The 144,179-nt window shown below is 42.3% G+C and overlaps 2 protein-coding genes across 3 annotated transcripts; both read right to left on the bottom strand.

Moving 5' to 3' along the window:
* Positions 1-13,705: 13,705 nt before the first annotated feature.
* Positions 13,706-109,948, bottom strand: LOC110527887 (caM kinase-like vesicle-associated protein). 2 transcript variants are annotated; one of them, XM_021609476.2, is made up of 12 exons: positions 109,665-109,917; positions 29,362-29,481; positions 25,741-25,848; positions 25,309-25,440; positions 24,127-24,201; positions 22,782-22,920; positions 19,618-19,738; positions 19,300-19,375; positions 17,978-18,114; positions 16,278-16,356; positions 15,882-15,969; positions 13,706-15,500 (listed from the first exon to the last, which is right to left on the bottom strand). In XM_021609476.2, the coding sequence occupies exons 3-12, from the start codon at positions 25,833-25,835 to the stop codon at positions 15,090-15,092; spliced, it is 1,353 nt and encodes a 450-aa protein (XP_021465151.1). In that variant the 5' UTR covers positions 25,836-25,848; positions 29,362-29,481; positions 109,665-109,917; the 3' UTR covers positions 13,706-15,089. The 2 variants fall into 2 exon arrangements, with proteins under 2 accessions (XP_021465151.1, XP_021465152.1); XM_021609477.2 differs by lacking the exon at positions 29,362-29,481 and having other exon boundaries at positions 109,665-109,948.
* A 3,344-nt stretch (positions 109,949-113,292) lies between these two features.
* On the bottom strand, positions 113,293-114,402 carry LOC110528959 (actin-3). Its single transcript, XM_021611125.1, has one exon. It carries the CDS (start codon positions 114,400-114,402, stop codon positions 113,293-113,295), a length of 1,110 nt encoding a protein of 369 aa, XP_021466800.1.
* Between the last annotated feature and the right edge of the window lie 29,777 nt (positions 114,403-144,179).

A 144,179-nucleotide genomic window follows, 5' to 3' on the forward strand; every position in this document is an offset into this window, starting at 1 on the left:
CAACAAAAATTTGATCTGTTGGAGGTACTCGAGGACCGGAGTTGGGAAACACTACCTTAGAGGATGGCGCTGGCTACAAGGCCATGGGAGACTGCATGGTTAAAGCAGTGCCTTGAGGATTTCCACACCTTGTAAAAGCCAAGACAGCGGGTTAGAAATGACCCTTTCCAGGCAGCAGCAGACTGAGTCGCTTTCTTCATGATCGATCTAGCTCATGGCCAAACTGACACAGTAGCCCCTATTATACCTTGTTCTAACATGTGTCTGTTGTGCTGATCTTGTCCACATTCTGATTGAGCCCACATTTGTCGACAAGTGTAGACAATCAAAAAGTCTCATTGTGATTAGATCTTCCTGACCGCCTCTGGAGGTAGTCGAAGACGCATATTGTGCGGATGTCTTTGAAGTGTAAACAAATCCGGACAACAAAAGCGTATACATTTGGCCAACGTCACGGTTGTCTCGCCCTGAAAGAAATCACAATGGCCAGCTGAATTAAGATCATGGTCTTCATTTGAAACCAATGCCACAACCAAATATCGCATACAGCTCTGAATAAAATGGCCATATAGAAATAAAGATATTTATGAAGAGATATCGTCAATCCAGATGCTCAGATATTTATAAGTGGGGATACGATCAATGTGGGCACCATCCAATGTACTCATGCATAAATCAGATTTTTTTTAAAGTGTTATGGGAAAATAAAATATACTTGGATTTACCTGCGTTAAGTACCAATTTCAGTTCAACAAAGGCAGATTGTAGCTCCGAAAGAGCCTTGTAAACCGTGGGAGCAACAGCATACACAACAGTGTCAGCTGCATACAGGTGTATGTACTTTTTTAGCAGATAGACCAATATTGTTTATATACACAGTAAAAAGTACAGGACCTAACAGATCAATGAAGAGGGCAACAGTGTTTCCTTTTGTCCATACAATTTACCACACCAATTAAAGTGATGCATTGGAGATGGTGTTTATAAACACTTAGAATACAGTTCGTAGCAGATTGATAAACACTTAGAATACAGTTCGTAGCAGATTGATAAACACTTAGAATACAGTTCGTAGCAGATTGATAAACACTTAGAAAACAGTTCGTAGCAGATTGATAAACACTTAGAATACACTTAGAATACAGTTCGTAGCTAGGAAAGATCTACGCTGAGAGTTGATCAAAGAGTAAAAAAAAGACAGTTCAGAGATTGGCCGATAATTATTTAGGTCGGAGGGATCACCTCCTTTGCGGAGATGGAGCACACCAAACCCTGGGGAAAGTACCTGAGATAATTGTCAGGTTAAAAACGTGTCAATAATTCTGCAATCAGGGGAGCAGAAAGCTGCAGTAAGAAAGGAGCAAGCAGATCAGCCCCAGTGGATTTATTTTTTATTTTTTTACATCAGTCTTAATCAAGGCGTCTAACACATCACAAGTAGAAAGTTGTTGAAATGAAAACAAAGATTAACTATAAATTGACAGCTATTCCATCGAGCTAGCTAGAGGGTGGGAGATACATTGAAGTAGACCAATGTTACTTTAAAGACAGCTATAACAACAGGATGTGGTCTCTCAGCTAGCCTACAAGGCCAATCATGGTAAAAGTAATACTTATTATTGTAAGGAAAATAATAGTAAGGGCAAAAATAATTAGAACAACAACGCCAAGATGAAGTGTCAACATTCTCTTCTGTCTCTCCCACAGCACACAACAGAGAAGCCCAGGATCACAAATGACTTTGTTGGGCCAGGGAGATTGATTCTGAACTGGGAGCAGTGAGAGGCAGCAGTTTGGCATCCCATGAAACTGCTTGATTGTTCTGATTTGACCTTCAGAAGATCCTCAGTCAGTGATTGGAATACTGCATGGAATACTGTATATAGGGTTAGGGTCACATTTAGGTTTATTTACAAATTCCAAGGTCTTGGCTGAAAAAAACTCTTACCTACTTACTACCTGGCCAAGAAAAACTCTAGGCTCTACTTATCAACACAACACAATATTGGGTTAGCAAGGACAGACAGTCTAGAAGGATAGAATCATTGGGCAACTCTGCAGTGACTTGACCTGCAAAGCAGATAAAAAAAAAGCGGGCAATGCTGCTCCCTGCTGGACAGTTATAGCATAAACCATGTCATTAGTGGACTAACAATTTTTTTCTACAAGCATTTTAAAGCACAATTGAATTTGTATTGCTGAAGAGTAATTTCCAATAGTGTGCAGTGTGCAGCATTTACCGGGAATGCAGTCACCTCTGTCGCGGGAACATTGTCTTTAAACCTATATCACACTGTAATGCAGAACTTCCTAGATAAAGATTGAATATTTATTTATTTTTTATTTAACCAGGCAAGTCAGTTAAGAACAAATTCTTATTTTCAATGACGGCCTGGGAACAGTGGGTTAACTGCCTGTTCAGGGGCAGAACGACAGAGGGGGTTTGAACTCGCAACCTTCCGGTTACTAGTCCAACACTCTAACCACTAGGCTACCCTGCCGCCCCGAATAGAGTAGAGCCCTTAGCATACATAATTGTTCATACACATTAGTTATTCCATTTATTAATTTGACCATCTGCAAACAACTGAATGGTAATGTCTGTTAGTTATACAGTTATCTTATACTCTTGTTCTTCTACCCCTACCAAAACGGCTACAGTTGAAGTCGGTTGGAGTCATTAAAACTCGTTTCTTAACCACTCCACAAATTTCTTGTTAACAAACTGTAGTTTTGGCAAGTCGGTTAGGACATCTACTATGTACATGAAACAAGTCATTTGTCCAACAATTGATTGCAGATAGATTATTTCACTTATAATTCACTGTATCACAATTCCAGTGGGTCAGAAGTTTACATACACTAAGTTGACTGTGCCTTTAAACAGCTTGGAAAATTCCAGAAAATGATATCATGGCTTTAGAAGCTTCTGATAGGCTAATTGATATCATTTGAGTCAATTTGAGGTGTACCTGTGGATGTATTTCAAGGCCTACCTTCAAACTCAGTGCCTCGTTGCTTGACATCATGGGAAAATCAAAAGAAATCAGCCAAGACCTCAGAAAAAAAATTGTAGACCTTCACAAGTCTGGTTCGTCCGTGGAAGCAAGTTCCAAACGCCTGAAGGTACCACATGGATCTGTATAAACAATAGTACACAAGTATAAACACCATGGGACCAAGCAGCCGTCATACCGCTCAGGAAGGAGACGCGTTCTGCAAATCAATCCTAGAACATCAGCAAAGGACCGTGTGAAGATGCTGGAGGAAACAGGTAGAAAAGTATCTATATACACAGTAAAACGAGTCCTATATCGACATAACCTGAAAGGCCGCTCAGCAAGGAAGAAGCCACTGCTCCAAAACCACCATAAAAAAGCCAGACTACAGTTTGTAACTGCACATGGGGACAAAGATCGTACTTTTTGGTCCTCTGGTCTGATGAAACAAAAATAGAACTGTTTGGCCATAATGACCATTGTTATGTTTGGAGGAAAAAGGGGAAGGCTTGCAAGCCGAAGAACACCATCCCAAACGTGAATCACAGGGGTGGCAGCATCATGTTGTGGGAGTGCTTTGCTGCAGGAGGGTCTGGTGCACTTCAGAAAATAGATGGCATCATGAGGTAGGAAAATTATGTGGATATATTGAAGCAACATCTCAAGACATCTCAAGTCAGGAAGTTAAAGAGTCTTCCAAATGGACAATGACCCCAAGCATACTTCCAAAGTTGTGGCAAAATGGCTTAAGGTCAACAGAGTCAAGGTATTGGAGTGGCCATCACAAAGCCCTGACATCAATCCCATGGACAATTTGTGGGCAGAACTGAAAAAGTGTGTGTGAGAAAGGAGGTCTACAAACCTGACTCAGTTGCACCAGCTCTGTCAGGAGGAATGGGCCAAAATTCACCCAAAATATCGTGGGAAGCTTGTGGAAAGCTACACCAAACATTTGACCCAAGTTAAACAATTTAAAGGCAATGCTACCACATACTAATTGAGTGTATGTAAACTTCTGACCCCCTGGGAATGTGATGAAAAAAATAAAAGCTGAAATAAATCATTCTCTCAACTATTATTCTGACATTTCACATTCTTAAAATAAAATGGTGATCCTAACTGACCTAAGGCAGGAAATTTTTACTTGGATTAAATGTCAGGAATTGTGAAAAACTGAGTATAAATGTATCTGGCTAAGGTGTATGTAAACTTACGACTTCAACTGTACATACTTTCGTCTGGAGGAAAAACCTCCACCTACAAACTGCATTGTAGCATTTCACCCAGTAGATGGCAAGGCACACCAGTGGCCATGATGTACGTATGCTTGAATGTCATTCATGCCTTTGTAATGCGTCTGGGTTCAATTTGCCAATAAATCAATGAGACAAACTGCACATATTCATCGTCTTGATAATCTTTGTCCACTGGGAATGTACTCAGTCACTCGGATGATGACGGATGAAGTCACTTCAGTGTCACGGGAAACAGAGGCATCCATAGTAAATGGTAAAGCTGAGTGTATTATTAAGAGGAAGGCAGAGCGACATTCCATACCTGAATTTGAATTTTTCACGTCGCATCAATTACAGATACACACATTCTCTTCATCTAACGGAAGAATGTCTCATTGATTCCATGACCATTACCCCAAACATATGTCAATCTGCCTTCAGGAAAGACCTTACTGTTCAATAACATGTTTAGTGCTATACCATTGCGTGTTGCATGTTTGTAAGCTTCATATTTCTTTATCTCCTTTTTTTAAATCATAATCCAGACAGCAATGTGCATGTTTGTTTGTCATTCCAACATTTCTTCATTTCTTTATTTTTACATTTTGGATTATGTGTCCAGTGGCAATTTTAGCATGTCAATCTTGGTGTGGAAAACTCATTTTATTTTATGCATGCCAGAAAAGCCACTGCACAACACAACGCTAAACAATACATTAATTGCACTATAACGGTGAAAAACGGTGCCAGCAAACTGTTAGGGCCTACATTAAGCTGTCCCAACAGTAGAGCTTTATTTTCAGCACAATGGAGTGAATCCTTACCATCGCTAGCTACACCTGGCTATAAGCGGAGCCTTGCCTGGCACCGAAAAAGTATATTTAGCCTAATTTACTGCCTTTATTAAAAACATAGCTGATAGGGCTGACTTGCTTAAGCAAATGTGGTTTCTACTGACAATTGAGATGAACAAACTATGGCATAAAGGATGATGATAAGCGGATAAGAGGCAATCCGTAATTTGATTAAGACATTAATGAGCGAGCTAAAATGGACGTAGTTTACTTTTTAATGTACAACAACAGAATTCAGAACATGGGCCGTTCTTACAGTATCCTGTACACCAAGTCAGAACCATAGCATAAATAAAGGGGGCATATAAGCAGACAATAAAAGCTCTTACAACATTTGATGATTACATTTCTCTAAACAGGCTATAGGCTACATGTGTACCACCAAGTCAGAAAAGTAGGCTAAGTTATGAGGGGGAAAGGGAACAAATTATTAGGGTGAGACACATGGACTACTAAAAGCTTACTACACAACATACACTTACTATTAATTTCTCAGCTACAGTATACATATCTCCCTGGCATTTTACATAATTTCTACAGCAGCATACAATACATTTTTGGACTCACCATTGTGCTGTGCTCACTTGAACAGGAATGTGGTGCGGCGGTCCTTCTTGTGGGTAAAGTTTGTCATGAAACTTTGTCATCAAATTCTGTCAGTCTTTGGATTTATGTGGCTTTCAAGACAACTGGGAACAAGGTCGAATCATGACGTCAGTGATTTTCAGGTCTTAGCTTTAGAAAGAGGCCTGAGTTCCCGACTTAGAATTCCGAGTTGGATGACTGTTCAAAACATATTTTTCCAGTTGTCTTGAACTCACTGAAGTCTGAGATTTCCCAGTTCCGAGTTTCCAGTTGTTTTGAATGCGGCAGAAGTCATGCTGGATTGACATCATGACCACTTTATTCAACCTTTACTGGCCCATGGTGTTGCATGTGAATGTTTATTCTTTAAAGCTTGGAAAAGAGACACTTAAACCCAGACTTGGACCCACAACCTCTCCACCTAATAACAGGCAGGGGAAGTAAAACAGTGATTGCTTTGCAACTAATTCCTTCCAAATCACTCATTGTTGAATTTGCAATCTCCAAATGTTTGTGTAATGTTTATTTCCAATGGCTTACAAGCACCAATCTATAATTTAGCTTCATATTTTTACATTTCTGTCATTTAGCAGACACTCTTATCCAGAGCAATTAGGGTTAAGTGCCTTGCTCAAGGGCACATCAACAGATTTTTCACCTAGTCGGCTTGGGGATTTTATCCAGCAACCTTTCAGTTAATGGCCCAACGCTCTTAACCTCTAGGCTACCTGCCACCCTATGTCAAGGATCTGCATATGACAAGGATTGAAAAGCATTTGCCAGTAGATTGTCGAAGTGATTCATGATGATGACTGCTTGTTTAGCTTGCAAAGCTACAGTAGATATGTGAGTTGACGTCATTTTATTTGTGGCCAATGACCTTGAGCCTTCTTGGATGGCAGCACCCAAGTGGGCTTGAACGTTTTAGCTCTCCCTGTAAATTTGGCTGTGACAGAACACTGAGCCAATCACTGCGCAATTAAAGAAGATTACCAAACACTACGCTCTGTATTTTCTGCTGGCTGCCCCTCCACCACGTAAATCACTGAGCTAGGCTGAAACACCTGCATTTTGGAGCTGCCTTACTCAAGAAAGCAAAAAGTAGACCAGATTCGTATTTGGATTTATTAACTCAATATATATATATATTTTTACATTGTTGCAAACTGACATGTGATACATACACAAATAACATGCAAAACATGCAACACCATTTTTTTTTGCGATACAGGTGGGGCTCAAAACAGGTGGGGCTCTGTGTGCGTATTGTTTTGTATTGATAGCTATTGCTGCACTGTTGGAGCTAGAAACATTAGCATTTAGTTGCACTTGTGATAACATGTGCAAGTCTGTGTACACGACCAATACATTTTGATTAGATTTTTTTCAGTCTTTTAACCAATCAATTATTCAGTGAAATCTAACTGGAAATTAAGTGAAAGGCATGTTAAAGTCCCATGTCCCACTGGGTAAGGAATAGCTGCTATTATTGGCTTTTAATCTCAGCGACCGCCAGTTTTAAGAGGGGCAGGAAACGGACACTCATTCCTCCCACCACAATACAGATGAACAGAAGGCATGAGACATGGCAAGCCTCTCTAAAGGAAGGATATCCCATTCCCATCTCAGCCGTCTTTATCCCATTAACATTCAAAGAGACCAATCTGAATTAATTCCAAGTATCCTGGAGAGTCACTCAAGTCATTGTGTCCGTTTTGGCATAGCACACTTAGGGATTGTTCTTGCTTAAAATCATACTAGAATATGAGTTAAAGTTAAATTGAAAAAGTTATTCACTTACAGTGCATTCGGAAAGTATTCAGACCCCTTCCCCTTTTCCACATTTTGTTACGTTACAGTCGTATTCTAAATTGATTTTTTAAAATTTATTAAATCAATGTTCCCACAATACCCCAGTGAAAACAGGTTCAGACATTTTTGCAAATGTATTTTAAAAATAGAAATATCTTATTTACATAAGTATTCAGACCCTTTGCTATGAGACTCGAAATTGAGATCAGGTGCATTCTGTTTCCATTGAACACAGTGGCCGACATCATTCTTAAATGGAAGAAGTTTGGAACCACCTAGACTCCTCCTAGAGCTGGCCGGGGGGCCAAACTGAGCAATCTAGGGAGAAGGGCCTTGGTCAGGGAGGTGACCAAGAACCTGATGGTCACTCTGACAGAGCTCCAGAATAACTCTATGGAGATGGGAGAACCTTTCAGAAGGACAACCATCTCTGCAGCATTCCACCAATCAGGCCGTTATGGTAGAGTGGCCAGACTGAAGCCACTCTTCAGTAAAAGGCACATGACAGCCTGCTTGGAGTTTGCCTAAAGGCACCTGAAGGCCTCTCACACCACGAGAAACAAGATTCTCTGGTCTGATGAAACCAAGATTGAACTCTTTGGCCTGAATGCCAAAGAACATATGGAGGAATCTTGGCACCATCCCTACAGTGAAGCATGGTGGTGGCAGCATCATGCTGTGGGGATGATATTTAGCAGCAGGGACTAGGAGACTAGGAGTCAGAATTGAGGGAAATATGAATGGAGCAAAGTACAGAGACCGTTGATGAAAGCCTGCTCCAGAGCGCTCAGGACCTCAAACTGGGGCGAAGGTTCACCTTCCAACAGGACAACAACCACACAGCCAAGACAACGCATGAGTGACTTTGGGACAAGTTTCTGAATGTCCTTGAGCCAGAGCCCGGACTTGAACCCGATCTAACATCTCTGGAGAGACCTGAAAATAGCTGAGCAGCGAAGCTACAGAGCTCGAGAGGATCTTCAAAGAATGACAAAGTACTGAGTAAAGGGTTTGCATACTTATGTAAGTGTGATATTTCAGTTGAAATGTTTTTGTTTTTTATGAATGTGCAAAAATGTATACAAATCTGTTTTTGCTTTCTCATTATGGGGTATTGTGTGTAGATTGATGAGGGAAAAGGCTGTAACGTAACACAATGTGGAAAAAGTCAAGGGGTCTGAATCTGTCCCGAATGCACTGTATGCTCTACTGTTTAGAGAGGCTACTGTCAACACGTACATAACACATGACAGAGGGCACGATATGATGAGCCTGCTTATGAGTCACTGGTGAATCTGTCCATTTAAGCTTTAAAATTAAGCTTGATCATGTCATTTCATGTACAAGCTGCTTTTATGAGTCAGCTTTCAATTGCAACATTAACTGAAGGCTCAATTCAATCCGTAGAGCTGAAGATATGAGCTCGTGTTTGAAATTTAAAGGCAACGTTCGCGCATTGGCGGAGACTGCATGAAGGTCAACGCTTCATATGTCGGCTCAATCGGAAATTACCTGTACATTCCAATCACGCTGTATCTTCCGCGATAAGGATTGAATTCGAGCCATGAGCGTTTTCCCTGTATTGGATGCTTGCTTGCCGTTCCAGATAAAACATGTTCTAGCCGTGTACAGCACATCTCAGAAAGGTAAGCGGCTGAGAAGAATAAGTGAGATAGACATAGCAGCCTGGCCTCAAAGCCATACGTAACATACATTATGTATTTCTGAGCACCTCCAAGATGTATGATACCTACTAATGGTCTAGTTACTTTAGACAGAAATAAAAGTAGGGAGGTTGGTCAGGGAGGATGGGTGGGCGTAATCTGCGACCGTCCAGCAATCTAAAGGTTGCGTGTTTGAGTGGTGTAAGGTACAACTGTAGCATGTTAGCTAACCCTTCCCCTAATCCTTATTTAATATTCACTTAATCTTTCATATAAATTATCCTAGCCTTTGTCGTTAGTTCACCTAACCATCAACGTAAATCCTCCCCTTTATTCTCCTTTGTACTGTAGTTACGAAGCAACAAGCAACCTGGTCTCAGAAAGACATGTAATACTATACATCCTTCAAAACGTAGGGAGCCATAGGGACTCGTGACCACATATTCCACGAGTATACTTTTATTACCATCAAAGTCATGAACTCAGTCAAGGAGTACAATACAGAGCCTACAAATGAGAGACAGTCAGGACCTACATGTGACCACTGGTCTAGATGACCATTAAATTGAGAAATAAGGTACATCAGAATGAGCAAGAAAAGAACAGACATGGAATACTAAATACAGTGGCACTGAAACAAAGCATTGCTTAAGATTGTGTAACAGTATTTATTTGCGGTCATAAGTAAGAGGATGGTGTATTCTCACACATTTTTTAAAATATTGCTGTTAAGCTTTTCATGGAAATCAAAATGTTCTGGCAAAATGAAGACATTGTGTAATGCTATATCTCAATAATGCATATCAATCTATCAGTATATATATATATATATATATATATATATAAATATACACACACCGTACCAGTCAAAAGTTTAGACACAGCTACTCATGCAACATTTTTTAAAGCTATTTTCTAGACACCAAGACATCAAAACTATGAAATAACACATATGGAATCATGAAGTAACCAAAAAAGTTTTAAACAGATGAAAATATATTTTAAATCTAAGATTCTTCAAAGTAGCCACCCTTTGTCTTGATGACAGCTTTGCACACTCTTGGCATTCTCTCAACCAGCTTCATTAGGTAGTCACCTGGAATGCATTTCAATTAACAGGTGTGCCTTGTTAATTTGTGGAATTTCTTTCCTTAATGCGTTTGAGCCAATCAGTTGTGTTGTGAAAAGGTAGGGGTGGTATAGAGAAGATAGCCCTATTTGGTAAAAGATCAAGTCCATATTATGGCAAGAACAGCTCAAATAAACAAAGATAAATGACAGTCCATCATTACTTTAAGACAAAGTGCAGTCGCAAAAACCATAAACCGCTATAATGAAACTGGCTTTCATGAGGACCGCCACAGGAAAGGAAGACTCGAAGTTACCTCTGCTGCAAAGAAACAAAGGAATCCAATAATAAGAAGAGACTTGCTTTGGCCAAGAAACACGAGCAATAGACATCTGACCAGTGGAAATCTGTCGTTTGGTCTGATGAGTCCAAATTTGAAATTTTTGGTTCCAATGGTCGTGGGTTTGTGAGGCGCAGAGTAGGTGAACAGATGATCTCTGCATATGTGGTTCCCATTGTGAAGCAAAGAGGAGGTGTGATGGTGTGGAGTTGCTTTGCGGGTGACACCATCTATGATTTATTTAAAATTCAAGGCACACTTAACCAGCATGGTTACCACAGCATTCTGCAGCGATATACCATCCCATCTGGTTTGCGCTTAGTGGGACTATCATTTATTTTTCAACAGGACAATGACCCCAAACACATCCAGGCTGTGTAAAGCATATTTGACCAAGAAGGAAAGTGATGGAGTGCTGCCTCAGATGACTTGGCCTCCACAATCACCGAACCTCAACCCAATTGAGATGGTTTGGGATGAGTTGGACCACAGAGTGAAGGAAAAGCAGCCAACAAGTGCTCAGAATATGTGGGAACTCTTTCAAGACTGTTGGAAAAGCATTCCAGGTGAAGCTGGTTGAGAGAATGCTAAGAGTGTGCAAAGCTGTCAACAAGGCAAAGGGTGGCTACTTTGAAGAATTTAAATATAAAATATATTTTGATTTGTTTAACACTTTTGGTTACTACATGATTCCATATGTGTTATTTTATACTTTTGATGTCTTCATTATTATTCTACAATGTAGAAAATAGTAAAAAATTAAGAAAAACCCTTGAATGAGCAGGTGTGTCCAAACTTTTGACTGGATATGTATATATACAGTATATATGTTCTCGTAGGTGTCAGAGACATGCATAAGCAATAGACTGGGGAGCAATAACTTTGATCTCTGATCAACAAAAAATGAAGTAGCAAATTTGATTTGACTTCCTGCATTTCATTGAAAATAATTGCTCAAACTTTTCTTAAATACATACTTCCATAGAACGTGCAGGTGAACACAGAAGCATAGTCCCTTGACAACAAATGCATTAATACACTGTATAATTAAAGTGTGTATAATAGCTACTGTTTGCTGACAATAACATCACTGTCTTGCTGGATCAAGGAAGGAGCCACCCTCTGCACAGATGGCTGGTACTATAAACAGAAAGATTGGACCCAAGTCAGAAGCATATGATCTAGGCTCTGCCTTGTTTGACACTGGCCATGTGTTATTTGACTAACTGTCTGGACAGGGTATTGACTGTTGTCAAAGTCTATAGGCTTTTAACTTACAGGTACGCACATGCACTTTATAGAAGACACCAAGCGAAGAATCACAGTTTCGGCAGCAAGTAGAATATTGCTCAACTTACGGTGATTACAGAGAACTCTTGCAGTACCTCGATATTGACTATACTGAAAGGGACCAAAGACTATTATGTTTTTGTTATTGTTATGAATATCTTGAGAATAATTAAACCTATGAATAAATAGATAAATAAACATATACAGTGCCTTGCGAAAGTATTCGGCCCCCTTGAACTTTGCGACCTTTTGCCACATTTCAGGCTTCAAAACATAAAGATATACAACTGTATTTTTTTGTGAAGAATCAACAACAAGTGGGACACAATCATGAAGTGGAACGACATTTATTGGATATTTCAAACTTTTTTAACAAATCAAAAACTGAAAAATTGGGCGTGCAAAATTATTCAGCCCCCTTAAGTTAATACTTTGTAGCGCCACCTTTTGCTGTGATTACAGCTGTAAGTCGCTTGGGGTATGTCTCTATCAGTCTTGCACATCGAGAGACTGACATTTTTTCCCATTCCTCCTTGCAAAACAGCTCGAGCTCAGTGAGGTTGGATGGAGAGCATTTGTGAACAGCAGTTTTCAGTTCTTTCCACAGATTCTCGATTGGATTCAGGTCTGGACTTTGACTTGGCCATTCTAACACCTGGATATGTTTATTTTTGAACCATTCCATTGTAGATTTTGCTTTATGTTTTGGATCATTGTCTTGTTGGAAGACAAATCTCCGTCCCAGTCTCAGGTCTTTTGCAGACTCCATCAGGTTTTCTTCCAGAATGGTCCTGTATTTGGCTCCATCCATCTTCCCATCAATTTTAACCATCTTCCCTGTCCCTGCTGAAGAAAAGCAGGCCCAAACCATGATGCTGCCACCACCATGTTTGACAGTGGGGATGGTGTGTTCAGTGTGATGAGCTGTGTTGCTTTTACGCCAAACATAACGTTTTGCATTGTTGCCAAAAAAGTTCAATTTTGGTTTCATCTGACCAGAGCACCTTCTTCCACATGTTTGGTGTGTCTCCCAGGTGGCTTGTGGCAAACTTTAAACAACACTTTTTATGGATATCTTTAAGAAATGGCTTTCTTCTTGCCACTCTTCCATAAAGGCCAGATTTGTGCAATATACGACTGATTGTTGTCCTATGGACAGTCTCCCACCTCAACTGTAGATCTCTGCAGTTCATCCAGAGTGATCATGGGCCTCTTGGCTGCATCTCTGATCAGTCTTCTCCTTGTATGAGCTGAAAGTTTAGAGGGACGGCCAGGTCTTGGTAGATTTGCAGTGGTCTGATACTCTTTCCATTTCAATATTATCACTTGCACAGTGCTCCTTGGGATGTTTAAAGCTTGGGAAATCTTTTTGTATCCAAATCCGGCTTTAAACTTCTTCACAACAGTATCTCGGACCTGCCTGGTGTGTTCCTTGTTCTTCATGATCCTCTCTGCACTTTTAACGGACCTCTGCATTTATACGGAGACTTGATTACACACAGGTGGATTGTATTTATCATCATTAGTCATTTAGGTCAACATTGGATCATTCAGAGATCTTCACTGAACTTCTGGAGAGAGTTTGCTGCACTGAAAGTAAAGGGGCTGAATAATTTTGCACGCCCAATTTTTCAGTTTTTGATTTGTTAAAAAAGTTTGAAATATCCAATAAATGTCGTTCCACTTCATGATTGTGTCCCACTTGTTGATTCTTCACAAAAAAATACAGTTTTATATCTTTATGTTTGAAGCCTGAAATGTGGCAAAAGGTCGCAAAGTTCAAGGGGGCCGAATACTTTCGCAAGGCACTGTACATACAGTATGTTTGCAAAAATATGAAAGATGTTTTTAACACAATTGCTCTTAATTATTCTGTTTCCTTTAATCAACAACAACTTGTAAAAAAAAAAGCTGGAGGGGGGAAGAAATGGCTTTTACAGGTGGTGCTTTACACAGTCACAATCTAATGTTATACAACTGTGAAAAGAATATCATGATTGATCCTTGTAGGCTAAATTATATGTATTTACAAATGGATCTACGTACTTTAGGATGTATAAGAATAAATAACCCAGAAGAACTGTTAAACCAGAAACGGAATGAAAAAAAAAAGAATAATTTTATAGAAGTTGATCTAATCGCATAGGATGGATGAAGATATGTTATGACTGAGGCCTGCCGTGAAATTCATAAAGATGAGCTACAAAATGAATTCTAGATTCATAGAAACTACTGTGTAACAAACACAACTTATTTAATATATCGTACATTTACAGTAGTGGCACTTGATGTTTAAGTTAGAAGTTTATGGAATTATGTAGTCCATTTGAACAGTACATGAGCATCACCAGTGCCCTCCACTTGGAGCCTAACGAACAGAAAGACCTTAATGTTAGCAGGATTACCACGTTCTTTCCACCAAGTGCTTATAATTTTGAAATTAACAGCAAAAGTTAAGAATGCATGCCGTTTTTACTACTTCTACAAAGGTCTCTATATACAGAATCTTTACACTGACAGCCACGTGGTGCCTTCCTAAGCAGAAAGCTGGCGAGGGAAAGGGATTGGGGGATACCTAGTCAGTTGGTAAACTGAATGCATTCAACTGAAATATGTCTTTCACATTTAACCCAGCATGTTGTGGATGCTGCCTTTCACTTACACTGGGCCTGCTGCATCCCCCAGTAAACATAATTGCTGCAGCACAGACAAAACTACTGATGAGTGTATACAACAAATAACAAAGAGAGCAATGTTCACCCCCCAAAAAGAGATCAAACAGGATCTTTCCATGTGTAGAGAGGGGTGTAAAGGAGGAATGCTACAGATCATTATGTAAAATCAACACTACAAGAGCAAAGCCAAGCTGTTCATTACCTTATTGTATGCCATGATAATGCATTGGAATACTGTGAGAGTAGGACTGGGTAAAAATGTTCCCAAAGCAGGTTTGGTACAATTACATATTTCCATATGCTTTAAAGGGGAGAGTTCAGAGGAAAATATGTAACTGTTAGCTGCGCTGCATTAGACACAAAAAGCCCCTGTAAGGCCAGAGGGATGTTTCAAAAACACAGAATACATGTAGCCAGATCAATTCAACACTCAGGAAAGATAGGACAAAGGCTCTGTGAGATGTTACTCATGCTGCAAGTGAGAGAGATAAGTCAGTGTCACCATGCTAGTGTGCAGGAAAGACGATCGCTGGGAGTGAAGGAGGTCATAGGAGGGAGTTCACCGTCTAACCCTGCCCATCGTCAACTTCAGTTGCTGGTTGGAGGGGAGTCGGGGACTCTCCGTTACACAGTGACAACGGATCAACCTCCTCCGGGGCTTCAACTGGGGCCTCCACTGGGCTGGCCTCCTCAGGGGCCGGGGGTGGAGCTGTGACCTCTGCTGCACCTTGGGGAGTGGCATCACACGCCACAGCCTCCATGCCAGCAGGGGGCTCTTTGACAGCAGCAGGCTCCCCCTCAGGGGCTGCAGCAGCGGTAGCTGTAGAGGGGTCACTGAGAGCCTGGGGGTCTGCAGGAGCTGGGGAGGGTTCTCCTGCTGCAGAGCTGGTTACTACTGCTGGGATGGTTGCCCCCGAGTCAGCACTCTGTTCTGGAGCTCTCAGTCGCTTCATGATGGTAGTAACCCGCACCGCTTTCTGTGGGAGGCAGTCGCAGAACACACTCAACTCAAGGCGCCTAGTTACTATACATTTTAAAGCTTTTACAGAACATGTAGCCAATTCTAAAGCCTTATACTTGCACTGTCGCCAATCATTTATCCCATTTCAAATCCTCAAGGCCCATAAAACATATATAGCAAATGTGTGATCGATAGTGTAATGAAACAGGTAGGGAGCAGGCCTCGAACCCTCGACCGTCTAGCCCGAAGTCCAGCGCTCTATCGACTGTGAAGGTAAAGCATGCTCGAGCGGCAGAGTCGATACCCGCGCTTATAAACCCAGGGTCGTAACAATAGTTCCCTCCCATCTCTCCTTCAGTGATGAAGAACTGGAACAGATAAAAAGAAGAGGCTTTACCTTCCACTTGGCTTTAGCAAAGTTCTTCTCTATCTGTGCGCAGACATTATCCTTAATATTCTTATTTGAGGCTGCATTTCCAGAGATCCTGAGGAGATAAAGGGGGAAAGGGAACTTCACTATAATGGGCCTTTGTAATCTTCTCTTGACATGTACAGTACAAGTGACAGCTCAGCAGATGGGGGTGAGTAATACTAATAAAACAACATCACTGACAACCTGTTTAAATGTACTTATTTATAAGAACACTCAGACACATCATACTTACCACAGACACATCAATCAACTAGATTAAATCGGGTTCATTTTCACTTCACATCTGGTATATCTCCTTAGTACTGTGGCCTTGTGGTATATCCCTATAGTAGGCTACTGTGTTAATGTGTATTTCCATACCACTCATGGTTGATGGCCTCCTGAGCAGTCAGCCTCTGATCCTGGTCTACCTCCATCATACGGGCGACCAGGCCTTTTGCTGCAACACAATAAAAGCAATATCTCAACAAACAGCAGTTACAGTTGAAGTCGGAAGTTTACATACACTACGGGCAACCAGGCCTTTTGCTGCAACACAATAAAAGCAATATCTCAACAAACAGCAGTTACAGTTGAAGTCGGAAGTTTACATACACTGAGGTTGTAGTCATTACAACTCGTTTTTCAACCACTCCACAAACTTCATGTTAACAAAGTATAGTTTTGGCAAGTCGGTTAGGACATCTACTACATGACACAAGTAATTTTTCCAACAATTGTTTACAGAGAGATTATTTCACATATAATTCACTGTATCACAATTGCAGTGGGTCAGAAGTTTACATACACTAAGTTAACTGTGCCTTTAAACAGCTTGGAAAAATCCAGAAAATGATGTCATGGCTTTAGAAGCTTCTGATAGGATAATTGGCATCATTTGAATCAATTAGAGGTGTACCTGTGGATGTATTTCAAGGCCTACCTTCAAACGCAGTGCCTCTTTGCTTGACATAATGGGAAAATTAAAAGAAATCAGCCAAGACCTCAGAAAAAAATATTGTAGACCTCCACAAGTCTGGTTCATCCTTGGGAGCAATTTCCAAATGCCAGAAGGTACCACGTTCATCTGTACAAACAATAGTACGCAAGTATAAACACCATGGGACCATGCACCCATCATACCGCTCAGGAAGGAGACGCGTTCTGTCTCCTAGATTTGAACGTACTTTGGTTTGAAAAGTACAAATCAATCCCAGAACAACAGCAAAGGATCCTGTGAAGATGCTGGAGGAAACAGGTACAAAAGTACCTATATCCACAGTAAAACGAGTCCTCTATCGACATAACCTGAAAGGCCACTCAGTGAGGAAGAAGCCACTGTTCCAAAACCGCCATAAAAAGCCAGACTACGGTTTGCAACTGCACATGGGAACAAAGATCATACTTTTTGGTCGTACCCTCTGGTCTGATAAAACAAAAATAGAACTGTTTAGCCATAATGACCATCGTTATGTTTGGAGGAAAAAGGGGGAGGCTTGCAAGCTGAAGAACACAATCCCAACCGTGAAGCACGGAGGTGGCAGCATCATGTTGTGGGGGTGCTTGACTCAGTTACCTGACTCAGTTACACCAGCTCTGTCAGGAGGAATGGGCCAAAATTCACCCAACTTATTGTGGGAAGCATCTGGAAGGCTACCCAAAATGTTTGACCCAAGTTAAACTATTTAAAGGCAATGCTACCAAATACTAATTGAGTGTATGTAAACTTCTGACCCACTGGGAATGTGAAAGAAATAAAAGCTGAAATAAATCATTCTCTCAACTTTTATTTTGACAATTCACATTCTTTAAGTAAACTGGTGATCCTAACTGACCTAAGACATGGAATTTTTACTAGGATTAAATGTCAGGAATTGTGAACCTGAATTTCAATGTATTTGGCTAAGGTGCATGTAAACTTCTGACTTCAACTGTAATACACCTGATGGAATCAGAAAACAAACAGGATATGCTTTTGAAAGTGAAAAACTGAACAGATAAAATCCTCCCTTTTGAATTTCTATTTACCCAGTAAGCTGTTGTTTATAGTCTCCTGTGTCTCTACTTCATCTTAAAAATACCTGACTCTGAGATGTCGTCCCAGTACGGAGAGTCAAACTCATAGTCCCCCGCCAAGATCTTCCTGAACAGGTTCTTGTCGTGGTTTTCATAATCATCATCATCAGTTTCCTCATAGAAAGGAGGGTTGCCTGAAAGCCTGAGGTCCACAAAACAAAAGGAGCTCTTTATCAGCTTGTATTGTAATACCATGTGCACAAATGTCATGTAAAGATTTGATGTATTTCAGTAGGTAATACCCTATAAATAAATAAATAAGATATCCGTACTGCTTTTGAGCATACCATGTGGAGTAGAGTGAAGATGGTCTCTTTCAGTAAAGTACAGGCACCATTCATGTTGTCCGTCTGTATAATTCCAAATCTCCCATCCTATGAGTAGACTAACAACCCACCCCTCTTGCAGTAGTATACAGTGGTTCTTCCTTTAAAAGTTGCGTCATACTGCAGCACACCTTGCGGGCTACTGCAGAATTCTATGGCACATTATTTAATTGTCAGCCATTGTTACCATTAATACTAGTTAGTGCTAGTTTGACTACCAGAGGGCATCTTTCAGAAGCATTTGATAGCCTTCAATATTGGCTGTACTAGAGAATTTAAAACATTTTTTTGTAAGAACATGGTATATGGGATTGATTTTAATAAATGTAACTTAATTCATTTGATTAATATTATGGTGTTTCTATTCCAAGAAAACCCCTCAGGGTTTCCCTTAGGAAGGACCGGAAAATATGGTGATGTACAACGTGACAGTAGGCTACAGTACTAAGAGCATAACATGTATGTAGGTGCTGAGGCTATATGACTGCGCCATCAACTTGATTATTTAGCAGACATCACTTGCTTATATTCAGTCAACACATATATCTTAAGAATATCATGGGATATAAATGAACATTTTCATTTCTCTTAGAATAAAAACCTTAGTGTAACAAGTTTTATACTGTTGCAAAAAAAGTATTGTATTTTTCAGGGTGTGCATGTGCAGCACAGAGGAATAGCAATTCTTACACTATTGTTCTAAATTCAATCATCTTCATCATTCAGTTAATTGAAATTCAATTTTGAAGTCGTGCACAATTATCAGTTTCTATTTGGTTTCTGTCACCCATTCATTGTCAGTTTAGTGCCTTGGGACCCAAAAGCATAATCAGTGCTCTAACTCCCCCTTGTGCTGGTCTGGAGCAAAGAAGCAGTGACGCAGGGTACCGTACTAAACCACAAATTACCTCTAAATCCTGCAGCGTAATCTCAAAACTTTTAATTGAGCAACCGCTGTATATGGGCCCATGGCTTCCTATGCTGATAATCAAACCACTCACAGTATGTACATGATGACACCCAGGGCCCAGCAGTCCACTGGCCTGCCGTATCTCTGTCTCCCAACCACTTCTGGTGCTGCAGGGACACAAACACAGTTAAAGATTATCTCTTTATATCAGTAACAAAACAATACAATATACAGAAAGCTCTCTATTGAATTTTTTGTTGATATTCTTCTCACATATGCTTTCCTGCGCTCCCATAAACTGCTCCCCAAAACCAACTCTTGAAGATACCCACTGCTCCCTCTCCCAGGCAGTCTGTGCTCCCCCTTAACCAGGTACTAAACCCTCCCCTGCTCCTTCCCCAGTCCTTACCAAGGTACTCTGGGGTTCCACAGGGGTCTTTGATGAGCCCGGTCTCCAGCTTTGCCAGGTGGAAATCACTGATCACTATTTTAGAGTGCTTCAGGCGGTTGAAGTACACCAAATTCTCCAGCTGAGAAAAGGAACAGGGCGACAGCCGACGTTTGCCCAAGTTTTGCTAAAGTAATCTCATTCAAAACTTACACAGACTTAGAGCAGACTTCATAATTGTTAAATATTGAAGCAGTCAAACTCTTACTTTAGCATCACACAAGTGTCTAAAAAGGACAGTCCAATTTTCTTTGTTCAAACAAAGCAAGACCAGTGTGGTGCCAATCTGATCAAGGACATTTGCATAATACATTTGCATTATAAATGTGCCTTTTCAGAAAATTTGCCTAAAAACACAGTCCAAGTCAAAAGTTTGGACACACCTGCACATTCAAGGGTTTTTCTTTATTTTTACTATTTTTCACATTGTATAACAATAGTGAAGACATCAAAACTATGAAATAACACATATGGAAAAATGTAGTAACCAAAAATGTGTAAAACAAATCTAAATATATTTTATATTTGACATTCTCATTTTTTGGTCAAATAGCCCTTACACAGTCTGGAGGTGTGTTGAGTCATTGTCCTGTTGAAAAAGAAATGATAGTCGCACGAAGTGCAAACCAGATGGGATGGTGTATCGCTGCAGAATGCTGTGGTAGCCATGTAGGTTAAGTCTGCCTTGAATTCTAAATAAATCACTGACAGTGTCACCAGCAAAGTACACCCACACCATCACACCTCCTCCTCTTCCATACTTCACAGTGGGAACCACACATGCAGAGATCATCTGTTCACCTACTCTGCGTCTCACAAAGACACAGCGGTTGGAACCAAAAATCTCAAATTTGGACACATCAGACCAAAGGACACATTTCCACCTGTCTAATGTCCATTGCTCATGTTTTTAGCCCCAAGCAAGTCTCTTCTTATTATTGGTGTCCTTTAATAGGGGTTTCTTTGCAGCAATTCCACTATGAAGGTCTGATTCTGTCTAATCCTGATCCGTTTCACCTGTCTTTGTGTTTGTCTCCACCCCCCTCCAGGTGTAGCCCATCTTCCTGATTATCCACAGTGTATTTACAGTGGCTTGCAAAAATATTCACCCCCTTGGTATTTTTCCTATTTTGTTGCCTTACAACCTGGAATTCCCCTTAAACCACTAGAGTGTTGCTTTAGCAGTATGCTTATGGTCATTGTCCTGCTGGAAGGTGAACCTCCGTCCCAGTCTCAAATCTCGCCATCCATCATTCCTTCAATTCTTACCAGTTTCCCAGTCCCTGCCGATGAAAAACATGGTGTTCTCAGGGTGATGAGAGGGGTTGGGTTTGCGCCAGACATAGCGTTTTCCTTGATGGCCAAAAATATACATTTTAGTCTCATCTGACCAGAGTACCTTCTTCCATATGTTTGGGGAGTCTCCCACATGCCTTTCATTAAGCAATGGATTTTTCTGGCCACTCTTCTCTAAAGCCCAGCTCTGTGGAGTGTACAGCTTAAGGTGGGCCTATGGACAGATACTCCAATCTCCACTGTGGAGCTTTGCAGCTCCTTCAGGGCTATTTTTGGTCTATTTGTTGCCTCTCTGATTAATGCCCTCCTTGCCTGGTCCATGGGTTTTTGTGGGTGGCCCTCTCTTGGAAGGTTTGTTGTGGTGCCATATTCTTAACATTTTTAATAATGGATTTAATGGTGCTCCATGGGATGTTCAAAGTTTCTGATATTTTTTTATAACCAACCCTGATCTGTACTTCTCCACAACTTTGTCCCTGGACTGTTTGGAGAGCTCATTGGTCTTCATGGTGCCCCTTGCTTAGTGGTGTTGCAGACTCTGGGGCCTTTCAGAACAGGTATAGATATACTGAGATCATATGAGACTTAAATTGCACACAGGTGGACTTGATTTGACTAATTATGTGACTTCTGAAGGTAATTGGTTGCACCAGATCTTATTTAGGGGCTTCGTAGCCAAGGGGTTGAATACATATACACGCACCACTTTTCCGTTTTGTATTTTTAAGATTTTTTTTGAAACAAGTTATTTTTTTAAATTTCACTTTACCAATTTGGACTATTTTGTGTATGTCCATTACATGAAATCCAAATACATTTAAATTACAGATTGTAATGCAACAAAATTGGAAAAACGGAGGATGAATACATTTGCAAGGCATTGTATACCTGTGTTCTCTGTTTGTCTATTGTCAGTTCGTCTTGTCTTGTCAGGTCTTACCACAGTGTTTTCCCATCTCGTTGCTTCCTCAAGTTCTGTTTCCTAGTTTCCCCAGTTCTGACCATTCTGCCTGCCCTGACACCGAGCCTGCCTACCCTTCTGTACCTGTCTGACTCTGACCTGTTTACAAACCTCTGCCTGTCCTGACACCGAGCCTGGTTGCATTTATTTGGGCTGCAATCTGAGGTGCAGTTAATTGCTGATTTCTGAGGCTGGTAACTCTAATGAACTTATCCTCTGCAGCAGAGGTAACTCTGTGTCTTCCTTTCCTGTGGTGGTCCTCATGAGAGCCAGTTTCATCATAGTGCTTGATGGTTTTTGTGGCTGCAATTGAAAAAACGTTAAAAGTTCTTGAAATTTTCCTGGATTGACTGACTGCTTATTGCTTATTTGATCTGTTCTTGCCATAATATGAACTTGGTATTTTACCAAATAGGGCTATATTCTGTATACCACCCCTACCTTGTCACAATACAACTGATTGGCTCAAACGCATTAAGAAGGAAAGAAATTCCACAAATTCTATTTTAACAAGGCACACCTGTTAATAATTTAAATGCATTCCAGAGAATGCCAAGAATGTAAAAGCTGTCATCAAGGCAAAGGGTGACTACTTTGAAGATTGTCAAATATAAAATATATTTTGATTTGTTTAACACTTTTTTTGGTTACTACATAATTCCATATGTGTAATTTCATGGTTTTGAAGTCTTCACTATTGTGTTACAATGTAGAAAATAGTAAAAATAAATAAAAATCCTGGACTGAGTAGGTGTGGCCAAACTTTTGACTGGCACTGTATATATATATACACTTCAACCCAATTAAACAAGTCAACAATGTATTTAAAAGAACCAGTGGCGTTTAAAATAAGCAGTGGGCTTAGTACCTTGAGGTTCCTGTGGACAATGTGCAGGGAGTGAAGATAGGCCACGGCCTCCAACACCTGACGGACCACATTACTGGTGTCGCGCTCTGAATAGTAGCCCTGGTCCAGGATCCAATCAAATACCTCTCTGCCAGTAGCACTGTGGGGAGAAAGTGAGTGGCATGAAGCAGAAGCATGGTGCTGACCTACAGTAGGTGCTTTGAGCCTGACTGTCTCTGGTTCAAATAATTCACAGATCCTTTTTAATAGTATAACTTTATTTGATGTCTCTGACACGGAGACACATTGGGGAAAAATATGTTTGCATTACTATGCTATTACCATAGAAATGACACCTTGCCAAGGGCAAAGACATCAACATTTGACAAAATTACAGAGTCACCAAACATGCTTAATGTGATGATTTCTGATGGTTTACCTCATTATCAGAATAAAAGACCCACAAATCAATGCAATCCTGGAGAATATGAGTACCATATATTTTGTGAATCAGTCATATAGACCCCAAAACAGATTTAGAGTTTTATACACTGCTGGAAAGAGGAGATTATTAGCTTCAAAACAATTTAGAACCTGTGTACCAACTGTTCAAATTGAGCACAGCATAGCTACAACAGAGATCAGCTGTTTAGAGAAAATCACCCCCAAAGTTTGTTGTTGGTTTTCCAATTGCAATCTGCACATCACAATGCAAGTCCCACTGTATAAAACATATTATTTGGCATCACTTGTAGCTGGTTTGCTACTAATTTAACAGTTTGACAAGATAGTGTATTACTAGCTAGATAATGTGTTTAAAAATGAGTTTGTGGTTGTATTTGCCAGCTAAACAGCTAGTCAGCTAGCTTGTCAGTTGTCTGTTCGCTAGCCATTGACTCATTTTGAAAGGTGGATCTTCTTCTCCTCTGAGGCTTTCAAAGTGTACTGAAACTATGATTTCGACATTCAAATGAATTGGGTTGGCTCGAAAACATGTTGTTCTATTGAATTCTGTTTTAATCCAACAACAGGCCATGCCAATATTTTTTACGAAATGTGCAAGTTTTATGCTAATGCACTAGCACGACTTACGACTGATTATGATAGAGCATGTCACATTTAATGTTTCTATGGTAATGTGTCAAATCCCCAAGAACACAGACTAATGAAAAAAATGGAGCATGCAGAAATGAATCATATCTGAATACCAAATGAAGGCTGCAGAAGGGTAGTTCAGAGCTGTGCTCATATTTACAGGGCCTTAGGCTACCACAGCTCATTCCCTATAAGTGCATAATCAACACATAGACCCCTGCTGCCTCAAAAACAGGGGCGCAATCTCAACCAATCAGATGACTCAACTCACAGTTCAAGAAAGAGGAAGTACTCTTTTCTGGTCTTATAGAAATCCACCAGCTGAAGAATATTGGGGTGCTTCACCCTGGAGAGAGCAGGCCACAGGGGGAGAGAGGAGAGTTAGAAGGAGTGTACAGATGGAGAGAAATGGGAGTGCCTTCATTGAGATACACAGTACGGTATTACGGTATAATAATGCTCATGAATAAAACACAATAACAGTCAACCATGCCAAGAGGAACAGCAACCATGTGCAGGGGAAAAAAATGCAGCAATAAACATAATCAATTTAATTCAAAAAGGACTGAGATCTGCATGCTTAAACATCTGAATTGATTAGGGCATTTATGTGCAATCATGACCACGCGGCAGAACAGTATGGCATGTTTGACCGTGAGCACGATAACGACTGCACCGGCTAAGAAACTTCATGGTGAGTTTTGTCAGCGAGGCTAAGAGCAATGAAGAGTTTAACGCTTCACATAATGTGTTAGACAACATGGAAACAATTGGCCGTATGTGGTCTGTGTGCTGCTGGCTTTCAATGGTGCTTCAGGGGATTGGACTGATGGAATGGTATCTTTTCCAGTCACTGAAAGTAATGGCCGCCAACCACAAGAAGATTGATCAAATCCTTCAGTTCCAGAGCTTGAAGAAACCAATTGAAATAGCGAGCCCTATGAAGGTCATGCTTTTGTGTATCGGGAGAAAAGACTCCACGTATTAGATAACCCTTCAAGAAATGACACTTTCATCTTCTCTTAAGTGCATTGGCTTTTTCATCTGTATTCTTTGAGTTCCCTACTGCCTGCAACAAATTGTTTGATAAGGCTCAGGTTATGCTAATGTTTACTGGAGAGGGAGGCAATGAAAGGGAGTCTGCCACAACCTGATGATGAATAAGAAGCCTAATGTGAGAAGAATATTTGAGGATTAACAAAGTTGGAGTAAATATTGCTACCCAGTGTGATCATTCAGTGGAATGTAGTTTGCTTTACTTTTTCATAAAAAATGCTGCAGACATATTTTGTTTTCTTTGTTATTCGCTCTAATGGATGTCTGCAAATGCACATAGGCCACTAGAATAATACACCATCTCGTATGAAACAAAAAGCATTTACAGAGAATAGTTTTGTGAACGCAGATGCAAAATGACAGAAAGCAGAGTTTAAAGTTCATAACAAAAACTCACATCTTTAAAATAAGGATCTCGTTTTTTGCAGCCTTCCGAACTTTCCTTCCATCCTTTTTCAGGAACTTTTTACAAGTAAACATTTTCAGTGTATTTTTGTCCTTGGCCCTGAAGATCTCGCAGAACTCCTCTCTGAAAAGGAAATGCACAAAACCACACATTTATAAAGATCAACAGTACAGTTAATGGATTTCTAAATTAATTTTGTAAAGCCCTTGATTACAATTTCATAATTATTGGCCATGGTAACAGCATCCCTAGGTGGACTTGAATAAAGCATTTGTCTGTATTTAATTATTTTTTAAAAGTGAGCTAATTTTCTAATTATCTGGTTCCATATTGGACAAAGAAAAACCCAGACTAGAGGGCTGATATTGGGTTAATTGTATTTCCTGTTTGTTCAGACAGGTGGACTACTAAGAGCATACTTACGATTTAACAATCTGTCCCAGGTCATATTTATCTGTCACCTCTGAGGGATTGTTGTAATCCTTCTTTTCCCCCAGCGTCAAACAGCCAAATGGCATGGCCAATCCTGCCCTGAGGGAGAGCGAGAGAACGATCTGGTATCATGTAATGTCACACACTATTAGCCATTAGTGTACATTATTACACACCACATCAAACAGAATCCCTCAATCATGAAACATTGCACTGCACTGGTGGCGAGAAAGTCTTTCCAGAGTAAAGGGACTGATAAACAGCCAACGCCAGCTGATGCTATCACTGTTGAGCCGATTGTTTCACTTGACTACTGTAACAAGCCTTTGATAATCCTGTATTAACAAACACCCCTTTGATGGGCTGCAGAGCGTGATGTGAGGAGCTTCTAGGGGACTTAACTTTAAAAACATATCTCATTTACAGCATGCAACTGTGTCAGTCAGCACCAGGGTTCCTTTGAGCAGTCTGAACAGGGGATCCGAGTGCTAATGGAGGCAGAGCAGGAGAAGAGAAACACTAATGCAATTGTGCTCACTCAGCGAGGCTGTCAGTGTACCACAGCAACAAGTGAAGCATTTCCAATTAGGAAAGAGTAGCGAGCGATTATGAGCAGAGCATCCGAAAACACAAATTAAAGCACTTTATGAGCTCCGCATCACACTTACGGATCTAATTTCAGTGCTGCTTTTCTCTCTCTCTAACCGCACTGAGTGAAACTGAAGAAAACCTAACTAAGTTTACTGCTGAGAATCAAGATTTTATGGCAAGCTTAATTGGCATGTTATTTTTATGTTTGTTGGGTAGTTTGTATACTTTCTGAAAGACAGGACCATAGAGTCTAAAGACCAGATGGTAACATAAACTCAGCACAAAAATAAATGTCCCTTTATCAGGACCCTGTCTTTCAAAGATAATTTGTAAAAATCCAAATAACTTACCAGATCTTCATTGTAAAGGGTTTAAACACTGTTTCCCATGCTTGTTCAATGAACCACAAACAATTAATGAACATGCACCTGTGGAACGGTCGTTAAGACACTAACAGCTTACAGACAGCAGGCAATTAAGGTCACAGTTTGAAACTAAAGAGGCCATTCTTCTGACTCTGAAAAACACCAAAAGAAAGATGCCCAGGGTCCCTGCTCATCTGCGTGAACGTGCCTTAGGCATGCTGCAAGGAGGCATGAGGACTGCAGATGTGGCCAGGGCAATAAATTGCAATGTCCGTACTGTGAGATGCCTAAGACAGTGCTACAGGGAGACAGGACAGACAGCTGAACGTCCTCGCAGTGGCAGACCAAGTGTAACAACACATGCAGAGGATTGGTACATCCAAACATCACACATGCGGGACAGGTACAGGATGGCAACAACAACTGCCCGAGTTACATCAAGAACGCATAATCCCTCCATCAGTGCTCAGACTGTCCGCAATAGGCTGAGAGAGGCTGGACTGAGGACTTGTAGGCCTGTTGTAAGGCGGGTCCTCACCAGACATCACCAGCAATAACGTCGCCTAAGGGCACAAACCCACCGTAGCTGGACCAGACGGGACTGGCAAAAAGTGCTCTTCACTGATGAGTCATGGTTTTGTCTCACCAGGGGTGATGGTCGGATTCGCGTTTATCGTCGAAGGAATGAGAGTTACACCGAGGCCTGTACTCTGGAGCGGGATCGATTTGGAGGTGGAGGGTCCATCATGGTCTGGGGCGGTGTGTCACAGCATCATCGAACTGAGCTTGTTGTCATTGCAGGCAATCTCAATGCTATGCGCTACAGGGAAGACATCCTCCTCCCCCATGTGATACCTTCCTGCAGAATCATCCTGACATAAACCTCCAGCATGACAATGCCACAAGCCATACTGCTCGTTCTGTGCGTGATTTCCTATAAGACAGGAATGTCAGTGTTCTGCCATGGCCAGCGAAGAGCCCGGATCTCAATCCCATTGAGCACGTCTGGGACCTGTTGGATCGGAGGGTGAGGGCAGGGGCCATTCCCCCCCAGAAATGTCCAGGAACTTGCAGGTGCCCTGGTGGAAGAGTGGGGTAACATCTCACAGCAATTTCTGTTCAACTTGTTCAATTGATATCTCAGTTGTTGAATCTTGTTATGTTCATACAAATATTTACACATGTTAAATTCTCTGAAAATAAACGCAGTTGACAGTGAGAGGACGTTTATTTTTTTGCTGAGTTTAGTTGTTTTAAGAGTCTGCAATAATGGGACGTTAATTCTTTCCTCTAATAGTGATCCTACAGTAGGCAGTTGTGAAAAGAAAGGAGTGTATGGACACATTTTGACATAGTTCCAATGCAGCAACTTTTCGACCAATGTGACTCTTCTCCGCAGCCTCTGCAGTCATCCCAGCTATGAAGTGGTCAGTTTGGAGAGAATCTGGATAAGTGAATGACGTAATAGCTCTATTTATAGTATCTCCCATTGTCTGAAATATATTACATTGTGTTCGATGTTAGAAGGCCCAATAGATAACATCTCATACCTTTGAATAGGGAAAATTTGAATACAATTACCTTGGATAATCTATCCCTATATTTCCCTGATCTGTCTGACATGGTTGTATGGCACACCAGGAGTGAATGTCTCTATGCACACACAATAGCTGACTATGAGCTATTACTGAATCAATTATTGTCTGTGAGAATAAATTGGATGGAGGAAATCAGAGAGAGCGAGAGAGCGAGAGAGAGAGAGAGAGAGCAGAGAGGGAAAGCAGCCAAGTGAGGGCAATCTGTTCAAAAGAACCCTGTGAACTGACTGGAAAGTCCATCAGAGACATCTGAAATGCAGAGAGGAAACGGTGCTCTCTCTGAGATATGTTTTTCATTTGAGGAGGGAGCCTGTGTTGTGTAGCGCAGGTGAGGCAAAGCGTTGACCTTTCTCAGCTCAATCTCTCACTCCGTTAGAGAAAGAGACTCCTGCAGGAGCATCATTTAAATGAGAGCAGAACTGGTCTGGCAGGCCACCCCATTAACAAATGCATCAGGAAAAAATATATTATACTAATGCACATACAAGACAATAAAAGGAACATGTTCATTCCCCAAGTGGCAATAACAGCCAGAGACAGAGGAAATTATAGAGAAAGACTGAGACAGACAGACAGAGAGAGAGAGAAAGAAGAGAGAGATTAAATAAAAGCCTGTCTGTTACTGTTCTCTTTTTTATAGCTCTGATTAGTTCTATTGGATGCTGCGAAGGTCAAATTCAGGTCCATTAAAGTAACACATCTAATCAAACATGAATAATAAAAATGGAAGTGATTTCACATAAGATTTTTTACTCTCAGTCACTCTGAAGTCACTCAACACACAGGTTCACAGAGAGTGTTCTTTCTTTGATATCTCACTGCAAACGCAAAACTACCTCCATTAGAGAAAAAAATACATAGTACTTATTCTTAGAATCTCTGAAAAAAGCCTAAGAATGAACATAAAGCACCCAAAGCTGCTTCCTTTTTATATTGATTAATTTACGTAGAAGCCAGAGGCACAAAGCAGAGGTATGAAATATGCAATGACGCAATGTAATAGCACATTTGGATTGACCACCATCAGCATTATCAGCATTATCTTCCTGTGTTCCTACCTTAATCTTCCAACGGGGAGAAGCGATCGATTGCGTGAGACACTTTACAGCACTCTGCAGTGTGACCCTCACCCAGACAGCAGCCCTGCAAGGGGGGCTTTCTATATCTCTGATGTTTTTCTGCAGACACAGCAAAGAATTATGGGAAGGAAAATTGATAACGATAAAGAGCAAGGGTTGTTAGAAACAGCATGCCTTTTCCAATGAGGCAAGGTGATGAGCAAATTAGAATTCTTCTCCTGCCCATTGAAATCGATGTGAAACTCTCTTACTTCATGTTTCGGGATAAAGCTGAATTAAGTTTAACACACGGTACTGCAGTAGGGGATTACTTTACAACCCAGACAAATGGTATCTGTCTGGGTAGGTAAACTTTACTTACAGGAGAGAACAGCCTTCCTGCCTAATCCAACCATGACATTTTTCAGTATTTTTCGGTGCAAAAGCAGCAGCTACTCTTCCTGGGGTTCACACAAAACATGAAACCCGACATAATGTTTCTTATAAAAAGAACTGATGCAGTCAGTCTCTCCTCAACTCTTATCCAAGACAGACTGGCATGCATAGTATTTATATCATCCCTCTGATTACAATGAAGAGCAAGACGTGCTGCTCTGTTCTGGGCCAGCTGCAGCTTAACTAGGTCTTTCCTTGTAGCACTGGACCACACGACCGGACGATAATCAAGATTAGACTAAACTAGAGCCTGCAGAACTTGCTTTTTGGAGTGTGGTGTCAAAAAAGCAGAGCATCTCTTTATTATGGACAGACCTCTCCCAAACTTCACAACCATTGAATCTATATGTTTTGACCATGACAGTTTACAATCTAAGGTAACGCCAAGTCATTTAGTCTCCTAAACTTGTTCAACAGCCACACCATTCATTACCAGATTCAGCTGAGGTCTAGAACTTAAGGAATGATTTGTACCAAATACAATGCCTTTAGTTTTAAAGATGTTCAGGACCAGTTTTTTTACTGGCCACCCATTCCAAAACAGACAACTCTTTGTTGAGGGTTTCAGTTACTTCATTAGCTGTGGTTGCTGATGCGTATATGGTTGAATCATCCGCAAACACGGACACATATGCTTTGTTTAATGCAAGTGGCAAGTCATTGGTAAAAATAGAAAAGAGTAGAGGGCCTGGAGAGCTACCCTGCGGTACACCACACTTTACATGTTTGACACTAGAAAAGCTTCCATTAAAGAAAACTCGTTGAGTACTATTAGATAGATAGCTCTGAATCCAGGTTGAAAAGCCACTTTTTTTCAACAACAGGTTATGGTCAATAATATCAAAGGCTGCACTGAAATCTAACAGTACAGCTCCCACAATCTTCCTAATATAATTTTATTTCAACCAATCATCGGTCATTTGTGTCAGTGCAGTACATGTTGAGTGAAATATACCTTTGTTATCTACTTTTTTCTTTCTTTCTATAGCTCTCCACTGTTCCCTGGGCGCCGAAGACGTGGATGTCGATTAAGGCAGCCCCCCGCACCTCTCTGATTCAGAGGGGTTGGGTTCAATGCGGAAGACACATTTCAGTTGAAGGCACTCAGTTGAATGCTGACTGGGTATCCCCCTTTCCTTTCCTTTTTCTCTCATGCAATGGACAAAGTGTGTGCAATTGGTGCAGTGTTGTCTGTGCTCTCCCTCTCTCTTTCCTCCCTCTTTCTTGCAACACATTCCCACCATTCTAAGATGAACATTCTTGACATTAATTTCTTTCATCCGTCCTAAACCCTGGGGATTGCTGTAGGGTCAGGACGACTCAGATATTGCTTTCCTTCCCTGGAATTGAGTGACTATGATACGGTCAATATGGAGGGGCAGGACAACAACCGTATGGACTAAAGAAAGACTGGTGTCAGAAGGTCGCTGATGTTCTAATATTTGCCATTTACTGTCTCGCACTCTGATGAGAGAGAGGGTCACCGAAAATAAAGGCTATGAGGACATGTTATTACTCCACTTCAACCTAACATGGAACCCAAACCGGCTGCATGCGTGCGCGCCATCGTGCGCCATAATGCATACATTTATTTTGTCCCCCCACACCAAACGCGATCACGACATGCAGGTTAAAATATCAAAACAAACTCTGAACCAATTACATTAATTTGGGGACAGGTCGAAAAGCATTAAACATTTATGGCAATTTAGCTAGCTAGCTTCCACTTGCTAGCTAATTTGTCCTATTTAGCTAGCTTGCTGTTGCTAGCTAATTTGTCCTGGGATATTGTCACACCCTGACCATAGTTTGCTTTGTATGTTCTATGTTTTGTTTGGTCAGGGTGTGATCTGAGTGGGCATTCTATGTTGTGTGTCTAGTTTGTCTGTTTCTGTGTTTGGCCTGATATGGTTCTCAATCAGAGGCAGGTGTTAGTCATTGTCTCTGATTGGGAACCATATTTAGGTAGCCTGTTTGGTGTTGGGTTTTGTGGGTGATTGTTTCCTGTGTTAGTGTTTGTGCCACACGGGACTGTTTTCGGGTTTTCACTTTGTTGTTTTGGTTATGTGTTCATGTTCAGTTTTCTAATTAAAAAACCATGGACAACTACCGCGCTGCATTTTGGTCCTCCTCTCCTTCGACACAAGAAAACCGTTACAGAATCACTCACCACAACAGGACCAAGCGGCGTGGTAACGGGCAACAGCAACAGCGGCGCAAAGAGGAATGGACATGGGACGATGTATTGGACAGCAAGGGTTGCTACACATGGGAGGAGATCCTGGCGAGAAAAGATTGCCTTCCATGGGAACAGGTGGAGGCAGCTAGGAGAGCAGAGGCAGCCGGAGAGAGGAGCCGGCGATATGAGGGAACACGGCTGGCAAGGAAGCCCGAGAGGCAGCCCCAAAAATGTATTGGGGGGTGGCACACAGGAAGTATGGCGAAGCCAGGTAGGAGACCTGAGCCAACTTCCTGTGCTTCCCGGAGGGCGAGAGAGACCGGGCAGGCACCGTGTTATGCTGTGAAGCGCACGGTGTCCCCAGTGCGGGTGCATAGCCCGGTGCGGTACATACCAGCTCCGCGTATCGGCCGGGCTAGAGTGGGCATCGAGCCAAGTGCCATGAAGCCGGCTCTACGCATCTGGTCTCCAGTGCGTCTCCTTGGGCCGGCTTACATGGCACCAGCCTTGCGCATGGTGTCCCCAGTTTGCCTGCATAGCCCAGTGCGGGCTATTCCACCTCGCCGCACTGGCAGGGCGACCGGGAGCATTCAACCAGGTTAGGTTGGACAGGCTCGGTGCTCAAGAGCTCCAGTGCGCCTGCACGGTCCGGTCTATCCGGTACCACCTCCACACACCAGCCCTCCGGTGGCAGCCCCCCGCGCCAGGCTGTCTCTACGTCTCATCCCTACAGGTGCTCCCGCCTGTCCAGCGCTGCCGGAGCTTTCCTCTCCAGCGATGTTGGAGTCTCCAGTCTGCCCAGCGCCGCCTGAGCTACCCGTCTGCCCAGCGCCATCAGAGTCGCCAGTCTGCCCAGCGCCGCCTGAGCTACCCGTCTGCCCATCGCCATCAGAGTCGCCAGTCTGCCCAGCGCCGCCTGAGCTACCCGTCTGCCCAGCGCCATCAGAGTCGCCAGTCTGCCCAGCGCCGCCTGAGCCACCCGTCTGCCCAGCGCCGCCTGAGCCACCCGTCTGCCCAGCGCCGCCAGTGCCGCCAGTCTGCAAGGAGCCGCCAGTGCCACCAGTCTGCAAGGAGCCGCCAGTGCCACAAGTCTGCAAGGAGCCGCCAGTCAGCCAGGATCCGCCAGTGCCGCCAGTCAGCCAGGAGCCGCCACCGCGGACAGATGCCCACCCAGACCCTCCCCAATAGGTTCATGTTTTGCGGCCGGAGTCCGCACCTTTGCGTCCGTACTGTCACACCCTGACCATAGTTTGCTTTGTATGTTCTATGTTTTGTTTGGTCAGGGTGTGATCTGAGTGGGCATTCTATGTTGTGTGTCTAGTTTGTCTGTTTCTGTGTTTGGCCTGATATGGTTCTCAATCAGAGGCAGGTGTTAGTCATTGTCTCTGATTGGGAACCATATTTAGGTAGCCTGTTTGGTGTTGGGTTTTGCGGGTGATTGTTTCCTGTGTTAGTGTTTGTGCCACACGGGAATGTTTTCAGGTTTTCACTTTGTTGTTTTGGTTATGTGTTCATGTTCAGTTTTCTAATTAAAAAACCATGGACAACTACCGCGCTGCATTTTGGTCCTCCTCTCCTTCGACACAAGAAAACCGTTACAGATATAAACATTGAGTTGTTATTTTACCTGAAATTTACCTGAAAGGTTCTCTGCTCCGACAATTAATCCACACATAGAATGGTCAACCGAATCTTTCCTAGGCATCTCTCCTTTTTGCCTTTTTCTTCTCGACTTTATATTGCGATTGGCAACTTTCATAAATTAGGTGCATTACCGCCACTGACCTTGTTCGTCTTTCAGTCACCCACGTGGGTATAACCAATGTGGAGATGGCACGTGGGTACCTGCTTCTATAAACCAATGAGGAGATGGGAGAGGCAGGACTTGCAGTGCGATTTGCGTCACAAATAGAACTGACTTCTATTTTAGCCCTTGGCAACGCAGATGCTCGTTGGTACGCGAGCAGTGTGGGTGCAATAATTGAATAATATAGATTTCTAAATGTATTTTGCAATGCTCGCGTGTAGTCAGCCTGTAAACATGACATTGAAATACATGCTCTGATGGTGTGAGTGACTTTGAAAAGTATTCGTATATGGAGCAAAACTGATGTGATTGTTCCAGTATTAGCAACTTGAAATACAATGAAGATGGCAGAAAAGAACCAATCAAGCATTAAGTGCAGTGGAGTCTAGCGCAAATTGAAGAGCCAATTCTCTTGAATTGGCCTTTTAGATTAACGAGTAACGTGATAATTGCAGGAAAATTGCCACTGTGGAGACAGGTTAGAGAATAGTGTGTTGCTTTCTTAGTGTGAGGCTTGAGAGTGTGATGGAGTGGAGAGGGGAGGGGACCAGGCTAGGGGCTGGCTAAGTGTGGGCTGAATGTCAGTGCTGTCAGAGGCAATGCAGGCCCAGCCAAAGATCACCCCTGGCAAACAAATTAAATGCTGCATCTAGCCATAAATAAGTAAACCAAAAGGGCACCATATTTTCTGATTCACATCTACGACATCTTCCAGATGGCTCTTTATGCTCCCTGAGATGTTTTGTGTGTTAGTCATAATCCTTGTGGCCTGAATAAGTGCACTGCTAGCAATAGAGTATGGCAACAAAACAATCAATTACAGAGTTCTGACGGACTTCAACGGTACACATCGTGGACAATATCCATAAAGTACAATCTTTCCATACAGTAGTACATACTTTCCAGAGCCTATTTCTCTAGCCATGTATACCATATGAGGTAGGGGCCTCGCCCACCTTCCCTGCAACCTTACTGGAGAAAATGCAAGCGTTTCTTAAACACCTTCTAATTCCTATCACAATGTCTAAACGAAATGAAAGTTGCCCATCCAATTCGGTGAAATCAAATGTATTTTAACCGAAGGCAAGACAAAAGTGAATTATTGCATTTGCAACCATTACACTGTGAAAGGTAAAGCTGCCTTGCATGCAGATATGCTAATGAACGTTATCCATCCTGGATGTATAACAGAAAAAAGTCCTAAAAAGGTCAAGGATGTCTCCGATTCAAGGTGAACTTTGAATCAGCATTGAACAGCTTCTATGCGCCTTGCCATACATTCTGGAACTCTATTGGAGGAATGCAACGCCATTCTTCCACGAGAAATTCTATCATTTAGTGTTTTGTTGATGGTGGTGGAAAAATACTGTCTCAGGCGCCGCTCTAGAATCTCCCATAAGTGTTCAATTGGGTTGAGATCTGGTGACTGATACACATACACACACACACGCGCGCGCACACACACACACACACACACACACACACCCACACACACACACACACACACACACCTGAGTTTCCGTTAGGAAAATGTGGCGCCGGACATTTGACCGGCAGCATTTTAATTCACAAGACATTTAAGAAATTTACCGGAACCATATCCATTGGTTGTGTAACCTGATTAGGGCATCCACCCACGGTTCTCAGAATGACAGAAATCACATTTAGTTTATGGTAATTCATCTTAAAAGAAGATGCAACTCAGATGCAACGGCGTGCATAATTTTTACTGAATTCCGATGAGCAATTTGAAGACGGTAGAGTACAGCCTTCCTGCCTAATCCCACCATTACATTTTTAGGTATTTTATTAGGATCCCCATTAGCTGTTGCAAAAGCAGCAGCTACTCTTCCTGGTGGTTAACACAAAACATGAGATAATACAGAACATGAATAGAAAAGAACAGCTCAAGGACAGAACTACATACATTTCTTAAGTTACATATCAACGCATAAACACAAACTATATAGGTCACATAGGGGAGAGGTGCTGTGCAGTCAGGTGTTGCATTGTCTGTTTTTTGAAACCAGGTTTGCTGATTATTTGAGCAATATGAGATGGAACCAAGTTCAATGCAATAATGGCTCTATATAATACTGTTTGCTTTCTTGAATTGATCTGGATTTGGGGACTGTGAAAATACCCCTGGTGGCATGTCTGGTGAGGTAAGTGTGTGTGTCAGAGCTGTGTGTAAGTAGCCTATGCAGACGTTTAGGAATTTTCAACACATTAACGTTTCTTATAAAAATAAGTGATGCTGTCAGTCTCTCCTTAACTACTAACCAAGAGAGACTGGCATGCATAGTATTTATATCATTCCTCTGATTACAATGAAGAGCAAGACGTGCTGCTCTGTTCTGGGCCAGCTGCAGCTTAACTAGGTCTTTCCTTGTAGCACTGGGCCACACGACTAGATAATAATCAAGATTAGACTAAAATAGAGCCTGCAGAACTTGCTTTTAGGAGTGTGGTGTCAAAAAAGCAAAGCATCTCTTTATTATGGACAGACCTCTCCCCATCTTTACAATGCGCCACGCGTCCCTAAGGCTAGGGGAAGCTTTCCTGCAAGTAAAATGAATTAAATTGCCAAAATGACATCCTAGCTAACTAGCTAACTCCTGTCTATAGAGAAATAAATATATCATTCAAAATAGGCTACTACACCAGAAAGCATTATTTGGCCACAGAGGAAAAAGTGGATTGTCTTAAATTGCATAGTTGGGCAGAGCACGCTGCAAATATCAAATAGATGATTGTTGAGTTGCGAGTGTCAGTGAAAAGAAGAGCAACCCATAAGTGCAATATTTAAAAATACAATGGCTGAAAAACAGTTTGGAAAACAAATGGCTATTGCTGTAAAAAGAAGACAATGAAAAGACTCCAATCTGTCTTTTAGTTATCAAGATTCTCAACAGTGGAGAACATCGGTCATATCCCCAGTGAGTGTGCATATTCACTGTCTTTATCATTGGGTCAGTGACACTTTGGTTTGTTGTTGGACAACAATTTCCTCCTCCAGGTTAGATGGACATCATATTGTATTTGTGTCTCCCTTTTTCGTAGGCCGATTATATGGATCAGACGTCGTTTTAATTGATCTGTTTGTCAGTGTCAGCAGAGTAGCCTACCCTGTCATTTTTGTCGTTTAAAAAAGATTCTGCTAATGTCCCCAGTCATATAACATTATGATTATCCAATCTGATCATCACATTAGGAACAGTAGGTTATTTTACGTAAGCGTGCAAATGCAAGGATGGATGGAATACGTTATTACAAAGGTGCATTTTCATGGTTCTAAATGAGCTTCCCTGAACTTGAAACCCACGCGCCGCCTATGTAAGAATAATTGCCCACATTTACAATCCTCCATAGTAGAAAAGTTTACATATTCTATTGGTCAGCTTAACGTTTTGTGCAAGAAAGAAATAGCCTATTACAAACAGACTTTGGGAAAGTTGTAGGATGATAGATCCCAAAATCATACAACCAGTAGGCCGAGGCTACATGTCAAAAACATAAAAATGCAATGAGGCAGTAGGCTTCGAGCTAATGTTAGTTCCATAATGCAAATAGCGGGAAAACACCATTGTGAGCGGTTTCCTGTGAGAGATTAAAATATAAATGACAAATATGCAACAACTAGCATGAGTTGCTAATATGACTAGGATTGTGCCTGTGGCTACTCGACAATGAAAGAAAGTTGATATGAAAACCAATAAAACATCAAATAAAAATGCTACTGGTTTCAATGGCATATGATTTTGGTTAGGCTACTTTGAAGCAAAGACATGCCTCATAATATGCAGCAAAAAGTTCAGATTTCAAAAAATCTAAATCCATTCTGCCTCCAGCTCATTTCAAAGTGGTGTGTGAATGGCGAATGGGAAGCACGCTTCAATTACCAAATAAAAATAGTAGCTATTTTTAATCGTAGCCATTGTTTGTTTTTTGTTTGTTTTTTACACGCGTGCCTTTAGAATTGTTACGCAATGATTGGGCTTATTAAAGCACATGTTTCATCCAGCAGCAACAAACAGCTGTTTGAGCTGTATCAGCAGCCCTCACAGTACATCGACTGGTATTTCAATCAATTAATAGGCTAAAATGCATTATTTTGCAATTGGATTAATTTTCTCCTCCCTGACAATTGGCCAGCGTCAATTTTATTTACCAGCTTTTCATATTTTTGGGGGGGCCAAAAGCCGGCTATTACCACTTAACGGAAACCCTGACACACACACACACTTTAAACACCCTATGCTCCTTTGAGACCCACTCTAACATCCCTCAAAGTCACTGAGATCTCTTCTTCTAGCCATGGTAGCCAAAATAATTGGACATTTTCATACATGACCTTAAGCATGATAGGATGTTAATTGCTTAATTAACTCAGGAACCACACCTGTGTGGAAGCACCTGCTTTCAATATACTATCTATCCCTCATTTACTCAAATGTTTTTGGCACTTAACTCCATCCCGTCATTGTTTGCTGAATAATTGTTTTGAACGAAAGTGAACATAACTATAAAACAAAGCAAGCAAAGTGGTAAACATTGAAGCCTTTATATGGGTTACGGGGGAAAACAAGCCCTTATACATTGGTTAGGGGTTATTTCCTAGTGTGTACAAAACATTACTTTAGTCAAGTAGTGAATACTGAGACATTGCTTCCTTGAAAAAGCTCGCTGGGAAAGAACAACATTCTGCATATGTTGCGTTGATATTTTTGTTCAGTATATTTTGAAGAAAAAAAACTTTTACTGCACAGTTCCGCTGGCTTTTAGCCTACTAATGAAAGTTGCAATGCAGCATATTAGAATTGCTGTTTCAACCATTGCATTCCAGGGAGGGATGTTGAGTTGAGAGAGAAGAAAGAGTATAACAAGGAAAAAGGAGCAGGATAACAACCCCGGATTGGGAATAAACGGGTTGAAGGGAATAGGCATCAATCATCAGTGTAAAGGAAGGAGGATTAGAATGAAGTCTGAGGGAGAGATGGGGAGAGAGGAGAGAGGGACAGTCAGATTAATTATTGATGTCTGCCGGTCTGGGCCTGTAGTGGTTGATGTCTCTTGTATATGAGAATCGATGTGTCCCGCGGCATTTGCTCAACAGTCGGCTCAAGAAGGCAGGCAATTCTCTCCCTCTCTCTCTCTTTGTGTCATAATTACCATCCCTCGCTCTCTCTCTCTATCCACTCCTAGCTCAGATTGTGCGTCTTTCTGCCCACTGTCTGTCTGTCTGCACCTCACACAGACGACCTCTCTGATGAATACATTACATCTTCATTTGCTCACCAGAGAGTGCCTGTCAAGGACCATTGGTGACTGATGGTTTTGCAAAGCAGCCAAATATACTTTAATTCCTGGAGCTGATTCAAAAGCCATGACCCAATGTTCAGCTTTTCCCCATACAGCTGCTTTGTATCCGGTCAGACAAACATGTCACAGCTACGCTGTATTCATATATTTTCACAGATTCTTCCAATTCATAGAGTTCTATATCTGTGTGACTAGTTATCTTTTCAGTGAATCTCCAATTTCATTAGTAGAAGATATCTCCTGCAGCCATTCCTCCTATGTACACCCTCTTCACTTACTTCACTCACCCTGTGTCACCTCTATTACTGTAACTTTAGTCCTGTTAGGAGTCCATGACTATTCATCTACAGTGAACTGAAGACTACAGCAGGGTTCCCCAACTGGCGGCCTGCATGCCGAATTTGGTCTGTGGGTGATTTTATCCCCCCCCCCCCCCCCCAAGATTTCTGAGCAAAAGAAATGCAACCTTTTTTGTATCCTTTTTTAAATGTTGGACATACAAGACTGTAATAACACCAGCAAATCAGCTCCAAGTGATATTAATTTTGGAGATCTGTTACAAAATATTCCCACGCATAATAGAGAGATATATGTGATCGTAAATAAATGTAAGCAAGGTTTGAAATTACTATGTTTTAGTAAAAAAATAAATCTGTTTGGGCATCTTGCAGTCAATTTACAGTCTACAATTGATTTGTTATTATGTTCCGGCCCCCTGACCATCTGGGCCTGACCAATAGATTACATGTAGAGGCTACTACAGCAATGCAAGGGCTTCATCTTTTTGTGTGAAATACAGTATACAGTTGAAGTCGGAAGTTTACATACACTACGGGCGACCAGGCCTGTTGCTGCAACACAATAAAAGCAATATCTCAACAAACATCAGAAGTTTACATACACATACAGTGCCTTGCAAAAGTATTCGGCCACCTTGAACTTTGCGACCTTTTGCCACATTTCAGGCTTTAAACATAAAGATATAAAACTGTATTTTTTTGTGAAGAATCAACAACAAGTGGGACACAATCATGAAGTGGAACGACATTTATTGGATATTTCAAACTTTTTTAACAAATCAAAAACTTAAAAATTGGGCGTGCAAAATTATTCAGACCCCTTAAGTTAATACTTTGTAGCGCCACCTTTTGCTGCGATTACAGCTGTAAGTCGCTTGGAGTATGTCTCTATCAGTTTTCCACATCGAATCCACAGATTCTCGATTGGATTCAGGTCTGGACTTTGACTTGGCCATTCTAACACCTGGATATGTTTATTTTTGAACCATTCCATTGTAGATTTTGCTTTATGTTTTGGATCATTGTCTTGTTGGAAGACAAATCTCCGTCCCAGTCTCAGGTCTTTTGCAGACTCCATCAGGTTTCCTTCCAGAATGGTCCTGTATTTGGCTCCATCCATCTTCCCATCAATTTGAACCATCTCCCCTGTCCCTGCTGAAGAAAAGCAGGCCCAAACCATGATGCTGCCACCACCATGTTTGACAGTGGGGATGATGTGTTCAGGGTGATGAGCTGTGTTGCTTTTACGCCAAACAAAACGTTTTGCATTGTTGCCAAAAAGTTCAATTTTGGTTTCATCTGACCAGAGCACCTTCTTCCACATGGTTGGTGTGTCTCCCAGGTGGCTTGTCGCAAACTTTAAACGACACTTTTTATGGATATCTTTAAGAAATGGCTTTCTTCTTGCCACTCTTCCATAAAGGCCAGATGTGTGCAATATACGACTGATTGTTGTCCTATGGACAGAGTCTCCCACCTCAGCTGTAGATCTCTGCAGTTCATCCAGAGTGATTATGGGCCTCTTGGCTGCATCTCTGATCAGTCTTCTCCTTGTATGAGCTGAAAGTTTAGAGGGACGGCCAGGTCTTGGTAGATTTGCAGTGGTCTGATACTCCTTCCATTTCAATATTATCGCTTGCACAGTGCTCCTTGGGATGTTTAAAGTTTGGGAAATCTTTTTGTATCCAAATCCGGCTTTAAACTTCTTCACAACAGTGTCTCGGACCTGCCTGATGTGTTCCTTGTTCTTCATGATGCTCTCTGCGCTTTTGACTGACCTCTGAGACTATCACAGTGCAGGTGCATTTATACAGAGACTTGATTACACACAGGTGGATTGTATTTATCATCATTAGTCATTTAGGTCAACATTGGATCATTCAGAGATCCTCACTGAACTTCTGGAGAGAGTTTGCTGCACTGAAAGTAAAGGGGCTGAATAATTTTGCGCGCCCAATTTTTCAGTTTTTGATTTGTTAAAAAAGTTTGAAATATCCAATAAATGTCGTTCCACTTCATGATTGTGTCCCACTTGTTGTTGATTCTTCACAAAAAAATACAGTTTTATATCTTTATGTTTGAAGCCTGAAATGTGGCAAAAGGTCGCAAAGTTCAAGGGGGCCGAATACTTTTGCAAGGTTGGAGGTTGGAGTCATTAAAACTCGTTTTTTCAACCACTCCACAAACTTCATGTTAACAAAGTATAGTTTGGCAAGTCAGGTAGGACATCTACTTTGTGCATGACACAAGTAATTTTCCCAACAATTATTTACAGACATTAGTTCACTTATAATTCACTGTATCACAATTCCAGTGGGTCAGAAGTTTACATACACTAAGTTTACTGTGCCTTTAAACAGCTTGGAAAATTCCAGAAAATGATGTCATGGCTTTAGAAGCTTCTGATAGGCTAATTGACATCATTTGAGTCAATTGGAGGTGTACCTGTGGATGTATTTCAAGGCCTACCTTCAACCTCAGTGCCTCTTTGCTTGACATCATGGGAAAATCAAAAGAAATCAGCCTAGAGCTCAGAAAAACATTTGTAGACCTCCACAAGTCTGGTTCATCCTTGGGAGCAATTTCCAAACGCCTGAAGGTACCACGTATATCTGTACAAAAAATAGTACGCAAGTATAAACACCATGGGACCACGCAGCCATCATACCACTCAGGAAGGAGACGCGTTCTGTCTCCTAGGGATGAACGTACTTTGGTACGAAAAGTGCAAATCAATCCCAGAACAATAGCCAAAGACCTTGTGAAGATGCTGGAGGAAACAGGTACAAAAGTATCTATATCCACAGTAAAACAAGTCCTATCTCGACATAACCTGAAAGGACGCTCAGCAAGGAAAAAGACACCGCTCCAAAACCGCCATAAAAAAAGCCAGACTACGGTTTGCAACTGCACATGGGGACAAAGATCGTACATTTTGGAGAAATGTCCTCTGGTCTGATGAAACAAAAATAGAACTGTTTGGCCATAATGACCATCATTATGTATGGAGGAAAAAGGGGGAGGCTTGCAAGCCGAAGAACACCATCCCAACCGTGAAGCACGGGGGTGGCAGCATCATGTTGTGGCGGTGCTTTGCTGCAGGAGGGACTGGTGGCATCACGAAATAGATGGCATCATGAGGTAGGAAAATGATGTGGATATATTGAAGCAGCATCTCAAGACATCAGTCAGGAAGTTAAAGCTTGGTCGCAAATGGGTCTTCCAAATGGACAATGACCCCAATCACACTTCCAAAGTTGTGGCAAAATGGCTGAAGGACAACAAAGTCAATGTATTGGAGTGGCCATCACAAAGCCCTGACCTCAATCCTATAGAAAAGTTGTGGGCAGAACTGAAAAGGCATGTGCGAGCAAGGAGGCTTACAAACCTGACTCAGTTACACCAGCTCTGTCAGGAGGAATGGGCCAAAATTCACCCAACTTATTGTGGGAAGCTTGTGGAAGGCTAATCGAAACATTTGACCCAAGTTAAACAATTTAAAGGCATTGCTACCAAATACTAATTGAGTGTATGTAAACTTCTGACCCACTGGGAATGTGATGAAAGAAATAAAAGCTGAAATAAAAAATTCTCTCTACTATTATTCTGACATTTCACATTCTTAAAATAAAGTGGTGATCCTAACTGACCTAAGACAGAGAATCTTTACTAGGATTAAATGTCAGGAATTGTGAAAAACTGAGTTTAAATGTTAAGGTGTATGTAAACTTCCGACTTCAACCGTAGCTCCGTCCACTTTGCTAGTGCTACAGTGTCTGAATGACATCGAAGCCCATCATGACGTATATTCTAAACCACGTCAAACCTTCTCAGGTCTGAAAGACTGCCACTGATGCTGATGCTCCTCTGTGCCTTTGCATGTCGGGGGGAAGACAGAGACACAGAGAGAAAAAATTAGAGGGTAAAATAAGAGGGCTTCTCTATCAATTATTCCCGTTTCTCTCAAATGCAGCTTGCTGACTAGTTATGAGCAGGTCGTGAACGATTCTTTATTTTTGAAAAACTCTTTTTACTGACTCGAGAGTCATCATTTGTTTTTCTGAGAGAATCGTTCATTTTAGTCGCTAGTTTGACCTGCTGGCTGGCTGCCATAATTCTACAGCAGCGTTAATACGCTCAGAGCGGCTCCGGAGACGTGCTCCGACCAACAGCTGTCTGTCATATATGCACGCAGAAAAAATGGATCATGCTGGAGGCAGCATAGAGAAGAGAAATACATGTTTAGAACTGATAATTGATCGCATGGTGCAAGAATGAATGTAATTAACTGATTATTGAATATTAAGATGTACACAGCTTTGTAGAACCAAAAGATCCACACAAATAGGGATGCACATTTTGGGGAATATTCAGACGTGGAAACTTTGTGGGAATTAACGGGAATATGTGCAAATGAATATTAATATCATTTAAATGTAGATGTTTTTTGCATTGGATATACAGTGTATTTACCATATCATATGGAGACAGAAACATAAACCTTTTACATAAACCTTTTAAGTAGACATAATTGCAAATGATTAAATCCTTCCAATAGAAATAAAACAATTATTTAGTTACGAATTTAACTTTAATTAAACGAGTTGCCACTTCACATGGGATAATTTCACAAAACAACAAAAAGGAATATTTAATGATCCCCAATGATCCATCGCATCTCCCCAAAAATGTTCATCATAGATCAGTAAAATTAGTGTAGAAACTAAAGCTTGGTTGTCTTCCTCTCAAGCTTCCATGTCTTCTCCCTGGACCTCCTCAATGTCCACCTCTTGAACATCAAACTCTGAGGCCTCATCTTCACTGTCACTTTCCAACCTGGTTGAGGATGGCTCGTTGTTAGGCTCAAAAAGCCTCTAATTTGCCCGGATGGCCATCAATCTTTCAACCTTTGCATTGGTCAGACTGTTGCGTGCTGTGCTGTGTGTGTTCTCAAACAAGGACGAGTTGCGCTCTGAGATGGCTGATGTTGGTGGGATTTGGAGGATGATGGAGGCAACAGGGGAAAGAGCCTCAGATCTACCAGTTGGCTGATGAGATATGTTAGCATGACTGCCATATTGAATCTCCATCTCAAAGCCCTTGCTTGGAAGTGTACTTCGCCGGACTGCCAAGAACCTTGCCCTCATCCAGACCAAGGTGGCAAGACACAGTAGTGATTACACCATAGGCCTTGTTGAGCTCTGCACCAGACAAGATGCTCATGCCAGCATACTTGGGGTTCAGCATGTACACTTCGGCGTGTATGGGCTTCAGGCAGAAGTATTCACGCTTTTTGATGTATTTCACAATGGAAGTTTCCTCTGCTTGGAGCAACAGTGAAGTGGGCAGGGCAGTACAGATTTATTCTCTTACATCTGCAAGCAGAGTTTGAACATCAGACAGGATGGCATAATCTCCCTCAATCCGTGCAATGGCTACTGCTATAGGTTTCAGGAGTGTCAGGCTGCTTACCACTCTCTCCCAAAATACCTCATCCAGGAGCATCCTCTTGATGGGGCTGTCCATGTCGGCAGACTGTGATATGGCCATTTGTTGGAGAGACTCCTTCCCCTCCAGGAGAATGTACAACATGATAAAAACACCACCCAAACGGGTGTTGCTGGGCAGCTTCAATGTGGCGCTCTTATTCTTCTCACTTTGCTTCGTAAGGTAGATTGCTGCTATAACTTGATGACCCTTCACATACCTACCATTTCCTTGGCTCTCTTGTAGAGTGTATCCATTGTTTTCAGTGCCATGATGTCCTTGAGGAGAAGATTCAATGCATGAGCAGCACAGCCAATGGGTGTGATGTGGAGGACTCCTCCACTTTAGACCAAGCAGCCTTCATGTTCGTAGCATTGCCTGTCACCAGCGCAAATACCTTCTGTGGTCCAAGGTCATGGATGACTGCCTTCAGCTCATCTGCAATGTAGAGACTGTTGTGTCTGTTGTCCCTTGTGTCTGTGCTCTTGTAAAATACTGGTTGAGAGGTGGAGATGATGTAGTTAATTATTACTTGCCCACGAACATCCGACCACCCATCAGAGATGATTGCAATACAGACTGCTTTCTCTATGATTTCCTTGACCTTCACTTGAACTCTACATCGAGCAAATGAGTAGATATAGCATGTCTGGTTGGAGGGGTGTATGCTGGGCAAAGAACATTCAGAAATCTCTTACAATACACATTACCTGTGAGCATCAGAGGTGAATCAGTTGCATACACAGAATTGAGCAAGACATTCATCAGCATTTCTCTGACTACGTTCCTCCATTGAGTCAAAAAAACTTCTGATTCCAGGAGGACCATGAGCTGTTGCTATCGATAAGGTGTCTGATTCATAATTTTCACCTCGAATAGAAGTAAAGGGACTTTTGTCAGAGGTTGCTTGTCGTGAACGCTGAGGGAACTTTAAGCACATGGCTAGATGATTCTGCATCTTTGTTGCATTCTTCATATATGATTTGGCACAGTATTTGCAAATTTACACAGCTTTTCCTTCTACATTACCTGCAGTAAAATGTCTCCACACATCACATAGTGTCTGTGACATTTCCTGTAAATATTATTTTAAAAAATTTTTAAAAAAAAAAATACAATTCCATGTACAGATAAATAGTTAAACTGTTAGATTAAACAACAATGTTTTAAAATGGAACATGTATGGAAACAGGTGAATTAACACTCTTCAGTTAGCAGGCTCAAGCAAGCTAAAACCCACATGGTGGCAAAAACTAACTAGCAGAAATTGTTAACAACTTTTCTGTAGGCTACTATATTCTAGTTAACAAAAAATCATGTATGTTATATAAAATATATTCACCCCACCCAGTATTGTAATCAAAACTTACCAGAAAGCATGTAGTCCTTGGCTCAACAGTGTAGTAGTGTGGGCTCAATAGCATCTCATTAGTGTGCAAGATCTTGAGAATCAGCTGCACAAGTCATGGAAGAGTGCACTGTGCATGCAGAGAGTTGCAATTCTATTGAATTGAGGATAGTTCAACCAAAATATGCCGCAAGACCTAGAATTGCCTTATGTGTATCCCACAAAAAAGGTTCACTGTTATAAGCTAACTTTTTTTAATGAATTTAAGCAAAATTCCCTAAATTCCCGGGCTTATCTTCCCATGTAAAATTTCCTAAAAATGTCAGGAAATGTACATGAAAGTTTCTGACCCTTTGCAACCCTACACACAAATTAACGAAATGAGTCAAAATATTTGTTATTTTCACTGAACAAGTAGAAAAGATCAGATTCAGTAAAAAGAGACGAACTTCCCTTCACTATCACTGACAGCTCCTCGAAGCCTGTGTGCATTATACAGCCTTTGGAACTGCTGCTTCTTACAGTTTCACCAATGCAGTTTTGCCACAGCAGCATTGTCAGTCATTCCCTCTGAGCTGTGCTGCCTTCTCAACCCTCCCAACTGTCCTGGCTGGTCTCATAGACTAGACGTAACATACACAAATCCAGGACACTCAAATTAGTATTATATGTTGTGTTTGATATGGTTACATAAGACAGAAGATTATTTAAGGCTAAACTAAAGGAAGGAGGGTGGGTGGGTGTAAAATGTGAATGTCTAGCGACCGAAAGGTTGCATGTTATAATCTCATCACGGACAACTTGAGCATTTTAGTTAATTAGCAACTTTGCAACTACTTATAATTGTTTTGCTACGTAGCATGTCAGCTAACACTTTGGGGGGGGGGGCAGGTAGCCTAGTGGTTAGAGTTGGGCCAGTAACCGAAAGGTTGCTGGATCGAATCCCTGAGCTGACAAGGTAAATATCTGTTGTTCTGCCTCTGAACAAGGCAGTTAACCAGGTTCCCAGGTAGGCTGTCATTGTAAATAAGAAATTGTTCTTAACTGACTTGCCTGGTTAAATATAAACTTCCTATAACCTTAACCCCTAGCGTAACTAATGTTAGCCACCTAGCTAATGTTAGCCCCCACACCCCAAAAACATTGAATTTGTAACATATCATATGAATTGTCATTTGTTACAGTCAAAGCCAGAGGCATTAATCTGACTATTCTTGTTTCATAACAGAGATAACCAGAGATCTATGTATGCCAGCAGCTCCTCTCTGCATCCTGTAAGCTGCCAGGGTGAACAGAAGAAATCCCTTTTTGCCACCCTCTCCTTTTTAACCATGGCAGAGCCCTGGTAATACAGTCACAGAGAGACAGTGAATGTGAGACACTACGGGAGTGTTATATTCAGTGTTGGTAGTTGATCCATCAATATGTTTTAACCTATATATTCACTACATGACCAAAAGTATGTGGACACCTGCCTGTCTAACATCTCATTCCAAAATCATGGGCATTAATATGGAATTGGTCCCCCCTTTGCTGCTATAACAGCATCCACTCTTCTGGAAAGGCTTTCCATAAGATGTTGGGACATTGCTGCGGGGACTTGCTTCCTTTCATTTGGGCATGTAGCGTTCTCCTGGCATCCACCAAACCCAGATTTGTCTGTAGGACTGCCAGTTGGTGAAGCATGATTCATCACTCCAGAGAACTTGTTTCCACTGCTAGAGTCCAATGGTGGCGAGCTTTTACACCACTCCAGCCGACGCTTGGCATTGCGCATGGTGATCTTACACGGAACGTAAACCGGCTCCGCGCGTGACCAGTTGTGTGCTATCATGCATAAATGTATTTTGTCCCCCTACACCAAACGTGATCACGACACGCAGGTTAAAATATCAAAACAAACTCTGAACCAATGACATTATTTTGGAGACATGTCGAAAAGCATTAAACATTTATGGCAATTTAGCTAGTTAGCTTGCATATGCTAGCTAATTTGTCCTATTTAGCTAGCTTGCTGTTGCTAGCTAATTTGTCCTGGGTTATAAACATTGAGTTGTTATTTAACCTGAAATGCACAAGGACCTCTACTCCGACAATTAATCCGCACATAAAACGGCCAACCGAATCGTTTCTAGTCATCTCTCCTCCTTCCAGGCTTTTTCATCTTTGAACTTATATGGTGATCGCATCTAAACTTTCATAGTATTACCACGACACAACCAAGTTTGTCTCTCAATCACCCACGTGGGTATAACCAATGAGGAGATGGCACGTGGGTACCTGCTTCTATTAACCAATGAGGAGATGGAAGAGACTTTCAGCACGATCATGTTTCAGAGATAGGAATTACTTTTATTTTAGCCCTTGGCATCGCAGACGCTCGTTGGCGCGCGCGAGCAGTGTGGGTGCAATAATTGAATAACATGGATTTCTGTGATGCTTGCGCATGCCACGTCTCCGGTCTGGTCAGCATGTTAGTTAGGCTTGTGTGTGGCTGCTTGGCCATGGTAACCCATTTCATGGAATTCCTGACAAACAGTTATTGTGCTGACATTGTTTCCTGAGGAAGTTTGAAAATCAGTGAGTGTTGCAACCGAGGACAGATGATTTGTACGTTCTGCATGCATCAAGACACACAGCTGTCCCGTTCTGCGAGCTTGTTTGGCCTACCACTTCGCGGCTGAGCCATTGTTGTTCTTAAACGTTTCTATTTTACAATAACAGCACTTACTGTTAACTATGTCACCTCTAGCAGGGAAGAAATATGACAAACTGACTTGTTGGAAAGGTGCAATGTTGAAAGTCACTGAGCTCTTCAGTAAGGCCATTCTACTGCCAATGTTTGTTTATAGAGATTGAATGGCTGTGTGCTCGATTTTATACCCCTGTCAAAAATGAGTGTGGCTGCAGTAGCCAAATTCACTAATTTGAAGGGGTGTCCACATACTTTTGTATATATAGTCTATATATGATTCAAACTCACAATGATCTTGATATCAGAAATGTAAATGTGTAACAGTATAACTTTAGACCGTCCCCTCGCCCATACCCGGGCGCGAACCAGGGACCCTCTGCACACATCAACAACAGTCACCCACGAAGCATCGTTACCCATCGCTCCACAAAAGCCGCGGCCCTTGCAGAGCAAGGGGAACTACTACTTCAAGGTCTCAGAGCAAGTGACGTCAATGATTGAAACGCTATTTAGCGCGCACCGCTAACTAAGCTAGCCGTTTCACATCCGTTACACATGCAAGTTAATTCCTGCAAAACATGTACAGATTAGGGATGCACGATATATCGGTGAACATATCGGAATCGGCCAATATTAGCTAAAAATGCCAACATCAGCATCGCCCGATATCTAGCTTAACTCCGATGTTAAAAACCGATGTCAAAGCTACCGTGCATACCTATATAACATAGATACATGACGTAATGACGGCACGTAAAATGTTGCGCTAGACGCGCAACACAGCATTCCTCTCCTAGCCCACACAATGTCTGCTGTGTGGATCGAGCAGTCAACAAGTCATTTGAAAGAGAAAGAACATTTCAGCGAGACAACTCAAAGGCAAGATAATGGAATGAATTGCCCTTGACCCTAAACCGTTCTCTGTCGTGGGTGATGTTGGCTTTCGCCAACTGGTCAAGCACCGGTACACACTACCAAGTGCGCTATTTTTCAGATGTTGCCCTACCGGAGTTACACAGTAATAGCGTCACTGCTATTAGCTTCACGACATACATACTATGGAACGCCATTTGGGTCTTTGCATGTCAAAAAAGATACAGTAGCACTGTGAAAGTTGTACAAAAAAAGTCTGCAAACAAGCAAACTTCGGCCACAAACAATGTGTTTACAATACCGCGTTGGTAATAAAGCATCATTTGTTTGACTGCAACTTCTGGGGTAGCTAGCTTTAGCTTGGTACCTAGCTAGCACCAATACAACAAGCCTGAAAACAATGACCAGTAGAAACTGCAGTCATTTTCATTATTCTTAGCAATGATTTAGGAATCCTTGTGAGTAAGTATTAGCTAGGTTGTCATTTGTTGTTCGCCCATTGAAATTGAACTTCAGTTCAAGAAAAGAAATAGCTAGCCAGCTACTTAACTCTGTTGCCCAAAGCTAACGTTATAAGGAGCCAGCTAGCTTCCTCTGGCTATTGAGGCTCGACCGGACCGGGTTATGTGTTGTGAAGCTAGCCACAATAAGGATTAGGCAATAGTGGACTTTGCGGTTTGCCTTCAAAATAAAAGTATGTCATCGACAGTGATGCAAATGAATACAAATAATAGAATTATGCCATACTTTTATTTTGAAGGCTAACCGCAAAGGCCACTATTGTGGTTAATCCTTAATGTGGCTAGCTTCACATAGATGGGTCTGACTACCGTTAATCAAATAAGAACTGTCTTATAAATTAGGGTTATTTTAGATGATGTCACCTAGCTGTGATACAACTTGGATTCGAACCAGGGACTGTAGTGACACCTCTTGCACTGAGATGCAGTGCCTTAGACCGCTGCGTCCATGTGCGTGTTTTAACTATTTAACTGTACTAGAATGCTTAAAAGGCTGCTAAAATTTTAAATATTGGTTATCGGTATCGTTTTTTTGGTAAGGAAAATATTGGATATCGGTATCGGCCAAAAATGTCATATTGGTACATCACTAGTATAGATCATAACATTGTATTAGTTGGTAGCAAAGGTTGTAGGTTATACCTCAGGTAATCTAGACTGTACTCAGCCCATGTCACGATGAGAGATGCTAGACAATATTCTACATTATAAACTGGGTGGTATATCAGATCGTACACCACGGGTATGACAAAAAAAATGTTTTTACTGCTACGTTGGTAACCAGTTTATAACAGCAATAAGGCACCTCGGAGGTTTGTGGTATATGGCCAATATATCACGGCTAAGGACTGTATCCAGGCAGTCTGTGTTGCGTCATGCATAAAAGAACAGCCCTTAGCCGTGGTTTATTGGCCATATACCACACCCTCGTGCCTTATCGCTTAATTATAAACTGAGTGGTTTGTGCCCTGAGTGCTGATTGTCTGAAAGCCGTGATATATCAGACCGCATACCACAGGTACAGTATGACAAAACATTCATTTTTACTGCTCTAATTACGTTGGTAACCAGTTTATAATAGCAATAAGGCACCTCGGGGGTTTGTTGTATTTTGGCAATATATACAGGCACTCCGCATAGCATCGTGCTTAAGAACAGCCCTTAGCTGTGGTATATTGGCCATATACCCACACCCCCCTGTGTATTATTAATTAAATAGAGCATGTTAGAGTACAATGTAGATCTGTTTTGATGATACTACAGTTAGAGACAATACTTCCTAAGGAACAATGTGTGTGTGTGGCAATACTATGAGTGAGCGCATGCATGCACATGTTCATTTAAGTGTGAAGTGTATCATGCACGTGCACATATGTATTTTCAGATCTGCATAGGAAACTAATACCTTGTCTAAATTTAGCTGCATATGTGTGTCTGTCCGAGGTTATTTAGTAGTACTGTGTCAACTCTACAGTGCAGTGGAAGATGAAAGGGTGTGGGTGTGTGTAGATATCAATGTGAGGTGATGGTAGTGCATTTTGGACACCTAATTACATTAAAAATCACAGCTCTCTTCTGAAGAAGCTCAATATCACAGCAAATTATTCATGATGAAGGGTGGCCCGTGGAGGCTGAGCGATTAACGAGCATGACTGGTATAACTCAGGCCCCGACAGAGATATCTGACTCTCCAGCAAAAAAACAGATATACTGCTCTCCTGTGGCTACGCTTTTACTACGCCTGACAAACTTGGAGGAAGTGTACATTCACACGTATGCACACACATGCACATTGTATGCACACACACATCTTCACACACACACCCACACAAAAGCTTTTTGCTTGAAAACTTGTAACTATTTTCTTCTTTCTTTGAAGTTTACAATGATTAATCAGAAACATAATCAAATTAATTTACACAGGATGTTAGCAGTAATGTAGTGGCTTCTGGGGAGACATTCTGAAATGGCAGCAATATACACTACACTACAATATACACTATACAAAAGTATGTGGACTTCCCCTTCAAACTTGTGGGTTCGGCTATTTCAGCCACACACATGCAATCTCCATAAACAAACATCGGCAGTAGAATGGTCAGTACTGATGAGCTCAGTGAATTTCAACAACTCAGTTCGTCAAATTGCTTTCCTGCTAGAACTACCCCTATAAGTGGAAACGTCAGCACAAGAACTGTTCGTTGGGAGCTTCATAAATTGTGTTTCCTTGACCGAGCAGCCGCACACATGCCTAAGATTACCATTTGCAATGCAAAGCGTCAACTGGAGTGGTGTAAAGCTCGCCGCCATTGGTCTCTGAAGCAGTGGAAACGCGTTCTGTGGAGTGATGAATCACGCTTCACCATTTGGCAGTTTGACGGACTAATACGGGTTTGGCGGGTGCCAGGAGAACGCTACCTGCCCCAATGCATAATGCCAACTGTAAAGTTTAGAAGAGGAATAACGATCTGGGGCTGTTTTTCATGGTTCGGGCTAGGCCCCTTAGTTCCAGTGAAGGGAAATGTTAACGCAACAGCATTCAATGGCATTGTAGACCAGCGTTTCTTAAAGTCGCGACCCAAAGACGTACATTTATAATCAATTACTGAAATTGATTTGGCCAAGTACAACTGCTAACTCGGTTCAGTGAACTCTCTGCTTAACAGCGGTCCCTGCTCAGTTTGGGAGCTGCGCGAGTGGGAGGGGTAGAGATGCCTGTGTGCTTTGCAGTTTATCGGATCTATTTTCTGCAGGTTTCTTGAAGATCACTCCGCGACCCACACACTGCAGCAATGTCGTTCAAACCACTGACTTGTTATTCCCACTCGCCATCACTCATTCGCTGTCATGAAATGGACTCTTACCAGCCACTAGTTCTGACTGAGCTCAATCGTCATGAAACGCAAATACAGCGATGACTTCTTTGTCTCTTTCTTACAAACTTTGAAAAATAATGAGGAGCGCCCACAATGTGTTTTGTGTGGGGAAGCGCTTAGTAATGAGCCTCTCAAAACAACAAATTAATAAAACGACACGTCCTGATCAAACATCCAGGCACAACATAACGGTAAACACAGGGAGTTCTTTCAGAACAGGGCAGAATGCTTCAGGAAACAGTGCTTCGACAGTGGAACAGTATGTCAACTAGCAAGGCATTGTCATTTTATAACAGGTAAGCAGAAGCAGAAGCAATAAGCAGAAGTAAGGGTGTACTATCTCATAGGAGTAGATGTGAGTTTCTCTTTCAAACAATCCCCTGGCCTTGTAACGTTAGCCCAAGCAACCTAGCTAGCTACTGATAGTGCAACCCTAAGAAACAGTACAGATGAAGATGAAAAATTCAGGCCTACTGTACATTTTACTGTAGAAATTATTGTTGAAAACAAGTCTAGGTTAGAACTGTTACTGTTACAAGTCATATTTTTTATTCTGAACTGGAATAAACTGATTGAAGCAAGATGCTTTTTGAGGCAAACACTTTAACAGTTCTGGGTTGCTCATCTGCAGCAGGAAGCAGTCTCCTGCCTGACTGAGAAAGCAGTAGATGTTCTGATCCAGTTTGGCACCACGTACCTATGCAAGTTAGGGTTCTCAAGTACAGGAACAGTGTTAGTGCTGAGCACTGTTAAAAACTGAGCCCAGAATAGACATGCTTGTTGAAAACTTCAACCAGCCTCACTCCTCATTAGGACTGTGTGTATGTGTGTGTTTTCTGTTATACATCAGTATGATGTGATCAATCCGTTTATTCCAGTTCATAATGAAATTATTTATTGTATTTTAACAGCAACAGTTGCTGTTTTTAATGGGGAAAAATAAATATGAAAATATATTTATGGGTATTCCACTGTCAAATTGTTATTTGTTTTTGTCTATATTGCTTCTTTTTTTTAGGCATAAGGGCAATGAAATGTATCGATATTTCCGTATAGTTGCATATTTTCCTATGCTTGGGTCCCAGGAAAACACAGAATTTCTAATTTGGGTCCCAGACTGAAAAAGTTTAGGAGTCCCTGTTGTAGACAAGTCTGTGCTTCCAACTTCGTGGCAACAGTTTGGGGAAGGCCCTTTCAAGTTTCAGCATGACAATGCCCCCGGGCAAAAAGCGAGGCCCATACAGAAATGGTTTGTCGAGATCGTGTGGAAGAACTTGACTGGCCTGCACAGAACCCTGACCTCAACCCCATCGAACACCTTTGGGATGAATTGGAAGGATGCTGAGGGGAAGACGGCTCATAATAATGGCCGGAAGGGAGTAAATGGAATGGTATCAAAAATGTTTTTCATTTGTTTGATAGCATTCCATTCACTCTATTCCAGCCATTATTATGAGCCATACTCCCCTCAGCAGCCTCCACTGATTGGAACGCTGATTGCGTTCATCAGTGCCAGAACTCACTAGCCCAACATCAGTGCCCGAACTCACTAATGCTCTTGTGGCTGACTCTAAACATTCCAACATCTAGTGGAAAGCCTTCCCAGAAGAGTGGAGGCTGTTATAGTGGCGAAGGGAGGACCAACTCCATATTAATGCAGGTGTCCACATACTTTTGGCCATGTAGTGTATGTATCTAGTTTTTGGGAGACGAGTGCATTCATTGGTTGGACCCCCCTCCTCTCTCCCCCTCCAAACAGAGCCACTTGCACATCTAAACTCATTAGATTGCTATTCCTCAATGCTGCTTCAGCTACACACTTTAATTGTCTCACATAAATTTGACATTACATGTCTCATGCCACAGATAAATAATAGCAGACTCATTTTAAATGTGGGCTCCACACTAATTGAAGGTCCTTCAAAGTGCTGACTACAGTGGTGAGAGTGCAAAATAGAGACAAATTTAGTGCAGTAAATTCAAGAAAGCACATTATGAAAAAAAGATGCCAAGCGAGGAAGGATGCTTCCCATTGAAGTGGTAGGGATGAACCGCTATTGCTGAACTGATGGTAATAGGGGGCAGGGTAGCCTAGTGGTTAGAGCATTGGACTAGTAACTGGAAGGTTGCAAGTTCAAAGCCTTGAGCTGACAAGGTACAAATCTGTTGTTCTGCCCCTGAACAGTAATTGAAAATAAGAATTTGCTCTTAACTGACTTGCCTGGTAAAATAAATACTGTACTGTTGTTGAACCTACTGGAATTGCAGTATTTGTATTTACTAAAATGTGGCCCTAAATAAATATTTTTCCATTTACAAAGCAGTGCATTGAGTTAGTCATACTATGCCTTGATTGTAAGGGACAGAAACACAAAATTAATTGCATTTTCATTTTCTTTTCTTTTTTTTTCTTTTTTTTCACCTTTATTTAACCAGGTAGGCTAGTTGAGGACAAGTTCTCATTTGCAACTGCGACCTGGCCAAGATAAAGCATAGCAGTGTGAACAGACAACACAGAGTTACACATGGAATAAACAATTAAGTCAATAACACAGTAGAAAAAAGAGAGTCTATATACATTGTGTGCAAAAGGCATGAGGAGGTTGGCGAATAATTACAATTTTGCAGATTAACACTGGAGTGATAAATGATCAGATGGTCATGTACAGGGATGAGGTAGGTAAAATTGGGTGGGCTATTTACCGATAGACTATGTACAGCTGCAGCGATCGGTTAGCTGCTCAGATAGCAGATGTTTGAAGTTGGTGAGGGAGATAAAAGTCTCCAACTTCAGCAATTTTTGCAATTCGTTCCAGTCACAGGCAGCAAAGAACTGGAACGAAAGGCGGCCAAATGAGGTGTTGGCTTTAGGGATGATCAGTGAGATACACCTGCTGGGGCGCGTGCTACGGGTGGGTGTTGCCATCGTGACCAGTGAACTGAGATAATGTGGAGCTTTACCTAGCATGGACTTGTAGATGACCTGGAGCCAGTGGGTCTGGCGACGAATATGTAGCGAGGGCCAGCCGACTAGAGGATACAGGTCGCAGTGGTGGGTGGTATAAGGTGCTTTAGTAACAAAACGGATGGCACTGTGATAAACTGCATCCAGTTTGCTGAGTAGTGTATTGGAAGCTATTTTGTAGATGACATCGCCAAAGTCGAGGATCGGTAGGATAGTCAATTTTACTAGGGTAAGTTTGGCGGCGTGAGTGAAGGAGGCTTTGTTGCGGAATAGAAAGCCGACTCTAGATTTGATTTTAGATTGGAGATGTTTGATATGAGTCTGCAAGGAGAGTTTACAGTCCAGACAGACACCTAGGTACTTATAGATGTCCACATATTCTAGGTCGGAACCATCCAGGGTGGTGATGCTAGTCGGGCGTGCGGGTGCAGGCAGCGAATGGTTGAAAAGCATGCATTTGGTTTTACTAGCGTTTAAGAGCAGTTGGAGGCCACGGAAGGAGTGTTGTATGGCATTGAAGCTCGTTTGGAGGTTAGATAGCACAGTGTCCAAGGACGGGCCGGAAGTATACAGAATGGTGTCGTCTGCGTAGAGGTGGATCAGGGAATCGCCCGCAGCAAGAGCAACATCATTGATATATACAGAGAAAAGAGTCGGCCCGAGAATTGAACCCTGTGGCACCCCCATAGAGACTGCCAAAGGACTGGACAGCATGCCCTCCGATTTGACACACTGAACTCTGTCTGCAAAGTAGTTGGTGAACCAGGCAATGCAGTCATTAGAAAAACCGAGGCTACTGAGTCTGCCGATAAGAATATGGTGATTGACAGAGTTGAAAGCCTTGGCAAGGTCGATGAAGACGGCTGCACAGTACTGTCTTTTATCAATGGCGGTTATGATATCGTTTAGTACCTTGAGCGTGGCTGAGGTGCACCCGTGACCGGCTTGGAAACCAGATTGCACAGCGGAGAAGGTACGGTGGGATTCGAGATGGTCAGTGACCTGTTTGTTGACTTGGCTTTCGAAGACCTTAGATAGACAGGGTAGGATGGATATAGGTCTGTAACAGTTTGGGTCCAGGGTGTCTCCCCATTTGAAGAGGGGGATGACTGCGGCAGCTTTCCAATCCTTGGGGATCTCAGATGATATGAAAGAGAGGTTGAACAGGCTGGTAATAGGGGTTGCGACAATGGCGGCGGATAGTTTTAGAAATAGAGGGTCCAGATTGTCAAGCCCAGCTGATTTGTGCGGGTCCAGGTTTTGCAGCTCTTTCAGAACATCTGCTATCTGGATTTGGGTAAAGGAGAACCTGGAGTGGCTTGGGCGAGTAGCTGCGGGGGGGGGGGGGGGGGGGGGGGCGGAGCTGTTGGCCGAGGTTGGAGTAGCCAGGAGGAAGGCATGGCCAGCCGTTGAGAAATGCTTGAAGTTTTCGATAATCATGGATTTATCAGTGGTGACCGTGTTACCTAGCCTCAGTGCAGTGGGCAGCTGGGAGGAGGTGCTCTTGTTCTCCATGGACTTTACAGTGTCCCAGAACTTTTTGGAGTTAGAGCTACAGGATGCAAATTTTTGCCTGAAGAAGCTGGCCTTTGCTTTCCTGACTGACTGCGTGTATTGGTTCCTGACTTCCCTGAACAGTTGCATATCGCGGGGACTATTCGATGCTATTGCAGTCCGCCACAGGATGTTTTTGTGCTGGTCGAGGGCAGTCAGGTCTGGAATGAACCAAGGGCTATATCTGTTCTTAGTTCTGCATTTTTTGAACGGAGCATGCTTATCTAAAATGGTGAGGAAGTTACTTTTAAAGAATGACCAGGTATCCTCAACTGACGGGATGAGGTCAATATCCTTCCAGGATACCCGGGTCAGGTCGATTAGAAAGGCCTGCTCGCAGAAGTGTTTTAGGGAGCGTTTGACAGTGATGAGGGGTGGTCGTTTGACTGCGGATCCGTAGCGGATACAGGCAATGAGGCAGTGATCGCTGAGATCATGGTTGAAGATAGCGGTGGTGTATTTGCAGGGCCAGTTGGTCAGGATGAAGTCTATGAGGGTGCCCTTGTTTACAGATTTAGGGTTGTACCTGGTGGGTTCCTTGATGATTTGTGTGAGATTGAGGGCATCTAGCTTAGATTGTAGGACTGCCGGGGTGTTAAGCATATCCCAGTTTAGGTCACCTAACAGAACAAACTCTGAAGCTAGATGGGGGAGATCAATTCACAAATGGTGTCCAGGGCACAGCTGGGACGTGAGGGGGGTCGGTAGCAGCCGGCAACAGTGAGAGACTTATTTCTGGAGAGAGTCATTTTTAAAATTAGTAGTTCGAACTGTTTGGGTATGGACCTGGAAAGTATGACATTACTTTGCAGGCTATTAAAAATCGAAAAGAGATTGAAAATAAATATGGGTCCAGTGAGTGGTTGGGCTGGCTGGGGACGCGGAGATTCAGACAGTTAGCAGGCCTGTGCTAACAAGTTAACAGTTAGTAGGCCGGGGCTAAACAAGCTAGCAGTTAGCAGACCGGGGCTAAACAAGCTAGCAGTTAGTAGACCGGGGCTAAACAAGCTAGCAGTTAGCAGGCCGAATTAGCAAGCAAGCAGATAGCAAGGGCTAGACAACACAAAAGTCACTGTAACATACAGCTAGCTATTAATGCTCCCAATGTTTAAGTAGGCCTAATCCCTCTTTTCATCAATGTTCTTGAAGTTTAACACTTGTGCACAGCACACCCCCACAGCTTTTAGTACTGTTAAAACTTTAGGCATTCTAAGTGAATGTGACCATAGGACAAAAGAACTGGCTCTATGGATACAAAGAACAAAGAGATTTAAAATTTCAACAATGTTATGAAAACACTGTAACCATCTGTACTGTTCAGATAACTTTACATACATAGTCTTAAACACTCTTCCTCCCTCCCACACCTTCTTTCTCTCACTTACTCCCGCTCTCACACACATCCTCTCACACACACACACACACACACACACACACACACACCACATTTTGCATATATACAGTGCCTTGCGAAAGTATTCGGCCCCCTTGAACTTTGCGACCTTTTGTCACATTTCAGGCTTCAAACATAAAGATATAAAACTGTATTTTTTTGTGAAGAATCAACAACAAGTGGGACACAATCATGAAGTGGAACGACATTTCTTGGATATTTCAAACTTTTTGAACAAATCAAAATGTCACGTTCTGACCTCTATTTCCTTTGTTTTTGTATTTATTTAGTATGGTCAGGGCGTGAGTTGGGTGGGCAGTCTATGTTTGTTTTTCTATGTTTTGGTCTAGTTCTATGTTCGGCCTGATATGGTTCTCAATCAGAGGCAGGTGTTCGTCATTGTCTCTGATTGGGAACCATATTTAGGTAGCCTGGGTTTCACTGTGTGTTTGTGGGTGATTGTTCCTGTTTTTGTGTTTGCACCAGACAGGGCTGTTTTGAGTTCTCACGTTTCTTGTTTTTTTCCGTTAGTTTGTTCATGTATAGTGTCGTCAATAAATACAATGAACAACCACCACGCTGCGCTTTGGTCCGCCTCTACTTCACAAGAAGAGAATCGTTACAGAATCACCCACCACAACAGGACCAAGCGGTGTGGTAATGGGCAAAGGAGAAAGCAGCAGCAGGAGCAGCGCGAGGAGGTATGGACATGGGAGGACGAATTAGACGGTAAAGGACCTTGGGCTCAGCCAGGAGAATATCGCCGCCCCAAGGAAGAACGGGAGGCGGCGAAAGCGGAGAGGCGCTGGTACGAGGAGGCAGCGCGGCGTCGTGGATGGAAGCCCGGGAGTCAGCCCCAAAAATTTCTTGGGGGGGGGCTAACAGGGAGTATGGCTACGCCAGGTAGGAGACCTGAGCCAACTTCCTGTGGTTACCGGGGGGCTAGAGAGACCGGGCAGGCACCGTGTTATGCTGTGGAGCGCACGGTGTCCCCAGTGCGGGTGCACAGCCCGGTGCGGTACATTCCAGCTCCGCGTATCGGCCGGGCTAGAGTGGGCATCGAGCCAAGTGCCATGAAGCCGGCTCTACGCATCTGGTCTCCAGTGCGTCTCCTTGGGCCGGCTTACATGGCACCAGCCTTGCGCACGGTGTCCCCGGTTCGCCTGCATAGCCCAGTGCGGGCTATTCCACCTCGCCGCACTGGCAGGGCGACCGGGACCATTCAACCGGGTAAGGTTGGGCAGGCTCGGTGCTCAAGAGCTCCAGTGCGCCTGCACGGCCCGGTCTATCCGTCACCACCTCCACACCCCAGCCCTCCGGTGGCAGCTCCCCGTACCAGGCTGTCTCTCCGGCCCATCCGTCCAGAGCCTTCCTCCTCTCCAGCGCTGCCGGAGCCTCCCGCCTGTCCGGCGCCTCTGCCGGAGCCTCCCGCCTGTCCGGCGCCTCTGCCGGAGTCTCCCGTCTGTCCGGCGCCTCTGCCAGAGCTTCCCGTCTGCCCAACGCCGCCAGCGCCGCCCGTCTGCCCAGCGCCGCCAGCGCCGCCCGTCTGCCCAGCGCCGCCAGCGCCGCCCGTCTGCCCAGCGCCGCCAGCGCCGCCCGTCTGCCCAGCGCCGCCAGTGCCGCCCGTCTGCCCAGCGCCGCCAGTGCCGCCCGTCTGCCAGGAGCCGCCAGTGCCGCCCGTCTGCCAGGGGCCGCCAGTGCCGCCCGTCAGCCAGGGGCCGCCAGTGCCGCCCGTCAGCCAGGGGCCGCCAGTGCCGCCCGTCAGCCAGGGGCCGCCAGTGCCGCCAGTCAGCCAGGGGCCGCCAGTGCCGCCAGTCAGCCAGGGGCCGCCAGTGCCGCCAGTCAGCCCAGCGCCAGCGCCGCCAGTCAACCAGGGGCCGCCAGTGCCGCCAGTCAGCCAGGGGCCGCCAGTCAGCCAGGGGCCGCCAGTGCCGCCAGTCAGCCAGGGGCCGCTAGAGCCCCTCCGCCCGGAGCAGCTGTCCCTCTGTCCCGAGCAGCTGCTTCACCTCTGTCCCGAGCTGCTCCTCTGTCCCAAGCAGCCCCTCTGTCCCGAGCTGCTGCCGCCTTTCTGTCCCGAGCAGCTGCCGCCCCTCGGTCCCAAGCAGCTGCCGCCCCTCTGTCCCGAGCTGCTGCCGCCCCTCTGTCCCGAGCAGCTGCCGCCCCTCTGTCCCGAGCAGCTGCTTCACCTCTGTCCCGAGCTGCCCCTCTGTCCCAAGCAGCCCCTCTGTCCAGTGGGGTCATTGAGAGGGGTGGGCATGGTGAGTAAGCCACGGAGGCGGACAATAAGGCGGACTAAGACAATGGCGAAGTGGGGTCCGCGTCCCGCGCCAGAGCCGCCACCGCGGACAGACGCCCACCCAGACCCTCCCCTATAGGTCAAGGTTTTTGCGGCCGGAGTCCGCACCTTTGGGGGGGGGTACTGTCACGTTCTGACCTCTATTTCCTTTGTTTTTGTATTTATTTAGTATGGTCAGGGCGTGAGTTGGGTGGGCAGTCTATGTTTGTTTTTCTATGTTTTGGTCTAGTTCTATGTTCGGCCTGATATGGTTCTCAATCAGAGGCAGGTGTTCGTCATTGTCTCTGATTGGGAACCATATTTAGGTAGACTGGGTTTCACTGTGTGTTTGTGGGTGATTGTTCCTGTTTTTGTGTTTGCACCAGACAGGGCTGTTTTGAGTTCTCACGTTTCTTGTTTTTTTCCGTTAGTTTGTTCATGTATAGTGTCGTCAATAAATACAATGAACAACCACCACGCTGCGCTTTGGTCCGCCTCTACTTCACAAGAAGAGAATCGTTACACAAAAACTGAAAAATTGGGCGTGCAAAATTATTCAGCCCCTTTACTTTCAGTGCAGCAAACTCTCTCCAGAAGTTCAGTGAGGATCTCTGAATGATCCAATGTTGACCTAAATGACTAATGATGATAAATACAATCCACCTGTGTGTAATCAAGTCTCCGTATAAATGCACCTGCACTGTGATAGTCTCAGAGGTCCGTTAAAAGCGCAGAGAGCATCATGAAGAACAAGGAACACACCAGGCAGGTCCGAGATACTGTTGTGAAGAAGTTTAAAGCCGGATTTGGATACAAAAAGATTTCCCAAGCTTTAAACATCCCAAGGAGCACTGTGCAAGCGATAATATTGAAATGGAAGGAGTATCAGACCACTGCAAATCTACCAAGACCTGGCCGTCCCTCTAAACTTTCAGCTCATACAAGGAGAAGACTGATCAGAGATGCAGCCAAGAGGCCCATGATCACTCTGGATGAACTGCAGAGATCTACAGCTGAGGTGGGAGACTCTGTCCATAGGACAACAATCAGTTGTATATTGCACAAATCTGGCCTTTATGGAAGAGTGGCAAGAAGAAAGCCATTTCTTAAAGATATCCATAAAAAGTGTCGTTTAAAGTTTGCCACAAGCCACCTGGGAGACACACCCAACATGTGGAAGAAGGTGCTCTGGTCAGATGAAACCAAAATTGAACTTTTTGGCAACAATGCAAAACATTATGTTTGGCGTGAAAGCAACACAGCTCATCCCTCTGAACACACCATCCCCACTGTCAAACATGGTGGTGGCAGCATCATGGTTTGGGCCTGCTTTTCTTCAGCAGGGACAGGGAAGATGGTTAAAATTGATGGGAAGATGGATGGAGCCAAATACAGGACCATTCTGGAAGAAAACCTGATGGAGTCTGCAAAAGACCTGAGACTGGGACGGAGATTTGTCTTCCAACAAGACAATGATCCAAAACATAAAGCAAAATCTACAATGGAATGGTTCAAAAATAAACATATCCAGGTGTTAGAATGGCCAAGTCAAAGTCCAGACCTGAATCCAATCGAGAATCTGTGGAAAGAACTGAAAACTGCTGTTCACAAATGCTCTCCATCCAACCTCACTGAGCTTGAGCTGTTTTGCAAGGAGGAATGGGAAAAATGTCAGTCTCTCGATGTGCAAAACTGATAGAGACATACCCCAAGCGACTTACAGCTGTAATCGCAGCAAAAGGTGGCGCTACAAAGTATTAACTTAAGGGGTCTGAATAATTTTGCACGCCCAATTTTTCAGTTTTTGATTTGTTGAAAAAGTTTGAAATATCCAAGAAATGTCGTTCCACTTCATGATTGTGTCCCACTTGTTGTTGATTCTTCACAAAAAAATACAGTTTTATATCTTTATGTTTGAAGCCTGAAATGTGGCAAAAGGTCGCAAAGTTCAAAGGGGCCGAATACTTTCGCAAGGCACTGTACATGCTACCTTTGACACAGCTCTTTACCTAGCCTATTCCTTTCCAGTTCTTCTTGTGCCATCCAAATTTGTGCATAGCCTAGTCAGTGGTCAAGTTATCAGGTACCTCATTCATAGACGCTATCTGCTTTAGCGCCTATTGACGATAGTATCTTCTGACCGGGGGAGTTGTGTTCAGCGCCCCGATGCTTGTTCTAACATTAACATGCATCGCTTGTGGTACAGTTTTGGAAACATAAGAAACGTATCTTTCAAATCAGCGAGAAATTATTTTCAAAAACAAAAAGGTTAAATTACTACACACCTTCATATGGTTAGGGTTAGTGTTCCCATGCTGCCATATCTCCATGTTACATTAACAGAAGACATAAGGAAGACATAGGTTGTCACCTGTGCTAATTAGCTATCTAGCGTGCTCCGAACACCAGTGTGTTTTTTTTTGTTTCACCTTTATTTAACCAGGTAAGCTAGTTGAGAACAAATTCTCATTTGCAACTGCGACCTGGCCAAGATAAAGCATAGCAGTTTGACACATACAATAACACATGGAATGAACAAAATATACAGTCAATAATACAGTAGAAAAAAAAGGTCTATATACAGTGAGTGCAAATAAGGTCAAATAAGGGAGTTAAGGCAATAAATAGGCCATGGTGGCGAAGTAATTACAATATGGCAATTAAACACTGGAATGGTAGATGTGCAAAAGATGGATGTACAAGTAGAGATACTCTGGTGCAAAAGGAGCAAAATAAATAAATACAGTATGGGAATGAGGTAGATAGATGGGCTGTATACAGATGGGCTATGAACAGGTGCAGTGATCTGTGAGCTGCTCTGACAGCTGGTTCTTAAAGCTAGTGAGGGAGATGGGAATCTCCAGCTTCATTGATTTTTGCAGTTCGTTCCAGTCAGTGGCAGCGGAGAACTGGAAGGAAAGGCGACCAAAGGAGGAATTGGCTTTGGGGGTGACCAGTGAGATATACCTGCTGGAGCGCGTGCTACGAGTGGGTGCTGCTATGGTGACCAGCGAGCTGAGATAGGATGGAGCTTTACCTAGCAGTGTCATCGTAACTAGGAAGTAAGTGTAGTTCGTCAACTGGAGGCACGCTGCTTGTGGATCTGTGCAAAACTGTTACAGTGGCCTAAGTGTATCTTTTTTATTTTAAATATTCTTTCTCGCCGATATGAAAGATAGGATTTTGGCTAGAGGCACACGGTCTTCAGAGATGTTAAGAGGCAAGCATTGACTGTAGCTTTGTTCCGTGTTGTGCCCTGCGGTTAAAAATGGCTGTGAGGAAACACGTGTGCTTATAAGGTTCTGTGTGTTGAAGAAATGGAGATGCAATTAAGGGCATCAAATTTTTTCCGATAGACACATGTTACGTGTTAGTAACGCATTCACTTTGACAGCTCTACTACATAATCAATTTAATATGTACAGTTTTCCCCACAGTTTCCCCCATGTTTCACACTTCAACAGGATTTGCAAGTAAGGTAGTCCTCCATCAGCACCTATTTAGTTCTGGGGCAGTGTTACATCAGAGCACAGTAAGTGTGAACCCAACAGACACCCAGTCTTTTCTCTGACACGTAGCTCACTTCACAGCCTGTTGCTCTGCATCTCAAGATGATTCTGGGAACAGATAACATATAGCTGAGCTCTTAGGACAACTGTCACAAAACACAGTCCTGTCACTGCTACCCATCTTATACCACGGGGAAAAGAGTAACACTACTAGAAATAGTTCTGCAATTCAATTACGATTCAATTCTAGAAGTCATTGATATTTCAATGTGTTGGATGATGTGATGTTGGATGATGATGTGTCGATATTCTGCAAAACAATTAGCCAAAGCAGTCAGACTGGCACCCAGACTGGCACTCTTCTATGCCTATTTAGTTCAGATGTTACAGGTGCCTATTTAGTCCAGATGTTACAGGTTCAATCCAGTCTCCATCTTGTATCTCAAGGTTCCACAATTAAATATATAACCTGTTATGCTGGAAACAAATTCTTTGAACCAAGTAAAAAAAAGTGTTTCTGCTGTCCATCTGCTCACTACACTGTCACTGTTTTGGATCAAAGAGAAAGTGCAGTCGAAACTATAGCCAAGGTCTCATTACTGTAATTTCTCTGGGTGAGCGAAACAGTGCCCCTCTGTCTCTCTACGTGTAGGCCATTTATCTGATGCTATCTGGTCCAAACAAGTATGACATTGTTGTCGTCCGTAGCATTGAAGACAAGTGAAGCCTGCGAGCATCTGGCCTCCCTTGACAAAAAGTTTTAAAAAATTGCCAATCAGTGTTGAGCTGTGATTGGTCCTGGCACACCAAAAAAAAGTGTCAAGGGAAATCAGCTTGGATATGGCATCACTCCTATCAAATACCATTGAGAGCATACATCATTGACAGAAAAACTTGAATTGTTGCATCTCGTTGTTTTGTTGTCCTCCGGAGGCTGGCTAACCAGCTAGCTAAAATTGTCCCTTTTCTAAATTAGCCATGGATGGAGATAGGGATTTGGACTTGTTGTTTGACTTAATTATCCTTACTGGCCAATGATTTTAACAGTGATTCTGATCCAACCATTAATTCATACACTGTTATGAACCTGGCCTGAGAGTATGGAAGCTCAATACGTAGCTAAACGTAGAAGGCTAATGTTAACTAGCTAACGTTGCCCATGAATGGAAGTTAGGCTAACGAGGAAGCATTTTAGCCAGGTAGCCTAGGACAACAAAAAATAAAAGCGTGTGCTGTATGACTGAGTGATAGACTGTTAAATCAACATGAAACAGAGGATGGCAGGGTGAGTCAACATATTTTTCTACATGCACGAACACGCACACAGAAATCAGAACCATGGACAGTCACATCATATTTAGCTTAAAATTCTATAAAATAGAGAAAAAACCTGGTGTTCCCATGACCGTGCCATAGGCCTATTTGAAGTCCCTGTCTTCTGACTGTCGAATTTGTAAAGCGCCTCACAATCATCCCACATAACATAAACTATCAGATTATTTGACCACTTCACCAAATCTTTCCCAAACATTACTTTTCTGACCCTCCCTTCTCTTTATTTTCAACTTTTCATTTCGCAGCTTTTGTCTTATTGAATTAAAGTCAGACATTGTCCTTTTTTGCCTCAGTGGTTCAAAGTGAACTTTTTCTGCCCATTTCCAAAAGCTTTCGGTGATTTCCATGTAGGCTATTTGGCACGTGTAAAAGTAGGCCCTAAAGCTAAGGCTTATGCACTAATAGCCTACAAATAACGAAAGAAAAATGTCAATGTAGCCTATAGATATAAATTACACAAGAATTATACATTTATGACTTTTTTTAATGTATTGTTTCTCTTTATTCAACACAACCAGCCACCCTTCATCCACAAAATATTTCATAACCTTAAATCCTAAACCCACCCTCCCTGCGGATATAACCACAGGGACTGCGGGTTATGAGTCAACTACATCCCTCCACTGAACTGGAAAAGAGAAGTGCAGAGTGTGAAACATGCCAGAGGAGGTGGAAAAAAACAGAACTGTGCCCAAAGACTGATGTTTAATCAAGGAAAACCTGCAGGGTTTAGTCTAAACTTCAAGATGGCCAAGACATGAATTGAATATGATAAATAAATTGCTCAAAGCTATAGATTGTGGCATGAATATACATGGTCATAGCATTATATTGTTTGGCTGTGATATCCTTATCCTCAATAACCCAAAATCCCAAAGGGAGGATGCTTTTATGAATATGTTAAAAAGGCAACAGAGCTGTTGATTGCAAAGGTGTGTTGTTTCTTATGCTGCGTACATAACGACGTGGGAAAGTGGACATTTCCAGCTGTGAAGTCATATATACCAGTTGAACGCATTCAAGTGCTTTGAAGTCGTTGAGAAACGTTGATTGGCTAATGGCCAACAAGCTGTGTCAACCATAAACTAAAAGGACTGCTATCATGCTTGTAAACAAATGATATTATTAAAAAAAATATGAATAGATTGCTTTTTATAAAGAATGTTTGGTTGTTGCTGAAATCAAGGTAGGTGACGTCAGAGGTCAGCATGTGGGAGAAGACGGAGCTAAGGGAGGATATGCATGTTTCCCACTAGTAATTGACAGTTGGAGGAGTTTTCAAGTGGATTTTTCCCAGTCGTATGTGGGAAATACCACCTTCCCACCTGGTTACGAATGCAGGTTAAGCCACTAAAGACCTAAATAAGCATTTCTGAGATCAAAACCAAATCAGGACACAACACTTCAGTGTTTAACTCATTGAACTTGCTTGGATGCGGCTGCTGCAGTTCATGAGGAGCATATTATAGTAGTGCAGAAGTGTTGTAGAGGATAAAGTGCATAGTAGTGGGCCAGCAAGAGGGAGTACTGTAGAATTACTGCAGTGGAATCATACACACATGACCTGTACACGATAAGGCCTAGCATAAAGGCAAAGAGCGACTCCCCAACTATTGATGTGTGCATGGGTTGAGCACAAAGTAACATATAAATCTATGTGAATTAAGATCGCTATAGCCCAATATTCATAAATAGTGTGTGTATGGCCAGCGGTCATTTGTTTTGATCAGCGGTGCCACCTATTGGTCAAATATTGTCGGAAGGCTAGTAAGGACTCATTTCCTGTGAATTATCCTAATTAAGTTTTTTTTTGTTGTCTTCCCCCGTTCAAAAAGAAAATCAAAGGGCCATCTGGTCCATTTCCACAGTTTAATCTTGAAAGTCTTGCAGTGTTCATTTGGATTCTCTTTCAATTGGCAAGATCAGTGCTCTTCTACACTACATGTGAGGACAGGGCAGGAGCACCTTGGAGAGACTCATTAAGAGTGTTGCACTGGATTTCAGGGGAGATAGACGCTGGTGGATCTAAAGTGTCATGGAGCCGCTGTTGTTTTGTAGGGGCCTCAGCATGAAATCAAAGTGAACATTCTTAACGTTGTTGAGTTCTTCTGAGAATGGACAAGCCACGAAAATGGAGCAACTCATTCCAATTCTGCCTCCCAGGTTTTCTCAGTGTATTTCTCTTCCAACAACTGGAATAATGATTCCAATGATTCCATGTAATGCATGATTCTGAACATACTCTGGATGAGACCCATAAGATTGGGACAATTGAGAATTACTACATCACTCTACAAGTAGCTCGACTCTCTTGTTAAGTTAGATAACTGGACATTATACTGGGAGTGACACTGCTTTCACTTGTTTACCCACCTCCTATGAAAAACAACAATCCCACGAATATGAAGAGATCTGACCCAGAGAGTAAGAGTTAAAGGTAACACTTTATTTCACACCCAGCGTCATAACACATTACGACACGGTCAAAACCATGTCATAACAGCTGTCATAACTTGTCCTAGCCTGTCATAATATGGTCATGACGCTGTCATGACACATATATTTAGACCTGTTGTGACATATTTTGCTTTACTTTAGGGCTGGTTATGACACCTACATAAGAGTGTCAAAACCCACAAAACCTTCCATTACACCATAGCCTACTTGTCACCAGTGTGTTGTTGTTATATAACATTCTCTGACATGTACCATATTAAACTATCATTGTAATTGTGCACACAATGATGTCACAAATGCACATATCCCAATGCTCTGTTTCTGATAACTGGGATGAATTTTTAAATATATTTTTTTATTTAACTAGGAAAGTCAGTTATGAACAAATTCTAATTTACAATAACGGCCTACCCCGGCCAAACCCTAACCCGGACGATGCTAGGCCAACTGTGGGCCGCCCTGTGGGACTCCCAATCACGGCCAGTTGTGATACAGCAGGGAATAGAACCAGGATCTGTAGTGATGCCTCTAGCACTGAGATATAGTGTATTAGACCGCTGCGCCAGTCGGGAGCCCAAATTAATGTAGGAGCAAATTTCAGGAGCAGGACAAGACAACATCTTTTTGACTGATGACTGACATAAGGGCATGTACAGTTGAAGTCGGGAAGTTTACATACACTTAGGTTGGAGTCATTAAAACTTGTTTTTCAACCACTCCACAAATTTCTTGTTAACAAACTATAGTTTTGGCAAGTTGGTTAGGATATATACTTTGTGCATAACACAAGTAATTTGTCAACAATTGTTTAAAGACAGATTATTTCACTTACAATTCACTGTATCACAATTCCATTGGGTCAGAAGTTTACATACACTAAGTTTACTGTGCCTTTAAACAGCTTGGAAAATTATGTCATGGCTTTAGAAGCTTCTGATAGTCTAATTGACATAATTTGAGTCAATTGGAGGAGTACCTGTAAATGTATTTCACGGTCTACCTTCAAACTCAGTGCCTCTTTGCTTGACATCATGGGAAAATCAAAATCAAATCAGCCAAGACCTCAGAAAAAACATTTGTAGACCTCCACAAGTCTGGTTAATCCTTGGGAGCAATTCAAACGCCTGAAGGTACCACGTTCATCTGTACAAACATTAGTACGCAAGTATAAACACCATGGGACCACGCAGCCGTCACACTTTCAAAGTTGTGGCAAAATAGCTTAAGGACAACAAAGTCAAGGTATTGGAGTGGCCATCACAAAGCCCTGACCTCAACCCCATAGAGAATTTGTGGGCAGAACTGAAAAGGTGTGTGCGAGCAAGGAGGCCTACAAAACTGACTCAGTGACATCAGCTCTGTCAGGAGTAATGGGCCAAAATTTACCCAACTTATTGTGGGAAGCTTGTGGAAGGCTACCTTGAAACATTTTACCCAAGTTAAACCATTTGAAGGAAATCCTACCAAATACTAATTGAGTGTATGTAAACTTCTGACCCACTGGGAATGTGATGAAAGAAATAAAAGCTGAAATAAATAATTCTCTCTACTATTATTCTGACATTTCACATTCTTAAAATAAAGTGGTGATCCTAACTGACCTAAGACATGGAATTTTTTCTAGGATTAAATGTCAGTAATTGTGAAAAACTGAGTTAAATGTATTTGGCAAAGGTGTGTGTAAACCTTCGACTTCAACTGTACCTGATAGGCCTATCTGGTTTATATTATTCTGATGGTCATAATGATTCTAGACAGTGTCATAGTGTATTTTCTTAGTCCAAGTAAAGTGACGCAGGATGGTCATAATGCTTCATGACAGTGTCATAAAATAACACAATATACGTCACAAAAGGTGTAAATATATTGGTCATGACAGTGTTAGGACTATATTATGACAGGTTATGTCAGCTGTTATGACATATTATGACATGGTTATGACCATGGCATAACGTGTTATGACGCAGGGTGTCAAAGTAAAGTGTTTACAAGTTATACTTTTATACACATTAACACATGGACCATCAGTGGTAGTATTAGCTGGATGAGGAAAGCGTTTTTTCAGATACTCTTACGATAGGAGAGGAGTTTTTCTATCCAAAGCAAAAATAATAAAGAGACTTAGTGGGATGTTTTGTCAGCTTTGGGAGCTGAAAAAGCAATCTCCTTACAGCACAAGCTGAAATGCTGCATTGTAGTGTCCTTCATCCCTAAATCTAGGCTTCATAACTACAAGGTAAGCACAGAACCACAATATACTGCAACAGTCCAAGAGACTCTCTGCTGCTGAATCTGTTGCTGCTGGTTGGTTGAACGATAAGTAAAATATTTAAATTACTAGTTTCCCTTAAAATGACCCGTTCCCTTAAATAGCCAAGCTGTGTGCAAAGGATCCATTACTGAACTGGTGGAGACTTGTTCATTGGATTGGGCACAGCTTGGTGGATCATTGCCAAATGCTAAGAAAGCTAAACGGTATTAATATACATCCAGAGATTTGAAACATTTTCCTCCCCTGATGATTTTAGGTGGCGTGGGGTTAATATGGCCATTGTAACACGTTCCAAGATTCTAATTACGTTCATCTTTGTCCCTCTTAAATCTGTATCTAGGGCTGACAAAGGACATAAAGCATTGAACAAAGGCAGGGACAATCCAAAGGGTATATAAAACCAGAGAAAGGTATTAAAACATGAGGCAAAGTTATTGCACTGTAGGACTATAGTGTATGCTAATGGTACGTACATTATGGCCTGAACCATATTGATCAAAAGGGTGTATTGTATAAACACATCACTTAGTATTTATATGAAAAACACGTGATACCAAGGGAAGTAAGGCAACAGGGCTGGATGGTGGATGGTGTATGTGTTGAGCTCAGGGCCAGGGGAAAGACACAAGAAGGGGTTGAGAGCTGCTCTGCATATGGCCCAGAGTCCTGGATAAATCATGTTACCCCCTGCCCACCAGTTTCCCTCCAGAACCAACCAAACCCTGTCCTCATGCTGAGCACACTTTCTGACTAATACACTTAGGGGCACACACACACACACAGTACGTCATTGTGTTTGACACACAACCCAAAATGTAAATCATTATGGGCACTGATGCATGTCTCACACACACAGTGAGATCACATTTGTTCTGTCCCTAGATATGCACCAAGGTCTAAGATGGTTTGGCCTAACCAACAACCAGCCTCCCCCTCCTGCCTCTATGCTGCCTTTTTTTCTCCCCCTCAGACCAAGGCAGTTTATTGTGCACTCTACACTGGGATGGTTGCTGAAGTGTTTCTTCATCCCTGCACCAAGCTCAGGCTTTAATGTTTAACTTGAATGTTGCGGATGGGCCATCCTCCCCTGGGTGACAGTAGTTTAGAGCAGTGAAGACTAAATGTGTCTTTGTCGGCTATTTCCGAAAGGGTATGATCCTGTCAGTGATGCATATAAGATCCACACTGCAGCCAAAAATCCGCTATTACATAAACATTCAGCATGTTTACACTGTAACTTGAAGTAGACTACAACTGGCAATGCAGGCGCAATAGATTCAGCAGATTGAAAACTGAGTCAGGCTCATTTCAAAATTCAGCAGAAAAGGGGTACAGTACAAATGTGAGCTGAGAGAATTGGGGCCAGGGAAATGAAAGCCCATGGGTCAGTGTTCTGAGGCAACAGGCTTGCCCTATACAGTGCATGTTAATGGTGCTGGGAGAGCAGCCTCACTGGCATTGCACTACAAAACCTTCTATCCACCATAAAGCTGCAACTTTGCTTCCTTACTCCTACGTGGATGACAAAGCACACATCTGGGGCCCTTCTCCAGTCAATTGTAGCAGTCTGAATCTAAAAATATATCCTTTGTGATTCGTACAGTCTAGAGGCACTGATACAATTAATCCTCTCTGGGTACTGTAGCGCTGCTCAGTGCAGAGCAGCCATTGTATGGTCGGCCCTAGCCTTTTGGGTTTTATAACAAATTTCATGCAATTCCACTCATTTTGCCGAGGGGGAGAGAGAACATTTTTGCCGATTTTTGCCATGCGGTGGAGTTAAAATGTTGTAGTTTAAAGCAAATTGCTTGCAATTCTACACACTTTGCCAAGACTTATACCATGTTAATAATAATTGAGTGAGAGTGACTAACAAAATCAATGGGGGTCCCATGGAGGTCAGGGCCCCTGGGCACCTGCCCTGTGTGCCCGGTCGGGCATGATTAATACAAGTTTAGATATGTGGCTAGACTAACTCACCAAACAAAAAATTGTTAGCTGACATGTTATATTGAGTGACTGTCAGTGACTGAAAAAATAAGAGAAAAACTGCTTATGCACAAAATAAAATTAAAATTGCACCTTGTGTATTCTACTATTCTAACTCTAGTGTATTCTACTATTCTAACTCTAGTGTATTCTACTATTCTAACTCTAGTGTATTCTACTATTCTAACTCTAGTGTATTCTACTATTCTAACTCTAGTGTATTCTACTATTCTAACTCTAGTGTATTCTACTATTCTAACTCTAGTGTATTCTACTATTCTAACTCTAGTGTATTCTACTATTCTAACTCTAGTGTATTCTACTATTCTAACTCTAGTGTATTCTACTATTCTAACTCTAGTGTATTCTACTATTCTAACTCTAGTGTATTCTACTATTCTAACTCTAGTGTATTCTACTATTCTAACTCTAGTGTATTCTACTATTCTAACTCTAACAGTAAGTTGAGATCACGACTGAGTTCCTAAAAGGGCCAGGGGCCCTAAGCGTTTGGAGCCGGCGCTGAGAGAGAGGCTCACGTAACACACAGGGAACAGGCAGTCAAGGCAGAGCAGAGGGAGGTGACTCATAGCATGTAACAGGGGCCAGGAGGATGTGGTGAGATGCACGGTTGGGTAAGTTACATTCTTCTTACTTATTTGTTGTTGTTGTGTATTTTACCAATTTTTTCTCCATAATTTCGATCTTGTCTCATCGTTGCTACTTCCCAACGGGCTCGGGAGAGGCGAAGGTCGAGTCACCAAACCATGTTTCTTAACACCCGCCCGCTCAACCCGGAAGCCAGCTGCACCAATGAGTCGGAGGAAACACCGTTCAACCGACGACTGGGGTCAGCCTGCAGGCGCCCGGCCCGCCACAAGGAGTTGTTAGAGCGCGATGAGCCAAGTAAAGCCCCCTCGTCCAAACCCTCCCCTACCTAACCCGGATGATGCTGGGCCAATTGTGCGCCGCCCTATAGGACTCCCGGTCACGGACGGTTGTGACACATCTTGGGATCGAACCCAGGTCTGTAGTGACGCCACTAGGGAGGCCGGTAGGTTCCTTTCTAAATGTAATCGATTACAGTTACTAGTTACCTGTCCAACATTTTCATCAGTAACCTAACTTTTGGATTACTTTCCCCTTAAGAGGCATTAGAAGACAAAGATAAACATTAGCAATTGAACAACATCTATTGAAAGATAAATCAATGTTAGAGTTTATATAGTTGGCCATACATGGATGATGCATTTTACTTTATGGGAGGGTTATGTTGGCTTCTTCTAACCCATTGCTTTCTACTACAGATAATAATATGATTAGGCTATATCTTTAAATAAAAAATCTATATCATTCCAATTCAATTACCCCTTGATCATCAAGAATAGGACTTGTAAATAGGGATATGTACAGTACAGTGCTTTCAGAAAATATTCACACCCATTGACTTTGTCCTAATTTAGTTGTTACAGCCTGCATTTTAAATGGATTCAATTGAGATTGAGTGTCACTAGCCTACATACAATACCCCATAATGTCAAAGTGGAGTTATGTTTTTCAGAATTTTTACAAATGAATTAGAAATGAAAAGCAGAAATGTCTCGAGTCAGTAGGTATTCAACCCCTTTGTTATGGCAAGTCTAAATAAGTTAATGGGTAACTCATTATGTGTGCAGTAATAGTGTTTACCATGATTTTTGAATGACTACCTCATCTCTATACCCTACACATACAATAATCTGTAAGGTCCCTCAGTTGAGCAATGAATTTCAAACACAGATTCAACCACAAATACCAGGGAAGGTTTTCCAATGCCTCGCTAAGGCACCTATTGGTTGATAGGTGGGGGAAAAAGAAGCAGACATTGAATATCCCTTTAAACATGGTGAAGTTATTAATTACACTTTGGATGGTGTATCAGTAAAAAAATACAGGCGTCCATTCTAACTCAGTTGCCGGAGAGGAAGGAAACCGCTCAGGGATTTCACCATGACTCCAATGGTGACTTTGAAACAGTTACAGAGTTTATTGGCTGTGATATGAGAAAACTAAGGATGGATCAATAACATTGTAGTTACTCCACAATACTAAGGTAAATGACAGAGTGAAAAGAAGGAAGCCTGTACAGAATAAAAATATTCCAAAACAAGCATCCTGATTGCCATTAGGCACTAAAATAAAACTGCAAAAAATGTGGCAAAGAAATCAACTTTATGTAATGAATACAAAGCTTTATGTTTGGGGCAAATTCAACACAACACATCAATGAGTAACAATCTTCACGTGGCTCGTTTCAGGAAACTAGGAGTATGTCGCACGTCACTACTTCACAGGAGCGCCATTTGAATGTAACATTTTTGGGGGGATCAAAATGAATTTTTTGGCAGGAATGCCTTCTCGAACATGTGAACTTTCATGTGCCTTAATAACAAATTTGTATGCCATCTGTAAATACGAATACAATTGTTAAATTACGAGCCTAGTTGGTTTAGCCATGGAAAAGGTTAAGAACCTTCCCACTTGCCATGATTGGCTGAGATAATGGATGGGCTGGACATGCCGAGAGATGAGTTCGAATTGGTCTGCCATTTAGTGCGCTTCTGTCTATAACATGAGCTGGTCAGTATTTGTATGTAATCCATTCTAACGTGGCTTTTTTTAAAGATATCGAAGTGTTGCACTCCACTTTCTGGAGGACCGAGTTTTGAAATCAGTGGAAGGCCCGGTGGAATTAGAGCATGATAGCTAAGTGGATGGAGAAATTCTGGCATTTGATTGCAAATATGCAGAGAGAGTCGAAAAGAGAACACACAAAAGGCTGTATAAAACACCAGTCTCTGGATTACATCTTCAAACAGAGAGGGAGAAGTGTCCATACATGTATACGGGTAAGATAGTCTAGCTAGCTACATTTTCAGACATTACACAGTTCTAATTTTCATTTCGAGGTACAGCGTACTGTTAAGTAGCTGGCTAATGTTAGCTGGCTGGCTTGCTAGCTAACGTTACGTGTATGATCTGTGTAGTAATATTATTCATATCTCAGAGCCATTTGCATTGCTAGTTATAACCTAATGACAGCTAGCTAATATTGAACCTAGTTGGTTAGCTACCTGCAGATTCATGCAGCTTAGTAATGTTATGAGTTGGGATGATGGTTTATTGTTTAGCAATCTAGCTACAAGTCTAAACAAAAGACTCCACTATGCAAGTAACCATTTCAATAGAATGTTCATGATGTCACTGAGACTACTGTCAATAGACGTTGCTGGCAAATTCGCTCTGGCTTTCTACTCCGATTTAAGAGCACTCTCATCTGAGGGTACCAGAGCGCCGAACAACTGACGAATTTACGAACACTCAATACCCGTTGAATATGGCTGGTGTCAGTAAACGTCGGCAACAAAGGGTAATTAAATTGTTGCCAGCAGCACAGTTACAGTCACCAATGCTCTGGAAACATAAAAACAGCATAACCAGCTCTGCTAAAGTGAGTAAAATGGTCAGAGTGAGCTGTTATCTTATGTGTCTGGAAGTAGCTATCAAGCTAGCCAACATTAGCCAGTTAGCTTGGGAGCTTGACTGCTGTTAGGGCAGAACACTCAGATCAACCCTACTGCTCAGCCAGAGCTGCGCTCTGAACACTCCAAAAGTGAAACGCTCGGAATTTACAACCGAACAATCTGACAATGAGTTTACGAACACCCGGACACACTCTGGCACTCCAGATTTAATTTACGAATACACCTGTAGTATAAACCAGCCTTTAGTCTTGAAATCTTTGGTTGTTTAGTACATGGCCTCACATATGAATCTTTAAAGAGATGGGTGGGGCTAAGGCTTAAGAGGGTGCGAACAATGCTGAATGGGTGTAGACAAAGAAGAGCTCTCCAGTAGGTTTACCAAAACATTCAAGGGCCATTTTCTCAAAAGTGAGATTACCAGTTTATTCACTTTCTAAGCACAATTCCTTTCCCATTGTTCCTCAACTGTAGTGTATGATATACAATTTTCTAGCTCTGAGTCACTACTTTTATCCAACGTAAAAAACACAATTTCCAATTTTGCTACATAAGACCGAAGCAAATCGGTCACATATTTTCAAGCATGGTGGTGGCTGCATCATGTTATCGGTATGCTTGTCATCGGCAAGGTCTTGGAAGTTTTGGGGATAAAAAGAAATGGAATATAGCTAAGCACAGTCAAAATCATGGAGGAAAACTTGGTTGTCTGCTTTCCAACAGACACTGGGAGACAAATTAATCTTTCAGCAGGACAATAACCTAAAACACAAGACCAAATATATACTGTTGCTTACCAAGACAACATTGAATGTTCATATGTCACTTAGTTATAGTTTTGACTTAAATCGTCTTGAAAATCTATGGCAAAATTTGAAAATGGAAGTCTAGAAATGATCAACAACTAACTTGACATGGCTTTAAGAATGTTCAAAAGAAAAATGTGCAAATGTTGTACAATCCAGCTGTGCAACGCTCTTAAAGACTCACAGCTGTAAACACTGCCAAAGGTGATTCTAACACGTATTTACTCAGAGGTGTGAATACGTACGTAAACTAGATATTTCTGTATTTCATCATCAATAAATTTGCTAACATTTCTAAAAACATGTTTCAACTTTGCCATTATGGGGTATTGTGTGTAGAAAAATATATATTTAATCCATTTTGAATTCAGGCAGTAACACAACAAAATGTGGAATAAATCAAGGGGTATGAATAAATTATTTTTCCTGAGCATAACCCAAAAACTCAGGAGCCTACTCTGTTGTTTATTATTTTGTTGTCATGGAGGACTGATTGGGCTCATTGCTCCGAGTTGAAAAATAAATGCTGCTCTCATGGAATGGCATGCTTTAAGGACTACCAACTAAAAAGTGCTATTTGCATGTGAAAAATTATTGCTATATAATGCATTTGCTATAGGCCTATTGTTTACGTTTTTATTGGTGACACTTTGATATCTCGATCATTTCCTGCTGTTTAACTTTTTTCAAAAGTGCACGAGCTTGAGCATGTGTCCATTAGGCCCATGAAAAACAATTCATCAGCACAAATTAGATTGAGCAATAAAACCCCCACTTGTGTTTTTCTTAAATTAAACTAGTTTTGGCCAGTATGGAGAACAATACTATGGAGGAGTTGGGAGGAAATCCCCCAAACTTTTATTCCATAGGCCGAAAACGCAAAATGCAGCAGTTGCAAGAGTGTATTTGTCACTGGCTGAACACTGGTTGCAAAAACAACGATTTTTTTTGCCACCAGGCAGCTTAAAATTTTTCAATTGAACCATTATTGGGTTAAAATACACATATACATTTGTGAACAGCCAGCCACAACAACCACAATCAGTAAGCTGCAAATACTGTAGCTAAATGAGATAGCAGCAGTGTGATACACATCAATACGCTATGTAGATATCAATAATAAGTGATATCCGTATCACCCATTGGCTACCCCACTGCTGTCGTCCTTTCCACCATGTGTTGATTCAAGTTGGATAATCTTTGGATGCCGACAGCCTTCGCTCCTTTGGAAGACATAGCTTGGACTGTTGCCTACAAAAGCCTATTCTGGCTCTTTACCCGGGATCCATCAAACACATTTGGTGTATCAGCATAGTGGTTGGTCTCTGACCTGCATTCAGACTCGCTCAGGTGGAAAAAAATTAAACTTGTGCCTTTATTCAATGCTGATTTGAATGTCATTGAGAAAACAGAAAAGTGCCCAACATTTCTTTTCGCAAACATCCTTTCTGAATTTAAAGAGTAATCCTAAAAGCAATCATCTAGTTTTCAAAAGTATCTGTAATTAAATTACAAAATGTTTTCTGGTAACGTTACAGATTACTGTTACAATGGCTCTCTATTTCTGTCTGTCTCTGGCAATCTTCTCCGCCGTGCCCCAGCTCTGCTGATGTTGTTGGAGCTCTGTCTCGATAGTTCTTTGACACATTGTCTAGGGCCTCCCCCCTCTTACGTTTGCCCTCTGGATTCCAATGGACAGCTATTCTTGGGATGGTGTCTGTGCTCTTTCTCAGGTTGTGTCCAATCCAGCTCCAGTCTCTTGAGTATGGCATCCAGAAATTCCTCTTTCGTCAGTCTGAGGAAGTTGTTGTTTGATATTGTGTTAGGCCAGAAGATGTGTATTATTCTCCGGAGACAAGTTTTGTGGAAGGTAGATCGTTTTTCAGGTCTTTTTCCAGCATTCCGAACCATAAAGGAGAGCTGCCAGGACAGAGTGCTGGTTTTGTGTTTGTGCTATATTTTCCGTACTTCCAGATTTTATTGAACTTCGTAAAGGTTGCTCTTGCTTTATTGATTCTGGTGCAGATTTTCTGGTGCCTCAATCATGGCATTTGGTGCAGGTCAACTCCAGGACCCAGTTGCAAAAAACATCTTCAGTAAAAGATAAAGGGGAAAATTTACTTGAGATGTTTTTTTTGCAACTGGACATTTTTGCAAAGAGGCCCTTTATCTACTTTCCCAGAGTCAAATGAACTCGTGGATAACATTTTTGTGTCTCTGTGTCCAGTATGCAGGAAGTTAAAGGTAGTTTTGTGAGCCAATGCTAACTAGTGGTAGCGCAATGACTGGAAGTCTATGGGTATCTACTAGCAAATTAGAAGGGTGCACATGAGGTCCCTTAAGTGCTTCATTCGGTATGGATAGCAATGTAAACACTATTTGTGGAGGTGATTGTTGCTTTCCTCTGCCCTGGTTTCAAAAGAAAAACATCCACTAGCTAGCTAGTTAGCTACTTAGATAAACAATGGAAAGTACACAATCCATGGCTATAAAGCTTGCTGGCTAGCTAGCTACCTACTATGTAAATTATATTGAAGTGCTGGAAAGTAATAGTTACTTCTTCTCAACTTGTTTCTATGTAGAATAAACATGTTTTATTATCTTCTGAATCAAAAATGTTTATCCTGTCTTCAATGTAGATGTTTTATTTAGCGATCTCCCAAAATAAATGTGATCTCTTTGACGAGACGTTCATTCAGTGAATCAGGTCATCTCCATATTAGCCAGTGACTCTTTCTGCCATACATGTCTTCAGACTACCGTAATACCATTAAATTATTCCCTTACCTAAGGAAATGTTTAAGGGGCTATATGCAACACCCTTAATAAACAATTACCTTAGGTAAGGGATAATTATTCCTTAAGGTAAACCCTTAAGTGAAACACTTTTGAGTTTTTATGAAACCAGGCCCAGGTCTTGTTCCTTGATTTTGACTGCTTTTGCTGTTGATGTAGATGGAGATGATCTTTGTTTTGTTGCAGTTGATTACCAGCCGACTTGCTGGCCAAAGGACTGGAGTCTGTCAGTTTTGTCTTTTAGATGATGGTGTGTGTGTAATAAAAGAAGTCAAGGTTTTCTGGAATAGAATACAAGGTCCATCGTATTCCTCTTGCCTGATCTTCTGTTGTTCACTGCATGACCCAGTCTATTGCCAGGTTGAAGAGTAAGGCTGACATCACACAACCTTGATGAACTCCAGACTTCACAGCAAAGTGTGTGGTGTTTGTTCTCAGAGTGCATGATAAGTTGCTGTAAAACTGTTTCTTGGTGTTAACAACATGGGTGGAGATTCTATGAATTCTTAAAAGTTTCCATAGGCTTTTGCAGTGGATGCTGTCGAAAGCCTTCTAGAAGTTAATAAAGTTGATGTATAGCTGCCGTTGCCACACACTACATTGCTCATGATGATCCTGAGGGCAAAGATCTGGTCTGTACAGCTCCTTCCTCCCTTAAAATCTACTAGTTCGTTCCTAAGCACTGTCTACAGCTGAAGACAGGAGGGGGTCCAGGTGAGGAGGAGGATTATTTAAGATACTGTATCAAAAGGTAGGGTTTCAGATTGGGATGCACGGTATATCGGTGAACATATCAGAAGTGGACGATATTAGCTAAAAATGCCAACATCGGTATTGGCCAATGTCTAATTTCAACGCCCGATGCGCAAAACGGATGTCAAAGCTGACATGCATACCTATATAACGTAGATACATGACATATTGACTCCACATAAAATTTGCGCTACACGTGCAACACAGCATTCCTAAACTATCCCATAATGTCTGCTGTGTGGCTCAAGCAGTCATTTGAAAGAGTAACAACATTTCAGCGAGACAACTCAAAGGCAAAATCCATTAAAGCCAAGATAATGGAATTCATTGCCCTTGACAATCAACCGTTCTCTGTCGTGGGTGATGTTGGCTTTCGCCGACTAGCCGAGCACCAGTACACACTACCAAGTGCGCTATTCTTCAGATGTTGCCCTACTGGAGTTACACAGTAATGGTGTCACTACTATTAGCTTCACGGCATACATACTATGGAACATCAGAAAGATACAGTAGCACTGTCAATGCTGTACAAAAACGTCTGCAAACAAGCAAACACCGGCTACGAACGATGTGTTTACAATACCGCGTTGGTAATAAAGCATAATTTGTTCTACCGCAACTTCTGGGGTAGCTAGCTTTAGCCAATACAACCAGCCTGAAAACAATGACCATTAGAACCTGCAATCATTTTCATTATTCTTAGCAATGATTTAGGAATCCTTGTGAGTAAGTATTAGCTAAGTTGCCACTTGTTGTTCGCCTATTGAAATTGACTTCAGTTCATGAAAATAAATAGCTAGTCAGCAACTTAATCCTGTTGCCCAAAGCTAACGTTATAAGCAGCCAGCAAGCTTTATCTGGCTACTGAGGCTCGACCGCACAGGGTTATGTGTTGTGAAGCTAGCCACAATAAGGATTAGGCACAATAGTGGAATTTGCTAACTATAGCTACTGAAACAGATAGTGTTATTTGACATGTATATTTTTTGACACGCAAAGACCCAAACGGCGTACCATAGAAATCCTGGTTGAGAATGAAACGACTGAACAAATGAACAACGAAACAGCACAGCAAGTAAGTGAAAGAAATAGGTTTTGATAATGTTTTACTGGCAATGGGGAAATACGCAAATGCCAACAAAATAACTTTTTGGTCAGTGTGGTGTGTGTGTGTAACCTTTATTTAACTAGGCTAGTCAGTTAAGAACAAATTCTTATTTACAATGACGGCCCGGACGATGCTAGGCCAATTGTGCGCCGCACTATGGGACTCCCATTCACGGCCGGATGTGATACAGCCTGTATTCGAACCAGGAACTGTAGTGACGCCTCTTGCACTGAGATGCAGTGCCTTAGACCGCTGTGTCCATGTGTGTGTGTTAACTATTTAACTGTACTAGAACGCTTAAAAGGCCACTAAAATTGTAAATATCGGGTATCGGTATCAGGTTTTTTTGTCAAGGAAAATATTGGATTTCGGTATCGGCCAAAATTGTCAAATCGGTGCATCACAAGTTTCAGATGTTTTCCGAAAACGACCAGGGACTCTGCTGTCCTAGCTTAAGGGGGAAGCTGGTTCCACCATTCGTGTGACAGGACAGAGAAGAGCTTGGACTGGGCTGAGCAGGAGCTGCCTTCCCATAGGGGTGGGAGGGCCAAGAGACCTGAGGTGGCAGAACAGAGTGCTCAGGTTGGGGTGTAGGGTTTGGGTATTGCCAGAAGGTAGGGAGTGGCAGTTCCTCTTGCTGTTCCGTAGGTAAGCACCATCTTGTAGTGGATGCGAGCTTCGACTGGAAGCCAGTGGAGAGTGCGGAGGAGCGGGGTGCCATGATAGAATTTGGGAAGGTTGAAAACCAGGCGGACTGCAGCGTTCTGGATAAATTGCAGCGGTTTGATGGCATAAGCAGGGAGCCCAGCCAACAGCGAGTTGCAATAGTCCAGACGGGAGATGACAAGTGCCTGGATTAAGACCTGCACCGCTTCCTGTGTGAGGTAAGGCCGTACTCTACGGATATTGTAGAGCATGAACATGCAGGAGCAGGTCACTGCTATGATGTTTGCAGAGAATGACAGGGTGCTGTCCAGGGTCACGCAAAGGTTATTTGCACTCTGGGAGGGCAACACTGTGGAGTTGTCAACCAGGATGGAGAAGTCTTTGAGCGAGCAGGCCTTCTCCGGGAGGAAGAGCAGTTCCGTCTTGTCGAGGTTGAGCTTGAGGTGGTGGGCCGACATCCAAGTTGAGATATCTTGTTGAGACCCCACCTTGTCCAAGTTGAGACCCCACCTTGTTTGTCAGAAGGGGGAAGGAGAAAAGTAGTTGAGTGTCATCCGCATAGCAACGATAGACGACAACGTGAGGATATGACGGAGCCAAGTGACTAGGTGTATAGAGAAGAGGAGAGGGCCTAGATCCGAGCCATTGAGGACACCAGTAGTGAGAGTACGTGGTACAGACACAAGTCTTCTCCATGTCACCTGAAAAGAGTGGCCTCTTGTATTAAACCAAATCAAAAGTGCTTGGGCAAATGCCAGCTAGCAACACATTTGCCAGCGGCCTTGCTATGCTGATCTCTGCAACGTGGATAGTTGGAAATTGCCACACAATGCTAAAAATTAAGAAACATAACCTATATGTATGATTTATATGTATTTTATTTTTGGGTGGCGGGAATAGAGAGGTTGGTTGTTTAGCAACAAAATCAACGTGTGCGCAACTATGGGGCAAAACAGACTGGGTTGGCTTAGATTGTTGACAACATGTAAACTATATTTTGTGCACAATGTTAATTGAAAACATAAATACATTTGCCCTATGAGCACTTGTTGTCTCTCAAATACATTGTTACAGTTGTTGGTTAGCTAGCCATATTAGCATCAGTCAAAACACCTCAAAACAAGACATTGTGTCAAGAACAAAACTAGCTGAAACGAGCCACCTATGATTCCCCACATGGCAGCTTCTTGTTCTTGGTGCTAGCTATCTGGCCATCCAGAGTCACACAACACGCAGACTTCTGCACCATTGAAGCGTGTGCATCTTTATCGTGATGTTGTTAGCTAACCCGTCTATGGGCATCCATATAAAACAGCTCAACATCTCAACTCCCAGGTTAATTATGCCCACGTTTTCAGACTCAATTTGCTTTTACCTAGTCTGGTTTCATAGAGTAGACGTAACATAGGTAACTAAAATCAAGGATGCTAAAATTAGTATGATGTGTTACATTTGGTATGGTTACATAAAACCAAAGATTACTTAAGGCTAAAAACTAAAGGAGGGTGGATGGTTGGTTGGTTGGCAGGCGGGCGGGCATATAACACGAACATCTAGCAACTAAAAAGGTTGAGTGTTTGAATCTCATCACAAACAACTTTAGCATCTTAGCTAATTAGCAACTTTGCAAACTACTTACTACTTTTTTAGCTACTTTGCAACTACAAGGGATTTTAGCTAAGCCATCCCCTAACAATAACCCTAACCCCTAGCCTAGCTAATGTTAGAAACCTAGCTAACATTAATATTAGCTAACTAGCTAACATTAGCCACAACAAATTGGAATTTGTGACATATTATACATTTTGAAATTTGTAACATATTGTATGAATTGCGATTCTTAACATATCTTACGAATTGTAATTCACAACATATCATACGAAATGGGTGATGTCCACAAATGAATACATACCATACCAAACGTAACATATACTAATTTGGGTGTCCCAAATGTTAATTTACTTTGTTATATCTACCCCTGAGTCCAGGTTGTTTTACCACATGCAGCCTAATGATTTGCATGATATTGATAGAGATTAAGCATGTTTTTTTGCAATATTGTAAAGTAGGCTTACTGTACTTTTATATTCGTATAAAAAGTACAGTAAGGGGTAAACGTTAATTTTTGGAAGGAATACTTAGGAACGCTTTTTGGAAGGAATGCATTTTGGAATGCCTCCTGCCTCCTGACTAGTGGATACTGTGTAGATGTCGACCGATTAATCGGAATGGCCGATTAATTAGGGCCGATTTCAAGTTTTCATAACAATCGGAAATCTGTATTTTTGGACGCCGATTTTGCAGATTTTTTTTTACAACATTATTTAATGAGGAAAGTCAGTTAAGAACACATTCTTATTTTCAATGACTGCCTAGGAACGGTGGGTTAACTGCCTTGTTCAGGGGCAGAACGACAGATTTTTACCTTGTCAGCTCAGGGACTCAATCTTGCAACCTTACGGTTAACTAGTCCAAAGCTCTAACCACCTGCCTCTTATTGCACTCCACAAGGAGCCTGCCTGTTACGTTAATGCAGTAAGAAGCCAAGGTAAGTTGCTAGCTAGCATTAAACTAATCTTATAAAAAACAATCAATCAATCATAATCACTAGTTAACTACACATGGTTGATGATATTACTAGTTTATCTAGCGTGTCCTGCGTTGCATATAATCGATGCGGTGCGCATTCGCGAAAAAGGACTATCTATTTTTAAACCTGCATATTTAGCTAAAAGAAAAGTTAGCAGGCAATATTAACCAGGTGAAATTGTGTCACTTCTCTTGCTTTCATTGCACGCATGCAACAGTGTGGGCCGCCTGGCTCATTGCGAACTAATTTGCCCAAATTTTACGTAACTATGACATAACATTGAAGGTTGTGCAATGTAACAGCAATATTTAGACTTAGGGATGCCAACCGTTAGATAAAATACGTAACGGTTCCGTATTTCACTGATTCGGATTCGTCCATATTAATGACCCAAGGCTCGTATTTCTGTGTGTTATTATGTTATAATTAAGTCTATGATTTGAGAGAGAAGTCTGACTGAGCGATGGTAGGCACCAGCAGGCTCATAAGCATTCATTTAAACAGCACTTTAGTGCGTTTTGGCAGCAGATCTTCGCAATGCTTCAAGCATTGCGCTGTTAATGACTTCAAGCCTATCAACTCCCGAGATTAGAATGGTGTAACCGATGTGAAATGGCTAGCTAGTTAGCGGGGTGCGCGCTAATAGCGTTTCACGCTAATAGCGTTTCACAAGACTTGGAGTAGTTGTTCCCCTTGCTCTGCATGGGTAACGCTGCTTCTAGGGTGGCTGTTGTCGATGTGTTCCTGGTTCGAGCCCAGGTAGCGGCGAGGAGAGTTACACTGGCAATACTAAAGTGCCTATAAGAACATCCAATAGTCAAAGGTATATGAAATACAAATCGTATAGAGAGAAATAGTCCTATAATAACTACAACCTAAAACTTCTTACATGGGAATATTGAAGACTCATGTTAATAGAACCACCAGCTTTCATATGTTCTCATGTTCTGAGCAAGGAACTTAAACATTAGCTTTCTTACATGGCACTTTTACTTTCTTCTCCAACACTTTGTTTTTGCATTATTTAAACCAAATTGAACATGTTTCATTATTTATTTGAGGCTAAATTGATTTTATTGATGTATTATATTAAGTTAAAATAAGTGTTCATTCAGTATTGTTGTAATTGTCATTATTACAAATAACATTTTTAAAAAATCAGCCGATTAATCGGTATCTGCTTTTTTTGGTCCACCAATAATCGGTGTCAGCGTTGAAATGTTGGAGAGACAGACAGCAAGGTTTATACAAATCTCCAGTTAAAAACGAAATGTTAGTCTAAAAGAAATGTGACATAATGTCTAGATGCTTTTTACAGTGGAGAGCAAGATGATAAATTGCTTGGGTAAGCTGATGAGAAAGTGAATTGCGCAGTCAGATGGAACAGAGTAAATAGGCATTTTAACGTCATAGATTTAGCCTGTGGTAACTTGTGGAACAAAAACACTGTCTGGAATGCGGTTTTAACTCATCAGCATTTAGGATTAGACCCACCCATTGTCTAAATAAGCAATAAGGCACGAGGGGGTGTGGTATATGTCCAATATACCATGGCTAAGGGCTTTTCTTAAGCACAACGCAACGCAGAGTGCCTGGATACAGCCATTGGCCATTGGCAATATACCACAAACCCTGAAGTGCCTTATTGCTATCATAAACTGGTTACCAACGTAACGTAAATGTTTCGTCATACGCGTGGTATACGGTCTGATATACCACGGCTGTCAGCCAATCAGCTTCAAAGTGGAAATCAGGTGATTTCAGTTGAGATAAGAAAGTTCTTAAATTGGTTATGACAACGTTGTATAAAAAATGCAATTTTGTTATATTGTTAAATGTCTGTATTTGCAATGCTGAATAATGTTGGTTGCAATGCTGCTTGAAGAGGCCACAGGTAGTGTTAGCTATTGTTCTAGCTAGCTAGCTATCCTCTCCCTACAATTTGAATGAATTTGTGGCTGTTTCTTTCTTGCTGGCAAAATAAGTGAGCTAGATTTTTTGTGTTCTGCCATATGTCGATAACATAGCTAAATTTGGCGCTGGTATGGGGAAGTAAATATCCTAAACTTAGCCAACTAGACAGAGATATCTGCAAACTACACTGAAAAAAAAATATGAACGCAACATGAAAAGTGTTGATCCCATGTTTCCTGATCTGAAATAAAAGATACCTGACATTTTTCATTGGCACAAAAAGCTTATTTCTCTCAAATGTTAGTGAGCATTTGTTACAGTGGCCAATTATTTCAAGTCGGTATGAAGGCAGCAGCCACTCTGTGTTAGTGATGGCTGTTAAACAGTATGATGGCCTTGAGATAGAAGCTATTTTTCACTCTCAGTCTCAGCTTTGATGCACCTGTACTGACCTCGCCTTCTGGATGGTAGTGGGGTGAACAGGCAGTGGCTCAGGTGGTTGTTGTCCTTGTTGTCCTAGCGCAAAATTCATGACATCACTGGATTAGGTTGCACGTAAAAATATATTGAATCACGCATTCCTGCTTGGACATGTTAGATAAAACAACTTATTTATTGAATACCTCAGAAGTCAATTTTTTTATACTTCTTAATAAAGCACTATGAATGACTTCATAAGATGATTACTCATAATTTTGGTCCGAAAATAATTATGGGCTGGTGAAACCAACTGTGAAAGTTAGTGGCACCAGTAATTAAAACTTAAGGTAGGTGTTGATTCAGGAGAAGACATATGACAGGCACTCATTTGCAATATAGCTTAAGTCATTAGCTTGGCTTTTATAATGTATAAAAAGAGGGGGTGGGTTGGCGACGCGCGCAGTGATGTGGGCTGGAGTGGATGAAATGCCAGGGATGAATTCTTGTCCATGTCCGACCCTGATTGGGAAATAATTAGCTTTTTGAAAAATGTCATTTTTCATGCACAGTGGAAATAAGAATATGCAGCAGATCAAGAAGGCAGTAATGTCACCACTCCTCTTTGCATAAGTGACTCACTGGAAGATGAAAATGTCTACAGTGCCAGCATGAATCAATACCGAGGTGAAATATTAATCAATTTACATTTAAAATTCTCCTTTAAATTTGCTATTTATGGATGCTAGCTGGGGTGGCTCTTTGAAGCCACCTGGCGCCACAAGTAACCCTTTCAATAAAGAAGAGCTCTGAGGGCAGAAAAAGCACTAGTCTGGTACTGTATCTTCCAATTCACTCTTCTCCTCTGCTCTCCCCTTTCTCTGTCCTCTCTCCAATTGATGGAATCAATATCTATAAAACAGAGGGAAACAGCCACACATTTTTGTAGGCCATCATTGAAAATAACAATTTGTTCTTAACTGACTTGCCTAGTTAAATAAAGGTTAAATAAAATAAATAAATAATACTCCACTCCGTCTAACAATGAGAAATCAAATTAAATGTAAGTTGTCATATGCTTTGTAAACAACAGGTGTAGACTAACAGTGAAATGATTACATACCAGCCCTCCCTAACAATGCAGAGAGAAGGAAAATAGAGAAATAATAAGAGAAGTAATAACACATACTAATAAATAAATACACAAGGAGTCGATGTGCAGGGGTACAAGGTCATTTCGGTAGATATGTACATATAACTAAGAATAGAGTGACTAGGTAACAGTATTTATATACTGAACAAAAATATAAATGCAACATGCAACAATTTTAAAGATTTTGCTGAGTTACTGTTCATATAAGGAAATCAATCAATTGAAATACATTCATTAGGCCCACTCTAACTGCACTTGGGAGCCAGGCCCACCCACTGGGGAGCCAGGCCCAGCTAATTATTACCGACATAAAAACTCCTCAGTGGCCTCCCGAGTGGCGCAGTGGTCTAAGGCACTGCATTGCAGTGCTTGAGGTGTCACTACAGACCCGGGTTTGATCACAGGCTGTGTCATAACCAGCCGTGAATGGTAGTCCCATAGGACGGCGCACAATTGGCACAGCGTCTTCCGGGTTAGGGGAGAGTTGGAACGGGGGGCTTTCCTTGGCTCATCATGCTTTAGTGACTCCTTGTGGCAGGCCGGCCACCTACAGGATGACTTTGATTGTCAGTTGAACTGTGTTTCTGCCGACACATTGGTGCTTCTGGGTTAAGCGGGCGGGTGTTAAGGAGCGCGGTCTGGCTGGCAGGTCATGTTTCGCCTCTCCTGACCCCGTTGAGGAGTTGCAGCAAGGAGACAAGATTGCAATGGATTATCATGAAATTGGGGGGTAAAATACAACAAAAGAGAAAGGAAATGCTCCTCAGTAACCCCATTTTAGAGTGCCATTTATTGTCCCTAGCACAAGGCACCTGTGTAATGATAATGCTGCTTAATCAGCTTCTTGATATGCCACACCTGTCAGGTGGATGGATTATCTTGGCAATGGGGAAATGCTCACTAACAGGGACGTAAACAAATTTGTGCACAACATTTCAGAGAAATAAGCTGTGCCTATTGAACATTTCTGGGATCTGTTATTTGGTATTTTATTAGGATCTCCATTAGCTGTTGCAGAAGCAGCAGCTACTCTTCCTGGGATCCACACAAAACATGAAACATGAAATAATACAGAATATTAATAGACAACAGCTCAAGTACAGATCTACATTTTTTTTTAATATTACAAAAGGCACACGTAGCCTACATATCAATACAGACACACAAACTATCTAGGTCAAATAGTGGAGAGGCGTTGTACCGTGAGGTGTTGCTTTATCTGTTTTTTGAAACCAGATTTGCTGTTCACATGAGTAATATGAGATGGAACGGAGCAATAATGGCTCTATATAATACTATACGCTTTCTTGAATTTGTTCTGGATTTGGGGACTGTGAAATGTCTGGTGGGGTAAGTGTGTGTGTCAGAGCTGTGTGTAAATTGACTATGCAAACCATTTGGAATTATCAACACATTAATGTTTCTTATAAAAAGAAGAAGTGATGCAGTCAGTCTCTCCTCAACTCTTAACAAAGAGAGACTAGGTCTTAACTAGGGCTTTCCTTGCAGCACTCGACCACACGACTTGACAATAATCAAGATTAGACTAAACTAGAGGCTGCAGAACTTGCTTTTTGGAGTGTGGTGTCAAAAAAGCAGAACATCTCTTTATTATGGACAGACCTCTCCCCATCTTTACAACCATTTAATATTTGTTTTGACCATGACAGTTTACAATCTAAGGTAACACCAAGTAATTTAGTCTCCTCAACTTGTTAAACAGCCACACCATTCATTACCAGAATCAGCTGTGGTCTAGAATTTAGGGAATGCTTTGTACCAAATCCAATGCTCTTAGTTTTAGAGATGTTTAGGACTAGTTTATTACTGGCCACCCATTCCAAAACATCTCATGAAACATGGGACCAACACTTTACATGTTGCGTTTATATTTTTGTTCAGTATAATAAACAATAGCAGCAGCATATGTGATGAGTTCAAAAAGTTAGTTAACTATTTAACTAACTATTTAACAATCTTATGTCTTGGGGATAGAAGCTGTTCAGAGGCTTGTTGGTTCCAGACTTGGCGCTCCGGTACCGCTTGCCGTGTTGTAGCAGAGAGAACAATCTATGACTCGGGTGGCTGGAGTCCTTGGCAAATTTTGGGGCCTTCCTCTGACACCGCCTGGTATAGAGATCCTGGATGGCAGGGAGCTCGGCCCCAGTGATGTACTGGGCCGTACGCACTACCCTCTGTAGCGCCTTATGTTCATATGCTAAGCAGCTACCATACCGGTGTTGCAGCCAGTCAAGATGCTCTCAATGGTGCATCTGTAGAAGTTTTTGAGGCTCTGAGGTCCTATGCCAAAAAAGGAGAGGACTAAGCACACACCCTGAGCGGCTCCCATGTTGAAGATCAACGTGGCGGATGTGTTGTTGCCTACCCTCACCACCTGGGGGCGGCCCGTCAGGAAGTCCAGGATACAGTTGCAGAGGGAGATGTTCAGTCCCAGTATGCTTAGTTAGTGATGAGCTTGGAGGCTTAGTCAATGATGAGCTTAGTCAATGAACAGCATTCTCACATAGATGTTCATTTTGTCCAAGTGGGAGTGGGCAGTGTGGAATCCAATAGAGATTGTGTCATCTGTGGATCTGTTGGGGCGGTATGCGAATTGGAGTGGGTCCAAGGTATCTGGGAAAACAACACTGAACTCTTCTGACGTCAAAAACTATAGACCTATATCCTTCTTTCTTTTCTTTCCAAAACACTTGAGTGTGCTGTCTCTGATCAACTTTCTAGTTATCGCTCTCAGAACGATCTTCTTAACCCTAACTAGTTAGGAAGGATCACTCAACTGAGACTGCTCTTCTCTGTGTTATGGAGGCTGTCCGCACTGCCAAAGCTGACTCTGTTCTCATCCTCCTAGATCTATCCGATGCCTTTGACACCATGAACCGTCAGATCCTCCTTTCCACTCTCTGAGGGCTGGGCTCTGCACACTCTTGGATAGCATCCTAAGATGCTGCTATCCTGCTACCCTGCTCCTACCAGGTGCCGTGGAGAGGATCTGTGTCTGCGCCACATACTCGCACTACTGGTGTCTCACAGGGCTTGGTTCTAGGCCCTCTCCTTTGATGTCTATACAACAAGTCACTCGGCTCTGTCATACCCTCACATGGCCTCTCCTATCATTGCTATGCGGATGACACTCAACTAATTTTCTCCTTCTCCTTCTGACACCAAGGTGGGGTCACACATCTCTGCGTGCCTGGCAGATATCTCAACTTGGATGTCAGCCCACCACCTCAAGCTCAACCTCGACAAGACGGAACTGCTCTTCCTTCCGGGGGAAGGCCTGCCTGCTCAAAGACTTCTCCATCCTGGTTGACAACTCAACAGTGTCCCACTCCCAGAGTGCAAAGAACCTTGGCATGACCCTGGACAACACCCTGTCATTCTCTGCAAACATCATAGCAGTGACCTGCTCATCTGTAGAGTATGACCTCACCTCACACAGGAAGCGGTGCAGGTCCTAATCCTGGCACTTGTCCTCTCTCGTCTGGACTACTCCAACTCGCTGTTGGCTGGACTCCTCACTTGTGCCACCAACTTATACAGAACGCAGCAGCCGGCCTTGTTTTCTACCTTCCCAAGTTCTCTCATGTTGCCCCGCTCCTCCGCACACTCCACTGGCTTCCAATCGAAACTCACATCCACTACAAGACCATTGTGCTTACCTACGGAACAGCAAGAGGAACTGCCCCTCCCTACCTTCAGGCTATGCTCAAACCCTACACCCCAACCTGAGCACTACGTTCTGACACCTCAGGTCTCTTGGCCCTCCCACCCCTACAGGAGGGCAGCTTCAGCTCAGCCCAGTCCAAGCTCTTCTCTTTCCTATCACCCCAATGGTGGAACCAGCTTTCCCCTGAAGCTACGACAACAGAGTCACTGCCCATCTTCCGAAAAAAATCTAAAACCGTACCTCTTTAAACAGTATCTTAAATAATCCTCATCCTCACTTGGTAGTGGTAAATTGACAGCTACAAAATATAGATAAACTCTCTAGGGAAATAGTATAGTCTACAGCTAATCATTAGTTATTCTATCTCAGGTGAGCAGAAACTCGAGACTTCCTAAATATTAGAGATCGAGCACCAGCTGTTGTTAACGAAGAGACACACACCTCCCCCTTAAGCTTAACCAATGCTGCTGTTTGATACTGCCAATGCATAGACAAACCAGCAAGAGGTACAGTGTATTATCTATGTCCTTGTTCAGCCAGGACTCTGAGAAATATATGATATTACAGTTCTTCCGGTCCCGTTGATAGAATAGTCTCGAACGGAGCTCGTCCAGTTTGTTCTCCAGTGATTGTACTTCGCTAATAGAACAAAGGTTAGTGGTGGATTATTTATTCGCCAGCGTAGTTTTGTCGGGGTGCCCACACATCAGCCTCTTTTACGGCGTCTTTTCCTTTTCCGAGTCTCGACGATCATGGCCTGGTCCGGGGTGAGCGGTATGTTCTGCACCGCCGACTTGTTGAAGTAGAAATCTTCATCCAAGGTTAGTGATCGCTGTTCTGATGTACAGAAGCTCTTTCCGGTCATAGGAAACGATGGTGGAAACATTATGTACAAAAAAAGTTATGGTCAGTGCAAAATGCAAAAAAATACACAAAATAAGCAGAATTGGTCAGGAGCCCCTAAAACGGCAGCTATCATTTCCTGCTACATTCTCTACACAGAAGTATGGAAGCTGAGACAACGTATTGGCACATCATGTCAGCGGTGATCTATTATCCTAGCTTTTCTCCACATCAGTCTGAATCCATCCACAGCCTCTTGCCACTCTCTCCAAGCATTGTGAAATGCGACCGATGTGAACTATCACTGTGTTCCCCAGCCTTGTTCTGCTTGGCCTTGTGTGATTGATGCACCAACGCTGACAGACTTCAATATCAGATAGCAGGAGGCAGAGACAGAGAGTAAAGGAAGTTACTGTAACATGGACCAGTGAAAAGAGAATAGGAAAGGCATCAATGATGCAACACAGTAGCTGAGGACTCTCTCTGTTCCTCCAACACTGCAACCAATCCAATGACATTGGTAGTTAGCCCCAAATACTGTACAGTAGTAGTAGTACTATAGTAATAGTATAGTAAAATATTTTTTATCAACGTAAACTAAATCAATCCACACGCCTGGTATTGAAACAGTAATGACATAATGCAGCTCCATTTTCAGCCTTCCATCCTCCACTAACATAACTATCTTCATACAGATGCTGCCTGGATGATAGCTTATATGAGTGATGCTGTATGTGACCACTTAGAGCCAGTAACATTTACTGACACATATGGTAAATAATTAACTGGCAGACCGAGATTAGACTCGTCACTATGTGCACTGATGGGCACTTAAAACCTAAAGCTCTCCCCATGATCATCTCTAGGACACACCTCATTAACAGTATGACAAACTGTGTAAAAGGAAATTGGCATCATAATTGCTAATAATAATATACAACATGGATTAATGTGTTTGGTAATGTATTGTATTGCCCGATGTGGTGTAGAATGTAGAATGCTGTGGATAGACTTTCTCACCTTGACTAATCAATAGGTTCTTATATTACATTTTTACACAAATCGCCCATTGATAATAAAACAGTTATGTGTTCAGATCACAAATTGGAATTTGTCCCTAAAGGATTATTCACTCAGATATATCATCTACAGCTTCCTTTTGGGGAGTTAAGGGTTAAGGGTTAAGAGGGAAACAAGGCAAATATGTTGCTGCTCCAAACAGCCTATCGACTCCAATCAACATAAGATAGAGGGAGGAGAAAATAACACTAATGATGAGAGTAATGGAATGTGACGCGTACCATGTATCCATCTCTAGGAGACAGTTACACATTCAACAGCGGAAATATAACCTTTCCTCCTATTCTATTTCCTGTTCAGGGCAAATGAGTACAGCAGATACTTTACATTTGGTCAATCAATAACAGAAATGAAACACAGTACATTATAATGGGGGCCATTAACAAACAATATTACACATTGACTCAGACATGGAGAGTTGGATAACATTAAAGGGGAGAACAGGGTGACATTAGACAATTTTCCACACCTATCACTATGGCAGGGGAAAAACATGCCCTTGTTGTGCTTAGCTGTTACATATTTGAAAAAAAGATAAGACACGTGTTTGCTATAATAGAACATACAGTGCATTCAGAAAGTATTAAGAACCCTTGACTTTTTCCACATTTTGTTAAATTACAGCCCTATTCTAAAATGGATTAAATTGGGGTTTCTTCCCTCATCAATCTACACACAAAATCCTATAATGACAAAGGAAAAACAGATTTGTAGACATTTTTGCAAATGTATTAAAAACAAAAAACTGAAATATAACATTTACATAAGTATTCAGACCCTTTACTCAGTACTTTGTTCAAGCTCCTTCGGCAGTGATTACAGCCTCTCAAGGCCACTCAAGGACATTCAGAAACTTGTCCCGAAGCCACTCCAACATTCTCTTGGCTGTGTGCTTAGGGTTGTTGTCCTGTTGGAAGATGAACCTTCACCCCAGTCTGAAGTCTTGAGCGTTCTGGAGCAGGTTTTCATCAAGGATCTCTGTACTTTACTCCGTTCATCTTTCCCTCTATCCTGACTAGTCTCCCAGTCCCTGCCGCTGAAAAACATCTCCACAGCATGATGTTGTCACCACCATGATTCACTGTAGGGATGGTGCCAGGTTTCCTCCAGACGTGACACTTGGCATTCAGGCCAAAGAGTTCAATCTTGGTTTCATCAGACCAGACCAGAGAACCTTTAGGTGCCTTTTGACAAACTCCAATCGGGCTGTCATGTGCCTTTACTGAGGAGTGGCTTCTGTCTGGCCACTCTACCATAAAGGCCTGATTGGTGGAGTGCTGCAAAGATGGTTGTCCTTCTGGAAGATTCTCCCATCTCCACAGAGAAACTCTGAAGCTCTTTCAGAGTTGTTGTCTGTCGGGTTCTTGCTCAGTTTGGCCGGGCAGCCAGCTCTAGGAAGAATATTGGTGGTTCCAAACTTCTTCCATTTAAGACTGATGAAGGCCACTGTGTTTTTGGGGACCTTCAATGCTTCAGACATTTTTGGTACCCTTCCCCAGATCTGTGCCTCGACTCAACCCTGCCTCGACACAATTCCTCAACATCATGGCTTGGTTTTGGCTCTGACATGCACTGTCAGCTGTGGGACCTTAAATAGACAGGTGTGTGCCTTTCCAAATCATGTCCAATCAACTGAATGGAAATGGAAATGGAAACATGATGCACCTGAGCTCAATTTCGATTCTCAAAGCAAAGTGTCTGAATACTTATGTAAATAAGGTATTTTGGTTTTTCATTTTTAATACATTTGCAAAAATGTCTAAAAACCTGTTTTCACTTTGTCATTGTGGGTTATTGTGAGTATATTGATGAGGAAAATGTATTTAATCCACTTTAGAATAAGGCTGTAACGTAAAAAAAAAAAAGGTGAGTACTTTCCGAATGTATTGTATGTATAAGATTAGATTGAGGCTAACGACATAAGTCAATATAACTGTGTCAGACTGTAGAAGTTGAATATCTTTGATTCTATACTTCTAAGGATGAGACTATACTCTCAATACTGTTCTTGTGAAATAACTGTAGCCTTATCTTATTACTTGAATAGATCAAACACTTTTAAACTCTTTAGACGGCATCTCTGCCATCAATCATTAAACACTCTGACTCTTATTTACAAATACACTCGTCTGTGGAAATATATACTGTACCTTTACTCCACCCAAAAGCCTGCTATTCTCACTTACACAACAGTCCAATCACTCACACTTCAATCTAATGAAAGACCACAGGGAAATGTTTCGCTGCACTCTAATGCTGTTGCCATTGCCTCCCCACACTGTCAATGTCTAAGCTGTGTCAAGACGTAATTTATCTTCTTGAGTGGAGGAATGAATGACCTTGCTGCCATCAGACAGGAAGGCAGGCAGGGAGGTAGCCCACTGCGCAGACTGCTGTGGAGAATGACACTCGCACTCCCAGTCTCAACTCCCATCCATTTGGAATTAAGTAAATCCGAGAGCTGCATGCCATACAACTACAACCACCACTAGAGTTGAGAGGACTACGTACAACCCATAACTTTTCTAGTCATCTTTCTTCTGTTGAATCTGTCAATATGGGTTTGACAATTTAGAGGTGTCCCCAAAAATGTCACTGGAAATGAAGATGAAGGAAGAAAACACCTCCTGCTAATATTTATGTGATCACCCTTTAAGATTCCTCAAGAATTGTAATGAGGCAATCACATCATAACTTTTGTAGAACCACCATTACTTTAGCAACTGTTTGTTTTTACATTTCTCAAACATGCACATACACTGTGGACAGATGTGCACACACAAACACGTCACACAGAGGCATGAGGAAACTCAAGGTTACTTTCGTAACCCCAGTTCTCTGATAATATAGGTGAGATGTGTATCAGTTATGAGAAGTCCCTTAAGTGGATTCACTACAGGAAGAACCAATCACACAGCGTTTGTGTTGCACGGTATATAGTTTGGTACTAGAATTTTTGTTACGTCCGATACTTCTGTCAAATGTGTCTCACGTGATTGAGAGGATCAAGTCTGTCTATCAGCGCAGCCCCTTTATAGGGTGAAGAGCAAAGTGCCTGTTCCACTTACTCATTCATTGCTAGAGCTGTCTAGGCTGCATTAGCTCCCCACTCACGCTGCACGGAAGTTAACACACTTGACTAATGCAACACGTCATGTAGAAATGTTACTGTTTGCTAAAATAATGTCCATCCAACACTTTTACAATGCAAGACGATACCGGTAGCTTGTAGCTTTAATTGTAGGCTAACTTTCCTTGCTAGCTTACAGCTGAATTCACTACCCTAGTACTTTGTTTGTGATAATATTAAATCATAACGCAAAATATGCTGATTTCCAAGCTGAGTTCCAAGTTAAGAAATCACTTCGTCTCCGTCGCCACCAAAAACAAATTTACTTCTTCATCTCCCTCGCCTATCACTAGATTCCATAGCCACAAAGTCAGATTCCACAGCCACATTATGCCTTGCAAATGGCACACACTTTTATAAAATAAGAAAATACATCTTCTATGCAAATGTTGTTGATCAGTACAATGAAATGATATCTTCTCCTCACAGTTGCCAATAATTAACGGAAGTGATTGTTTGTCATCTCTAGGCCCTGAAATCAGCTAAAACAAGCTCCATAACTCAATGCATGAGCACACTCCTATTGAATAATATGTGACTATACCTAGGGTACATCTTGATTTACCCATATTATCAAGAGATTTACCTTTCAAATAAATGATTACCATTATGTTGTTCTACAGTTAGATTGGTAAAAACAAAGTCACATTGATTGTATGATTATATACACAGAACAAAAATATAAATGCAACATGTAAAGTGTGCAGGTAAGCTGGGTACTCTGGCTCTGGAGCAGGGTATGGAACTTGCTGAGGGTGAGCTGGGTAGACTGGTACTGAGACCCGATGAGAGCTCACTGGTTGACCCAAAGCAAGTTCCATACCCTGCTCCACTGCCTGACTACCCAGCGTACCCATAGCAAGGTCCACCCCCCTCCTGGGGTCCCGCTCAGCAGATGGGTTCAGCCTTCCATGTAAGTCACCCCCCTGAACCCACCTTATCTGATTTTACCACTGACGTTAAGAAGGACCGCTCACCTAAAACTGGCACTGGACAATCTCCTTAACTCACTTACACAGCTGACTGAGAAAATATCATGTCCTACTGGAAAATCTCAAGCTCCCTGAAGCACAGATGAAGAACCAGTCCAGCCATCATCACCCTACACAGCTACTTTTCAGGCACTCCAGCTCCAGTATGGCCAATCTCATCAGCCACTCAGTGAGATTGGCACCATCCTCACTGCCCCAGAATTGAAAGTTGGTGACTTTCAGGGGTTTCAGAGCTGCTATCTACATGTCATTCTGCTGGTGAGCATGCTGCTATCCTTGGAAGGTGCTTATGGATATGACTTGAAGGGAAAGGGGGATCCCTAGTCAGTTGTACAACTGAATGACTTAAACTGAAATGTGTCTTCCGCATTTAACCCAACCCCTCTGAATCAGAGAGGTGCAGGGGGCTGCCTTAATCGACTTCCCCGTCTTCAGTGCCCGGGGAACAGTGGGTTAACTGCCTTGCTCAGGGGCAGAACGACAGAGTTTTACCTTGTCAGCTCAGGGATTCTATCCAGCAACCTTTCGGTTATTGGCCCAACGCTCTAACCACTAGGCTACCTGCTACATGCGGTTCCCATGTCGACAGACAAGGATCTCAGAGACAGTTTCATAGAGCTTCAGCAGGCCTCAATCCCTAAAATGTGCAAGATTTGTCAGGAGGGCTACAAGAAGAGGCTCAGCAACTGAGACTCTCAACTAGGCTAGTCCAGCGCTACCATCATGAACAATTGCAGAGCATCTGCAGAGAAAGGCAGACCCCCAGGTCCAAGAGTCAGACCCCCAACATCTACCATGGTGCGTTTCTTCCGACTTCCCAGTTGTCTTGAACACACTGAAGTCGGAAGTCAGAGATATCTGAGTACCGAGTTGCCAATTGTTTTGAAACTGGCATTACCTTCTGCAACTTCACTGTCAAAGAGGTAAAGAGCCATATCCCAGACACTGATGAGTATGCATCTTGGAAGAAGCTAGTAGAGGCAAATTACCAAGACCTCCATGGGGCAGCACTGCAGGATCCCATTCTTCCTAAACCTTCTCACAGAGATACTGAATTGACTCTCCTAAGACACTGCCAGGCTACTAGCTTTTCAGAAGATATCACTGCTCTAACAGCACAAAAACATGTCCCTCTGAGCAGCCGGTGACCTTCGGCTGACCTTTCACAAGTTTGCCTCAGGATCCTCTGCCCTCTGTCTCACTCCACTGGGATTGCCCACGGGACCTAGTGACCCCTAACCTGGTCTTGAGGGGAAGCGCGATACACCCTGCCTCAAGTTGCCTATGCCCCTAACTCCATGAGGAGGCGGAGATGGCACCACAGTCAAGTGCGGGCAGATACGTTTTGGACTCATCCGTGAGTACTAACCCACACTACAATCCCACCAAAAGGGGAAAAAACCATAGCGCAAGGGTCGGTGGCCCAGAGAGCTACGGGGATCTCTGTAGGGAACAGTCTACACAAGACCAGTGGCCCTCATGTGTCACGCGGCATGACGCTGGAGAGACGAAGCAGGTACGGGGAGTAAACATTTAATAATAACTGAAATAACACGAGACAGGAACAGCGTCAAGAACAAAAAGTAAAGACAAAAACAATCAATGCAGCAGCAGGGAACAGAGCAGGGGAACAGACAAATATAGGGGAGGAAATTAACATGATAAGTGAGTCCAGGTGAGTCCAATAACGCTGATGCGAGTGACGAGGGAGGGCAGGTGTGCGTGATGGATGGCAGGAGCGTGTGATGCAGGGTAATCTGGCGCGCTCAAGCGCCAGGGGAAGGGAAGAGCGGGAGCAGACGTGACAGTACCCCTCCCTCTTGGGACGCCACCCGGCGTCCCACCTGGGCGAACCGGCCGAGACATGGGCGCTGGGCAAGCCGGTTGGGGCGTGAAATCCCAACAAACCGGCAGGAACGTGAGAGCCTGGCGAGCTGGCCGAGGCATGAGAGCCTGACGATCCGGCTGAGGCAATGAGAGCCTGTCGATTTCCGCAGCAGAAGGGAAGCCCGGTGATCCAGTGGAGTGCGACGTGGGATGGGAAGCCGCCGAGCCAGGAAAATCTCTTGAGCCAGCCAGGGCGTGAAAGCCCGATGGGCTGGCTTAGGCACCCCCGGATCCATCGGCGGCGGGATCCACACCAACGTCACCAACAGAACAAAAGACAAAAACTCCTGGACCATCTGGGCGAACAAGAACTGATGATCCGGCTAATAACAACTGAAATAACACGAGACAGGAACAGCGTCAATAACTAAAAGTAAAGACAAAAACAATCAATGCAGAAGCAGGGAACAGAGCAAGGAAACAGACAAATATAGGGGAGGAAATGAACATGTGAACAAGTGATTTCAGGTGAGTCCAATAACGCTGATGCGAGTGACGAGGAAGGGCAGGTGTGAGTGATGGATGGCAGGAGCGTGTGATGCAGGGTAATCTGGTGCCCTCAAGCGCCAGGGGAAGGGAAGAGCGGGAGCAGACGTGACATCATGCTTTTGCCAAGCATCCCAAAGGAGGATGCCTAAAGAGCAGTTAGGGCACACATTAGCTGCACTAATGTGGGGGTGGCTGTTGCAGATTATTTCATGTTTAAAACCGGAAATGTGTATTTTTGAACTGTGTGAAGCCAGGGTAATTGAAGCCTTCTTATTATTTTCATTGTGCATTATGTTGATTATGATCAACTGCCACTTGTTTCCTTTTGCTCTCAGAAACATACATTCAACTATTGTCCTCAGATGATTGAACTGTAGTGCTGAGCGATTAGTGCTTTTACAAATTACATGCACTTTGCATTATGTGGGTTGAATGCTGTAACAACACATAATTAAACCATTTATAAAAGTCCCATGATGGTGTGACTGCCCATTAATATTAACCATCATTTATTAACATACAGTGCCGTGCGAAAGTATTCGGCCCCCTTGAACTTTGCGACCTTCTGCCACATTTCAGGCTTCAAATATAAAGATATAAAACTGTATTTTTTTGTGAAGAATCAACAAGTGGGACACAATCATGAAGTGGAACGACATTTATTGGATATTTCAAACTTTTTTAACAAATCAAAAACTGAAACATTGGGCGTGCAAAATTATTCAGCCCCCTTAAGTTAATACTTTGTAGCGCCACCTTTTGCTGCGATTACAGCTGTAAGTCGCTTGGGGTATGTCTCTATCAGTTTTGCACATCGAGAGACTGAAATTCTTTCCCATTCCTCCTTGCAAAACAGCTCGAGCTCAGTGAGGTTGGATGGAGAGCATTTGTGAACAGCAGTTTTCAGTTCTTTCCACAGATTATCGATTGGATTCAGGTCTGGACTTTGACTTGGCCATTCTAACACCTGGATATGTTTATTTTTGAACCATTCCATTGTAGATTTTGCTTTATGTTTTGGATCATTGTCTTGTTGGAAGACAAATCTCCGTCCCAGTCTCAGGTGTTTTGCAGACTCCATCAGGTTTTCTTCCAGAATGGTCCTGTATTTGGCTCCATCCATCTTCCCATCAATTTTAACCATCTTCCCTGCCCCTGCTGAAGAAAAGCAGGCCCAAACCATGATGCTGCCACCACCATGTTTGACAGTGGGGATGGTGTGTTCAGCTGTGTTGCTTTTACGCCAAACATAACGTCTTGCATTGTTGCCAAAAAGTTCAATTTTGGTTTCATCTGACCAGAGCACCTTCTTCCACATGTTTGGTGTCTCCCAGGTGGCTTGTGGCAAACTTTAAACAACACTTTTTATGGATATCTTTAAGAAATGGCTTTCTTCTTGCCACTCTTCCATAAAGGCCAGATTTGTGCAATATACGACTGATTGTTGTCCTATGGACAGAGTCTCCCACCTCAGCTGTAGATCTCTGCAGTTCATCCAGAGTGATCATGGGCCTCTTGGCTGCATCTCTGATCAGTCTTCTCCTTGTATGAACTGAAAGTTTAGAGGGACGGCCAGATCTTGGTAGATTTGCAGTGGTCTGATACTCCTTCCATTTCAATATTATCGCTTGCACAGTGCTCCTTGGGATGTTTAAAGCTTGGGAAATCTTTTTGTATCCAAATCCGGCTTTAAACTTCTTCACAACAGTATCTCGGACCTGCCTGGTGTGTTCCTTGTTCTTCATGATGCTCTCTGCGCTTTTGACTGACCCTCTGAGACTATCACAGTGCAGGTGCATTTATACGGAGACTTGATTACACACAGGTGGATTGTATTTATCATCATTAGTCATTTAGGTCAACATTGGATCATTCAGAGATCCTCACTGAACTTCTGGAGAGAATTTGCTGCACTGAAAGTAAAGGGGCTGAATAATTTTGCACGCCCAATTTTTCAGTTTTTGATTTGTTAAAAAAGTTTGAAATATCCAATAAATGTCGTTCCACTTCATGATTGTGTCCCACTTGTTGTTGATTCTTCACAAAAAAATACAGTTTTATATCTTTATGTTTGAAGCCTGAAATGTGGCAAAAGGTCGCAAAGTTCAAGGGGGCCGAATACTTTCGCAAGGCACTGTAAATGTAATAAAATATTTCAGGCCTACATTTGTTTTATTTGATTACTTTATTACTTAATTCCAAGTCATCTCATCTCTATAGAGTTTTTTTCTGAAAAAAAGCACTATTTTAGTTGTTCATCAAAGTAAATAAGGCATACTTTTATCACTGCTGACTATTAATCACTTTCAGTGGCTTGCGAAAGTACTCACCCCCTTGGCATTTTTCCTATTTTGTTGTCTTACAACCTGGAATTAAAATTGATTTTGGGGGGTATTTACACAACATGCCTATCACTTTGAAGATTAAAAATATTTTGTATTGTGAAACAAACAAGAAATATGTTTTTTTTTTAAAAAGAAAACTTTAGCATGCATTACCCCCCCCCCCCCCCCCCCCCATAAGTTTGGCACATCTAGCCACTGGGATTTTTGCCCATTCTTCAAGGCAAAACTGCTCTAGCTCCTTCAAGTTGCATGGATTCCGCTGGTGTACAGCAATCTTTAAGTCATACCACAGATTCTCAACTGGATTGAGATCTGGGCTGTTATCCGGAGAGGAACAGGGGAACCCAAGAGCAGAATCAGACGAGGAGACTGGGATGAAGTACCCAAGGTATTTATTGACACACAGGGGGGAGATAGAGTGCAGGTCAGGGGAAGCTCGAGAGTTTTATTTTATCTTTATTTAACCAGATAGGCAAGTTGAGAACAAGTTCTCATTTACAACTGAGACCTGGCCAAGATAAAGCAAAGCAGTGCGACACAAACAACAACACAGAGTTACACATGGAATAAACAAACATACAGTCAATAACACAATAGAAAAAATTAGATGACCTGGAGCCAGTGGGTTTGGCGACGACTATGAAGCGAGGGCCAGCCAACAGGTCGCAGTGGTAGGTAGTATATGGGGCTTTGATGACAGTGCCATCAAAATTATATCCAGAATCGGCTTCCTATATCGCAACAAAGCCTCCTTCACTCATGCTGCCAAACATACCCTCGTAAAACTGACCATCCTACCGATCCTCGACTTCGGCGATGTCATCTATAAAATAGCCTCCAACACTCAACTCAACAAATTGGATGCAATCTATCACAGTGCCATCCGTTTAGTCACCAAAGCCCCATATACTACCCACCACTGCGACTTGTATGCTCTCGTTGGTTGACCCTCGCTTCATACTCATCGCCAAACCCACGGGCTACAGGTTATGTACAAGTCGCTGCTAGGTAAAGCCCCGCCTTATCTCAGCTTACTCAGCTCAATTATTTTGGATTTATCGATGGTGACAGTATTTTCTAGCCTCAGTGCAGTGGGCAGCTGGGAGGAGGTGCTCTTATTCTCCATGGACTTTACAGTGTCCCAGAACTTTTTGGAGTTTGTACTACAGGATGCAGATTTCTATTTGAAAAAGCTAGCCTTTGATTTCCTAACTGCCTGTGTATTATGGTTCCTAACTTCCCTGAAAAGTTGCATATCGCGGGGGCTATTCGATGCTAATGCAGTGCGCCACAGGATGTTTTTGTGCTAGTCAAGGGCAGTCAGGTCTGGAGTGAACCAAGGGCTATATCTGTTCCTGGTTCAACATTTTTTGAATGGGGCATGCTTATTTAAGATGGTGAGGAAAGCACTTTTAAAGAATAACCAGGCATCCTCTGCTGTCGGAATGAGGTCAATATCCTTCCAGGATACCTGGGCCAGGTCGATTAGAAAGGCCTGCTCGCTGAAGTGTTTTAGGGAGCGTTTGACAGTGATGAGGGGTGGTCGTTTGACCGCAGACCCATTATGGACGCAGGCAATGAAGCAGTGATCACTGAGATCCTGGTTGAAGACAGCAGAGGTGTATTTAGAGGGCAGGTTGGTCAGGATGATATCTATGAGGGTGCCCATATTTACAGATTTAGGGTTGTACATGATAGGTTCATTGATAATTTGTGTGAGATTGAGGGCATCTAGCATAGATTGTAGGACGGTCGGAACAGAGAGTAAAAGGAGCAGGTTTCTGGGCGCAGAAGACTAGATTCAAGGCATAATGTACAGACAAAATGGCAAAATAGGTTTTGTAGCCAAAAGAGTGACTGATGGACCTCTTCAGCTAGCCGGGAGATGGGCCTAGCACGAGGCTAGTTCCCGGCTCACTGGTGCTTGCTTCGGGACAGAGGCATTAACCAGGGGTAGCCACTTGGAGAGCAGCTAGCTAGATGCGATGATCCAGGTGAAGAGGTTCAGAGCTTGCGGTAGGAATCCGGAGATGTGGAGAAAAAGCAGTACGGTATGCTCTGGGTTGAATCGCACTGTGCAGACTGGCAGGAGTTGACCAGGCTAAGGTTAGCTGATGGCCGCTAGCAGTGGCTAACTGACTACTAACTAGGAGCTAGTTAGCTGGCTAGCTTCTGTTGGAGGATCCGGTTCTAAAGTATAGAAAATAGCAGATCCATACCACTTTGGGTGAGGCGGGTTGCAGGAGAGTATGTTGAAACTGAGGTTAAAAATGTAAAAAATATAGACTAAATATATTCGAAGGAAAAAAATATATATACACGGGACAAGACAAAGACGTCTGAACTGCTACGCCATCTTGGAAACTGTGGAGAATCCAGGACAGAGTAGCAGGATGACGAGATGTGGGATTGGAGACAGGGACCAGAGTCAGAGTGGGCAAACTGTAGCGTGAGAGGGAAACAGCATCAGGCAAGGAAAACAGGCAAAACAGGATGACAGGATCTGAATAGTAAGAAACGGCTAGAAACGTAGACTGACTGAGCAGAGATTACGATCTGGCAGCGCGGAAGTGTCAGGACTGAGTATTTGTAGAGGTCTTGATTATGGAAATGGTTGAAGCTGGTGGGGATCTGCTCTGACTCCAGCACACACAATCACATACACAGACAGAGAGTGAGAGGGAGAGGGAGAGAGTACTGGGGGAGCGGCGGCAGGTCAAGGAGACACAGGATGAGCAGTAGAGGGCATTGCAGGAGCAGATGTGACATGGGCTTTGACCAGGCCATTCCAAGACATTTAAATATTTCCCCTTAAACCACTAGTGTTGCGTTAGCAATATGCTTATGGTCATTGTCCTGCTGAAAGGTGAACCTCCGTCCCAGTCTCAAATTTCTGGAAGACTGAAACAGGTTTCCCTCACGAATTTCCCTGTATTTAGTGCCATCCATCATTCCTTCAATTCTGATCAGTTTCCCAGTCGCTGTTGATGAAAAACATCCTCACAGCATGATGCTGCCACCACCATGCTTCACTGTGGGGCTGGTGTTCTCTGGGTGATAAGAGGTGTTGGGTTTGCACCAGACATAGCGAAATGGCCAAAAAGCAACATTTTTGTCTCATCTGAGCAGAGTACCTTCTTCAATATGTTTGAAAAGTCTCCCACATGCCTTTTGGCGAACACCAAACGTATTCGCTTATTTTTTTCTTTAAGCAATTACTTTTTTCTGGCCACTCTTCCGTAAAGCCCAGCTCTGTGGAGTGTACGGCTTGAAGTGGTCCAATGGACAGATACTCCAATCTCCGCTTTGGAGCTTTGCAGCTCCTTCAGGGTTGTCTTTGGTCTCTTTGTTACCTCTCTGATTAATGCAATTCCTGCCTGGTCCGTGAGTTTTGGTGGGCGGCCCACTCTTAGCAGGTTTGTTGTGGTGCCATATTCTTTACATTTTTTAATAATGGATTTCCGTGGGATGTTCAAAATTTCAGATATTTTTTTATAAACCAACCCTGATCCGTACATCACCACAACTTTGTCCCTGACCTGTTTGGAGAGCTCTTTGGTCTTCATGGTACCCCTTGCTTAGTGGTGTTGCAGACTCTGGGGCCTTTCAGAACATATACTGAGATCATGTGACAGATCATGTGACACTTAGATTGCACACAGGTGGACTTTATTGAACTAATTATGTGACTTCTGAAGGTAATTGGTTGCACCAGATCTTATTTAGGGGCTTCATAGCAAAGGTGTGAACACCACTTTTGAGTTTTTTATTTTTTTTATTTTTTAAAACAAGTTATTTTTTCATTTCACTTCACCAATTTGGACTTTGTGTATGTCCATTACATGAAATCCAAATAAAAATCAATTTAAATTACAGGTTGTAATGCAACAAAGTAGGAAAAATGCCAAGGGGAATGAATACTTTTGCAAGGCACGGTAGATCATGTATTTCCCGGTAGAAATATCTTGCAAAGCAACTACTCTCTATCCCTCTCGATCCCATGTCTTCTGTCGCTTCTCTCATTCTCCACGTCTGCTCCACACATACCGGACAAGTAGGCGTGTAATAGATTATCGTCATTGTAGTTAATTACCACATTTTCTGCACTAAACTATAAACAATAACTGTAAATATATTGAATATTGGCCTGTTGGAAACGACAACTCCCTACTATATCGCACAGTTCAGGCTTGATCTGATTTATCTAGAGAAACTGCACATTAAGTTCACAGAAAAAAACAGACCTAAATGGAATGAAAATATTTGAACCGATGTTGGTCAATGACTTTTCTTTTTAATTATAAAGAATAACAGACATTTTGGTTAATTGCTCAGCACTATTGAAGTGCCATAATAAAACCGATCAAAGAGAAGTCCTGAATCTGAGTCTCTCTGATTGGAGCACTTTGGTTGATGGGGCTGAGCACTCCCCCATCCACATCAATGGGGCTGTAGTGGAGTGGGTCTCGAGCTTCAAGTTCCTCTGTATTCACATCACTAAGAAATTAACATGGTCCATTAACACCCACACAGTTGTGAAGAGGGCACGACAGCGCCTCTTCCCACTCAGGAAGCTGAAAAGATTTGGCAACTGCAAGGCACCTGACCGCAAGGTGCTACAAGGCGGTGTAAGAGGAAGGCCCAAGAAATTGTCAAAGACTCCAGACACTCATGACATAGCAGGCAGTATCAGTGCACCAAGTCAGGAACAGCTTCTACCCCAAGCCATAAGACTGCTAAACAATACTGATAAATAGCTACCCGGACTACCTTTTTTTCTTACAGTAACTCTCTTGCTCACACACTGGACTCTACCCACACACACACACACACACACACACACACACACACACACACCACGTAGGTGCCATTCACAAAACCAGCTATACAGTCCTTTCAAACCCAGATCATTGTACACTGGTGTTAATGTGTCACGCCACAGTGTTTCACCAGCTGCAATAAAATAAAAAAACGAATCTATTCAGTTTCTCACATCCCCATTAGCTACCACACAAGATTGCAGCAATAGATTCTGCGGCTTATTAGGTTGACTATTGAGTTGGACATACATTAACGAGATTGTAATGTGATATTAGGAACTTACAAATTCGTAAACATTGTTTGAATTGATAACATGTTGATAACAATTGTTCACAATTTTCAAGACCGTTTTGGCTTGTGAACACTACTTTCAAAACTACTGGATGAAATTATACAAAACCCTTCACTTGCTTCTCTAAGAATATGATAATGTCATAGTGGTTATGGGATCTGTCCAAAAAAATAAAAATAGATGAGGACAAAGAAAATGTGTCAATGTATGTTAGTCCATTACTATATTGATTTTTATTGTTATTTATTGTTGTTATTATCATTGGAAAAAAAATATTACTGATATATTACTATATCCACTTGCATGTGTGCCCAGAAATAGTCAAGCATTATACAATACAAGTAATACAAATTAATAGCATGACTGAGTGTAGGAGTTAAAAAAAAAAAAAAACTAATCTGGCACTGTCATGGCATAAAAAGAAAGTGCCAGCGTCATTGGGATGACTGCTTGAAACTGCACATCCCTTCCATCAGCTTCTCAGTTCTTCTCACCAGGGGTAAAACGTTCTCACTTGACTTTCCTATAGAAAATAGTCAAATATACTATATAAATATGCTATATATTACCAGTAAGTGGCTTAACAAACTTGAACTTGTTGATTAAACTGTTACAGGGGTGTTGACGCTGCCCTATCGTTTGATTAGCATGCATCAGCATCACTGATTCCCCGTTTTATATTAAATAGCCAATGTTATGCAAAACATGCTGTTGCAGATGAGATTAATGAAAATATGAATGCAGAAAAACGGGTATGCGAATAGGCTACACGATTATTTAGGCTACTGTCAACTTGTTGGCACGCACAGTCCAACATCACAAGTTGAGCAACTCAAAAGTCAATCTCTTAAAAAAATACTTGAATAGCTAAATTCTCACTCAAATGTTACATTTTATTCAATTCGTCTTGGAAACCGGTTATGTGCGATGGTGTTTGAAATATAGGCTATTATATAACTTTTTTCAACAGAGATGTATCGACGAAATAACTGTACCCTTTAGATTTACCAAATTATAGGATACTACCTCAGGATATGCTTCACTAGGTTGTTCACGTGCAGTCTCGTGTGCTTCGTTTACAGTAGGCTTAATAGCGAGCATGGAAAGGGGAAATCTATTTGACTGCGAAGTTTCGATCAGTCTAGTCTATCATAATGCGTAAATTCTGGTGCATCGTTCTCCATCACTTTATCGGCAAAATGTGCAAGCATTATATACTTGACATTAAACGACACAATTAACCTGATTATGATTATGTTATAAACATGTAATGCGTTTGAGAAAAAAACATCGCTTAATTAAGGGAAGAGCCTAAGTTTCCCAAACAAACCAAAGTGAAAATGAATTAGTGAGCTCAACTCTTTGTGATAGCCTAGACAACTCAAATTGCGAGAACTTACCTTATCAGCAAATGTCTCAATAAACGTTGAATCCACTGACTTTTTCCACTCGACTGTTCTCGTGATTGTTACTGCAAATATAACGACCTTTCTACTTAGCTTTGAACGAAGTACTTATTTCTAAAACAATGCAAATAAATTCCAGCGCTCTTTTTTTTACCATATGTTGTGCCTCTCGCGTCGAGTTCAGCACCGTGAGGGAACGAGGGGCGGAATAGGCTACATACAGTAGGTTAACGCACAATGAAGAGGATGGAACACACACGAGTGGTGGGGCATAGAGGAGCGAATTACAACGAGTTAATCTGATATGAACCTAATGGGTGTGGCAAATTAATGAACCCACGCAATTTGCATATATACAGTGCGTTCAGAAAGTATTAATTCCCTTGACTTTTTCCACATTTTGTTACGTTTTGATTTTTTTTGCTAATTTATTAAAAACAAAAACCAGAAATACCTTATTTACCTAAGTATTCAGACCCTTTGATATGAGACTCGAAATTGAGCTCAGGTGCATCCTGTTACCATTGATCATCCTTGATATGTTTCTACAACTTGATTGGTGTCCACCTGTGGTAAATTCAATTGATTGAACATTATTTGGAAAGGCACACACCTGTCTATATAAGGTCCCACAGTTGACAGTGCATGTCAAAGCAAAAACCAAGCCATCAAGTCGAAGGAATTGTCTGTAGATCTCCAAGACAGGATTGTGTCGAGGTACAGATCTGGGGTAGGGTACCAAAACATTTCTGTATGTTTTGGTACCCTTCCCCAAAACATGGGGGACCATTGAAGGTCCCCAAGAACACAATGGCCTTCATCATTCTTAAATGGAAGAAGTTTGGAATCACCAAAACTCTCCCTAGATCTGGCCGCCTGGCCAAACTGAGCAATCGGAGGAGAAAGAACTTGGTCAGGAAGGTGACCAAGAACCCGATGGTCACTCTGACAGAGCTCCAGAGTTCCTCTGTGGAGCTGGGAGAACCTTCAAGAAGGATGACTATCTCTGCAGCACTAGACCAATCAGGCATTTATGGTAGAGTGGCCAGTTGCAAGCCACTCCTCATTAAAATACACACTATTTAGAACAGTGGCGGTCGGTGCTGTTAAAGAGAGGGAGGATGATTTTTACAATTATTTCTATTACATCATATTGGATGACTGTCATTCATATTCTATTCAATGTAATATCGATGTAACCTCTCCAAGCCAAACCTTCATACCATAACTGCTAAATGAAACACAGTGTACATCATCATAGTCATCATAGCTACTAGAACCATGTATTGCATCTTGCTCATCCATATATTTATATGTACATATTATTATTCCACCCCTTTACATTTGTGTGTATAATGTAGTTGCTGTCAATTTGTTAGAATATTTGTTAGATATTACTGCACTATCGGAACTAGACGCACAAGCATTTTGCTACACTCGCATTAACATATGCTAACCATGTGTATGTGACAAATACAATTTGATTTGATTTGATTTTGAACTAACATGCTAATAAACCCGCTACAATCACGCAGTACAATGTACATCAAGCAGTTTTGCAGTTACTCTGGCCGGCCCCTGTGGCAATAAATTAATATAACCGAAAGCTTAACGTAACTTGGAAGAGTTCCAGCACAGATAGAATGATAAGCCAGATATTTCACCGGATGTATAAGTGAAGCATCCGGTTGGCGTTTCCACTCACTAGCAAATATTGTGATGAGAGGAAGCCCAGTGGAAGGCAGTGGGAGAAGATGGAGCGAGATCCATTTGGCCGACATTTTGCACATTTTCTCATCAATGAAACATTTGATTTCAATACAGTTTTCTGTGCCCAAAACTAGAATCTGTTATGAACAGTGGACTAAGTTTTGTAGATTTTATCCTTTGCCAAAAACATTTTTTAAAGTGTTGTTTAGAAGGAGTGCAATAGTGAATTGACTTAATGCAAACTCTCACTTCACAGAGTAAGCATTCCCTGACAGAAATATGCAAATACATGCTAGAACGCTAGCTCTTAACTGGCTCTGCCCCTCTCCTTGCTTGTTCTGCCCACTATGACTAATTTGTTCCCATTGGAAATGACAGACTGTGGTCTATCTTGGGTTAGTTATACAAATCTTTGGTTCCAGTGTTGGATAGCCTTAGCCAGCTAGCTAACATTATTCTCTGAGTAGTTAGCTAGCTGCATTAGCTAGCTAAGTAAGTGAAAGTAAAAAAAAATATACAACAAAATATGGCTAGCTCTCTCTCTCTCGCTCGCTCTCTCACTCTGCTGCTTCTCCTTATTTTTCGAATAAGTTAATTTGTTGAAAACTGTTAAACTATTGTCTTTCTTTGTCTTTGAGTCAACTACTCCCCACATGTTATGCCCTGCAGTGCTAGCTATGGTTTCAGTACTAAATTCATCCTCTGATCCTTTGATTGGGTGGACAAAATGTCAGTTCATTCTGCAAGTCATCTGATAGGACGTTGTCATAATTACTGTGTAAGTCTATGGAAGGGGGTGAGAATTATGAGCCTCCTAGGTTATGTATTGAAGTCAATATCCCTAGAGGAGGATGGAAAATAGATGTCCTCCGGCTACACCATGGTGCTACCCAGAGAGTGCTGTTGAGGCTAATGTAGACCTTCACTATAAAACATTGGGTTTTAATCAGTTATTTGTTGACGTGATTATATTTAGTATCGGTTTTCTGAAATTCACTGAGTAGGATGGTCGTTCCCTTCCTCCTCTGAGGAGCCTCCACTAACTCATACTCTACAGTACCAACCTCCAGCAATCACACGGGCATTCTTTTTACATGTGTCACCTCGCATGCAGCCAACTCAAAGCCAAATAACTAAGAGAAGTCGTGTTGAAAAGAGCTGTTAAAGGCAAATCAAAGACCCTGTAGGCTCTGGGCTGCTGATTAGAAGAGGCTCCCCTGTCGCTCATGTGTGCAAACTGGGACTGAGGGGATGTCAGTGGTGGTGTCAGGCTTAATCTTGTTCCACTGTAGTGGAGATCCACAGCAGAGGAGCACCTAGCTGGGTTAAAGGTCGAATACAGGTTACTGTATACTATGCATAGTTGGATCTTATAGTGTGATCGCCAGCCTTGTCTAAACTTCAATGCACAGAAAGAAATACACTGTTTCCACAAGGCATTGGATTGTTGTTGGAAATGAAGTAAACCTCTAACATTTTGGTACTTAACCAAACCCCCTAGGGTCTCCATTTCCATGCTGATTACAGATGAAGCATAATATAACATTTTTTATATAAGTGCGTTCCCATGTTGCAAGAGAAGGAAAGATGTTAATTCAACAAGACATCATAGTAGATCCAATGAAGACAATGAATCTCCCTTTTCATACAAGAAAAACGTCATACTGCATGATGCATCTTTCTGGAACTTTCAACTCAGATGACAGTGATGTGTAATTGATATTGGAGAAAACATCGAATTAACAAACGATAAGGCATTTGAATGGCCCATTTTACCAGTGCACTAAAGCATACAATAAAAAAACAAGCCTGGCATATTTTTAAATCAATATCCAATTTATTTTTCACTTTCATGTATTCCAGAATCATTGCATACTATAGGCCTACAGTACAAATTCTGAAGGTCTGAGTTCTAATAGCATTTATTGCGCACCACACTGGAGCCCTCCTCCTGGTAATCCTGCCCCTTCACCCACATGGGCTGGAAGCTGCTGAGGCAGGTGATGATGGAGCCCCCCACCCAGGAGGCAAACTCCCTGTGGGCCCCAGATAGCATCCCGATCATGGAGTCCCTCGGGGCCAGTTTCTCCATCTCTGCCTGGAGCCGCTCCGGGAAACCGCTGAACATCGAGGAGCCGCCACACAGGGCCACGTTGGCCATCAAGGCCGTCTGCCACTCGGGGGCGCACTTCTGCAGGCTGTTCATGGCCAGGATGTGAACTCCGGGCTGCGACATTCCTGCGTCGGATGGACAGAATAGGATCTCAGGGCCACGGAAGCGCTCGTCGCACAGGGTAAGGGTGGTGCCATCGGGGAGTTGATAGTCCAGAGGTGTTCCTTTGTCCTCAGAACTCAGCTGGGAGACGTAGCAACTCTGCTTCTTCATGTCTTGCACAGAGGACTTTTGCTGGAGAGCACTCCCATGTCCAACGTCGGCCAGTAGTTTGCTCAGATAGTCAGACACACCCTTTCCAGCCAGGTCCATGTGAAATGTGGCATGTGGTAAGCAGTAGCCATTGCACACTGGAGAGACAGAGGTGCAGCCAGCCCCAGAGTCCACCACTAGACCAGTAACCAGTCCATAAGAATACATGGACAGCACAGGCTGGTAACCAACATACATCGCTGGGGCCCCAAACCCTTCAAACAGGAGTTCAGCTGTCTTCTCTCGGTTGGAGATGGGAGAGAAGGCTGGGTCAGTCATCAGGATGCCATGCTCTTCAGGGCAGACTTGGAGCTCCTCATAGAGCACATGGCTCCACAGCTTCTCCAGGGAATCCCAGTCACTTATCATTCCACTGGTGATGGGCCTCTTGAGGATGAGATCATCTGAGTCCTTGCAGGGAATGTTGTTTCCAAAATAACATTCAGTTTGGTCCTTTTTGGACAATCCAACCACTGACCTCAGAACTTTATGGGGCTTCTCATCTCCAGAGAAGCCAGCTTTGATGGAGCCTGATCCTGGGTCGATTACAATAGCCACATTCTGCTTGAAGTCCTCACTGCTATCCACTGCAGTCATTCTTAGACAGTCTGTAATTTGTTTGAACAATGAAAGCAAATGTTGAAGTTATGTTTCTTTCTCTAGTTGTCCCCAAGCATGTCTGCAACAGTCAACTCATGAACAGAGACTAATGGTTTGAAAGATTGCTTTATTACTTGAAAAAACATGTTTGTCACAAAACCTGTGACATCACAATGGCATCAATGGCCTTGTAGCATCACCACAGTGCTCCAGTCTGGGTGACTATGGCAACGGATGATCACAGGGTTATTTCTCAGTATTTGTGAACATTAGCTGACAAGGATAGCTTTTCACACACACACACACACGCACACACACACACTCACGCACACACGCACACACTCACGCACACACGCACACACACACACACACACACACACACACACACACACACACACACACACACACACACACACACACACACACACACACACACACACACACACACACACACACACGTCTGGTAAACTATGTGAGTTGGGCAATCATTACCTACGCCTCTTCAACATCTATAATGGGAGAGAGGATGAATGTTCCCATTCAAACTCATCATAGCACTTACAGGATATTTGATGGCCTGTAGAATCATTGAACTGCTGTAAACCTTGAGTGGATGTTTCTGCATCCAGTACACATCATCCCTCACTATGTGATTAAGATAAGGATGAATAATAGAGGCTTCAAGCATTGTATGGACCAGTTTGAACTGGATTCCTCACATGCAATCAACAGGGAATGAGAGTGGTTCTAATTTTGAACATTATTCTGTATTACAGTAACAAGGAAAGTAGGAAACGCACAGACCAAGAGTTGTTACTGAAGGCAGATTTGACCCCCAATAGCATCTTTTACACTACCAATCTGCATTGGGTTAACACACTACATTTTAGTGGAACAGGCTCCAGTCACACTGATCTAATTACACACACACACACACACACACACACACACACACACACACACACACACACACACACACACACACACACACACACACACACACACACACACACACACACACACACACACACACACACACACACACACACACTTATGCATCCAATCCTTCCTAAGATGGAGTTAACCTACAAGTGTCACCCCTCCATGGCTACTGCAGAGGAAGAGTATAATTAGAAGCTGTTTGTTTCTGACCCTTGGGCAACAGAAATGTTGGCTGTAGGAGTCAACAGTTCACCGATGTAAGTCACTACTAGCCTGAGAGCACGGGAAGGTATTCACTTTCCATTACACACAGGGGAGAGTGATACATGCTCTGGAGAGGGGCCACATGTACTGGACCCTATAAGTACTGGACCCTGTTAGTGAATCCTATTCAATATAAGGTAAATCAATGAGAAACTCTCTGATTAAGACTATCTGTCAATGTAATACAGATATCGCTTCACAATACCCGGTCTCAGAATGGTTCAATCTAACAAAGTAGATGCTACATCTGCCCCATTGATTCAATGACAACAACGCAGTACTTCATATCATATAAATGTCATTGTACAGGTATACATCACTAATGAATTCAACATTGGCCAGGCCCAATAGCAGTCAAGTCTGCCCACAGTCTGTCATAAACGTCTAGGTTTTAGATTAGCTGTTTTATGGCCAGTTTACGCTCTACATTGAGTGGATGTTGAATTTAAGAAGTGGAATCAAAGTGGACAGTGCCATCCCTCAGCTCAGTAAAGCTGATTATGTTCAACCAGATAAGCATGTTTGTATCAAACAGAAAAATGATGGAGCTCACAGGCCTGCACAATGACAGGCATGCTGCCAAATGGCAGAGCTCTCACACTATTAATTTAAATCTCCCACAGTCTATTTACATATAGCAGGTACTATATATTGGTATGCCAGGATCCTCTGGGCTATTTTTGGCTCCCGCTTTGACGGTTTTATATAGTATATGGTGATGAATATCCATTGTCAGTGTGTGCAACCAAGAGAAACTGATTGCATCCTAATGATGATAAGAATGATGACGAGGGTAATAATGAAAAGGACAAATACACCAACCATGTCATAAACAAATGAATTGTAACATTTTATATGGTCCATGCCTAAGGACACTCAGCAAAGCTTTCATCCGTTGCTTTTAAGGATAATTGACCAAGGTAATAGCTTTCCAATCTGACTCCTATGGCTACAAACAGAGCTTTAAAAGAACAGAATTATTAAGCGGCTCTAATTATAGCAAATAAAGAGATCCTTGCCGTGCATAAAACAATGTATAATTCCTTACTAACTGTCATCTTTTGGGAGATTTTCAAATAACTCCTGTGGGAAGAAAAAAAAGACGTGGCGGAAAAGTCAGAGCACAACAATTGCAATCTGGCAGATACAGTATTCTTCTGGCACTTCTAATCAAACATCAGCAAACTATTAGATTAGACATCCACCTGCTAGAGGCCCTTTTTATACATAAATTCAGTTGCACTTCAGGCTCTGCATTGTCCCACGCATCCCATTCTTTCCAGACAGATTATACAGTACAGGTTATGTTCCTGTAGTCCACAATCAGCTTCTTGGTTTTGCAGAGAGTTGAGAGAGGGGTAGTTGTCCTGGCACTACACTGCCAGGGCTCATTCCTCCTCCCTATAGGCTGTCATTGTTGTTGGTTATCAGGCCTACAACAGTGGTGTCCTCAGAAAGTTGATTGATCGAGTAGTAGTGCATTATGTTATTTGTCATATGCTTCATAAACAACAGGTGTAGACTAACAGTGAAATGCTTACGGGTCCTTTCCAACAATGCAAAGAGAATGAAAATAGAGAAATAATAGAAAAGTAAAACAAGTAATTATAAAGGTAATAATAAACACAATGAGAAATGATAACTAACTTATATACACATATACCAGTAAAGAGTCGGGGTACGAGGTAATTGAGGTAGATATGTACATATAACTATGAATACACTGACACATAATAAAGATTAGCAGCAGCATATGTGATGAGTCAAAACGTTAGTGCAAAAAAGATCAATGCAAAATTAAAGCTGAAATGTCTTGAGTCATTAAGAATTCATGCCTTTGTTATGGCAAGCCTAAATCAGAAGAGAAGTAAAAATGTGCTTAACAAGTCAAATAATAAGTTGCTTGGACTCACTCTGTGTGCAATAATAGTGTTTAACATGATTTTTGACTACCTCATCTCTGTACCCCACACATGCAATCTGTAAGGTCCCTCAGTCGATCATTTCAAACAGATTAAACCACAAAGACCAGGGTGGTTTTCCAATGCCTCTCAAAGAAGGGCACCTATTGGTAAACCAGACATTGAATATCTGTTTGAGCATGGTGAAGTTATTCATTACACAGGCGTCCTTCCTAACTCAGTTGCTGGAGAGGAAGGAAAGTGCTCAGGGAATTCACCATGAGGCTAATGGTGACTTTAAACAGTTACAGATGTTAATGGCTGTTATAGGAGAAAAATGAGGATGGATCAACAACATTGTAGTTACTCCACAATACAAATATTCCAAAACATGCACCCTTTCTGCAATAAGGCATTAAAGTAACCTGGAAAGAATATAGCAAAAACATTTACTTTATGTCAAATCCAACACAACACATCACTGAGTACCACTCTCCATATTTTCAAGCATAGTGGTGGCTGCATCATGTTATGGGTATGCTTGTAATCATTAAAGACTAGGGGGGGTTTTAGGATAAAAATTTACAAAATGGAGCTAAGCACAGGCAAAACCCTAGAGAGAAACCTGATTCAGTCTGCTTTCCAACAGACACTGGGAGACAAATTAATCTTTCCTCAGGACAATAACCTAAAATACAAGGCTGAAAATACACTGAAGTTGCCAAGATGGCATTGAATATTCCTGAGTGGCCTAGTTACAGTTTTGACTTAAATTGGCTTGGAAATCTATAGCTAGACTTGAAAATGGCTGACTAGCAATGATCAACAACCAACTTGACAGAGTTGAAGAATTAAAAAAATAATAATGCTAATATTGTACAATCCAGGTATGCAAAGCTCTTAGAGACTTACCCAGAAAGACTCACAGCTGTAATTCCTGCCAAAGGTGATTCTAACATTGACTCAGGGGTGTGATTACTTATGTAAATGAGATATGTCATTTTAATTTTCAATGAATGTGCAAAACATTATGAAAACATGTTTTTACTTGGTCATTATGCAGTATTGTGTGTAAGTGGGTGAGGAAAAAAATATATTTAATCTATTTTGAATTCAGGCTGTAACACAAGAAAATGTCGAATAAATCAAGGGGTATGACTATTTTCTCAAGGCACTATATGTGAAAATGCTATTCATTGACTACAGTTCAGCATTCAGCACTGTTCCCTGCAAGCTCGACACTAAGCTCAGAGCCCTGGGTCTGGAAACCAGATCCTGGACTTCCTGACACGCAGACCACTGGCTATGAAGGCTATGAAGATTGGCAACAAAACCTCCTCCACACTGACTTAACACAGGGACCTCCAGGGGTGTGTCCTCAGTCCTCTGAGGTACTCTCTGTTCATCTACGACTGCGTGGATTTGCACGACACCAACTCCATCATCAAGTTTGCTGACGACACCACGGTTGTAGGCCTGATAACCAACAATGACGAGTTAGGCTATAGGGAGTAAGTAAGTTAACTGGCATTATGGTATCATGACAACAACCTCTCCCTCAACGTCAGCAAAACAAAGGAGTTGATTGTTGGCTTCAGGAAGCAGAGGAGGGAAGATGCCCCAATCCACATCAACGAGACTCCAGTAGAGAGAGTCACAAGTTTTAAGTTCCTCTAAGTCTACATCAATGAGGACTTGACATGGACCAACAACACCACCACTCTTGTCAAGAGGGCACAACAACATCTCTACTTCCTAAAGCGGCTGAAGAAATTTGACATGCCGCCAAAGGTCCTCTCCAAATGCTACCGGTGCACCATTGAGAACGTCCTGACCGGTTGCATCACAGCCTGGTACAGAAATAGCTCCGTACATGACTCCAAGGCAATTCAGTGGGTGGTGAAGACGGCCCAGTACATCACTGGGACCATGCTCCCACCCATCCAGGATAAATGGTGCCTTAGGAAAGCCTGCAGCATCATCAAAGACCCCTCACACCCAGCCACGTGCTGTTCTCTCCCTTATCGTCGGGCTGACAGTATAGGAACACGAGGTCTGATACCAACAGGCTCAGAGACTATTTCTATCTACAAGCCACCAGACTGCAGAACATTTGAGCTGGACTGACCACTTGCTCTGTTTCTCCATCCCTGGGTGAAGATGGCTGACAAAACATTACGGTGGAACCAAATGTAAGTAGTTATAACGTCATAACGAGTCAAGCAAAACATTTACAATAAGAGAGGAATATGTTAGTTAATGTAGAGACAAACATTTGTGCATATTTCTTTGTCATGGAGTTAATTTACAAAAATCACAATTTAGCAAATTATCTGACTAGCTAACATTAGCCAGCTAGCTAGTGTTGTGACATGGGAATTAATTTGTAGTTTGTGTTTTCGGGACTTCATGAGAAAACCAGCAAACCAGGCTGTCGTCTTGTGAAACAGTGGATGTAAAGAATTTAGCTAGCTAAAGCATTTACTGCAAATTGAATGTACAAGTGTATAAGCTTGCCTTGCAATGCAGCTGAAGTAACACAGCTAGCTAACTATTTACTTGCTTATTGTGTAGTGGAGGAGAAAAATAACTGTATGCCTATGGATGTGTAGCTAGCTACAGTATGTAGCCAATCTATGTAAGGACCCTAAAACATTAGGTTCTGAACTAATACTCATACCAATCTATGAACCTCAGCTATCATGGTTGTTGTATATACTTCAAGTCTGAATGGCATTAATGAAGCCCATGGATAGAGTAGAATTTAATAACTATATACATGTACTGTAGTTATTACCACGCATGAGATCCCCACATTGTAGCCTGTACATTGAATATATTTACTGATCATGTACTCTTCCTTGGCAAATAAAGGTGCGGTTCAGGTATGAATCTCGGAGACATTTTTTTTCAGTAATTTCAAACTCCATTCTTTGAATAATGCTGTGTCTGCATGTATGTATTACAATTATACACTTCAAAAGTGTTTACCACTCCTGCTCCTGGGACATCAATGATTACACATTGTAACTATGCAATAGACTAGAAACATGACTTAAGTAAAGGCTGATTTGTAATTCATATATACAGAACACACATGTATACATTCATGCTACACACATCACAACTGCTGATACCAGACTCTTATTATACTGCTAAATGTATATGCTTGGCCCCATCCCCCCCTTCCTCAACACAGTTGTAAATATTGGACTATAAATAGTTCCTTCCTGTATTATATTAAAATGTCATCCACACGCAATCTCAATCGTACTCCACACGGCCCTTTCCCACCTGGACAAAAGGAACACCTACGTGAGAATGCTGTTCATTGACTACAGCTCAGCATTCAACACCATAGTGCCCACAAAGCTCATCACTAAGCTAAGGACCCTGGGACTAAACACCTCCCTCTTCAACTGGATCTTGGACTTCCTGACGGCCCGCCCCCAGGTGGTGAGGGTAAGCAACAACACATCTGCCACGCTGATCCTCAACACTGGGGCCCTTCAGGGGTGTGTACGTAATCCCCTCCTGTACTCCGTGTTCACCCACGTCTGCGTTGCCAAACACGACTCCAAAACCATCATTAAGTTAGCTGATAACACAACAGTGGTAGGCCAGATCACCGACAACGATGAGACAGCCTCTAGGGAGGAGGTCAGAGACCTGGCATTGTGGTGCCAGGACAGCAACCTCCCTCTCAATGTGAGCAAGACAAAGGAGCTGATCGTAGACTACAGGAAAAGGCTGGCCGAACAGGCCCCCATTAACATCGACGGGCTATAGTGGAGCGGGTCGAGAGTTTCAAGATCCTTGGTGTCCACATCCCCAACAAATTATCATGGTCCAAACACACCAAGCACTAAGACAGTCGTTAAAAGGGCATTAAAACACCTTTTCCCCTCAGGAGACTGAAAAGATTTGGCATGGGTCCCCAGATTCTCAAAAAGATCTACAGCTGCACCATCGAGAGCATCCTGACCGGTTGCATCACCGCCTGGTATGGCAACTGCTCGGCATCTGACCGTAAGGTGTTACAGAAGGTAGTGAGTACGGCCCAGTACATCACTGGGGCCAAGGTTCCTGCCATCCAGGACCTATATACTAGGTGGTGTCAGAGGAAAGCCCCAAAAAATCCAGTCACCCAAGTCATAGACTGGTTCCTCTGCTGCCGCAAGGCAAGCGATGCCGGAGTGCCAAGTCTAGGACCAAAAGGCTCCTTACAGCTTTTACCCCCAAGCCATAAGACTGCTGAACAATTAATCAAATAGCCACCGTACTATTTACATTGATCCCCCGCATTTGTTTTGTACACTGCTGCTACTCGCTGTTTGTTATCTATGCATAGTCACTTCACCCCTACCTCCATGTACAAATTACCTCGACTAACCTTTACTCCTGCAAATTGACTCGGTACTGGTACCCTCTGTATATAGCCTTGTTGTTGTTTTTTTATTGTGTTACTTTTTATTATTTTTTACTTTATTTTTCCAAATATTTTTTTAAGTCTTTCTTGAACTGCACTATTGGTTAAGAGCTTGTAAGTAAGCATTTCACAGTAAGGTCTACACTTGTCTTTGACACATGTAACAAATAAAGTTTGATTTGGTTTTGATTTGAAATGTATTATTATAGTCTTACTTTATGCTCATATTCTTATCTTTTCTTATTTCTTATTTTTGTTGTATTGTCGTGAAGGAACCTGCATGTAAGCAGTTCGTTGTACGATGTATACAGTACCATGCGTATCCTGTACACATGACTAATAAAACCAGCATTGAATAGATCTTACCACAGGCTCCTCCTGTTTCAGCCTCTGCCTATAATTGGTTAGCACAGGAGGTTGGTGGAACCTTAAATGGGAAGGACAGGCTCGTGGTAATGGCTGGAACAGAATACGTGGAATGGTATCAAATACATGTATTACGTGTGATGGCATTCCATTTGCTCCATTACACCCATTATTATGAGTCGTCCTCCCCTGGTGGGTAGCAACAGGATAGAGGCCTGACTTGATTTGCCAAAGCGGAGATGAGGGAGTGCCTTATATCCTTCCTGGAAGGGGGAATAACAGTGGTCCAACGTGTTTTTGACTCACGTAGGGCAAGAGATGTACCGATGGATCTTCGGTGAAACTCCGCTCAGGTTTCCTGCTTGTTTATAGTCCCATCCAGTTCGTTGAGTGCCAAATTGGTGACAGTTAGTGGTGGAATGTAGAACAACAGGAGTTGTTGATCATGAAGCATACCCATCCCCCTCTGTTTTTTCCTGAGTCCTTTGCTCGATCCAACCGATGAATGGAATATGCCTTAGGCTGAATGGCTGAGTCAGGTATCGATAGAAAGAGCCATGTCTCAGTGAGTGACTCCATGACTTTACAATTCCTAATTTCTCATTGGAAGGTTAGCCTCACTCTGAGAAGGTCCAGCTTATTGTCCAGTGACTGGACATTGGCCAGAAGAATACTCGGAAGGGGGATGGTGGTTTTCACAGTGTCTCAGTCTTACCAGAACGCTCACTCTTCTTCCACGCTTACAGCGGCGCCACTTCCTAGGTAGGATGCCAGGTATGCCGATGAGTTGGACCGAGTAAGGAGTAAACAAAGATTCCAGGACGAAGTTAAGGCTAGTAACAGTCAATCTGTTCAAAAGTGCTTGGAGGTCGTGAGAAATAATAGCAGAAACATTCTGTACAAAGAAAGTGTAACAATGAACGCTGAGAGTTGGGAAGCAAGTTCAGGGATTGAATACATTTTATAAATAAATGAACAAAACAAGAAACACAAACAGCGCACCGACATGAAACAGCAACAGAAACAATCATGACTGGGGAAGAAACCAAAGGGAGTGACATATAAAGGGCAGGTAATCAAGGAGGTGATGGAGTCCAGGTGAGTGTCATTATGCGCAGATGCGCTTAACGATGGTGAAAGGTGTGTGCCATAACGAGCAGCCTGGTGTCCTCGAGGCCGGAGCACACGTGACAGTACCCCCTCCCTGACGCGCGACTCCAGCCGCAGGAAGCCAACCAAGATGACGATCCTGTGGATCCGGAGCAGACCGGTCGCCTTCGCTGAGGAGTAAGAGCCTGATGAACTGGCTGAGACCTCTCAGGTTGTCTCGGCTGAGGCACGGAAACCTGTTCATCCAGGTTAGGCATGGGAGCCTATCGAACCAGCTGATGCATGGGAGCCTACAAACTGACTGAGGCCTCCCAGGTGGCTCTGGCTCCAACACCCGGACCTGACATCGCCTCAAACACACAAAAAAACACTCCCTGATGCTTCCCTTTGAGTTGTCATTCTGTAACGATGTGTACGCTGAGAGTCGGGAAGCAAGTTCAGGGAATGAATACATTTAATAAATAAATGAACAAAACAAGAAACACAAACAGCGCACCAACATGAAACAGAAACAATGGCGACTGGGGAAGAAACCAAAGGGAGTGACATATATATAGGGCAGGTAATCAAGGAGATGATGGAGTCCAGATGAGTGTCATTATGCGAAGATGCGCATAATGATGGTGACAGGTGTGCGCCATAATGAGCAGCCTGGCGAGCTATAGGCCGGAGAGGGAGCACATGTGAGATAAAGTAAGAATTAACATGAAAATATAAAACTAAATAGCAAAGTTGAGGAGGAGCTGGCAAAAATGGGCACCATCCACTTCAACTACATTTAAAAATGCTTTCTAAAAGCCTTTCGAAGGCTTTAAAAAATGCATTTGCCGAAAGACGTGGCCTTTTGAGCAGTGAACCACTATAGCAGAGGTGAAGTTGTGTTCCTGCCAGGGGCACTCCCCCAGCGGAGTCCATCTCCACAGTACAGTCGATTGAGGTTAGCAGAGGCTGTTCCCACATCGGCCGACCCATCCCAAAATCAGTGTCCGGTCGACAGAACAAATATTCCTGACAGTCAGGAATAGTAACCTGTGTCTCCCTCTGAGTGAGCTGGATCGTTAAGTGGTGTCTGACGCTCGGTGGTGACCGTCTGTGTACCCTTGGGCGAGGGGCAGGTCAGCCATGTGGTAATGAGTGCACCACCACCCGTCTGCCTTCCTGCCGCCATGACTCAGGGGAGATACACATCATGCTGTGGCACCACAAACTAGGCTCCTAGGTTTCCTACTGACTACCCAAATGGTTTTCGTTTACTGCTAAATGTGAAAATGGATTAGTGGTGCAAGAGGTGTGAATGAATGTTTTTTACATCAAGTATCTAAGCTATACATTTTGTAAGTTCTTTATGTCTAATAAATCATTGTGTGTTCATTTCATGAAAATAACTCTAAATATATATTTTTTATCATTTATTTCCCTGAGCCTCCTTTTGCCATTGAAATGCTCCGTCTGATCATGTGGGTGTGTTGATACAAATGTATATAATATATTTACATACACAGCCCTGATAGGATTGCCTAGACTTGAGCCAACCCCACTTAGCCCTTTAAAAGCGCTTACTCTAAAAGGGCATTATCATAATTTTCACAATTTCAGAGTATTATTTCAACCTCATAGCGTGGAAACATAGAGAAAAAAAGAAGAAGAGGAAAATCACATGTTTGACTGTCCTTTTAAATAAAAAAATCATAATGATAAGATTTGAAACTGTGTGGACTAGGTTGGGGTAAGCTAAATAAAGATCCATATAGTACTGCAAATCAAATCAAAGTGTATTTGTCACGTGTGCCGAATATAACAGGTGAAACCTTACAGTGCAGAAACCTTACAGTGAAATGCTTACTTACAGGCTCTAACCAATAGTGCAAAAGGGTATTAGGTGAACAATAAGTAGGTAAAGAAATAAAAACAACAGTAAAAAAACAGGCTATATACAGTAGCGAGGCTATAAAAGTAGCGAGGCTACATACAGACACCGGTTAGTCATGCTGGTTAAGGTAGTATGTACATGTAGATATGGTTAAAGTGACTATGCATATATGATGAACAGAGAGTAGCAGTAGTGTAAAAGAGGGGTTGGCGGGTGGTGGGTGGGACACAATGCAGATAGCCGGGTTAGCCAATGTGCGGGAGCATTGGTTGGTTGGCCCAATTGGAGGTAGTATGTACATGAATGTATAGCTAAAGTGACTATGCATATATTTTAAACAGAGAGTAGCAGCAGCGTAAAAAGAGGGGTTGGGGGGGGGGGTTGGGAGGAATCGCAATGCAAATAGTTAGGGTAGCCATTTGATTACCTGTTCAGGAGTCTTGTGGCTTGGGGGTAAAAAATGTTGAGAAAACGTTTGGTCCTATACTTGGCACTCTGGTACCGCTTGCCATGCGATAGTAGAGAGAACAGTCTATAACAGGGGTGGCTGGGGTCTTTGACAATTTTTAGGGCCTTCCTCTGACACCGCCTGGTGTAGAGGTCCTGGATGGCAGGCAGCTTAGCCCCAGTGATGTACTGGGCCATACGCACTACCCTTTGTAGTGCCTTGCGGTCAGAGGCCGAGCAATTGCCGTAACAGGCAGTGATGCAACCAGTCACGCTCTCGATGTTGCAACTGTATAAATCCTTTTGAGGATCTCAGGACCCATGCCAAATCTTTTTAGTATCCTGAGGGGGAATAGGCTTTGTCGTGCCCTCTTCACGACTGTCTTGGTGTGTTTGGACCATTCTAGTTTGTTGTTGATGTGGACACCAAGTAACTTGAAGCTCTCAACCTGTCCACAATCATCTCCTTAGTCTTGGTTACGTTGAGGGATAGGTTGTTGTTCTGGCACCACCCGGCCAGGTCTCTGACCTCCTCCCAAAAAGCTGTCTCATCTTTGGCGGTGATCAGGCCTATCACTGTTGTGTCGTCTGCAAACTTAATGATGGTGTTGTGGTCGTGACTGACCATGCAGTCGTGGGTGAACAGGGAGTACAGGAGTGGACTGAGCACGCACCCCTGGGGAGTTCCAGTGTTGAGGATCAGCGTGTTGCTACCTACCCTCACCACCAGGGGAGGCCGTCAGGAAGTCCAGGATCCAGTTGCAGAGGGAGGTGTTTAGTCCCAGGATCCTTAGCTTAGTGATGAGCTTTGAGGGTACTATGGTGTTGAACGCTGAGCTGTAGTCAATGAATAGCATTCTCACGTAGGTGTTCCTTTTGTCCAGGTGGGAAAGGGCAGTGTGGAGTGCAATAGAGATTGCATCATCTGTGAATCTGTTTGAGCGGTATGCAAATTTGAGTGTGTCTAGGGGTTCTGGGATAATGGTGTTGATGTGAGCTATAAACGTTCTTTAAAAGCACTTCATGGCTACGGACGTGAGTGCTACGGGTCTGTAGTCATTTAGGCAGGTTGCCTTTGTGTTCTTGGGCACAGGGACTATGGTGGTCTGCTTGAAACATGTTGGTATTACAGACTCAAACAGGGACATGTAGAAAATGTCAGTGAAGACACCTGCCAGTTGGTCAGCACATATCCGGAGCACACGTCCTGGTAATCCGTCTGGCCCCGCATCCTTGTGTATGTTGACCTGTTTAAAGGTCTTACCCATGTCGGCTACAGAGAGCGTGATCACACAGTCGTCCGGAACAGCTGATGCTCTCATGCATGCCTCAGTGTTGCTTGCCTCAAAGCGAGCATATAAGTGATTTAGCTCGTCTGGTAGGCTTGTGTCACTGGGCAGCTCGCGGCTATGCTTCCCTTTGTAGTCTGTAATAGTTTGCGAGCCCTGCCACATAAGACGAGCGTCAGAGCCAGTGTAGTATGATTCAATCTTAGCCCTGTATTGACGCTTTGCCTGTTTGATGGTTCGTCGCAGGGCATAGCAGGATTTCTTGTAAGCTTCCGGGTTAGAGTCCAACATTTTGAAAGCGGCAGCTCTATCCTTTAGCTCAGTGTGAATGTTTCCTGTAATCCATGGCTTCTAGTTGGGATATGTACGTACAGTCACTGTGGGGACGACGTCCTCGATGCATTGCATTAGATTACTCATTTTAGGACATTCTGGATAGTTGACGTTTTACCATTTTGTCTCACTGTTGAAATGCCTTTGATGTTGGTGTTACATATCAAAGAGAATATCTATTTATTTCTCTCTCAATAACAGTACGCCATTAAATACAGGTGGCACTCATAGCTGATTAATGTGGTCAAACTGAGAGAAAACACTCAGCAATAGGCTAAAGATGCCACCCAACTAAATTAGATGTTACTGTTAGGTGACCTAAACTGGGACATGCTTAACACCCCAGCCATCCTACAATCTAAGATAGATGCCCTCAATCTCACACAAATGATCAATGAACCTACCAGGTACAACCCCAAATCCGTAAACATGGGCACCCACATAGATATCATCCTGACCAACTTGCCCTCTAAATACACCTCTGCTGTTTTCAACCAGGATCTCAGCGATCACTGCCTCATTGCCTGCGTCCATTATGGGTCCGCGGTCAAACGACCACCCCTCTTCACTGTCAAACGCTCCCTAAAACACTTCTGCAAGCAGGCCTTTCTAATCGACCTGGCCCGGGTATCCTAGTAGGATATTGACCTCATCCCGTCAGTATAGGATGCCTGGTTGTTCTTCAAAAGTACCTTCCTCACCATCTTAAATAAGCATGCCCCTTTTAAAAAATGTAGAACTAAGAACAGCCCTTGGTTCACTCCAAACTTGACTGCCCTTGACCAGTACAAAAACATCCTGTGGCGCCCTGCACTAGCCTCGAATAGTCCCCGCAACATTAAACTTTTCAGGGAAGTCAGGAAAAACTGTCACCACCGATAAATCCACAATAATCGAGAATTTCAATGAGCATTTCTCTACGGCTGGCCATACTTTCCACCTGGCCACCCCAACCCCGGCCAACAGCTCTGCACCCCCCGCAGCAACTTGCCCAAGCCTCCCCCAGCTTCTCCTTCACCCAAATCCTTACAGCTGACGTCCTGAAAGAGCTGCAAAATTAGGAACCCTACAAATTAGCTGGGCTAGACAATCTGGACCCCCTCTTCCTAAAATTATTTGCCGCAATTGTTGCAACCCCTATTACTAGTCTGTTCAACCTCTCTTTCGTATCGTCTGAGATTCCTAAAGATTGGAAAGCGGCCGTGGTCATCCCCCTCTTCAAAGGGGGAGACACTCTAGACCCAAACTGTTACAGACCTACAGTATATCCATCCTGCCATGCCATTCTAAAGTCTTTGAAAGCCAAGAGAACAAACAGATCACCGACCTTCTCAAATCCCACTGTACCTTCTCCGCTATGCCATCCGGTTTCCGAGTTGGTCACGGGTGTACCTCAGCCACGCTCAAGGTCCTAAACGATATCATAACCACCATCGATAAAAAACAGTACTATGCAGGCGTCTTCATCGACCTGGCCAAGGCTTTCGACTCTGTCAATCACCGTATTCTTATCAGCAGACTCAACCGCCTTCGTATCTCTTATGACTGCCTCACTAACTACTTATCAGACAGAGTTCAGTGTGTCAAATCGGAGGGCCTGTTGTCCGGACCTCTGTCTCTGCGGGGGTGCCACAGGGTTCAATTCTCGGGTCGACTCTTTTCTCAGTATATATCAATAATGTCGCTCTTGCTGCGAGTTACTCTTTGAACCACCTCTACGCAGACGACACCATTCTGTATACATCTGGCCCTTCTTTGGACACTGTTAACAAACCTCCAAACGAGCTTCAATGCCATTCAACACTCCTTCAGTGGCCTCCAACTGCACTTAAACGCTAGTAAAACTCAATGCATGATTTTCAACCAATCTCTGCCCGCACCCGCCTGCCCGCCTAGCATCACTATGCTGGACGGTTCTGACTTAGAATATGTGGACAACTATAAATACCTAGGTGTCTGGCTAGACTGTAAACTCTCCTTCCAGACTCACATTAAGCATCTCCAATCCAAACTTTAATCTAGAATCAGCTTCCTATCTCGCAACCACGCCTTCTTCACACATGGTGCCAAACATACTCTCATAAAACTGACTATCCTGCCGATCCTTGACTTCGGCAATGTCATTTACAAAATAGCCTCCAACACTCTACTCAGAAAATTGGATGCAGTCTGTCACAGTGCCATCCGTTTTGTCACCAAAGCCCCATATACTACCCACCACTGCAACCGGTATGCTCTCATTGGCTGGTCCTCGCTACATATTTATCGCTAAACTCACTGGCTCCAGGTCATCTATAAGTCTTTGGTAGGTAAAGCTCCACCATATCTCAGCTCACTGGTCACCATAGCAACACCCACCCGTAGCATGCTCTCCAGCAGGTACAGTGGGGCAAAAAAGTATTTAGTCAGCCACCAATTGTGCAAGTTCTCCCACTTAAAAAGATGAGAGAGGCCTGTAATTTTCATCATAGGTACACTTCAAATATGACAGACAAAATGAGAAAAAAAAAATCCAGAAAATCACATTGTAGGGTTTTTAATGAATTTATTTGCAAATTATGGTGGAAAATAAGTATTTGGTCAATAACAAAAGTTTCTCTCAATACTTTGTTATATACCCTTTGTTGGCAATGACAGAGGTCTAACATTTTCTGTAAGACTTCACAAGGTTTTCACACACTGTTGCTGGTATTTTGGCCCATTCTTCCATGCAAATCTCCTCTAGAGCAGTGATGTTTTGGGGCTGTTGCTGGGCAACACGGACTTTCAACTCTCTCCAAAGATTTTCTATGAGGTTGAGATCTGGAGACTGGCTAGGCCACTCCAGGACCTTGAAATGCTTCTTACGAATCCACCCCTTCGTTGCCCGGGCGGTGTGTTTGGGATCATTGTCATGCTGAAAGACCCAGCCACGTTTCATCTTCAATGCCCTTGCTGATGGAAGGAGGTTTTCACCCAAAATCTCACGATACATGGCCCCATTCATTCTTTCCTTTACACGGATCAGTCGTCCTGGTCCCTTTGCAGAAAAACAGCTCCAAAGCATGATGTATCCACCACCATGCTTCACAGTAGGTATGGTGTTCTTTGGATGTAACTCAGCATTCTTTGTCCTCCAAACACGACGAGTTGAGTTTTTACCAAAAAGTTACATTTTGGTTTCATCTGACCATATGACATTCTCCCAATCTTCTTCTGGATCATCCAAATGCTCTCTAGCAAACTTCAGACGGGCCTGGACATGTACTGGCTTAAGCAGGGGGACACATCTGGCACTGCAGGATTTGAGTCCCTGGCGGCGTAGTGTGTTACTGATGGTAGGCTTTGTTACTTTGGTCCCAGCTCTCTGCAGGTCATTCACTAGGTCCCCCCATGTGGTTCTGGGATTTTTGCTCACCGTTCTTGTGATCATTTTGACCCCACGGTGTGAGATCTTGCGTGGAGCCCCAGATCGAAGGAGATTATCAGTGGTCTTGTATGTCTTCCATTTCCTAATAATTGCTCCCACAGTTGATTTCTTCAAACCAAGCTGCTTACCTATTGCAGATTCAGTCTTCCCAGCCTGGTGCAGGTTTACAATTTTGTTTCTGGTGTCCTTTGACAGCTCTTTGGTCTTGGCCATAGTGGAGTTTGGAGTGTGACTGTTTGAGGTTGTGGACAGGTGTCTTTTATACTGATAACAAGTTCAAACAGGTGCCATTAATACAGGTAACGAGTGGAGGACAGAGAAGCCTCTTAAAGAAGAAGTTACATGTCTGTGAGAGCCAGAAATCTTGCTTGTTTGTAGGTGACCAAATACTTATTTTCCACCATAATTTGCAAATAAATTCATTAAAAATCCTACAATGTGATTTTCTGGATTTTTTTTCTTCTCATTTTATCTGTCATAGTTGAAGTGTACCTATGATGAAAATTACAGGCCTCTCTCATCTTTTTAAGTGGGAGAACTTGCACAATTGGTGGCTGACTAAATACTTTTTTGCCCCACTGTATATCTCACTGGTCATCCCAAACGCCAACACCCCCTTTGGCCGCCTTTCCTTCCAGTTCTCTGCTGCCAATGATTGGAACGAATTGAAAAAAAAATCACTGAAGTTGGTGTCATATATCTCCCTCACTAACTTCAAGCATCGGCTGTCAGAGCAACTTACCGATCGCTGCAGCTGTACATAGCCCATCTGTAAATTGCCCATCCAAGTAACCTACCTTATCCTCATATTTGTTTTTAGTTTTTTTCTGCTCTTTTGTTCACCAGAATTTCTACTTGCACATCCTCTTCTGCACATCTTTCACTCCAGTGTTCAATTGCTAAATTGTAATTACTTCACCACTATGGCCTATTTATTGACTTACCTCCTTACTTCATTTGCACAAACTGCATACACATTTTCTATTGTGTTATTGACTGTTTGTTTATGCCATGTGTAACTCTGTGCTGTTCTTTTTGTCGCACTGCTATGATTTATCTTGGCCAGGTCGCAGTTGTAAATGAGAACTTGTTCTCAACTGGCCTACCTGGTTAAATAAAGGTGAAATAAAAAAATCAAATGTTCAAAGGCATCAATGTGAGTATTTCCACGCAGTCTGTATTGAGTTTGTGGCTACATTGTATAATGCTTCTCCTATATACTGCTCAGACAGCGAAATCTTGACTCCTCCGCCAAACTGCTCCTGCATGAATTCTGAAACCAGCTGCTGTATGTTTCAATAGGGAGAGATAAAATCAACTTTAAACTTCTGTATCTGGATTTCAGCTGTCCCCTCATGGGGCCCGAGTTACAGTAACATTGTTCTGGTCAGGGCATTCCGATACTGCTTTAAAATGTCACGCCTGAACTCTTTATCAAATCAAAGCAAATGTTATTTGTCACACTCAGCAAATTGGATGCAGTCTATCACAGTGCCATCCGTTTTGTCACCAAAGCCCCCTATACTACCCACCACTATGACCTTTATGCTCTAGTTGGCTGGCCCTCGCTTCATATTCGTCACCAAATCTCGGCGAGACCTAAATGCAGACACAGGAGGCAGAAGATTGGAGTCTTACAATGTTTATTAATCCAAAAAGAGTAGGCAAGAGAATGGTTGTGGACAGGCAAAAGGTCAAAACCAGATCAGAGTCCAGGAGGTACAGAGCGGCAGACAGGCCCTTGGTCATGGAAGGCAGAATGGTCAGGCAGGCAGGTACAGAGTCCAATAACAGGCAAGGGTAAAAACCGGGAGGACTAGTAAAAGGAGAACTGCAAAGAACAGGAGGACGGGAAAACCTCAGGTTGACTTGGAAACATACAAGACGAACTGGCACAGAGAGACAGGAAACACAGGGATAAATATAATGGGGAAAATAAGCGACACCTGGAGGGGGTGGAGACACAGGGACAGGTGATACAGATCAGGGCGTGACACGTACTTTTTAGTGAGTGTGCAAGTGGGTCAGTGCAAGACAGAGTCAGTGCAGATAGTTTGGGTACAATTATTTGACGATTTAGTAGTCTGGCTATTTAGCATTCTTATGACTTGGGGGTAGAAGATATCTCTGAGCCTGTTTTTCAGGCCTTCCTCTAACACCGCCTGATATAGAGGTTCTGAATGGGAGGGAGCTCTGCCCCAGTGATGTACTGGGTTGTCCCACCATCCTCTGTTGTGCTTTGCGGTCAAGGCATAGCCGCGGGAAGTAGGGGTGCTAAGGGTGCCGCACTCTTTAAATATATATATATATATATATATATATATATATATATATATATATATATATATACATATAAATTACCAGTCAAAAGTTTGGACACACCTACTCATTCAAGAGTTTTTATTTTTTTGGACTCGTTTCTACATTGTAGAATAATAGTAATACATCAACACTATGAAAAAACGCATATGGAATTAATGTAGTAATCAAAACAAGTGTTAAACAAATCAAAATATTGTATATTTGAGATTCTTCAAACTAGCAACCCTTTGCCTTGATGACAACTTTGCACACTCTTGGCATTCTCTCAACCAGCTTCATGAGGAATGCTTTTCCAACAGCTTTGAAGCAGTTCCTACATACATTGGCTTGCGAAAGTATTTTTACAATTTTGTTGCCTTACAACCTGGAATTAAAATAGATTTTTGGGGGTTTGTATCATTTGATTTACACAACATGCCTACCACTTTGAAGATGCAAAATATGTTTTATTGTGAAACACAGGTGGACTTTTTAAAACGAATTATGTGACTTCTGACTGTAATTGGTTGCACCAGATCTTAATTAGGAGCTTCATAGCAAAGAGGGTGAATACATTTGCACACACCACTTTTCCATTATTTTTTACATTTTTATTTTATGAAACAGGTTATTTTTTAAAATTTCACTTCACCAATTTTGAGAATTTTGTGTATGTCCATTACATGAAATCCCCCCAAAAATCTATTTAAATTACTGGTTGTAATGCAACAAAATAGTAAAAAAGCCAAGGGGGATGAATACTTTTGCAAGGCACTGTACAGTCTTGGCCAAAAGTTTTGAGAATGACACAAATAGTAAATTTTCACAAAGTTTGCTGCATCAGTGTCTTTAGATATTTTTGTCAGATGCCTCTATGGAATACTGAAGTATAATTACAAGCATTTCATAAGTGTCAAAGGCTTTTATTGACAATTACATGAAGTTGATGCAAAGAGTCAAAATTTGCAGTGTTGACCCTTCTTTTTCAAGACCTCTGTAATCCGCTCTGGCATGCTGTCAATTAACTTCTGGGCCACATCCTGTCTGATGGCAGCTTATTCTTGCATAATCAATGCTTGGAGTTTGTCAGAATTTGTGGGGTTTTGTTTGTCCAACCTCTTGAGGATTGACCACAAGTTCTCAATGGGATTAAGGTCTGGGGAGTTTCCTGGCCATGGACCCAAAATATCGATGTTTTGTTCCCCGAGCCACTTAGTTATCACTTTTGCCTTATGGCAAGGTGCTCCATCATGCTGGAAAAGGCATTGTTCATCACCAAACTGTTCCTGGATGGTTGGGAGAAGTTGCTCTTGGAGGATGTGGAAAAATTGTGAGTGAGCCCACTCCCTTGGCTGAGAAGCAACCCCACACATGAATGGTCTCAGGATGCTTTACTGCTTGCATGACACAGGACTGATGGTAGCGCTCACCTCTTCTCCGGACAAGCTTTTTTCCGGATGCCCCAAACAATGGGAAAGGGGATTCATCAGAGAAAATGACTATACCCCAGTCCTCAGCAGCCCAATCTCTGTACCTTTTGCAGAATATCAGTCTGTACCTGGTGTTTTTCCTGGATAGAAGTGGAGATGCGTGCAGATGCACTCACACCTGCCTGCTGCCATTCCTGAGCAAGCTAAGTACTGGTGGTGCCCCAATCCTGCAGCTGAATCAACTTTAGGAGACGGTCCTGGCGCTTGCTGGACTTTCTTGGGTGCCCTGAAGCTTTCCTCACAACAATTGAACCGCTTTCCTTGAAGTTCTTCATGATCCGATAAATGGATGATTTTGGTGCAATCTTACTGGCAGCAATATCCTTGCCTGTGAAGCCCTTTTTGTGCAAAGCAATGATGACGGCACGTGTTTCCTTGCAGGTAACCATGGTTGACAGAGGAAGAACATTGATTCCAAGCACCACCCTCCTTTTGAAGCTTCCAGTCTGTTATTCGAACTCAATCAGCATGACAGAGTGATCTCCAGCCTTATCCTTGTCAACACTCACACCTGTGTTAACGAGAGAATCACTGACATGATGTCAGCTGGTCATTTTGTGGCAGGGCTGAATGCATTGGAAATGTTTTGGGGGGGTTCAGTTAATTTGCATGGCAAAGAGGGACTTTGCAATTAATTGCAATTCATCTGATCACTCTTCATAACATTCTGGAGTATTTGCAAATTGCCATCATACAATTTGAGGCAGCAGACTTAATATTTGTGTCATTTTCAAAACCTTTGGCCACAACTATATGCTGAGCACTTGTTGGCTGCTTTTCCTTCACACTGTGGTCCAACTCATCCCAAACCATCTCAATTGAGTTGAGGTTAGGTGATTGTGGAGGCCAGGTCATCTGATGCAGCACTCATTCACACTACTTCTTGGTAAAATAGCCCTTACACAGCCTGAAGGTGTGTTTTGGGTCATTGACCTGTTGAAAAACAAATGATAGTTCCAATAAGCGCAAACAAGATGAGGTGATCAACTACTCTTTTCCATTCACCTACTCTGCATCTGACAATGACACGGCGGTTGACACCAAAAATCTCAAATTTGGAAATCTCAAATTTTCCACCTGGTCTAAGTCCATTCCTCGTGTTTCTTGGCCAAAGCAAATCTTTTCTTATTAGTGTCCTTTAGTAGTGGTTTCTTTGCAGCAATTCGACCATGAGGGCTTGATTCACGCAGTCTCCTCTGAACAGATGATGTTGAGATGTGTCTGTTACTTGAACTCTGTGAAGCCTTTTTTTGGGCTGCAATTTCTGAGGCTGGTACCTCTAATGAGGTACCAGCAGAGGTAACTCTGGGTCTTCCTTTCCTGTGGTGGTCCTCATGAGAGCCAGTTTCATCATAGCACTTGATGGTTTTTTCGACTGCACTTGATGAAACTTTCAAAGTTCTTGAAATGTTGGAAATTGATTGACCTTCATGTCTTAAAAGTAATGATGGACTGTTGTTTCTCTTTGCTTATTTGAGCTGTTCTTGCCATAATATGGACTTGGTCTTTTACCAAATAGGGCTATCTCCTGTATTCCACCCCTACCTTGTCACAACACAACTGATTGGCTCAGGAAAGAAATTCCACAAATGAACTTTTAACAAGGCACACCTGTTAATTGAAATGCATTCATGAAGCTAGTTGAGAGAATGACAAGAGTGTGCAAAGCTGTGATCAAGGCAAAGGGTGGCTACTTTGAAGAATATAAATATAAAATATATTTTTATTCATTTTACACTTTTTTGGTTAGTACACGATTCCATGTGTTATTTCATAGTTTTGATGTCTTCACTATTATTCTACAATGTAGAACATTTAAAAAAATAAAGAAAAACCCTTGAATGAGTACTATAGATGAGTCCAATCTTTTGGCTGGTACTGTATGTAAATAGGGTATATATATATATATATATATATATATATATATATTTTTTAATACACTTATTAAATATTATATAGCAAATAGCTATATAGCTTATAGCAAATATTTCTAAAAACCTGTTTTTGCGTCACCATTATGGGGTATTGTGTGTAGATTGCTGAGGATTTAATTTGTATTTCATTCATTTTAGAATAAGGCTGTAAGTAACATAACATAGTGTGAAAAACGTAAAATTAACTGTTAAATTTAAACCAATGGCCACTACTGATGACGTTCCCTTTAAATGCACCTCTTAAAATGGCACCTCTTGAAATTGCTACACCTGCAGAGTGGTTGTTGCCATATGACTACCAGATATCGTTACCCTATTGATTTCTCCAAAAAGCTCGATCGGAAGAGCAAGCATGAGTCTCTTGTAGAAAGTGAAAGTCTGCATTAAACTGTTTGTAACACAGGAAAATAGCCTTACGTTTGAGTAAATCACGAATACCCCAGATATTAATTTAACAAAGAGATAAAGACATAAACTTCAACCAATGACCTTCTTATACTAATATAGGCTTTTCCTAAGGATATGTAACTCAAAAGGATTTCCATGCCATTATTATTGTCTTTCACCCCCGTCTCATTGAAGTAGAAGTCTTCATCCAAATTGAGGTTAGTGATAGCTGTTCTGATGTCCATAATCTATTTTCAGGTCATAGGAAACGGTGGCAGAATCATTCTGTACAAAAAAGGTTAAGATCAGCGCAATCTTTTTAAACAGCACAACTGGTCAGGAGCCTGTAAAATGGCCGCCATGCCCCCCCTGCGGCGTTCTCATTTCACCCTCCTCGAATCAGATTGTCATTCTATTCTTTAGAAGAACTGAAGCACAAATGGAGCCCACTATAAATAATTGTAATATTGCACTCCATATGTTTAAGTTGTATTACCAGTATCTTTGTATGGATATAAGATTTGGGGAAATTCTCCAGCTTTGTATGATTTGAAATACTGTGCTTTAGGCATAAATAGTGATGAATAACATCTTAGCAATTTAATCTGTATTCTACATCTGGCACCCTTAACATTCCTCTGACCCACCTTTTAATCACACTCTTTATGTTAATCTATCCCTATTACTCAGTCACGAGCACTTTTCACTGCCTATTTGCTGGCATTTCTGCTCCGCTATTGGTGGAACTGTAAAGTGTAACAACCAGGTTTCTATGCAGGATGCTATGGAAGTTGCAATTAAAAGCCTCCACTCCCATGGGTCTTTGAGATCCTCCACAACCCGGGGTGGGTGGGGGGTGGATAAGAGGTGGAGGGGAGAGGAACTGACCTCAGGAACGGCCTCCTTTTCTCCTGTTAATTAAAAGCGATTCCTGAGAGAAAAGGGATAATGTACTGTACGCCTTCGGCACAGAGAGTCTCTCTCTCTCTCTCTCTCTCTCTCTCTCTCTCTCTCTCTCTCTCTCTCTCTCTCTCTCTCTCTCTCTCTCTCTCTCTCTCTCTCTCTCTCTCTCTCTCTCTCTCTCTCTCTCTCTCTCTCTCTCTCTCTCTCTCTCTCTCTCTCTCTCTCTCTCTCTCTCTCTCTCTCTCTCTCTCTCTCTCTCTCTCTCTCTCTCTCTCTCTCTCTCTCTCCAGCTCTTTTAATGAAGCTGTGTTGAAAACTGGAACTTTCAGCTTTTCTAACTTCAAGGCAGGGCATAAATATTTCAGCATGGAGAGGTGATTACTGACATGGTAGGTTTCTCAGGAGCCTGGCTGGCCCAGCATACGTGTAACAGGAGCTGTAGAGAGGAGAAGCTGGATCAGCACTTTATCCTCATCACATACTCCTGGATCCATGTGTGTTATGGCATCCAACCTCACTTCTCTGAGTCCTCACTTTCAACACACTCAGCGGTGGGGGGAAAAGGAAGGGATTCTCTCCATATATACACCCTGGCAGTGATAGTGATTGGCACTATCATACAGCTGTAATTATGACACAGGTTTGCATTGACCTTCGATGGAGTTTGTTCTATTGGATCTTGCCTCAGAGGCTGAGAAACAACACTTGGTATGATGTAACATCTGTGTACTAGAAAACATCCTATGTGGGAATATGATTCTATTCAACTGTCAACCCATATCAATTATGAATAAACCAATGTTGTACAAGGTGCAGATACTACCTCCACTATGAGAACCTTGTAATATAGCCCATATTCCACACTTTCAATACAAATTCAATACATCCATGAGTTGAATCAATGTGTGGGCAAATGGTATGGGAGACTGTGTATCAAATAACAGTCCAAATCCAATTTCACCAAGTGCATAAACACATTCCCCTGAAATACTATATTATTCAGATAGACAGATTCAGAGGCAACAAAATCCCTGCACACTCGCACACAGAGAAAAATAAGACAATAGTGTAGTATACTGTATATAGGAAATGGAATCTTTAGAAAGTCTTTCACTTTTTCACATTTCATTGGAAAATGGCAGAAAGGGGTGTATTTTCAATCTATAGTTGTTGTCTAGTGTAGTGTCAATCAGATGGTATGATAAGTACTACCTATAGTATCAATGAACCTGTATTGACTGGCTAATCCAAATCTCATTGAGGTGGGATGCTACTGTGAGTGAAAGAGATTACATCCCACGGGTCTCCCAAGCCAGGGTGCCAGAAAGTCTTCAAACAGACGTGATAGGCCCCTCCCAGACAGTCACACCCACTCACACCCATCTGAACCATAGCACACAGTCCCCGAGGGAGCTACTGTATATTGTTCTAATGGAAAGGAGAGGATACTAGAGGGAGATTTATGCGTTTACACCCAACAGTATGCTTTTAGACTAGAACAAGACTGTTATCCTCATCATACCTCTGTCTCAGAATGACTTTTGGTCTCAATGAGCCACTCTTTAATTCAGGCCAGGCCTTACAGTCAATGGTTCCCTGATGCTCTGCTGCCTTGTACAGCTCCATGTCTACCACATCACTTTATCCATCACTGCCTCAGCTGCTCTACAGGAGTGGTGGAGATATTGGCATGACCTTTGCAGTGGGACACACCTTCAAAGCCCTCAGTCAAACACATTCGTCTGTCAGTGTATATTCAAACACTGTTCATTGGAGCCAGAGTTCATTGGGGCCAGTAGATACCGCCTTCAGCCAGTATAATTCCTCCAAGCACTTTTCAAGTCTGAAGAGCCTGAAGAGCTGCTGCTTGGCAAAGCAGCTAACCTAGCTGCTAGCTATCAAACTAGCCAGATTTTCTCAACAGTTTCTGATTTGTGTAAAGATGGTAAAATTATGGAACTGAATGAGCTACAGGATAAGACCAGGTTTACCAACCATTTGAGAATAATTCAGATTGTACAGTCAGTCAAGTCAGCAGATAGATCAATTACATATAAACATGGTTTTAACAGATAGGAAAGTTTGATAAAGGATATGCATTCCAAAAAAACACCTGGCATCTAGGGTGTATAAATTCCTAAACTAAAAAACAAGGGGACTACGCCTTCCCTAAAGAGAGAAATGAGGTAAAGATTTGCATATGACTATACCAGAAATGTAATGGTGTAGAATTTTTTTTTTTTTAAATGTGCAGAGAGTCTAAAACACAAATTGTTCAGTATTATATAATGAATAGAACTTACTGGACTCCCTCTAAAATGTACAAGGCAAAAATTACAACCAATAGCAAATGTTGGATATGTAAATCAGATGATGCTGGGCTTGTGCATATGTTGGTCGAGTTCCCTAAGTTGGAAACATATTGGAAAATGATATTCTCTCTATTTCAAGGAGCAATAGAAAATGGAATACACACAAATGCTCGCCTTTATCTTGCTGGGAATTAACCTCCCAGAAAATACACCAACTGCTTCCGTGCTCAGGTCACTAACTCTCCTTGCTAAAAGGGTCATGTTAAGGAATTGGAAAGAGGAACAATCACCCTCATTTGCAGAATGGCTCAAACTGTCAATGAACACTTTTAAATTTGAGAAAACGATTGCAAATTTAAATGGAAAGTTAAAGGAATATGAAACAATATGTGCCAAGTTAGAAGTTGGAGTGAACAAAAACGGGAAAATATATGTTATTTATAATATTTAATTAATACTAATCGTGTGTATTGATGCAAAATTATTGATTCAAAATCATTACACCAATCAATAACATGTAATTTTATACAAATAATGTACATAATTTGAAACTGCTGGCAATTTCATCATGGCTCCAACTTTACCATTATTCATAATATGAATGATCTATTTATTTTTTGTTCTTGAAATTTCGTTGCAGCCCTCCCATATATTCAACATTTATATTTAGATTTTGTGTTTGGATGAAATTAGGATATACAACGAAAGGAAAGTCAAAGTAGGATGACAGAGAACAATGTTGTGATGTGTTTACATCGTTCTTTGGTTAGTGTGATATGTTGTATGTTGGTAGGAATGGTAGGAACAGAATGAAAAAACAAGCCAGAGTTCCCACCTAAGCTGTTGAATACACGGAACAGGCCTATCAATTTTGTGTTCACGGCCGACACATCCCTACTGTCCTACGTGCCAAAGGCAAAAATGTGGTACTCATGAGAACGCTTCAAAGGGATGGGAGATTGTGTGGCCAGGAACATCAAAAAACAGAAATCATAATGGATTACAATGTCACAAAAGGAGGGGTGGACAAATTAGACAAGCTGGTGACTGGCTACAGCAGCAAAAGAAGAACCCTAAGCTGGCCACTTGTGATATTCTTCAACATCTTGGACATCTCGGTGTACAACGCATTTGTGATCTGGATGGCATTAAACCCAGATTGGAACAGAGGGAAGCTCCAGAGGATACGGCTCTTTCTTGAGGAGCTGTGCAAAGCATTGGTAAGACTTCAAATCCAGAGGAGGCAACATATCCCAAGGACCCCTGCTTCTCCATCGTGAGGAGGATTCAGGAGGAGGATAGTGGTGCCCCATCCGCCTGACCCACAGAACCAACAACTCCAATACCGGAAGTAAGTGTGAGTGATGTTGTTGCATGTGTGTTTGTCTGACTCTCCTACCTTGGCCTGCTGTAACTATATATGTGACCCATTTCAGGAGGCTAGGTGTAAGTCACAACTTCACAGGAGCGCAATTTTAACCTTTGTTTTTAAATATCAAAATGCGTTTTGGAGCAGAAATGCCTTGGAACATGTGAACTTTCATGTGCCTTAATAACGAATGTGTATGCCATCTGTAAATTCGAATACAATTGTTAAATTACGAACCTTGTTGGTTAAGCCACAGAAAAAGTCAGCAGCCTTCCCACTAGCCATGATTGGCTGAGATAATGAGTGGGCTGGACATGCCGAGAGAGGAGTTTGGCTTGGTCTGCTACATAGAAGGCTTCTGTCTATTTGAGATAGTTAGTCTGTGTTGGTAATCCTGTCGAACGTGGCTTTAAAAAAAATGTATTGTGTAGTGGAGCTGCATAAGTGTTGGTCTCCACTTTATGGAGGATCAAGTTTTGAAATTTGTGGAATTAGAGTATGATAGATAAAGAAAACACCTGTCTCCGGATTACTTCTTCAAACTAAGGGCAACCGTGACATGGCATTCATGGCAGGGAGAAGCATCCATCGTGCATGATGATGTATACAGGTAAGATAGTCTAGCATTAGCTAACTACATTTTCAAATATTACACGTTTCTAATTTTGACTAAGTAGTTTCATTTCAAGCTAAAGTATACTGTTAGCTAGCTAGCTAACGTTAGTTGGCTGGCTCCCTGGCGGACGTTATTATTCGTATCCCAGAGCCATTTGCTTTTCTAGTTAGAGCCTACTGTTAGCTAGCTAACATTGAACCTGGTTGGTTAGCTCCCAGCATATTCATGCAGGGTAGTAATGACATGATTTGGCACTACAGTGCTTTGCAAAAGTATTCATTCACCTTGGTTTTTTACCTATTTTGTTGCATTACCTGTAATTGAAATGTGTTTTTATTACACACAAAATAGTCCAAATTGATGAAGTGAAATTTTAAAAATGACTTATTTCAAAACATTTGAACAAATAAAAAATGAATAAGTGGTGCGTGCATATGTATTCACCCCCTTCGCTATGAAAACCCCTAAATAAGATCTGGTGCAACCAAGAACATCCCACCATTAAATCCATTATTGAAAATGGAAAGAATATGACACCACAACAAACCTTCCAAAAGAAGGCAGCCCATCAAAACTCACGGACCAGGCAAGGAGGGCATTAATCAGAGGCAACAAAGAGACCAAAGATAAGCCTGAAGGAGCTGCAACGTTCCACAGCTGAGATTGGAGATAAGCTGAGATAAGCCGTACACTCCACAGAGCTGGGCTTTACGGAAGAGTGGCCAGAAAAAGCCATTGCTTAAAGAAAAAAATAAGTAAACACGTTTGGTGTTCTCCAAAAGGCATGTGGGCGACTCCCCAAACATGTGGAAGAAGGTACTCTGGTTAGATGAGATTAAAATTGAGCTTTTTGGCCATTAAGGAAAATGCTATGTCTGGCACAAACTCAACACCTCTCATCACCCCCAGAACATCATCCCTACCGTGAAGCATGATGGTGGCAGCATCATGCTGTGTGGATGTATTTCCATCGGCAGGGACTGGGAAACTGGTCAGAATTGAAGAAATTATGGAGGGCGCTAAATACAGGGAAATTCTTGAGGGAAACCTGTTTCAGTCTTCCAGAGATTTGAGACTGGGACTTAGGTTCAACTTCCAGCAGGACAATGACCCTAAGCATACTGCTAAAGCAACACTTGAGTGGTTTAAAGGGAAACATTTAAATGTCTTGGAACAGCCTGGTCAAAGCCTAGACCTCAATCCAATTGAGAATCTTTGGTATGACTTAAAGATTGCTGTACACCAGTGGAACCCATCCAACTTGAAAGAGCTGGAGCAGTTTAGCCTTGAAGAATGGGCAAATATCCCAGTGGCTAGATGTGCTAGTTTATAGAGATATACCCCAAGAGACTTGCAGCTGTAATTGCTGCAAAAGGTGCTTCAAAGTATTGATTTTGGGGGGGTTGAATAGTCATGCAAGTTTCTTTAGGTCTTATTTCTGGATTGTTTCACAAAAAATATATATATTTTGCTTCAAAGTGGTAGCCATGTTATGTAAATCAAATGATTACAAACACCCCAAAAAATATATTTTCATTCCAGGTTGTAAGGCAACAAAATGGGGAAAATGCCAAAGGGGTGAATACTTTCACAAGCCACTGTATGTTCATTGTTGTTTAACTAGCTGGCTGGCTCATTAGCTGACATGTGTGATATTACACATTGTTTACCTAGCTAGGTTCATTGTTTACCTTGCTAGCTACATATTTTAAACTAAAGTGTACAACACCCATTGAATATGGCTGGTGTCAGTAAACGTCTGCATTAAGTCATTATGAAATTGCCAGCAGAGCTGGTTAGGCTGTTTCAATGTTATCTATAGGTGAACATATCAACCAGAGCGTCAAGTGTGCACTCAATGCTCCGAGAGCAAAACAAGATGGTTGGGGCGGAAGCTTAAGAGGGTGTGAACGATGCTGAATGGGTGTAGACAAAAAGCTCTTCACTAGATACCAAAACATTCAAAGGCCATTTTCTCAAAAGTGAGTTCACAAGTTTATCAAAGCAGAATTACTTTCCCAATGTATTATATACCATTTTGTAGCTCTGAGTCTACTTTTATGTAAAAAAAACATTTCACATTTTGCTAAAAGACAGTTCCC

Source organism: Oncorhynchus mykiss, chromosome 7 (assembly GCF_013265735.2).
Source record: "Oncorhynchus mykiss isolate Arlee chromosome 7, USDA_OmykA_1.1, whole genome shotgun sequence".
In the NCBI taxonomy this organism is placed as follows: domain Eukaryota; kingdom Metazoa; phylum Chordata; class Actinopteri; order Salmoniformes; family Salmonidae; genus Oncorhynchus; species Oncorhynchus mykiss.

Excerpts from the sequence above, each read along its gene's own strand:
- LOC110527887 (XM_021609477.2), bottom strand. The coding sequence starts at position 25,835 with ATGCCATTTGGCTGTTTGACGCTGGGGGAAAAGAAGGATTACAACAAT. Across the intron at positions 22,921-24,126 it reads TACTTCCTCTTTCTTGAACT|TGCTACTGGCAGAGAGGTAT; the intron begins GTGAGTTGAGTC and ends TTCTCCCCACAG. Across the intron at positions 19,376-19,617 it reads TGGAACCCCAGAGTACCTTG|CACCAGAAGTGGTTGGGAGA; the intron begins GTAAGGACTGGG and ends GTGTCCCTGCAG.
- LOC110528959 (XM_021611125.1), bottom strand. The coding sequence starts at position 114,402 with ATGACTGCAGTGGATAGCAGTGAGGACTTCAAGCAGAATGTGGCTATT.